General features: G+C 42.0%; 5 protein-coding genes and 2 long non-coding RNA genes across 30 annotated transcripts; 5 read left to right on the forward strand and 2 right to left on the reverse strand.

Annotated features, from left to right (window-relative positions):
* Positions 1-1,879: 1,879 nt before the first annotated feature.
* LOC145420929 (uncharacterized) lies at positions 1,880-10,679 on the forward strand. Its single transcript, XR_013902164.1, has 2 exons — positions 1,880-2,201; positions 8,392-10,679. It is a non-coding gene; the product is annotated as an uncharacterized LOC145420929 (long non-coding RNA).
* Positions 10,300-38,887, reverse strand: tbc1d4 (TBC1 domain family, member 4). 3 transcript variants are annotated; one of them, XM_026144337.2, is made up of 24 exons: positions 38,086-38,886; positions 37,490-37,931; positions 31,081-31,209; positions 30,759-30,990; positions 29,451-29,695; positions 28,301-28,390; positions 27,887-27,991; positions 27,652-27,784; positions 27,435-27,526; positions 27,233-27,343; positions 25,478-25,600; positions 24,899-24,958; positions 21,988-22,205; positions 21,359-21,520; positions 19,704-19,861; positions 18,796-19,002; positions 17,238-17,399; positions 16,930-17,088; positions 15,781-15,881; positions 15,521-15,664; positions 14,471-14,630; positions 14,146-14,315; positions 13,516-13,692; positions 10,300-12,884 (listed from the first exon to the last, which is right to left on the reverse strand). In XM_026144337.2, exons 2-24 carry the CDS (start codon positions 37,874-37,876, stop codon positions 12,654-12,656), a joined length of 3,756 nt encoding a protein of 1,251 aa, XP_026000122.1. In that variant the 5' UTR covers positions 37,877-37,931; positions 38,086-38,886; the 3' UTR covers positions 10,300-12,653. The 3 variants fall into 3 exon arrangements, with proteins under 3 accessions (XP_026000122.1, XP_026000123.1, XP_026000124.1); XM_026144338.2 differs by having other exon boundaries at positions 21,988-22,202; positions 37,490-38,887; XM_026144339.2 differs by lacking the exon at positions 21,359-21,520 and having other exon boundaries at positions 37,490-38,878.
* On the forward strand, positions 18,888-20,649 carry LOC145420928 (uncharacterized). The gene is made up of 2 exons (XR_013902163.1): positions 18,888-19,026; positions 19,688-20,649. It is a non-coding gene; the product is annotated as an uncharacterized LOC145420928 (long non-coding RNA).
* A 2,430-nt stretch (positions 38,888-41,317) lies between the features above and the next one.
* commd6 (COMM domain containing 6) lies at positions 41,318-44,072 on the reverse strand. The gene is made up of 7 exons (XM_080290387.1): positions 43,784-44,072; positions 43,091-43,149; positions 42,569-42,634; positions 42,381-42,457; positions 42,030-42,198; positions 41,765-41,917; positions 41,318-41,674 (listed from the first exon to the last, which is right to left on the reverse strand). Exons 1-7 carry the CDS (start codon positions 43,806-43,808, stop codon positions 41,624-41,626), a joined length of 600 nt encoding a protein of 199 aa, XP_080146513.1. The 5' UTR covers positions 43,809-44,072; the 3' UTR covers positions 41,318-41,623.
* Positions 44,073-46,683: 2,611 nt separating this feature from the next.
* On the forward strand, positions 46,684-53,027 carry uchl3 (ubiquitin carboxyl-terminal esterase L3 (ubiquitin thiolesterase)). The gene is made up of 9 exons (XM_026145762.2): positions 46,684-46,817; positions 46,997-47,008; positions 48,207-48,335; positions 48,440-48,593; positions 51,373-51,458; positions 51,740-51,787; positions 51,887-51,962; positions 52,122-52,180; positions 52,266-53,027. The coding sequence occupies exons 1-9, from the start codon at positions 46,776-46,778 to the stop codon at positions 52,353-52,355; spliced, it is 696 nt and encodes a 231-aa protein (XP_026001547.1). The 5' UTR covers positions 46,684-46,775; the 3' UTR covers positions 52,356-53,027.
* A 1,305-nt stretch (positions 53,028-54,332) lies between these two features.
* Positions 54,333-102,598, forward strand: lmo7a (LIM domain 7a). Of its 22 annotated transcripts, none has more exons than XM_080290577.1 (32): positions 54,333-54,558; positions 54,687-54,862; positions 62,365-62,435; positions 64,654-64,723; positions 70,545-70,651; positions 77,888-77,918; positions 78,827-78,940; positions 79,852-80,074; positions 80,647-80,896; positions 85,163-85,186; positions 85,846-85,960; positions 86,802-86,941; positions 87,407-88,088; positions 88,504-88,755; positions 89,115-89,229; positions 90,266-90,427; positions 91,221-91,405; positions 91,521-91,584; positions 92,849-92,905; positions 93,169-93,210; positions 93,982-94,010; positions 94,510-94,614; positions 96,353-96,439; positions 96,895-97,220; positions 97,438-97,494; positions 99,075-99,130; positions 99,239-99,430; positions 99,851-100,034; positions 100,202-100,537; positions 101,209-101,317; positions 101,725-101,827; positions 101,917-102,598. In XM_080290577.1, the coding sequence occupies exons 2-32, from the start codon at positions 54,791-54,793 to the stop codon at positions 101,937-101,939; spliced, it is 4,383 nt and encodes a 1,460-aa protein (XP_080146703.1). In that variant the 5' UTR covers positions 54,333-54,558; positions 54,687-54,790; the 3' UTR covers positions 101,940-102,598. The 22 variants fall into 22 exon arrangements, with proteins under 22 accessions (XP_080146703.1, XP_026001538.2, XP_080146709.1 ...); XM_026145753.2 differs by having other exon boundaries at positions 99,272-99,430; XM_080290583.1 differs by having other exon boundaries at positions 91,305-91,405.
* LOC113008387 (LIM domain only protein 7-like) lies at positions 82,701-84,281 on the forward strand. The gene has a single exon (XM_026145761.2). It carries the CDS (start codon positions 83,051-83,053, stop codon positions 83,894-83,896), a length of 846 nt encoding a protein of 281 aa, XP_026001546.2. The 5' UTR covers positions 82,701-83,050; the 3' UTR covers positions 83,897-84,281.
* Positions 102,599-112,239: the final 9,641 nt, after the last annotated feature.

Here is a 112,239-nt window from a genome sequence, read left to right on the forward strand (position 1 = left end):
ACGGTCCTCAACTGCACATACACAGCGCACGAGTGAAACATTAATTACACCTCACTCATGGTGATTAGACACACTGTTAGAGGAAGATGACAGACTTTATTGTATGCACAATGATGATCTTTCTCTACCCCGGAGGCTTAAAACATCTTATCAAGAACTGTACTAGGTTATATCATCTGAGTGCATCCGGCATGTGCGTTCCTGCCCCCACCCTCCTGCCCCATGCTGTTATGTCACACGGCAAAATACAAGGAGGTGAGAATGGTATCGTGTTGAGTAATTTTTGTTGACACCTCTCGGAAACACGTAAAATTAAAGTTATATGAGAGGGGAAAGTGTTATATGATAAGAGACAGAAGTGCTTTCAGTTTACAGGCTAATAAGGATGTAGCCTCCATTCCACTTGAATGAGAGCAGCATGCTCCCCAAGTCTTCTCAAACAGTGCTCCCTGGGTTTAACCCAGAGAAAAGAGAAAAGGTTAATGACACACACTGGGAAATCAACCTCTAAGCATCTCAGATAGCATGAGAGAAAGTGATAGTGAGGTATAGGTGGAAAAGAATTGGTAGAAATCGGCAGTGTGAGATGATAAGCTCCTGAGAGAGAGAGAAAATGAAGACATGAGAAGGCAGAAAGAGACAGTCACAGAAATATAAATGACTGACAAAACAGCTCCAAAACACAGGGTGTTGATTATCTCCTGTTCACATTAGAGCCCACACAGACCATTAGATGTGAGCCCAGCCTGAATCAATTTGAAAATTATCTATTCAAGAAAATCTTGAGTGGCAACCACACAGCACTCAGCCTTTAACCAACACAATGCAGGTTGTTTTCTGTCATCTTCGAGGGAGAAAGCGGGGAGGTGAGGATGTGTGAGAGGGCTGCAGCGTCTTGTTAGGATGGACGGACAGGTGGGAAGACTGGCAGAGATGGGGTCGGGAAATATTCCGAAAGGGTGTGGTGGTGGTGGTGGTGTTGTTTTAGAAACAACGTAGGAGAGAAGGAGAAAGGTCTGGAACAAGGGAGGGAGATGGAGGAAGAGTGAAGCAAGGCTGGCACTAATGACGGGTGCGCCCAGGGCCACACGAGTACAGCTGTCTCCCCTCCCAACTTCAGCGATGTCAGATCGGCATAATAAAAAACCCAGTGTGTGGGTCTGAGCTAGCAGCAACAGCTGGGTGGCTTAGTGTAAGAAAATAACAGCGAGCAAGGGAGAAAAGAACAGCGATAGCAAATCATCTATGTGTTGAACTTGTCGACTTTCTTGAACAATTCCCAGGCAAGCGTAGTTTAGAAAGGCGCTTCTTGTGAACACTTCATTGTTATTGGCAGCCTCTTCTTGGACAACCCTCTCTGCTTTGATTGGGCTTCCAAAGGATGATGTCAGAAAGTGTCCAGAGTGCTCTGAGTCACACATGCGAACACCCTACCCACCACCTCGTCTCTTTGTTTGTGCCCTTTGTGGCCTCGCGAAGAGGATGTTCTTATAAACACAACATGATGTCAGGCACGCTTCTCCATTCCTCGTGTCACACCCAGTCCCTTATCGCTGATGCCGTACGCCCAGGTCTTACAGGGCTTAACCCAGAACACAGGAAGCTCAAGGATCGCCTCTGCAGAACTTGATCCTCGCATATTATCTGCTCTTTTATTTGATGGACCAACATGTAGGAGGATATCTGCCTGTCTGACTCACTCCTTGTCTGTCTGACCACCCCCACCTTCTTGCCTGCCTGCAGTCTCATTGTGTCTCTCGCTGTCTATTTCTCCTCCTCTCTTGCTTGTGTTTGTCTTAATCATTGCTGGGGTGATGTGGGCCAGGCACAGCCACTGGATAATGTGATTAGAAGGGGCTCAGGCGCAAAGTCTCTCCTCTGATCATTTCAGTCACCTGGGACTTAAGTCCCATTTGTTGTGTGGAAAAGAGCCCTACTAAAATCTTCAGACGTGTTACTTATGGTACGTGAGCTTCACGTTGTTGTTAGCCTTGTTTTCTAAATGTTTGTGGGTTCAGAGCAACGGCCAAAAGGGAATAAGGGAGTGGGCATGGGCTAGGCCTGCATGTCTGTTGCAGTTTAAAGTGCTCGTATGTGTGTGTGTACATACATATAAATCTGTGATTGCCTTGCGTCCGAGGATGCTGCGTGTGTTTTTCAGGCCTCCAGAGGCTCCACAGATGAATGAACCATTGGATCAGGTAAGCCAGGCGTTATTCCCCCAGCATGTGCTGCAGTTGGCCGTAGGGATTTTTTGATAGTGTGTCTACCAGGCCGAGAGAAAGTAAGGAGAGGAAGAGTGGCTCTTGTCAGAAAAAAAGATGAAAAGGGTTTAGATATGACAAGCGTGTCATTAATCGCAAGATTCTCCAGGCAGTATTTGTGTATCTACCTGCACTCAGTGGAAGGAACCAAAGGAATGGAATGGACTAGCCAAGGGAATAAGAGCGTGTGCGTGTGTGTGTGTGTGTGTGTGTGTGTGTGTGTGTGTGTGTTTAGTTCTGTGTTTCTGCTGCAGCTTCATTATTGCCCTATTCACTATTCCGTCTGTCGTTCCTGGCCGGGTACCATCACCCCCCTCTGGCAGCTACATCCATGACAGGTACAGAGGGAGAGAAAGCACTCTGTATGAAGCAAATCTGTCACAGTGCTAACTAAAACATGTCATTGTGGTAGTGCTGTGTGTCTAGGTGCACTCATGTGCATGCCTGTACAATGTGGATAGCTGATTGGAATTCAGGTTGTTATATGGAAGGGTTTATTTCATAGCTTTAGAGAAGGAAGGAGCTTTCAAAGAGTCGGAACAGCCGGTGTGTCTGCAAAGTGGGGAAATCGGGGGAAAGATGGGGAGAGGAATCAAGGCACAGCTGAACTATGAAACACTGCGAAATGTGTTCACGTCTGTGAGTCTGTGTGTGTTCCTGTTCTCTAGGGAGCCAGCTCCTCTCTCTGGACTTGACTGAGCCCACCTGAGTCTCTCTCCCACCCCTCCAGCTGTTTCTCTCCATACCCCCAAAATCTTCCCCCGTCATTCCCAATCTCTATCCTCCAAATTTACTAGTTCCCAGTCTGTATCAACAATTCCTGTGCCACTCAAGCAAGCTTTTTAACAGCACTCCTGCAGTGTTGTAAAGTTTGTTTGTTTTGTATTTTTTTTTTTTTGCCTGACTGTGATTGGGGTCTTAGCAACAGGGGGAGCAGGCTTGGGGTATGTCCCAAAGGCCCAGGTCAGCAGGGCACAGGGAAAGGAGAGACGCCAGCTACTCCAGGAAGAGGTCCGAGCAGGTGTGGAGGAGGAGCGAGTAAGTAGAGCTGTAGGCCTTAAGCGGCAGGGAGCATGGACAAGGTGGGAGAGCACCTTGCAGCGCAAGGTCACCTGGGCAAACATCATGCAGGCAGACTTCCACCGGATCCGATTCCTAGTGCAGGCAGTATACGACACTCTGCCAAGCCCAGCAAACCTCCATCTGTGGGGAAAGAGCGAGACACCTGCCTGTCCCCTGTGCTCTGGAAGAGGGACCCTAGAACACCTCCTTAGCAGCTGCCCAAGGGCCCTGGCCGATGGTCGGTATCGTTGGCGGCACGACCAGGTGCTCAGAGTAGTTGCTGAAAAGATTGCCTCAGCAATCAGCACCAGCAAGCATCATCATGCTCCGAGGAAGGCAATCTCTTTTATTAAGGCTGGAGAGAAACCCCAGGTGCGCCCACATTTGACAACTGGCCTCCTCAACACAGCCTCTGATTGGCAGCTACAGGCTGACCTGGGTAAACAACTAAAGTTCCCTCAGAACATTGCAAAAACATCACTCCGGCCAGACATGATAATTATTTCTGAGGCCTCAAAACAGCTGATCATGCTGGAACTCACAGTGCCCTGGGAAGAGCGGATTGAGGAGGCCAATGAAAGGAAACGAGGAAAGTACCAGGAACTAGTGCAGGAGTGCAGGGGAAGGGGCTGGAAGACTTTCTATGAGCCCATAGAAGTGGGTTGTAGGGGCTTTGCAGGACGATCACTCTGCAAAGCCCTAGGGCGGCTGGGCGTGGCTGGGGCAGCCAAGAAGAGGGCCATCCAGGCTGTGAGTGAAGCGGCAGAGAAAGCCACAAGGTGGCTGTGGATCAAGAGGGCTGATCCGTGGGTAGCTACTGGTACGCAAGTCGGGGCTTGATCACCCCCGGCTGGGTCGCCTGGGCGAGGGTGTATGATGTTGTGAGACCCGAAACACCTGATGACCCTAGGATACATCACTGAAGATGCGTACCAGTGCATCCAGGAGATGTGTCTTTATAGTTAAACTCTGGCTGAGCCAGTGACGCCTAGGAAGAGTCTAGGTGACAACCAAGAAAGTTTGGTGACGACTGGAGAGACAGATGACAGCTCGGAAAGACGGCTCCAGGGGCAGGGTGGGCTAGCATCCCGGTCTGCAGTTTTCGTGAGAAAGCACCCCAAAAAGCTACGGAAAGCCCTAAAGAAAGATACCCCCAGGAGATCCCGAGAGGGGGGGAGGATGAGGTCTCCAATCGGACGGACTTAAGGTTAACGACCAACGCAATGGAAAGGACTACGAGTAAGACATGTATCTGCGGCAAGCTGTGTAAGAACCAGCGTGGCCTAAAGGTCCATCAGGCTAGAATGAAATGTTTGGAGCGGGAGAGTGAGGTGCAACGCACAGGTCCTGAACCTGGTGAGACGCAGGAGGAGCCCGGCCAGGAGGCACCCCACAGAGCCCAGTCCCTCCATGCACTGGACTCTTCCAATCCAAGCAGTGTAGTTCCACAACAGCGGATTAAGTGGCCCCCAGCCAGCAGCCGGAGCGAGTGGCAGAAGTTTGATGAGGATGTCTCCAACATCATACAAGCTGTGGCCAAAAGAGATGCCGACAGCAGGCTTAAAACAATGACCACCATCATAGTCAGCTACGCCTCAGAAAGGTTCGGCCTGATCGAGAAGTGTAACAACAAGACCCCTTACACCATGAACCGCAGGGCCATGAAGATTCATCAACTGCGCCAGGAGCTCAGGAGCCTTAAGAAGCAGTTCAAGAACGCTGATGCGGAGGAGAAGCAAGCTTTAGAGGAACTGCATAACATCTTGCGGAAGAAGTTGATTACCCTCCGTAGAGCAGAATGGCACAGAAGGCGAGGAAGAGAGAGAGCCAGGAAACGTGCAGCTTTTATTGCTGATCCCTTTCGCTTTTCCAAACAATTGCTTGGGGTTAAGCGAAGTGGGCAGTTGGAGTGCTCAGCAGAGGAGGTGAATAACTTCCTTCATGAGACAATGAGTGACCCATTGAGGGAACAAGACTTGGGACCAAACAAAGCTCTCATCAACCCTGCCCCACCATCAGCAGAGTTCAAGTTGACGGAGCCAAGTTTGAAGGAGGTGTGTGAGGTCATCAAAGCAGCCCGCTCAGCATCCTCCCCAGGTCCCAGTGGCGTACCCTACCTTGTCTATAAGCGCTGCCCAGAGCTGCTTCGCCACCTGTGGAAGATCTTAAAGGTGATATGGCGAAGAGGGAGAGTTGCTGATCAGTGGAGGTGCGCAGAGGGAGTCTGGATTCCCAAAGAGGAGGATTCGAAAAACATAAACCAGTTTCGGAGCATCTCGCTATTGAGCGTGGAGGGGAAGGTGTTTTTTAGCGTTGTCTCCCGGAGATTGACCGAGTTTCTCCTTAGAAACAATTACATTGATCCATCAGTTCAGAAGGGGGGGATCCCAGGAGTTCCTGGTTGCCTAGAGCACACTGGTGTAGTTACACACCTTATAAGAGAAGCCCATGAGAACAGAGGCGACCTAGCTGTATTGTGGCTGGACCTGACTAATGCGTATGGGTCGATCCCACACAAACTGGTTGAGCATGCTTTACACCTCCACCATGTTCCCAGCAAGATCAAGGACCTGATCCTGGACTATTACGCCAATTTCAGGCTTAGGGTCACTTCTAGGGCAGTTACTTCAGACTGGCACCGACTCGGGAAAGGTATAATAACAGGCTGTACCATCTCAGTTACGCTCTTTGCCCTGGCAATGAACATGGTGGTAAAGGCTGCGGAGGTGGAGTGCAGAGGGCCGTTAACAAGGTCAGGTGTTCGTCAGCCCCCTATCAGAGCCTATATGGATGACCTCACCATTACAACATCATCAGTTCCCGGGTGTAGGTGGATCTTGCAAGGTCTTGAGAGACTCATCTCATGGGCAAGGATGAGTTTTAAACCTTCCAAGTCAAGATCGATGGTGCTGAAGAAGGGCAAGGTGACGGACAAGTTCCGGTTCTCAATTTCAGGAACCATTATTCCATCCATAACGGAACAACCAGTTAAGAGCTTGGGGAAACTCTTTGACTCCAGCCTGAAAGACTCTACTGCTATTCAGAAGGCAAATGAGGAGCTGGGAGCGTGGCTTATTAAGGTGGATAAGTCCGGCCTGCCTGGAAGATTTAAAGCCTGGATCTACCAGCATTCAATCCTGCCCCGAATCCTGTGGCCCTTGCTTGTCTATACAGTTCCAATAACTACTGTGGAATCCCTTGAAAGAAAGATCAGTGGCTTTCTTCGTAAGTGGCTGGGACTTCCCCGCAGTCTCACCAGCGCTGCCTTGTATGGGACAAGCAACAGCGTGCAGTTACCCTTCAGTGGTCTCACAGAAGAGTTCAAGGTGGCTCGCACACGAGAAGCCCTACAGTACAGAGATTCTAAAGACTGCAAGGTGGCATTAGCAGGTATTGAGGTAAGGACAGGAAGAAAGTGGAAGGCTGAGAAGGCAGTTGAGGTGGCGGAGTCACGCCTAAGGCAGAAAACACTGATGGGGGTCTTAGCAACAGGGGGAGCAGGCTTGGGGTATGTCCCAAAGGCCCAGGTCAGCAGGGCACAGGGAAAGGAGAGACGCCAGCTACTCCAGGAAGAGGTCCGAGCAGGTGTGGAGGAGGAGCGAGTAAGTAGAGCTGTAGGCCTTAAGCGGCAGGGAGCATGGACAAGGTGGGAGAGCACCTTGCAGCGCAAGGTCACCTGGGCAAACATCATGCAGGCAGACTTCCACCGGATCCGATTCCTAGTGCAGGCAGTATACGACACTCTGCCAAGCCCAGCAAACCTCCATCTGTGGGGAAAGAGCGAGACACCTGCCTGTCCCCTGTGCTCTGGAAGAGGGACCCTAGAACACCTCCTTAGCAGCTGCCCAAGGGCCCTGGCCGATGGTCGGTATCGTTGGCGGCACGACCAGGTGCTCAGAGTAGTTGCTGAAAAGATTGCCTCAGCAATCAGCACCAGCAAGCATCATCATGCTCCGAGGAAGGCAATCTCTTTTATTAAGGCTGGAGAGAAACCCCAGGTGCGCCCACATTTGACAACTGGCCTCCTCAACACAGCCTCTGATTGGCAGCTACAGGCTGACCTGGGTAAACAACTAAAGTTCCCTCAGAACATTGCAAAAACATCACTCCGGCCAGACATGATAATTATTTCTGAGGCCTCAAAACAGCTGATCATGCTGGAACTCACAGTGCCCTGGGAAGAGCGGATTGAGGAGGCCAATGAAAGGAAACGAGGAAAGTACCAGGAACTAGTGCAGGAGTGCAGGGGAAGGGGCTGGAAGACTTTCTATGAGCCCATAGAAGTGGGTTGTAGGGGCTTTGCAGGACGATCACTCTGCAAAGCCCTAGGGCGGCTGGGCGTGGCTGGGGCAGCCAAGAAGAGGGCCATCCAGGCTGTGAGTGAAGCGGCAGAGAAAGCCACAAGGTGGCTGTGGATCAAGAGGGCTGATCCGTGGGTAGCTACTGGTACGCAAGTCGGGGCTTGATCACCCCCGGCTGGGTCGCCTGGGCGAGGGTGTATGATGTTGTGAGACCCGAAACACCTGATGACCCTAGGATACATCACTGAAGATGCGTACCAGTGCATCCAGGAGATGTGTCTTTATAGTGATTTGAATGGGATATTGATGTGATTTATGGATAACCATGCAGCAAAGTTAAAGTTGAGCTTCAGCATAGATATTTTATGACTGTTCTACTTTGCACCAATGACTCTTGCTCCATGTTTTCTACAGAAACAGCTCCAGCTTTTAGACTGCGCCACAAGCAGAGCAGTAAATTCCCATATAAGGCAGAAGGACCCTTTCTAACCTCCTTCCTCCACCTCCTCCACTCTCTTATACCCCTTCACTCCTTCAATGCATCTAGCTCATACTGTCTTTTCATTTTCACCCCCTTTTCCTGTGATCGTTTTCTACTGCTATTCGAACGCACACTCAAATGTCTTCTAGAGGGCTAGAACAATAGTTCTGTGTCGTATGGTTGTTTTGTTTCGAGTACCAACCACTTGTGATTTTTGCATCAGCCGTACATTGCAATAACTACCTGCCTGAGCATCTGCATTGCTGGATATTTTTTCCCATAGGCTCTACAGTACAGCAGAAATTACACCAAAGCTGCAGATCAAGCCTCACAAATCCAATGGGAGGGATGAGGAGAGTGGGAAGCAGAGTGGGAGGTAGAGATGGATTGAAGGATGAAGATAGTGAAGACAGAGAGAGAGAGAAAAAACACAAATAGAGCTGATAAGACCTTCAGCAGAGGAAGTGTCATTCTGGGCCAATCCCCTGTGGACTCCCAGTATCCCTCTCTTCGCCTGCTGCAGGATGCGTCCTCGTGTGGGAATACACAAGGAATGTGGCCCCTTTTGTTTAGTGTGTGATAGGCTCCTGGTTGGCGGTCATTTGTGTGTCTTATGTGTGACAAGCTCCAGGCTTGGCAGAGGCTGATCAGAGCAACACTCCACAGTCCTTTCTGGGTAAGACCCTCCTAGGAAAACAATGACTGGTCCTTGTGGCTGCTATCTTTCAAAGCCCCTCCTTGGCTCATAGAGCACTTGCTCCCTGTGGGTTTTATTCATAAACTACGCATTAGACAAAGAGCTAAGAAGGCGTCTATATCAGTGGTTACCAGCATTTTATCTGTTACATGAACTCCAGTGTCCCATCGCTCCAGTTCCAAACATGTTTATTGGAAGTGATTTGGAACTAGTCTTTCAGAAACATTTCGGCAACCATTTTTATGCTAGTTACGTAAAAATAAAGTCGGAAAACTTAGTACAGCCCATGATTCAGTAGCTTGGAAAATCACATTAAGCAGCAATAACTTGCAGTGTCTCACATCATCGCGGAGGAATTTTGGACGACTCTTCTTTACAACATTGCGTCAGTTCATTGAGGGTTGCTAGCATTTGTTTACGCCCAGCCCTCTTAGGATCACATCACAACATTGTCAAATCAGTGACTGCACGGTGCACTGGTGCTGTGGCTGCAAAACAAGCTCAAGTCATCGCGACTCCACCACCGTGCTTGAGGAGTTTGTGCTGACATGCTGTTTTGTTTTCACAAAACATGGTGCTGTACATCATGGAAAAACATCTCCACTTTGATCTCATCTGCCCGAACATCGTACCAGAAGCCTTGTGGTTTGTTCAGATGCAACTTTGTAAACCTAAGTTGTACTGCCATGTTCTTTATTTCTAAGAGTAGAAATGTTCAAAAGCATTCCAAACAATTGTAATTGTACCATCATGAACTTTAACATTCAACATCAACTGAGGTTTCGAGAATCTCTGATAAAGCTTTGAGCACTGCACAAGGAAAGCATTTATATTCAACTATATTTATAGACTTTCACATTGCTAATAATCGATAAGGGGTATTGATTATAAGCATCTGGCTATGTCTTTCCCTTTTACTTTGTTTTTCAGTTCCATAAAACTGTATTTCATAACACACAGAGGCTTCCCCGAGGCTAATTAGTACACAGACCCATTTCTCCAATTTAAGCCAACATGTTGTAGAGTTGCTAACCTGTACCTGGTTGGTACTCAGTAATTTAAAATAAATGGGTTTAATCAAACCAGCTTAGTATACAAAAGAGATATCTCCAATTCATTCAATGTTCGCCTGCATTAAAAATGTTTCTCATTTCATTCACTACACTATAGCTAATTCAGAAATGCACACTAGGTTGAACGTTTCTTTGCAGGACCACAATTTCAGTGTGGATTGTTCACCCCACTGCAGAACTGTAGTTCTCTTCGCCCAAGGCGTTAACAAAAGAACAACTCCTGAAAGGTCTTTAAATAGATTCTCTAAAACTGTCGAAGCTTACCTTGGCCTTTTACGCAATAATACGTCTACACACAAAGACATTTGGGCTCCAGGCTACATCCTACACTCGGATTGCTAAAGGAACATGATTTCTTTATGAGAGCTTACTGGGCAAGAAAGAGATTCGGACATGAGTAGACAGAAAAAAAGAAGGAAAAAAAAGGCAAGGTGAGGTTTATTGAAGAATTCATGACAGTTTCTTTGCCTCTCGGTAGCCCTCGTGTTGACAGTCTTTTGTTAAAACACAGTGATGCACACATTATTGTAGAAGTCAAGACTCAGCACCTGAACGTGCTTTACATTAGATATCAAAAAGAAGCTTTTATCATAACTCTGAATAAAAGAAACAAAGGCCATCTTTGGCACAAAAAATGAACATGATGGGGAAAAAATGCACCTTTTTTGTGTTTTTAAATTACCAATATTTGGTAACTGTTGGAGTTCTTGTCATAGTAAAAACCAAAAGATTGCAAACAGATGTCACTTCATTTTGATTGAATGAATTTGCTTTTGGAAAACAATCACATCTTTGGTTCGGTGACCTATTTCTAAGATTCACAAATTCTGTAGTTAAGCAAAACACAGGCAAAAAGAGGCAGGGGAGTGGTGAAGAATGGATGTTTAACAATTTGTTGTTTGATATGTTTTCCTTTCTTAACTATTTAGAAAATCCCTGCTGTAAAGATGTGGCCATTTCTCCATAAAGTATGAATCGTTTGGCCTGAATTTGAACAAAATCGCATCAATTACAAGACAAATTCCCACCCTGACCGAGACGATCGGGCTCGATTCGTCAGCCTTGCGTGGAACAGCTGCTGTGCTCTGGGTAAAGGATCCCTAACATCAACACACTGCATTGTCTGCCACAGAACATGCCCACATGTACTGACATTTAAAAATAAAAAGTGAAACAGACAAATGTGTCATCGCAACTTGTCACCAAGGACGGAAAGAGTGATAGACACTGTTAGTGGGTACTTTTTCCCCCTCCCTTTGATAGACATCACCTTGGTTTAAACGGAAGGGCGTTTTCTCAAAGTGAAGTCAAGCCCAAGACTGCTTTGCTTTCAATCAGAACCAGTGATGGTGAGTCAGACACAGGGGTGGGCTAAAACAAAACTGAAAAGGGAGCCAGGGACACTCGCTGAACTCATAAAACTGTCTGTCCTTACAGCCAGGCAGTTCACATCACAGTGTGTGTTTGTGTGTGCCTATATACTGTATATATTACCCTGTATTAGGAGAGACTCCCTACCAGTGAATAGAACACTCAAGTGTCTTCAAGTTTTCTCCTTTACTGCTGCTCTGCTCACCTAAACACTTGAGTTTTAACGCAAACATGCTGACGTGTGACAACCAGCAAAGCAACTGCCACTGTGTGTTAGATCTACAGGACTAGCTACCTGCATTCAACTGTTACACACAAAACAAAAGAGAAAAAAAAAATCGCATACAGACTTTTTTCTTCTCTGAGAGAACCATGTGATGTACATTCAGATCACTCCTCCACCTTGGTCTGTTGTTCGGCGCCCGGGGAGTGTGAACTCTGTCTCAGTGTCTGATCTTTGTGCTAAAAGAAGGCGACACCGCGGTCAGTCACACAGGAAACTGAAAAGGCAGACAACCACACATCCTGCCTGAGCTTTGGAAGAAACACTTCCTCCTTAAAAGTAGCAAGTGCAAGTACTAAAGCTCTCTCACGTGAAGGCAGTGAGGCGATGCCAAGAGATAAACATGATACTATATACGTATCCGCAGAAGTTTAAAGCCTAATATGGCAGATGTGTGCTCAGATGTCTCTGTAGGTGGGCGAGGTGGGGAACGACACATTTTCACCGTGATCTTTGGAGAGAAATTACATTCACAAAAATTTCAAGTGAATTAAACAGAAGTAACAAAGCAACATCAATAGCCTGAGGCTGCGCGTCCATCGCAGACACAAGTTTGAAGATATCAAAAACAACGCGATCTTCACTCCAAGATCAAAGACACTGGTAATGGCTATAAGTTGACCCTGAGGTCCAAAAGATTATTTGCCAATAGGCACCTTCTGTTCACTACTTTTGTAGTGTTGCTGAGAATGAAGGTAGTGCTCAAAGAACAAAAAAAACATTGCAGGAGCAGATCCGTTTCTCACTCTCACCAAAAAAATCTCAGAAGTGAAGGATGGTGTGCATCTTGATCTCACCTTCAAACTGGCAGTGAAATGGATGAGACGAACAGTGGCTCCAATGCACTATGGGAACGGTCTGTTTGCTAATACAGATGAAACTCTCCTCCCACTACGCTATTATCTTCTGACGAATGTCACATAGATATTTCCCTATACAGTCTGCGCGTCTCCACTTCAGACAAAACACATTTAGAAAGAAAAAAAAAATAGTGTACAGCTCTTGTACAGCATTACAACAATGCGGTGGAACTCAGCAGCTTTCCACAAAACACTCTTCATTTGTTCATTTTGGTATCTGCCTGTGCGTCTGGCCCACAGCAGCCGGCACCCTGGTTGCCATCAGGGCTTTTTGGCTGCTGTTTTGGCTTTCCCGTTGGGCCCTGTTTTGATCTGGGTCATCTCTACATCTGTCAAGGCATCAGGAGGAAGGCACGAGCGCATGCGTTCAATGGTTCTCTGGTAAGCTGCCCTCTCCTGCTCCAGAGAGCGAATCATGTGCTTCATTTTGCTCTCCCGAGAAAGGAAGTTCTCCATGCTCGTCTCCAGAGTCTGAATCTTTTGCCGCGCAGCCTGGAGGACACAAACATTGTATGTTAGAGCACACAGAGTACAATGTATAGACTAACATTTAAACAGGAGGTGAAACTAATACAGGTTACAAAATACAGTTACAAAATCTCAGAACTAAACTAAAAGTCTAAAAAGGAAGAATTTGTAACTTGTAGTCACACGATAGCACGTGACCTTTTTAAAAGTGCAAATCAAATATGATTTTATTTCTTACAGAATCACAAGCACTTGTTAAATGTTGTACGAGCAGATTTCCAACACCATAGGTGTGACTCAGACGAGACAGATGGGACAGTAAATAAATATTTCTTTAACGTGTATTTATATGAAGACCATCAGGTGTGACTTTACTGGTTCTACTTTAAACATTAGTGAAGCGATATCTGCAGAGCATGCAGCATTTAGTCCCTTTGTCTTACAAACACTGGTACTGTGTTTTTAACTTGTGTTTTAGTGCCATCTATAGGTAGTTTTAGGTACTACTACTGGCTTCAAAATTGTCTCCACACAGTGACACTGGGTTAAAATGTTTACCTCAATTATATCATAGTCACGTCAAAATTAAGTAACACCCGGCAGGGGAGTGGGTGGGGCTGGGGTCTCATAGAGGTTTGAACCTTCACTTCCTTACCTGAAGTTTTTCCAGCAGCTCCATATTTTGCTTCTTCAACTGCGCATTTGTCTTCTCCAGCTTGTCAAGCCGCTCAGAGTCATCAGGCAGTGGTCCAGATTCTAACATCTCATCTTGTAGAACGTGGTACTCCACTTCGTATGCTTGCAGCTGCTTTGAGATGTCCATCTCCATTACCTGGCCATAAACAGACAGATAGATGCCACTGAAAGACAGCTCGTTATCGTACAACACTCTGGTACCAAAACATTAAGGTCAATGGAAATGCACCTGCATGGAGTGTTCATCAACAAATAGCCACAAAAAGACCAAAGTGATCTTACAAACAGCTTCAAATCACGTGGGCACCTTTCTGAGGTAAAAGCATATTCTGAAGCTTTACTGACACAGGCCAAGAGACTGGTCATCGACCCCCTGGCAATCACAAGTCGCTAGGGAACAAAGTGCATTCTTCGACACCAACCATGAATTTCAGTTATTTAGTGGTTGATGGATGTTGTAAGGATTTGAGCTTTGAGCTTTCACTAGTATCAAATTTGGGCCAGGATGCACTTCCAAGTGTTACTGTTTGTTTAATAATCTGGCACTGTAAAAAAAAAAAAAAAAAAAAAAAAAGGGCAGTTTGTGTACCTTAGCAATGGTCTGCTCCATCTGTGTGTGGCTGAGGGCGGGGAGTGTCGTTTTCAGATAGTCCACAATGCTCTCAAAGCTGTCACACTCAACTATCTCCCCCTCATGGCTGCCCAGCAGACAGAGGGCCACTTTAAAAATCACCTCAGACCCCTCGACAAACACAAAATCTGAAAAACAGGCAATACATAAACCAGTAGTGATTTACGATGTTTTTCCTCGAGCTGTAGGGCTTAGCAGACAATTCAATTATCATATCCAATTTTGCATGTGAGCAAACAAACCATTAATCTAAAAAGAAAAAGTAAAAAAGATATGTATATACCAAAGATCCGGGACACAAAGCCGAGTGGGAATTGCGAGGCAAAGAGCGTGAGGAACCACGGCGCGGCGTAGAGGCTCGGGCAGATCTCGTGCTCCTCAAAGTGGTTGTACAGCTCACGGTGATAGTCGTGCAACAGCCTGGTGAGCTGGTACATCTGAATCTGCACACACACATAAACACAGAAGCAGGTCAAAACATGCTGCGTCAAACTGGTATGTCAGGACTTGTTAACAGAATGTCACAGAGCAATCCAGGAATCACAAGCTGGCAAGCCAACTTTTATCCAAACACAGAGCCCTTTAAGTATTATTATTTCATAGACTTGCTCAGACATGCGTCACGGCCAGACATTTGATGATCTGTGCTCTTTAACAGCACGTTAGTCAAAAGTACAACCAATAGAAAAAGGAAGCAGAAGTTAGCTCAGGCTAAAATTAGACAGTTATCAAGTTTTACAATTTCCTGACAGTTAAAAAGAAAGCAAGTAATACCTTTAGCTCCCTCAAACTGAGCCACTGTGCAGAGAAAACAGACGAAACTCCTCCTGACTTTAAAAACTTTGGATTAAAAGTGTAAACCCTGCAGGGAAGAGAGACCTGGCTCAGCAGTTACCTGAAGCGGATTAAATATTACCACGCCTGCTGATGCTGTAACTGCAGCGAGGTCAGATGATGTTTAACAGATACAGAGCAGGAGTGGTTTGACTAAGAGGTGGAGACACTTAACTGCTGTTTGCTCTTGGTAGCTAATAAAACCCACACAAGGGTTCATGCAGCAGTAAGTAACAGCTAAAAGTGAATGTTTACAGCATTATAGCAGTTATGCAGTAACAAGCATTTGTTACTGTATAACTGTTTCGAATAGATTGGAATTTGTTTAAACTGAACGCCACCTTTGGCAATGGACATTTGCATGTGTAATTGTGCACAGCATTGTCTTTAAGGTCAGCGGTGGCACTGGAGCTTAACATTTGCAAATATTCCTGCAATACATAATGAACACAAACACTGGACATTGTGACAGAATAAGTTGTTCATTCCACCCACTGACCTGCAGAGAGACCATGTCGGGTCTGTACTGCCGCCTTATGCCGAGGTCATACATGAGAAACTTCAGCATGTCAAAGGCCTGCTCTTCACCCATGTGGAGGAGCAGAACTCCAGCCACAAAGCTGATACCCTGGCAGTAGCCAACCTGTGCAGCACAAGAATTTTAAAAAAAATGTTTAAAAAGGGGGTTATTGCAAATTTCACAACAATCATTACAGTACAGGCCTTAAAGTGAGCCACTGTGGGGATTACAGTATGTACCTCTGTATCCAGCAGAGAGTAAGCTTTCAGGAGGTTGTAAAGGGAGAGCTGTCCAGCGCCAAGCTGGGCTGAGAAGTACTGGTGGGTGGGGAAGGTCCGGCCTAATCAGAGAGAGATAGTGAGAGTAAATGTGAGAAAAATAACCAGGAATTGTTGTTTTCTGGTTAACACATTAAACTACGAGCAACAATACTGAAGTGACAGCTCTGAAAACAGTCGCCTTTGCTGAAGGACCAGCTGAGGCCATCTTCAGATTTCCGGCCTTCCTCAACATATATAATCATAAACAGATACAGCGTGTGTCATGTGAAAAAGAAAGTTTCTCTGTGAATTCCTGTCGAAAACTAAGCATAACCTTACTGTTCCCATTGGAATTCAGAGGTTCTGTAGCAGCCAGAAGCTAATTAATATATATATCAGATGTTTATATCAGTTTGCTGGTCTGGAGCTTTCAGGTGTGTGTTAACACAATACCACAATCTTCCCAGGAGTGGACGTACCAGCAAATTCACCAAAAGGTCAGACTATATAATGTTCAAAGAAGCTGTAAAACACCTGAGAGCTTAATCTCAAATCTTACAGGCCTCAGTTAGCATGTTAAATGCTCGAGTTCATTACAATCAGAAAAAGAATGAAGTATTGCAGCTTGTTTTGAAAGGTTTCCCAGACTTCTGCAGTCCTTTGTCCTTTGGCCATAATGCACAGCACCACATTTGGCAAAAACCAAACACAGCATATCAGCACAATATGCTGTGAGGGGTGATGATTTGGGATCGTTTTTTAGCCACAGGACCTGGGCACCTTGCAGCCAAACAAAGTATTCTACAGTCAAATGTGAGGTCAAAACTGAGCCATGCAACAGGGCGATGATCACAAGCACACAGTCAAATCTAGATCTTACACCAGATTGTTCATAAACAAATGCCTGAAAACCCCAATGAAGTGAAGCAATGTTGCAAAGAAAAGTAGGCCAAAATACCTCCACCCTAATGTGAAAGACTGACAAACGCATACATGTTAAAGGAGAGTCTACAAACTGAATCATGGGGTGTACTTTCTTTTTCACATAGACACAGAAACCTTTCTACATGCATAGATTGTATCTGTATCTTCGATGAAATTCGTGGGTTTTTGTGGTCCTGTGCACACCTAAATCGACCAGAATGGCATGCTGCTGTGCAGTGAGCTGCTTGAGGAGGTCATGGTAGTGGGTATCCAGGGCTAGCTGACGTGGCGGGAGTCTGTGACGCAGCCGGTGCTGATGGGAAAGAAGCAACCAGACTTCCCCGCGTCTGCTCTTTGGAACTCCTGCACACAAAAACCACAACAGAAATAAAAGAAACAATGTTAACTTACAATGTTTTTTGTCCTGTGGGGAGTTTCAGATTTATTTATAGTGCTGTTTACATGCCACTGGTGATACGGTTTTCTTTTTTTCTTTTTTTAGTGCCTCTCACCTTGGCAGAGGGCACGATACATTTCTTCCTTGTCTTGTGGGACCGTTGTTCTGCCCGGGGCTGTCAGTTTTCTCTCCCACAAAGCCTGTGCATCTTTGGAGCACTCGCTCACTTCTTGGTAGTTAAGCTTCATCTTGCGGATGTGCAGCTCATCTCGGCTCGCTGTAACAGAATGTATATGAATATATATATAAATATCAGTATAAAAAGCGACCGACTCATATTTAATACATTAAAGTCCATTAAAGACTCTGTTTTCAGAAAGAAACAAAAAATGAGACTAAAGGCCAACAACTTCGAAATAAGCCCCTATAACTTTGGATTTGTAGCAAAGAATAATGACAATTAAAAGATTTCATGTTCCAGAGAAAGCGTGGATACAAAGCATCGCGGCTTCAACCTTTAATCACTGGATAACATGGAAACCCTTTTCACATAAACGCAAGCCACAATGGGCATGGAGAAACTTACAACAGCATAATGGGAGCACAAAAAATAACAGAAATCATAAAGTATGATCACCATGCACGCAAAAAAAAAAAAGCTGAATCGAATGGTACAATAACCAGCCACCAGACGCATGCAAAAACATCTGCTTTTATTTTTATCCCAAATTCTCCTTTTATGTTGCTTACCTTCTATTAAACAGTTATTCACAGTTAGGTCCTCAGACCAGCATTGATGTCATAGTAGCAAACAAAGGGAAAGAGATGTGTTGGTGTTCAGAATATAAAAGCGACACATAGTACTTCTCCTGTCTGTCACTGGAAGCAACATATTTATTAGGTCCATGGTTTGATCTGGGCATTTACAAAATATTATGATCTTAGGTCTTTTCTTTAGCATTTTAAAGGGTAACTTCATTAATCATTCATTTATAATAAGATAGCTGTTCCCAATCGCCAAAAATAAAGCCCCAAAAGCCCCCAAAATAACCCACTTGATGTCATTTTTTAGCCATTTGTTTCCTTGGGTTTGCAAAGCTGCATCTGGACAATCCACTGTAGCACTACTGGTGCTATTATTTCAGTCTTTTTATAAAGGAAAATTGCAAGACTTCATTGTAAGCTACACTACCGCTTCTACATAAGTTTGTCTATCTGAAAGTGCTGCAAAACCAAAACTAAATGTAGCTTTGCTCAAGTGTCCCAAAACCAGTATGGCGTTACCAGACTTCTGAAAATAAACAAAAAATGAAAGAGCTTAACGAGCTGCTAACCTCAGCTCCTTTATCTCTGTCCATGATCATAAAGCTTCAGTTGGGAATGACAAGACTTTAAAGATTGGAGTACGGGGTAAGGGTTGAGTGTAAAGTTTAGATGACAGGTGAAGTAAAGAGACAGGAGTTTAAATTATTACTGTAATAAATATCTTCCTAGCTTAATATAACTTAACAATGATATCCAAGCTTTCAAGTTATAGATACTAACAGTTACTGAGGGGAAAAAAATACTTATATACACTTTGAAGTCTTTTGCGGTAATATCAATATCAGTCATAGTACCAGGCTCCACTCAAGTTCACTATACTTTGTGTAGAATTAACTAGTTAGACTCACCTTCAAGTCTCTGATTCTCCTTCTCCATACGCAGCAGGAGGATCTGTTGGTGGATAGCTGTCCTCCAGAGAGCCCGGTAGTCAGCTGCCGTCCTCTTTGACTTCCTCTCTGACCCAGGGTCGCCTGCCTGGGGCAGCAGCTGACCCAAAGGGTCCAGAGATGAGGCACGAGGAGAGAGAGGCAACAGCTCCCTGTTTTCGGAGTCGTCTGAAACACAACATCCAACACATGGTAAATATAGAAAATATATTGTTAAGTCAAAACTTTTGGGACAATGAATGCTAGAAAATAAAGATGGGCTTTCTGCAGTGATAGTTCACAGATTGTTAGCACTCAGCTCTGCAGCTGCACACAGGCATTCAGACTGCTCTAGCTTCTGATCTGCTTTGGTTTTACAGTGTATTAACAGTCTCACTGCTCCCATCAATGCAGCAAAAAACACAGCAGGGAGCTCCAATAAACCCAGACCAATTTTAACTGAACAGAAGGACAAAAAAAACAGAATCACTTCTTAGAGACAGATGTTTGACTGTCAACATTGGAGACAAAACTCAAGAAAGCAGTCAAAAAATGAAACTGTTTTTTCTGGCTTCAGTCAGAAAATATTCTAACTATATATGACTAAATCAGTCGTAAATAAAAATCATGATACAATTTTGCAATGCTGCTTGGTCAAAAACCTTGTTAGAGACTTATTCATGGGGGAAAACAATGGTACAAAGCTACTTGTTCTCCCTTTGCTCTTTTTCAACCCTCAGTCTTTGCATATAAGCCTGGAATTTAAAAATCTGTTTGAGGTACTGTCATTTCTTAGAAGAAGATTCGATCTGCCTTCTAGTAGATCTGTGGATTATACAAAGCTTTTACATTGTGTTTCTTGAACTCTTACAAGGATCGAGTTGCCAGACCTGTGTGCGGCATGGATGCAGATGGCTTGTTCATTGGCGATGCGACTCTAAGAAAGATCTTCTGTCTCCAGGAGACCCTGCGTGGGCTCAGAGGGAGACCCCCGCTGAACGAGTCACTGCTACAGCCAGACAGAGTCCTCTTCCTGCCTTCGCCATTGCTACGAGAGAAAACAGCAGCGTCAGTGACACCTGATAAACGAGTCAGGTGTCAGCTTACACAGACTCTCTTTTCAGCACACTTTTACAAATGCAGACACACAAACATAAGCACACATACACACAATGGTGGTAAAATAATACAAGCTCTCTGGACTGATAAAAAAATAGCCAAGATGAAACTTCAACATACTGCTCCAGCCACTAACTCCTTCCCAGTGTAAATGTTAATAAAGTAGCAAAGTCAGCATGTAAAAGAGAAACATCGGCCACAGCTGAGGTGCATGCACGTGTGTTCATCTGCTGAAAAAGAAGTTGGTTTAGTAAGTGGAAATGAAAAATCAGAACTGAAAAACTTCCCCACCTCATAGCAACTCCTTCCAACTCAGGAAATAAATGCCAGTAAAAGCTGACCGTGATGAACATTGTTGTGCTGCTGAACTGAATACCGAACGTCCCATTTCTCATCCATGTCAACAGAGGTTTTCTACACAAGCGCACAATTACCAGCCTTGCAAGAGCAAAAGTGGGTTGTGAAAATTTAAGCAAATTTTAATTCAGTTCCTTTGAAAGTGCAGATTGCATTCTTTAGTCTGCACAAGAACAGAGCTTTTTCGCTTCTCGCTCAGTGTCGCTTAAACAGCTGGCGAGCTTGTTTAGCACACAAGAGCCCGTCGGATCACGTGGGCAGTGAAAAACAGGAAGTGACCTTGGATTGAAACAAATGGCACTGAGAAAACAATTGTTCTACACATATAACACTGTCTCTTTAACAGATTAAAACTCTTCCCCTGACCTACTACCTCTTGCTATGTTTTCATGCTCGCCAAGTCCCTAAGGGGCAAAGTTGTCATACAGTGCAATCAACAAAGCAAACTAGGCTGCGAGCACGTTGGAGTATTTAGATCAAGTGTCTCCAGTGCTGTGCCATTTAAACTTCTCATTCATCATCATTGTAAGCTGTGCTCAAAAACTTGCTCCTACTGCTGCACCATCAGGTATCAAACACACTATATTTGCTTATTTGTGAAGCTAACCATTAATAGCAACTGCTGAACATAAACGTATCAGGGAATCTTATTAGCATGACGAGTTAGAGTAGCAACTCTTGCACCAGTCAGGAAGGATGAAGGTTAAAGCTGTGAGACACAGTTATTAAAGCAAAAAGCTTGCAATGCACATGCAAATGCAACAAGGGAGGGATGCATCAGCATCCCCTGCTGAGAGAAACAGGAAGAGGATGGCTCCAGCTGCATACAGGGTGTGGAAAAAAATGAAAAAGAATTTTATCCTAAGACAAATTTGCTTTGGATATACAGAAAAAGAGATACAGGGCAATAAAGCTGGGTGTTAAAAAGGTGTTGACAGCCAATGGGAATACTGCTACTGCCAGCAAAGAACAGCCTGTCCCTCCCACCCATCTCATTCCTGATGAAGTCCCCGGTATGGGGTGCATTTCAGTCTAAGCAAGGGGGGTTGCCTGAGCACCCCCCTCTCACCTCTTGAGGCTCCCACTGTCTGGAAGGGAGTTCAGGGAACCCAGTGAGCCCTGGTAAAAGCTTTTCAGGAAAGTGGGAGCAGTGAAGGAGGAGGGGAGGCTGAAGGTGGAGGAGGAGGACTCGCTCTCTGAAACACTGCGTGTTCTTGAAACAGCCACGGGACTGGGCGGGCCAAACATGAAATGCCCACAAATAAAGAAAAACATTACACAAAACAAAGAGCTTTCGGTCCAAGCACAGAAATGAATAAGGGAAAAAAAAACAAGTGGGGAGCTTATGAGGGATCAAAACAGTGACAGGAAACTTGTGATGCTATTGTTCGAGGACAGCGGGGCAGAAGGTGAAGAGATTATAGACTGATCAAAGTGCTGCAAATAGATTACAATGTCTGTGCACACACACTGTTGACGCGATTAAAAGAAAAGCAACCAGTTCTAATGATTAAGTTAGCATTAGCCATATCTTCAAACAAAACACAAAAGCTCAATCCAGCAAAGGCGGAAAGGGAGGGGATCTGTATAACTGCAAAAAGGAACAAATTATTAACTCCTGCAAATATCACCAAACAGACGCAGAACCCTTCTTTAAAACTGCAGAGGGTGATTAACTGTAAACTAGCTTATATTTACCTGCTTTGCAGCAACTCTGGGTTAACGGATTGCTGCCTGCGAAGCGGAGTCTGTTTGTTCTGTATTGGCAATTGGCCGTCGAAGGAGATGCGTTTTTTCACAGGTGGATGGCTGAAGGTGTGAGCGCGCCGACGAAACTGAAAGCCAGCTTCCGGGTCTTCGTCCGGGAAGGCAGGAGGGGAACCTGGGGGGGAGTGACCAGGAGATTCCTCATCCTGCTGAAGAGGACAGAATGTGTAAGGCGGGAAGCAGTCAGTCATATTTATGACTTCACTGTTTTCCAGTGATGCATATTTAATGACATTTTATATATATATATGCATACACACACACATTTTTTTATGAATGGCTTAAATTTCTGTGGATCATACAATCAAACAAAAAGTCAGTGACAGAAGGCAAAAGTCAAAAAGTGAAAAATCAGTCCATGTTTCACTGGAAGTTAAACCACACGACACAGCTCACAGCCAAGTTAAACACTCAATCGCACACTCACCTATTCAACCCACAGCAAGCCTCAGTCCATGGTTCAACTTTATACTCCACGCTATCACTCCGTGCTGCCTCATGTCTGGTGGCACAACTCCCACATCTATTGTATTCTAATGGCCAGTGTCCTGTGACTCACAACATCACACACCATTGGAGGGGAGGACCTCGGTGACACGCAACTGTACACGAAAGCCCTCCTATCTCCTTCCATCATGCTTTTAGAGACCTCCCTATTTAAGATCAGGGTTAGGTCATGCTGCTGCTTTCAATGCGCTCTTTTTTTTTTTAATGTAGCTGATGACATTAAAAAATTGAGGGCTACAGCTGATGACATTATAGACTGGAAAGAGGTCTGTTTGCAAATCACGCTAGACGATGATGTCATCTAACAACCTGATGCTGTTGTTAATTTTAGGAAAAACTGATGATAGAATTTTACTCAAATCAGAGACTTTTGCAGTAATCTCTCTTACGTCAGGGTCGAGAAGACAAATCCAGGCCACACGTGGCTCAGCAGATGCGTAACTGGACATCCTGAGTGGGATTTCCTTTTCACCAGCTCATCACATCCTGACAGAATCCCCACGAGACTACTTACTCATTTAATCCCAATCAAAGCAACTTTTTCCGGACTTTTTAAAGACATCTCAATGACAGAAACCTTTACTTGAACCTCATAAATTAAAATGATATATGTCACTCCATGATAAATGATCGCTTACATTTGTTAAAACCTGCAATAGCCAGTGTGGCTAATCATAGATAAAAGAAAGAGAAATAATAGCTTAATAAATTCCCAGACACTTGGAGCTGCCATTTGAAGACTGGTATTAATAATCGTCCTTACTTGGCGGTTAGTATTCTCAATAAATCTGATATGACAGTATTAACACATCCGGTGAAAAAAGTCACACATCTGCTACAAGGAGAGAGTATTTCATACTTTTGCGGCCTCAGTAAAACAAGTAACACTTCTTTTCTGTAGTTTTAACCCTTTAAAGTCTGTTTGCAGGTCTCCAGCAGGTTTGTGACTGTAGAGGCCGTTGTAATAATACCAAATTAAAATCATGATACAACACCAAATATTGCCTTTCAAGCTTATTAGAATTGTACAGTCTCTGTTTTTGCCTTATATGCTGTACTTTCATTGTATGTTTCACTGAATCACTATGGTGATTTCCCATTTTCCTAAAAAAATATGAAAAATGAAGGACGGCTCGAGACATTTGCACAATATTCTACAGCATGTGCTTTATGATGTGTTATATAACAATACAGTGGTTCCTCGTTTATCACGGGAGTTGCGTTCTAAAAATAGCCCGTGATAAGTGAAATCCACAAAGTAGCCAACGTTATTTTTTTTTACAATTATTATAGATGTTTTAAGGCTGTAAAACCCCTCACTACACACTTTATACACTTTTCTCAGACAGGCATGAACATTTTCGAACTAATCTCTCTTGTTTAAACACTCTCCAAGTTCTAACCTTCGTAGAAAATTAAGTCCAGTATCATAGAATGAAACCAAAGTGCAAAATGTTTTGTCAACATATTTGTGTTTGTTGATCAGAAAACTTACAAACATACAGTGCAGCACTTCAGAGTCACACTGCTAGCGATTGAAGATTTATGTAAATTTGACAAGCTGGACGCATTCTGTACTGTACAGAAGACACGGCACGAGATTGATTGACAATGGTCTATAGCCAATCAGGATGCAGAACACAATGCACGGTAAAAAACAAAAAACAAACAAAACAAAAAAAACCATGCAAAAAATCCAGCATCCCTGTGCTGCATCGGCATTTTAGTTACAAATGCGTTTGCTGCATTTCAAAGAAACCTCTTTAATTAATTCTAAGTATAGAATTATAAAATAATTGCTACACCAGCCACAACTTTATGTTGGGTTTGGTTTAGCCTAACCTAGCCTTTAGATTGTAAATTGGGTGCCTGGCACTCAATTGGTTAATTTGCTTGTTTACTTGTTCATCGTAGCAGCGTACTGCTAAACCCATCATGACTGATGAGGAGTCAGAGGGACCATATCACGCTCTCACTCCACATTTTGCACAGCAGTAACCACAAGGGAGCCAACAACCTTAAACGGCTCACTAGCATCTCTGTACACACGTTCCCTCTTGTACTGTTCTGCCTTTTTGTCAGTGCAAGCTTGATCACAAAACTATGTGGGGAAAAACGCAGCACAAAATCGTTTCTCCTCATGCGAAGAGGACTGTTGGCAGATCCACCTACTGACACTGATGAAAGTGAAAGTATTCTTATCGACCTGCCCCTTTCCCGAGGACACAGTTGGAATATAGCATGCTTTTAGATGCCACGGGGTAAGAGTGAGAAGTCTCAGAGTCCCCCGACTGAAGCTCTGGGAATTCTCATGTTCATCCTCAAGGACACTTACTCTTTCAAAACTGCTCATGCTTCCCATGCTTCCCAAGCGGCCGCGCATTCGACTGGCGCCCTGGTGACAGAGATGATTGTACAAAAGTTATAAAAACACAAGTGGGTAAATTTAAAAAAATAAATAAATAAATTTAAAAAAAGTAAAAACACTCTTTTTTTTCTTTTACACAATTGTTTCTGACAAAAAGAAACAGCGATTAGATTAAGAGTGAAGCAGAAAGAAACAAAGGGAAAACGTTTCCTTGCTGCCTAACAGCATTATTGTTCAGCTAAGTCTCTAAGATAATAACAGATGGCAGCAGAGTTCTCCTGGACGCCTCTGCTAAGGAATTATTCTGCTGTCTCACTGGCAGATATGGGTCAATCCAAATCCCTGTGATGACAGTGACACAGAAACAGAAACCTAGAAGACTAGTAAGAGGTAAACATCATGGCGGCTCTACTTTCTGTCCGTTGCGGAGACATAAAAGACAGGGATAAACTGGGGGAAATAAGTAAATGGTTATAATAATATAACGGCAGGAAATGGGGAAGATAAGGCAGTGGCAGAAAAGGAAACATGTTTAAAAAGACCCACCCTTGCAAAGATATTCTCCAGAGAGCTAGTGAGGGATGAACGCGCTTTATTCTTAAAAATGTCGAGCTTGAAGCGACTGCCGGTGGCTGTGCCATCTCCTGCTGCTGAGCTGTTTGCTGCATTCTGTTAGACAGCAAAAGAAAAAGATTTAATTAACAAGACTTCAATGAATTTAATTATAAACCAAAACAGGTTCACTGTACGAATACAGTTGCAGATCCTGTGATAAAGCCTGCAAGAAACAGCCAATAGCTGCTAACTGCTTTAAAAGAAGTGGTGCTGCTGCTGGAGACTGCGCTATGATTGATAATATTTAGCATGCAGATCGCTCAGGGTATATCATTCCAAAGCAATTATCCACAATCCTCTCATACTTTAAATGTCGTGTTTCCCCTCTCAGCAACTCACAGAACGTAAACAGCGGTTCATTGTAGGTCTCAGGGAGAGGGACATCTACATCTATACAAAGCAACAAGCTTTACATTTAAGACAGCAGCTAAGGAGTTCTTTTACCATCAATATTTCTACACAATCCCTTTATCAACACAAAGTCCAAAACAAAACCTTAGGATACGGTCTGAGAAATTCAAATTTTATGCCATTTCATGCAAGCGATTTTCAGAACCATCAGGGGTCTGAATTGACGTTTCTCAGATTTCATGTTAAGATAAGATAAGATAAGATAGAACTTTATTAATCCCTCGGGTGGGTTCCTCTGGGAAATTCGATTTCCAAAAAAAGCACAGCAACGACCGAAGTTACAGTTACAGAACTGTTATATATATATATATATACACACACACACACACACACACACACACACATATATAAATACAGAGACAAATATAAATAAAATATACGAAGGGGATAAATAGAATAAATAGGAATAAAAAATAAAAATACAAGTGAATTGCACATTTCAAGTATTGAGTCTATTGCACTGTTGACTATTTACAAAAGTATTGCACAAAAGGTATTGCACAGTGAGGTGAAGAGGCACTACAGCTTAGTTGTTCCCCCCTCCTTTGTCCTCCTGTTTCCCCTCCCTCTCCCCTCCAGAGAGGAGTTAAACAGTTTGATGGCGTGTGGGACAAAGGAGTTTTTAAGTCTGTTAGTTCTTGTCTTGGGGAGAAGCAACCTGTCACTGAACAGACTCTTCTGATTGTTTATGGCCGTGTGCAGAGGATGCCTGGCATTGTCCATAATGTCCATCAGTTTCTTTAATGTCCTTTTCTCTGCCACTGTCACCAGAGTGTCCAGCTTCATGCCGACCACAGAGCTAGCCTTCCTGATCAGTTTCTCCAGCCTGGATGAGTCCTTCTTTGCTGTGCTGCTCCCCCAGCACACCACAGCATAGAAAAGTACTCCAGCAACCACTGACTGGTAAAACATCCTCAGGAGCTTCCTGCAGATGTTAAAAGACCTCAGCCTCCTGAGGAAGTACAGTCGGCTTTGGGCTTTTTTATACAGGTGCTCTGTGTTGCATGACCAGTCCAGTTTATTGTCCACCCACAGCCCGAGGTACTTGTACTTGTTGACCACCTCCACCTCCTCCCCCTCTATCTGAACTGGACCACTAGAAACATTTTAAGGATCCAGCCTGTCTGTTTGTTTTTGCTTTTCAAAGTGAAATTTAGAGTAAAACCAACAAATCGATCGACAACTGTGATGTCGCCAAGTGTCGATTCTCTATTCAACAGAAACACCACTTTGCTGGAAATTATTTCTGGACCGTAAGCTTTCTCGTGCCCTTACCTTAGGGGCCTCTCCAATGTGGAGGTGGGACTTTTGTTTGGTTTCACAGAGCTGTCTCAGATGAAGAATCACAAGCTCATTCTCCTCCTGGTCTGACGCAGGCTTCAGTCTCTGCAGAAATGAATGCACAAACACTCAAGTGTGAATCAACAGCTGTAAGAAATAATATGTTTGTATCAAAGTGTCACCTCCATTGCCAGACCTGAACTCGCTCAAAAATCTCAGCTTGCTCATTGTCGGTCAGCTGGGAGAGATATTTCTGGATGGATAACTTTGCTCTAGGTGGGTAGAGACCTGGAAACAGAGAAGATGAAATAAGCTGTACTCTTTAACTTGCTTTAACTCTGAGAAAATTCAATATATTCATGAGTCAAAGCCGAGAGAAGTGCCGGATGTCTGATGCAGGTGACATGACCTACCTTCAATCCTCTCGCAGAGCTTGTGCAGGTCATGCATGGGGCAGGCTTCGCATAGCTGGATCTGAGTCTTGTTGCTTTGTAAGGCGGCTGCTGTACTGAAGGCCTGCTTCAGCGTCAGCATCACCTCGTCCACCTGACACGCACAGGCGAATGAACACACACACGCACAAAGAAAGAGATGTTTGCCACATGCACTTAAGAATTTCATTTTATTTACATAATTCCTGTGACTCACCAGGGATTCACTGGCACACTGGAAAATGTAGCACACGTACTGACTGGGACCAGACTCTGAGTGGTGCCGACAGATGAATCCAAAATGGTCAGTATGTTTGATACCCTGGGGATGGGAGCAAAAGACAAACTAGCCTCAGAGGCCTGGGATAGCTGTGGAACTTTATAGCACATCACCATAATGATGATTTAATTATATCATATTTAATTACTAAACAACCAACAAAGGTGAAAAGAAGTGTATTCTTACATTACTGACAAAGATCTGCCACTAAATTAAGGAATAAACACTAAAGGTCTGCTCTTGTGTAAAGATGAGCAAAGGCTCTCTGTGATTAGATTCCAGTTGCTAGGGCTGCAGCAGAGACACAAGAGAGACCTTTTCAGTAAACATTACAAGTAAATATACACCAACCTGACAGCACGATGAGATATCCTTGAAGTTCTTCTCCAGGACCACAGTTTTACTGTCAGGACTTATAAGGTTTACTTCAAAACGTCCAACCTATGAAACACGAGAGACCACGGTCACACAGAGTGAAGTAAAAACATGTAATAGATGCATGAAAAGTTCTCACAAAACAACACGGATGGGAGAGCATGTGTGTAAACACACTGGGATCTCCTGTGATGTTAAGCATTTTATGACTAGGACTATAATTATTCCGGGACCCGATTGGCAATAGAGATAAAAGACGCTCACGTGCACTTTAAAATCAGGGTCAGCGAGTCTCCGCTAATGATTTTTCCTCATAATTGACTGCTACGTACAGTATCACATCGAGCGTTGTGCTCTAGTTTTTAAAATTAGCTTCATGACGAAACAGGCATGGTGCGTGAGGAATGGCAGCTGGCTCACAGTGCGGCGCACATGTTTCTCATGAAGCAGCGACCGTGTGTTATCACAGGAGCAGTGGTGAAGTCAGTTTTTATTATTTTTTTTAATACCACAGGAGTTACGGCCTTATTAACTGGAACAGTTACACCAGGCCAAGCTGGTCTACACATTATAGCTGCCAGCCACGTGCACATAAAAATGATTTGCGGTGGTGTGAACCTCAGCAGTGAGAGTCTATGCAAAGGAGGCCTCCGTGACAAACAGCGCTGAGGCCAGCGACCATTTGGTTTTCTGGTGTAACAGATGGAATCAAGTTTTACAACACAAATTATGGTTTGGCATGAGGAGCTTAAAAAAATCCATCCATATTATTGAAAAGGGTATGTTTAGAGTGGAGTAAATCCAAAACAATGCAAAATAAGACACCCGGCCAGCCCAACTGTACACTGCGTGCACATACACGTAAGGTGGACATCCCTTTAAGCTCACTGCAAATTATTTATTAAGATATAAATGATGCCTTCAGGGCCCAGGTCAGTCACTTCTCTCCATACTAGACAAAGATTTTCATGTGAGAACACTGTTATTTTGAGAAGTGTTCTGCATCGAACCGAAGGAAAGAACTTGAACAGTCATTTGGACAAAGAGAAGAGAAGCGCTCTCACTGTGACACCAACACATTAGCAGCAGTACAGCACAGCCCTTTACTCCGTTCAACTTCTCCTACCTGAAAGAGCATAGTGCGGTTTTTGTCTGCATCCGAAGGCTGAACGTGATTTGGTGCGCTAGCGTGACGACGGCGTGTGGAAACCATGACGATGCCTTCTCCCGGCTTCCTCTGCAGACTCCCCACCATGCTGCTGCAGCGTGTCCGAAACTCCTGGGGCTCCTCGAATCCCGAGTCCTCCTGGATGGACTCGGGGAACGCTCCTCGTAGGTTGCTCTGACTGCCGCTGCTGAGAATACCTTTACCTGGATCAGACACATCAAACATGAACTCACACCTAAGTTTAGAAAATTACATCACTAGAACCTTTAGTCGCTATTGATCTAATGGATATACTCCAGTGCTGTTCTACCAAGTACACAGGATTACCCAGTTTGACTGAATCATTAAATTAACCTAGATTTTTCTACTGACCTCTTGTTTTTAGTAAATGGTTTACTTGCCTCCTGATGAACATAAAGTGATAATAACAGAGTTATTATAATTGTGTATTTTTTACTTAGTTTTTATTTTAATTTCATTTTCATCTTGTTTGTAATTCAGTTTAATTTCACTTGATTTTCTTGGTTCAGCTTAGTTTTTGTTAGTTTCAGTTTTAGTTTTAGTCTTTTTAGGAAACTCAGCGACCGCATATATTACCATAAAAACACAGACATTTTTGAAAGCATACATTTAGAGTTCCAATAAACACATCCATCAATGTCTCGGTTATAATCATGTTTTTACCAAACTAACAGATACTAAACCCAAGGATATTTCCTATAAATATTTTATCTTTATTACAGTTTTTTTAAGTCTAGTTCCTATTTTTGCTTGTATAGCCAGCAACTTGATAATTACATAAATGTGGATGGCTGCCACATTTTGTGAAAAGTAAGCGTGCAACTTGCTGTTTTCCATTTGGAACACTAGCCTGTCAACATAACAGCGAACACAGTGTAATACAAGGAGGTGCACAAACAGAATAATCCACACTGAGTCAAAGTGAGCACTGTAAACCAACCAATAGAAGAAACATTATAATCATTATTTGGCTGAAGCTAAATTATGCAAGCAAATGTTGTCATTTTGGGTGCAGAACAGACACGTCTGTAAAGTCGCTCTTTGTCTCCTTGTGTTTAAACTTGATTTTGAGTTGCAAATCAGCTTTTGTGTCCTTGCAAAACTGACAGTAGCAGCATTTACTTACAACAATGTGGGACATGTGAACCTGACCAGCCTTCAAGTTACTTGTTGCTGTGCACACACACATATCATTTCAATAAAACTTTTCCTCATCATAAATTTGTTTGAAGCGTTCGTCCCCACCTGAGGTCACGTCCTCCCCTCCAGGACCTCTGGGGTCTTCCATAGTCTCATTCAGAGCAGAGGAGAGCGGGTCTCCTTCGCCTCCCATGAGAAACTCCACAGGGGGGCTCTCCGTGGATCCTCGTTGACCGTTGAGGAGTCGAACGCGTTTGCGCTCAATCTCGTGCTGGCGAAACTTGTCGATGCAATCATCGACGAGCGTGGATGGAGCCTTCTTGTATCCGACCGTCACCTGGGATTTTTGCAACACCAACAGCATTCATTGAAGCCCTTTTTTATCTTAAAAACACTCCATTCTAAAGCCATATGCACCGATTCCTACCTTGCCACAGTAAAGCACTTCAAACTTCTGGGAGTTGTAGAAGGCCTCGTCGGTTTCCTGTTTGGGTTTGGAATCTTCCTTAAGCGCTGTTTTGGACACTTGGCGAATGTTACTAATCACCTCAGGGACCTGTAAGCGAGGCAAGTGGAATGAAAGGATGTGATGAACAGGAAGACAGGAACAAAGAAAAACCATGACAAAAAGACTAAGGGAGGTCGAGGGGAACACCAGCTTCGCAGACATTGAAAGAGCACGAGTATAACATCACCCTAAAATCTAAGACAACGCAATTTCTAACTTTTCGTCAGGTTCTGTAAAGTATGAACATGAATAATGCTTCATGTCATTCTCAAAATGACAAATAAAAACTAAGAAGAAGTAAGAAATTAACAGTAAAAAAATTACGTGGAATCATATCAATACTGTTGTTTTGGTTATGCATGCTAAGACATAAATAAAATAAAACCATATTTAGACTTGAAATTTAAATAACTTGAAAAGAGCAAAAGATTTGAACAAAAACTATAACAATAGACGGACCAAAAGCTACAGTGGTGTCAGAGGTAGGCGTGCAGCCATGGGGAACACCCACTCTCTACAGCAATGAACAGAAAACAGAAGGCTGGGGGAAACTCGAGACTTGAAGGTCGATAAGCCTATTGCTGCTACACTGTGGCACTTAAACATTAGCAGGCAGCTAGTGTGTTAGTGTCATCAAAGCTTGATAACAGCTTGCTTTGATAACAAGTCAAAGATTTAAAAATTTTAAAAAAACAGGCAAAAGACAAGACAAAAAAAAAAACCCACCATAATTTAGGCTTTGAATACTTTTACAATGGGGACTGAACAATAGCAGTGGAGTCAGAGAGCAATGAATCACCGCTGCACTAAAATTTTGGCAGCAAACAACTGACTGAAAGCCTCGACGCTAAAGCTCCCTAAAAGAAGCAGAGTGCCTGGAACTAATGCTGCAGCCAAGGTCAGCCAAATACTGTGTTTAAGACAACAGTGAGGGCTAGAACAAACAGCAGCTCCACAGACTGCACACATCAGATCAGATAAGAGCTGGATACAGGCGGTTGAACAAATATATTTCTAATGTGGACTGGAGAGGGAAGTTGTATAGCAAAGTACATGGCGCTTACTTCAGAGGTGTGACCAGAACAACAGAGCGCAGAGAGGGGAGGGCAGGCAAACAGGAAAAGAAAAGCTGTGAATGAACTCAAACATCCTGACAAAGCCCGTGTCTGATTTTCATAAAAGGCAATGAGATCAAATGCACGTCTGCTACTGGGGCTATTTTAAAGTCCCACTTTCTAAGCGCCTGCTTTCCCACCTCCCCCCTCAAGGCCTTGCGCTTTTCCTGGCTGGTGACAGAGCGTTGCCTTGAGATGAGGAAAAGTGGAAGTGGCTGGGGTGGGGGTGATGCTCAGTCCTAATCCCACACTCCAGAAACTGTGAATGATTTTCAAACTGTTGGCTGACTTATTTCCAGGATAAAATAATATCGCGGTGATCATTTTAAGCTTCAGAAACAAATATCTGCGCTCTCTGTAAACGCGGGTTGCGAATAAATGAAAACGTGCTGTAATAACTTACAAGGGATGAAAAATAAACCACACATGGGATCTTGATGGCTACATTTTGTGTGAAAGTGCATTCTTCATTGGAAAAGACAGTGTTGACACTACGAGGTCGCGGTAAGCAAAAGGTCTTGTTGGCTGAGAACTACAGCTGGCCACCACAACACTTTGTCACAAAGGGAGGGGGAAAAAAGAGACAGATTTGTCTAAACATTAAAAGGAGCTGCTTTATTATACATGAGTAAGATGATGCCGAAGCGTGCGATCAATTATTCCTTATCTACCCAATACAGAGTCGGCAAAGGTGCTCGCCTCTTGAAGGGAGACATGCACAGACAGGCAGGCAGAAAAGCTGTTGAGGAACTAAAGGAAAGCCAGCGTCCTCTTCCCACTAAAGCGGTTCTTTAAACTAGCGTAACATTCAGTGATCATAGGCTGGCTTCATTAAACGATATAAGCGACGGCGGTTGTGAAGCAATGCTTCTCTATAAACACCAGTAGCAGAGCAGAGCTTTAGAGCTTAGGTGAAAACAAACACGGGAATAGTGCCCTCTGAGCTGCTAGAGTCCTGAGTACTCTCAGTGCATAGCTCCCATCATGTCCAAGCGCTCTTCAAAAGCCCCTAATAACATCAGATCTTACAGTAGATGGCACATTGCTCTGCTGCTATTATCGGCAGCAATAAGCCAGACCGCTGAGAAGTTGCGGAGTCTCACGTTCGGCCACAATATCTGTGATTAGGCCTAATTAGGCTCTTTTGGAGGTGCACAGGTTATCACTGTGTCAATAAAAAGATAAGAATGGAAACAGAAAGCAAGCGAGAGATGAAACGTAATACCCCACGTCAGACCAGAAGCAATCAAAGATCGCATGCTTTTAAGTTAAAAGCATGCGATGCAAGTTCTTAGAAAGTTGCCCAAATTGAATAGAAAGACGGAAAAAACAAACAAACTGTAGCTTATTAACGTCATAACCATAAACTTCGATTTATGGAGTTGCTTTAAGGCCAAATATCCGTCTTTGTGTGGCTCTGGCTCTGCAAGGATTTGTTCTGATGCCACTTGACATTTAAAGTTTGACCTCACTGTAGCCTGTGCTTTTCCATGTGGCTGAGGACAAATGTAAGTTGAACAAAATTCATATTTGACCACAACAACAAGCAAGCAAACAAACAAAAATTCCTTATGATATCTTTACTGCCACAGTGACAAGATGTCACAACTGGAAATTGTAATGCGTCAGTAAAACGTCTATTTTTTTTTTTTGCCAATACAAGTGTATATGTAAACATAGATCCTGGTAATTAAACAGCTATGGAGAGACTGTTTTTCACTTTGTTAGTGCTCTGATTTTACTGAAACTTAGGAGGGAACTCACAGCCATGTGCAAAAGAAACTTTTCATAGAGTTTTACGCAGCCCTGTGAAAAACTAAGTACACACGATCATTTTCGCAGCAACAACTTGAAGTAATAATTTTCTGTCTTGTATGACTTTATCAGTCTTTTGCATGACTGCAGAGGAATTTTGGCTTGCCATCTAAAACTTTGCTTCAGTTCAATGAGGTTTGCAGGCATTTATTTATGCACAGCTCTCTAAACGTCCATGCCACAGAATTTCAATCAACCTGAGGTCTGGACTTTGGGTCATTGCAACACCTTTATTCTTGCTTTTCAGCTATTCTGTTATAGATTCGCTGCTGTGGTTGGGATCATTGTCTTGTTGCATGACCCAATTTTCAGCCAAGCTTTAGCTGTCAGACAGATGGCCTCACATTTCACTCCATAATACTTTGGTATAGAGAGGAGTTCATTGTGACTGCAAGGCGCCCAGGGCCTTTAGCTGCAAAGCGAGCCCAGATCATCACCCCTCCACCACCATGCGTGACAGTTGGTAAGAGGTGTCCATATTCTTCCAAATCAGCCATACTTGTTCAGTATTTTCTCTAATTACAGTCTCATATGTAGATCTTGGGTTTTTCTGCATTCTCTCTGAGCGTTGCATGGGGTGACCTTGGGGTGAGTTTGGTGGGGTCCCCACTGTGCACCTGGCTGCCTGTCCTGTCAAAACTCACTTTTTCACATGACTGTATTTGATCCGGTGACTTATCTGTCACACCAAATTACCAGACAAGCAGCTTGCTAATAATATACATTTTTATAAAGTTAATCCAAGAACTCAAGTATTCAAAGCTGCTTGCTATGCTTATCTGACATGTAACAACATATCAGTGACTGCAGACAGTTTCCCTTTCATTGTGAACTGTGCACAGAATATCATGATAACCAGTTACAAATATGTGGCCTCAGAAATCTGGTCACATTAACAGACAGACACTGGGCCACTTTTCCTTCTCTGGGCAACAGGTGCACGTAATATAAGAAAAAAAGCTTTTCAATTCCTGTCTTTGGCACAAAAGGGAAAGGCACTTGATATAATAGATGAAAAAACAAGCTCTGCACGGTTTGTAAAGCTGAATGGTAGACAATGACTTTTCCTATTTTAGTTTAACAGTGTGTGCCACTGTGACTGAAAATGAACATCACCCACAGCAGAGACAACAGGTTACCCAGTGAGTGATTCCACAGTGGTACTGTTCCAAGTCAGAGCAGAGGTTAAAAAAAAATGATGCAGGGGTCTGTGGTTTATGCTGTGCAGGCCTTGAGTGTGTGTTGCTGGCTTGATAATAGCACAGTGGTGTTGACTGGAGACTGTGCTGAATGTGTGCCTATCAGTCTCACAGACAAGTCAAGTAAACATCTCCCACTTCAACTGAAAAAAAAAGTTTAACTTGTGTCCAAATCTTCCCTTTGATGCTTTAGCAAAATATTATCCATGGCATGTTAATGTTAGTCTTGTTAACCCTAACAGTGAACGCGTGAGGACCGAGGCTGCATTTCAAGTCCAGGAGGTCAAACCTGATTTTTAGCACGATGACATTTGAAACACATACATGAGAGATGTCACGTTTGTAGGCAAACTGCATATTCAGGGCTATTCCTTTACCGTTTTATTTCTTAAATCCAAAAGGATCTAATAAGTTGCAGTGCTCTTGAAGACATCAAGAGTGTCTTTTCATTATAACCTTTCTCATCATTTTGATAGATGCCAAATCTCCTTACACAAGGAAGGCCTGTCATTTCTACAACTAAAAATAGATGTGAAACCATTCCTGCCAACCAAAAATAAAGCAATATTTTTTGTGTCTTCAAAGTCAGTTTGGAAAAAAGAGAAAACGCACAACGTGGTAGTAAGAATGCTCGCAATAAATGCTGTTTATGTATGGAAAATGGGACAAACAGACTGCTAGCAGTTGCCGCAACAGGGTGTTGTACATGGCAACAGAGTACTGGTAGAATTAGCCATGCATTCCACATGGTCCACCTTGCACACGTTGCTTGGGCTTGCTGGTTGCCAAACCAGTTCTCGTTGCGTAATAGTGATGAATGAGGTACGTCCAAGATACTTTTCTCACTGCTGCACACACATTCGGGCATTAGCAGAGAGGCCAGAGACCTCGAAAGTGTGCACGCCTTAAGCTTGCTGGCGCTTCTGCTCCTCAGTTTTCACTAACACACAAACATTGTGCTCAGCCCCCTGCACAGGAAACACGATACGGCACGGGCACACTTGAGATCAATGCAAAATGTGAGTATAACTAGATATGTGTTTGTGAACATTACTGGTGCACATTTCCTGAGTCAGTGGGAAAACAGGATTAGCATGAGTAGGGATGTTAGACTTCAGAATGGGTTGCATGGAATTAGGAATTGAGGTGGCACCAAGATTAAACTGCGTTTGTTTAAGAATCTTGTATAAATAACATTCTCTACCACCAAATCAGAGAAAAGATAACTCAGATAAACACTAGGGTAGGCTACTGAGTGCAGCAACTTCCTAAAAAAATATGCTATGAACTGCTTTTCAGAAAAGAGCAGAAAGGATTACTACCAATATATATTTAATCACAGACTCCCACGTTCCTGATTTCTGGCTGTTTATTTCAGTTATTACTCAAGAGTGGCATGCTGATCGGCAAGTGAATGTGCTGACTCAATATTGTATTCAGTTGTTGTCACACCACAGACACCAGACACATGTCAGATCTACAGCAGCCCCAAGAGCGCCGAGCGCTGCAACTTCAGGAAACACAGTCCCATCTTCTCCAGTCTGACACATGACGCTGCAAAAGGGATAAACCGACACAAAGACAGAAAATGCCACTCTATAATGGGAGCTTTCAGCTATCATTTTCCCTTCGTGGTGCAAAATTGGTGAAACCATATGTCTTTTCTTAAGCTCTGGTGCACTGAGCTTCAGGGCCACTGTACTTAAGATCAGGGAAAGGCCAGGGATAGATTAACTTTGACCAAAAAAACAACAACAACAACACAGTACTGGGTTTGTCATGCCCACCATCTAGTGGCCTAAATACTTAATCCCAAAACAAACACATTTTGACCAACGACTGATCAAATATTGTGCGAGGTTGAGATTAAATTATACAGCTTTCACCTTGGAGACATTTCACTTCAGGCTTAGTTGGACATCTCATTGTTTTTCAGTTTACAGCTAATGACAGGATCAGTCCACCCTTAAAAAAATAGTTTGCCTCACCATGACATCATATTTAATTTAGTCACATATACTCAGGACGTTTGATTTGGATACTTGCTTCAGGTCTTCTTAGGTGTAAAAAAATATTATTTAAAGCTTTTTTATAAGTGTGTTCCTAATGGATCACCGCGTTACTTTTTTTGGCCTGAGTTTTGGTCCATTCATGCTCATGGTATTGAAAACTGTGCTGTGCAGAGAGGAGCAGGCCTACCTGGTTGGGGTCGCAGGCCTTAAAGACGTGACAGGACATCTCGGACTCGGGGTTGTCGGGCTGGCCCCGCAGGAGATAGGCAAAATAGGTGAGGTCATTGCTGTTGTGAATGAAGCGAGATATGAGCTGTGCTTTGTGCTCGAATATGAACACTGAGGAGTTGTTGCTGGTGGTGGGGACACATCGGATGAAGGGGGGGCAGAGGACCAGATGAACTTCCCTGGGCTGCATCACAGGGCCGCAGTCGCCTTTCTCGCACCGCCTGCGGATCTCGGCCACCAGCCACGGCAGCATGGGTAGGGTGGTCCGCCTGTCCAGCAGGGACCAGCCGATGTAAGTGAGGGCGAACCTGTTGTCCGACTTCTCCTTCTCGTCGTGACTCTCCATGTTGACCCAGCAGACTTTTCGCCCGAAACTCGATGACAACAACACAGAGCAAATCCTACTTCCAAAAAAACAACAACCCCAAAACAAAAATAAAACACTATCAATATATCTTTCCCTCTTGCCACCGAGGCTAGCTGTAGTTGTGTTTAGTTTGCAACACTTTCCATGTCCACATCCATACACAAAGTTTACGCAGCGCTCAAACAAACCTCCAACATGTGCTCGCCCTTTCGATCAGCTGCAACTCTCCATGATGTTCAGTTTTTCCCTCAAGGATTAAAAAAAAAGAACTTCGAGTGCTGTCTATTCGCTGTTTTACTCCCTGCTCCGCTCCACCGTTTGCTTAGGCGGAGAACCAAGCGCTAAACACCCCTGTACTATACTGTCCCAACCAAGATAGCTTGCCAAAAACGTGGCTTTGGTTGACTCCCGTGTAAACACAAGTCACCCAGAGAAATCTGATTTCTTTGACGCGTTGGACGTTGTCTCCGAATGCGCACGCAGGGCGGCGCATTTCCAACGTCCCGGTCCTGAAATCCTAGTGCACAAACGCTTCTTTGCCACCGTTGCGATTTCTCTCTGCAGATGAACAATAAAATACAGACACTGATGCTTGTTTATCGTCTTGCGGCGCAGTCTCCCGTCAGTGATCCTTCCTTCCACAACGCCTCGGAGGCGGAGCGGCTGCGCGCCTGTGACGAACCGCCCATCCATCCCATGTGCTGGAGGAGTGGGCAGCGCAGAGCCGCTGTGCGAAACGTGACAGGACGAGGCTCCGCCTTTCTCCACAGTACATTAAGTTTTACCTGGAAATGTTCTTTCTTCGTGGCACCGTGAGATGTGTTTTCAGCCCCCCGTGGCACAAGTGCCCTTGGTTCCAGCTCCCGTTGGTTGTAATTCTACCTGCCAACCGCCTCCATCAGGTTGAACCAGGTTTCGATAACATGTGCAATTTTTTTTCTTGCTAAGCAAAGTGAGTCCCGGCTGTTCACAAGTAGGTTAATCTCAGTCCCACCACTACTCGACATTCATAATCATATGTGGTGCTTTATGCACGGGAAGACTTCCCCTCAACTTAACGCTATAATATCCAAGCAGTCCGCCTATCCCCAAAATAGTACCTTAGCCATATATAAACTCACCAATGAAGCGGTAGCCAGGAGCTCTACAACCAAACAACCCCCGCGCTGATGGTGTGTACCTACTTTAAATGTAGATGCGTGCAGAATAGATACACAGCTGATCCCGGATCCTCACTGAATACCATTGTCAGTTGGTATAAAGTTAAAGTTGTACTTTAATTGGATTCGATTGCAAATAACATTCAGAATCCATAGACTGCAGTGCGTCACAGTTAAATTATCTTGAAATATCTTGAAATCTAAGGACTGCATAATCATTTTATAGTATCTTTGAAGGCCCAGGGATCAAACGTTACTTCTAAAACTACTACTTTACCATAAAAGCATACCAAAATGTAAGTTTTATTTCTTTTTTGTGAGTTCTTGAACCAGTTTGTAGGATTTCATTGTCTACTAATAAGAAGTGTGTAATGGCTCACTTGTAAAAGTTGAAATATTCATTCAAATAACAGTTAATTCTTAACTCCAATTATTACTTACTGCACCACTGCAATGGTGGGTGTTCATACTGACTGAAGCAGCAGTCTAAAATGCTTAATTATTCAAAATAGTTTTTTAAAAATGTAAAAGTTCTCACTCTCTACAAACGTTATCAGAAGCTGTTCGATTGTTTATGCCCACCCATCGGTCCACAAATAGCTGGTCCAGGCTTGGTAGTTGCTAGATATTTTAGTCTAGTGGTTCCCAAAGTAGGGGTCGAACTCCCTCCACAGGGTCACCTGAAGAATCTCATGGGTCATGAGATTATTAGGAGGGATGGAAGATGAAGCTGCTATGCACGTTCACAATTTTCAAGGTACACCTGTTCATCTGCTTGTTAATACAAATATCTAATCAAACAGACGGCAACAAAATAGGCACGTAGACATGGTCAAGATGGCCTGCTGAATTTCAAACTGAGCGTCGGAATGGAGGAAAACAGGGATTTAAGTGACTTTTACTGTGGCATGCTTGTTGGTGCCAGACAGGCTGGTCTGACTGGTCTTTCAGAAATTGCTGATATACAGGGATTTTCCAACACAACTGTTTCTAAGGTTTACAGAGAATGATCTGAAACAGAGAAAACATCTAATGAGCAGCTGTTGTATTTGGGGGGGGGGGGGGGGGACCAAGCTTGATAGGAAGGCAACAGTTACTTAAATAACAACTCATTACAACCCAGGTATGTAGAAGAAAAACTCTGAGCAGAAGACCACACCAGGTGCCACTCTTGTCAGCTAAGATCAGGAAACTGAGCCTACAATTCACATGGATTTCTACTTTTACATTGAGATGGTGGGGTCAGAATTTGGGATAAACAACATGAAGGTATGGATTCATCCTACTTTGTATCACGGATTCAAGTTGGTGTTGCAATGATGTGGGTAATATTTTTTTGTATACTTGAGGCCCTTTATTACCAACTGAATATCATTTAAGCACCTTAACCAACCCGAGTATTGTACTGTAACCATGTCCATCCCTTTATGACAACAGTGTATGCCTCTTCTGATGGCTGATTCCAGCAAGATAACGTGACATGTCATTAAGTTCAAACCATCTCAAACTGGTTTCTTGAACATGTCAGTGGGTTCACTGCACTCAAATGGCCTCCACAAGTCACCAGATCACAATCTAATAAAGCACCCTTGGAATGTGGTGGACAGGAAGTTGGCCTCATGGATACACAGCTGGCAAATCTGCAGCAACTGTGTGATGCTAACATGGACCGAAATCACTAGGGAATATTTCCAGCACCTTGTTGAATCCATGCCATGAGGAATGGATTCAACATTCCTAAGGGAAAAGGTGGTCTAACCAGTGGTCTAACCAGTACTAAAAAGGTGTAACTAATAACCAGTAATGATGTGTTCATTTTAAGAGCATCTATTTGATCTTGATTTGCTATGGTTTGCATAAATTTACTTTTGTAAAATGTATTAAATTGTTGTCTTTTGCAGGCTTCCAAAAACAGGTAAAATATTAGTGAGAAAATTAACCACTGAATCTATTTTTAAAAGCCTTGGTTAAAGACATTATTTCCCTTTGAGCTGTAGAGTCAAAGTAAAGTAGTGGCAAAAATGTGTTATGGACTTCTAAGACAACCGCAACAATTAAAAAGTTGGACCACTTTACATCACATGCTCTACAAAAAGACAAATCAATATTACATGTAATATTATTTGAATATATATTAGTATGTAATTTGCTGTATAGTGCGCTACTACAGTCTCCTACCCCTGACAAAAATATAACAGATTAGGTCACTGTATTGTTTTCATTTCTGGGGTGGGGGGTAGTTTAGTGTAAACATACACACTCACAGGCAAACTGAAATTTATTACAGACTGAATCACATCACACACATTTGGCAACACATATATTAGTCAGATTTTGCTGGCTTAGCATTTTAAATGTATAATGCATAACTCTAAGCTAACCCAAGGCTAGACATCCTAAAAGTATTATCAAGTGGGAGGTTGCGCAATCTGTGGAAAAATACAAGCACAAAACTGAGAGTTGGTGTTTTGAGACAACCAGCAAATAAACACTTATGTCAAAGTTTCTTCCGTTAGTTGCACATAAACCTGGTATAACTGTAACAAGCACTTAGGTGTGCTAACAATCATACAGTCTCCATAACAGCTGCCATCTCCTTGAACTGTTTGTAGAAGTTCTGCAGAAAGAAGAAGTAGGAGAGGGATAAAATATCATGAATAAATAACACCAACAACACTACATTCACATGAAAAAAAAAATACAAAACCTGGAACTGTGGGATGGTCATCTCAAAAGACCTCTGACAGATTTGTCCTGAAGGCTCAACAATCTTCAGCAGCAGACACACAAATGGGGAGTTGAGAGATCGACAGGTGTCTGAGCTCACTGCCATGCCAAGCTTCCACTGCATGTCCACCAACTAAGGCAAAACAAAGTTCCATCAGTTTTGAAAGAGAAGAGGAGAAAACGAGAAGTTATATGTTCAGGGGGGGCAGAATATATATACTTTATTTCATTAAACTTGGACAAACCTGACCGATGCTGAGCATGGCCTGGGCCTCTTGTTGAGTGTGGACTGACACACCATGTTCACTCCACAACTTATGCAAGACCTGAAGGGAAGCTTTGGTCCACTTGGTAGAGCCTTCTTCCAGCTTTGACACAAGTTCATCCCCAGAGATGTTGCTCTTTCCAGCTGACCTAGCAAAAAAAAAACACTACTATCACAGCCTATAGTAGGACAACATCCTACTTTATGTATAATTTGGCCTTTTTAAGTGTGCTATGTAAGAAACAAATGTATGGAACATGGAAGGCACAGTTATCAAATTCAGAAACTACATACTTTATAAAAAATTTAAAAGAAATGTGGGGGAAAATACCGGAATGTTAGCAAGAGAAATCTGATCATGTCCTGCAGAGCTTCATGATCAAGCCTCACTTCAGCTCTCTGAAATCTCTGCCCACAAAAAAAACAAACAAAAAAAAAACCCAGAAAAGGTCTCAAAAGAGGAATTTGGGAGGATAGGTTATTATAAGTCAAATGTATTCTAAAGAAAGGGTGACTCACATCAGAAATTTCAGCTGAATCTACTCCTCTCTTCTGCCCTTGAAGATAAGTCAGTACGTGCTGACACTGTGGAGATTATTGAAGATTAGCTATCAGAACTGCAGCATAGCCTCCACAGCTACACCACATCCTATGGTACTTGTGCACAGTGGTTGCTAATAGCCCTGAAATGAGCGCTATTTTGGTCAACAATAACATCCTCCAGTAGCGAGTTATAAAGGCAGTGTTTTGAAGTTGCACAACTGTTTAAGTTATCGGAGTTTCATAATACAGTCTGAGCCTGTGGCAGTGAAACTAATGAAACAGCCCCAAAACAATTTAAATAAAAGACTTATATTTACAAGTAGCTGTACGTGATGCTCAAGTAATGGGAAAGACCCAGAACGGAAATGGGGAGAGTTGCAGAAGGAGGGTTGTCTGCAGCTGTCACTGTAAATACTATTTAAGTCTACTCTGTTTTCCTAGCTGCCACTTTTTTCCACCCGTATAGTAACATACACAACCAAGGACAGATACACTCACCACATCTGCTAACAGATCTGGAGAAATCCTGCATATGTTGTCCACAACTTTGTTGACGCCTTGAATACAGAAGTGAAACAATTTATTTATCACAAGGTTTTCCATACTTCTTTTTAATGCAGTCACAGGCATCATGGGAGTCTGAGTACTTGTGTCTTCTTAATGCTTTTTGTGTTCTTTCTTTCCCAAGAGCAGGCAATCACAACTGCAATAGCATGATGATATAAATTATGTAACCCGGAAATAAATATAGTAAATAAGATAGTATATAGTATAGGCCTTACCTGAAGAACCTTGCATAGTGATTTGTCAAATAACAGTGGGTAAACAAGGATAAAAAAATAATAATAATACATGTAATAACTAATACAAGAGGGCAAGGTTCATTTAGCTTTTAAAACATCTTATTTTGGCTTTATTATTGAGCTGTAAACATTTGTGTATTTCTGCATGTATGTTAAAGTAGCATTCATTAAAAAGGGGTTAAGGGCTTTTAAGCATTAGGAGTCAGATGCTGGAGTCAAATATAAGTGGGGGAAAGGCAGCGACAGGAAGTCTCTGTGGTTACAACGGTGTTAAGTTAATGCTATGCAGTGGCTAAATTAGCACATATTTCCTGGGTGAAAGCCTAATCTATTCTTCTTAATTGCCATTTAAACAACATTCTACTGAAGTGGAGTAATGCGAACCCACCATATGACTCCTCTGCTGCTGGCATCCTCTCTGTCAGGCTCTGGGTTTGACCACGGTATTAGCGCAGCCAAATTAGCGACTTTCTCGCTAAATTTGACCACCGAACAGATTGCCTTGGAAATTTCAGAAAACGTTTAACGTAATTATTGTATTATTTACAAAAAATAGTAGTTATGAATAAATCGGCTTCTTAGATCAACTAACCATCTATTCTACGTCAATTCTGTTCATTAATGCTCCTTCCTTAAAAAAAAAAAAGTCTTCTTCTTTGGTTTTATTAGCTTATAGAAAATCACTGTAAACGGTGCATAGCGCCATCTGCTGTAGCAGATATTTATTGTTCTAGTCTTTTGCAGAGTCAGCCGGAGAGGTGGCTCATTGACTCTAAATGGTCAGGATTTTATTTGGGGAAATGACCAATCAATATTATTTCTAGTCCTCAATCACTGATTTCAAGAGAACTAGATAAGTGGTAAAAAAAAAAAAAATCTGTCAAAGTGGCTGGTCTAATTTAAAGCTCTGCTAGGTTAAATCTCTGATTTATCGTCAATATAGTTGTATATCTGTGACAGATTTCTGTCCTCCTCTCCCCCCCTGCACAATAGCCTATTAAAAACATGTTTGCTCATTTTTTTAACTGAACACCCTAATAAATATCCAGTTGTCTTCAGTACTATTCTACTGAAGTTTATCCATTAAGAATTCATTCATTCATTTGAGTACAAAAGTTAAAATGAACTTATTTCAATGAACTCATGAGAAAAGTCTTTGAAGTTTTGAACAGCTATGCACAATTCTACCACATCTGAAATTCAATATTTGGTATAATCACTTCTGTTACATGCATTTTCTTGTCATTTCTTAAAGTAGTCTGTAGGAATAGTTCTTTAGGCTTTGCATGTTGCCAAGGTGTACCTACACTGCTTCAATAATGTTGAGGTCTGGGCGCTACAGGGGCTAGTCTATGACTGATAGTGGTATTTGTATGTTTTTCTATCCAGGTACACTTTTACTGCAATGGCAGTGTATTCAGGATCATGGTCATGCAAAACAATTAAGCTGGTGGCAGTCAGATGCTTTCCAGAGTGTAATGTAAAATCTGATGGTACTTTTCTGTGTTCATAATTTCATCGATTTTGACAATATTCCCATCACCAGTTGATGAAAGGCAGGCCCAAACTATAATGTTTTAACCTCACAGTGTGGGTATTGATGCCTCTCTCTTGACCTCATCCATACATAACGACAAAGATTTGAACACAGCAGTTCAAATTTGGATTCATCACCTTATAAGACCTGTTGCCACTCTGTGCCGTTCTTGTGTAGTTTGGTATCCCTCTGTCTTTTCTCTCTGATTCTCTTTCTTATAAATTGTTTTTGACAGCCACTCTTTCTCTGAGATCATTTCTCATGAGGGATCTGCAAAGAGTAGATGGATCAACTGAAGGGCCAAATGCATCTCCCAGGTCCTATGTCAAGTCTTCTCTGGATTTTTTTCCTATTTATTAAGGACATGACTTTCAGATATTGTTCATCTGGTGGTGGATAGAATAGTGCTTTATTGTCATTGTGTATGTACAACAACAAAAAATGAATCTGTTTAAGTGGCTTAACAAACCATCACTCCTCTGAAAATGGTCAGTGTACAAGGACTGGACTGAAAATAATTCATAAAGCAGCCCATGTCCAAAAAAAGCCTGGAGAACTATGGCTCAAAAGCACTTAAAAATTACACCAAAGTCTGGCTCATTGGAAGCAAAATATGAAAAAGTAAGTGGTGGCTCAAGGCTTTTTTGCAGAGTATTGTATTTCTTAGTACAATATCAATAAATCAAACTAAAGGGTTGAAAGCTTCAACAAACCGAAGTCTTACACACTCACCAGTTTAATCATGATGTCTTGATGATTTGCTGCCTAGGTCTCTGATTTATTGATCCCCTTAAGTTCAATAAGCCTCTTCAGCACTCTCGAGGTTGATGAACAGCTGTTTTGAATCCCTGCCAAATAGTTCAGATGAGGGACTAGGAGAAAGTATAGGGTCAGAGAAAAACAAAAATACATCATCAGACCACTAAGCTTATAACACACAGTCATTACCATGTAATTACAGTCAGTTAAACACTTTAGCAAAAGATTACTGAATAAAATACTACTAATAAAAACAATAATACAACAATAATATACATTAATAAAAACTTACTACCTACTTAAAAAAAATCTAGAAATACATCCAACAAACAATTGTTTTCCTCACATGATGGTTTCAGTTTTGGCATAATTCACAAAAAATAAGACGATGAAGGTATACCACCAAAGTGTTATGAATCAATATTGAAAGGTATGTTATGAAACCTTGTTGACTAACTATAACCACATAAAGAAAAATATTTTTGTTCTTTCTGTTTTGTTGTCGTTTTCTTTAGCGATTGAATTTATGGCCAACAACGCCCCCTACTGGTAAAAATAACACTTAGATTAATAATTTAAAAATGAAATAATTTAATTGAGTGTGGTTCTTGTTGTTCATTATTTTTATTAATATTATTATGGTGGTTAGATCATTAAGAAAAACAATGACCAGTGTCATATTATGTCAGTTAGATGGTATATCGGGGAATATACTTAAACATCGTCCATCCCTGAGCGCAAAAATGCCTTTATCTAAGCTCCGCCCATAGCCCTGGAATAGTCCACCGAGGCTGAAGATGGTGGGATTACCATACTTTAATGTTCATTTTGTGTATACAGAATCATATTTAAACGATTTATAATAAACATGTTAATGCATCCATATATGTCGCATGCCTTATCGAGTCTTTTGGGCATTTTCTTTGGGTAGTTATGGTTTATTGATAAAGTCAAGTCACCCCCGCGGATCACACAACGTGCGCCCTCCAGACGCGGAAGCGAATCGCAGCTGTCAAACAGATTTGATTGTAAATCGGACTCAGCACTACTCTAACGGGAAAACATCACTTAGTTGTGCTTCACAATGGATTCCCCACGTTGGCTGCCTCTTGAGTCAAATCCAGAAGTATGTTTTCCTGGTTTCCTTCAGAACATGTTGTTTTATCGAAGTTATTCATTCTCAAACATGTGAAAGGCAGCTAACTTGAAGCTATCAGAGAGAACAAAAGCTAAAGCCGTTGTCGCCGCTTTGCTAACCCAACAACATTTTCATTAACGTTTTCCATTTGTGTCTTCTCATTTCAGGTCATGACTAAAGTAAGTGTTTTCTTTTTATATTTTCCGTAAAACACGATAGAGTAGTCAAAGCAAATAACCAAACCGGTTCGGAGAGATGCAAGGCCTACTCAGCAGCGGTGTTGCACCTAATGTTATTGTTAAAAGGTTCATATTACATAATATGATGTAATAATGTCATGTAAACAGACTGACAGGAAACAAGAGTGAAGAAATCTGATAAATTTAAAGTTTTGTCAACTTGCCCTGCTTCTAATTTTAAGACGTTCAGTCATTTTCCTCATACTTTTCATCCAACTTTCCAGCTGTTTCAGTCTGCAGATAGTGCGGTGTGTTTGATGTCATTCGCAGGACGCACACTAGATGATTACGTTACACTTTATTGCACAGGTTCCTACAGCTAAGAGTATTATGTAGCATAAATTAAATGGTGTTTTATTGATACAGATTAATTAATGTCGTTCAAGTGTGTAACTACTCAAAAGTGGGCGTGAATATGAAAATAAATCAAATTTTGGGCGCATAGACGCAGATGATATAGTAATGGATTACCGGTTTGTAGTCGAGATTTTGAGTGAACTCTGATATTGTAGGATACTGTAGTTTGTTTGTTTGTTTGTTTGTTTGGGGGGGGTAACCAAAAAACTATTTTTAAATTGTTCTTAACACTTGTTTAATACAAACATCAAACAGAATCGCAACTGCATCCTCCAAGCACGAATCATCATCCTTCTAAATAATTTTTCACCAAATATTAAACATTATACACTTCATGAAGGCAACTCTTTTTTTTATTTATCACTTTTTTAGTTTTTTGCTGATAGACTGATTGACTGTTTTAGCTGCAGAAGGTGTCATTTAGCAATTGAGTGTTTGGTTGAAATAAATAATGAAGGAAATTTGTATTTTCTCCACAAAGTGTCAAAAATACTTTCCTGAAAACGGTGTTACTGTAAAAAGTGCTTCTTATTATGTTGCTATTCTATTAACAGTTTTAGTTTTCAAGTTTAAATTCCTGACATACAATGGCATAATGTTTAATTCTATACCAGTTAAATTACATTGAATTGTCAAAAGTCGAATGTTACAGAAACATATCCTTTTAGGTAGAAATCTAATTTTCAGATGGTAATTAGGAGCCAGCTATTGTATTTATTTTAGATTTAAAATGTCTAAGTTTATTTTGATCTGCATGAATTTGCACTCCGCTTGTGTGTAGTTTGTTAGCTGTCTGGGTATGAAGCCAACCTGGCAGTTTGGGGATGTGTATGGATTGGATCCGGAGCTTCTCAGCATGGTACCAAGACCAGTGTGTGCGGTGCTACTCCTCTTTCCAGTGACAGAGAAGGTACCTGTTATAAGTCACGTATTTTCATTATCCATATGTCAACTTTACATCTGGTTAGGAAACACTGTTAAACTGATTTTCTCTCATCTGTCATGTCTGTCTAGTATGAGGCATTTAAACAAGAAGAGGAGGAGAAGCTCAAAGATCAGCCTCAGGTTTCTCCAGACATCTACTTCATTAAGCAAACTATTGGAAACGCTTGTGGAACAATAGGATTAATTCACGCTGTGGCAAACAACCAGGCACATCTGGAATTTGGTGAGTTTTCATTATATTTTTTATTGAGGTTACTTTAATGATCATTTAGCTTTATTTAGACAGTTTTTTTTTTTCTATAGCCATCTATCTTGTTTGGTTTTTGATGAACTAATGTGCAAGACCCTATGCGTGTATATCAGTGAAGTTGGTGTTGCTAGGTGCCTGTTACATGCATAAGAGCGGCAGAATATTAGAAACACCATCAACACTATCCAGCGTGCCCAAATAATAAACCAAATGACCTTGGTACAAAACCTATAACAACTTATACACCTGTATGTCAGTGTCAAAATCCATTCAGCAGCTACTTATTAGGTATCTTGCTAGTGCCAGATTGGATCCATTTTGCCTTTGGAAATGACTTAATTCTTTATAGCACAGATTCAAAAAGTTGCTGGAAACATTCCTCAGCTATTTTGATCCACGTTGATGTGATGGCATCAAACAGTTGCTGCACATTTGTCAATGGTATGTCCATTAAACCAGTCTCCTGTTCTAAATGTTCACTATCGGATTGAGACCTGGTGACTGTGATGTCACTGTCATTGATGTCATTTGAGTACAGTTAATTCATTGACATGTTTGATGATTTGAGCCTCGTGACACGGTCTGTTATCCTGCTGAAAGCAGCAATCAGAAGATGGGCACATTGTAGTCATTAAGGGATGGGCATGGTTAGCAACAATACTCAGGTAGCTGTGGTGTTTAAATGATACATAGTTGGTACAAAGGGGCCCAAAGAGTGCCAAGGTTATATCACCCACACCATTACATCACCAGCTTGGATGGATCCATTCTCTTATGTTGTTTACAACAAATTCTGACCTTACCATGTGATCTCTGTAAACCCTAGAGATGTTTTTCTTTGAAAATCCTAATAGATCAGCAGTCTGTGAAAACCTCAACAGCAGCCATGTCACATTTGTTCTGATGCGTTGTTTGAACTTCAGCAGGTTGTCCTGACCATGGCCCTGTGCTTCGTACGTCGCTTACTACATCCAAGATCAAATGAAACATCCAAGACCAAATCATCGCGCTAACTCTGAGCTCGCTATTCCGGTTCCCCGAACACACCTGTTGTTGACGATTAGTATAGCCGGATAAAGTAATGTGAGATCACTGGGTGGCCCAACAGGGGCTACGCATCGATAGTAGAAACATTGATCGGCAACCCTTTGATTGGTCGGCGAAAATGTCGAAGGAGCGCGCTCGGTATTTTTCGGCAGCAGAGCAAGAACTCTTGAGTGAGGGATTTCAGGAGTTTCAGAGTTTAATTAAAACGCAAGGGAACACTGCAAAGGCTGCAAAAGCAAGGAGAGAGGGCTGGCAGAAAGTTGCTGACAAATCAAACTCGTAAGTAATTCAATAATAACAATAATAATGGAGTGGATTTATATAGCGCTTTTCAAGGCACCCAAAGCGCTTTACAATGCCACTATTCATTCACTCTCACATTCACACACTGGTGGAGGCAGCTACAGTTGTAGCCACAGCTGCCCTGGGGCAGACTGACAGAAGCCAGGCTGCCATATCGCGCCATCGGCCCCTCTGGCCAACACCAGTAGGCGGTAGGGTAGATTTATCATATCACACCATATTATCCAATATTATATTACATTATATTATATTATAATATGTTATATTATATCCCCTTTCACATTAGAGCCACAACAGGACCCACTAGAACATGGGAACAGGTAAAAGTGAAATATAAGAATATTCTACAGAATGGTAATATTTATCACTTATATTGCTTGTCGTCTCTTGGAAAGAGACCCTGGAATACTCTGTTTGTTTGTTCATAACAGCAACCAAGAAAAGGGCAGAGCAAAAAAAAAGACAGGTGGTGGTCCTGCACCCCCTCGTCAACAAGTTGGTTAAGTAAATAATATCCTCACGGGAAAATCGATATCTCTCTATGAGCACACTGTCGCGCTGAGCTAAAGGATCCTGTCTGTCCCGCAATATACGCTGAATTCTGAGGACTCTCCTTATCAATCTTGCACCTTCCGCAATGGGTGGCTCGCGTAAACGGACAGGACATGGCTGCGACAGGCTTCCCAAATCCACCTTCGCTTTTATAGCCGTGGTCTCTCATCTTGATTACACGAAGTAATTTACAATTACTACTCTGAAATATGAATTACATCTGTAATAATCACATACATGTAATAGAATGTTAATAGTACATTTCCCTTTTTTAGGGAATGACCTGTATGTATCTGTGTGAAATCAATAAAAGGATCAAGTGCTGCATTATCTTTGGTTACAGTGATGTTATTTATTTATGGTGAAACAGTGGTGGAATATCGCTGTTGCTTTCGTATGAATGACGCGGGCATACCTGCGTGGCCGCGATCTAATCCTGTTTACATAAAGTAAACCTGCTCCCCAGCAGGTTTACGCTTACGGCTCTGTTGCTATGACAGCAAGTCCCGGATGGGCTTCGGGGAACCGAACGATCCAGGATCACGCGAAATCGTCAACAATCTAATCCAGCTAACTCACTTAGCGCGGTACGAAGCACAGGCCCCATGTCTGCATGGTTAAATGCACTGAGTTGCTGCTTAAATATTTGTGTTAATGAGCAATTGAACAGCCGTGCGTATCAGAGTGGTTGTTGAGTTTATGGGCATGTTGAAGTTGACTTCTCTCATTATCTCATTTCACTCCATTATACAGGTGTACCTAATAAAGACGTCACTGAGTATAAATCTAATTTTGTGTTTGCTTTAAGTCAGTTTTTTTAGGTTCTATTAAGTGTTTTTCTTTCTTTCAGAACCTGATTCTCCTCTTAAGAAATTTCTTGAACAAACATCTAAAATGACCCCGGAGGAAAGGGCAACCTTCCTGGAAAAAGACGAGGTTGGAAAAGTATCTTTATTAAGAACAGGGTGACAAAGTTTTCATCACGTGTGAAGGACAGTACTAAGAATTGTGTAACCAACTTGTCACAAGAGGGCATTGTCATACTTGTGCTTGCTACCGCTTTTGCAGTGTAATAGTACAAAGTCATAAAAAATTATTTCACAAACCAGGAAAAAGGAAACCATAACAAGATCAATGCAAAAATGCGCATCATTCAAATGACCCTGAAATATACAACAGAGGAAACATTCAGCCTGTTTTCCTGTTTTCTCTTCCAGAGTATACGTGTTACACATGAATCCAGTGCGCAGGAAGGACAGACTGAGGTGTCTTTTTGATTTTTAACTCTGTGTTATCTCAAGTTTTTTTTGCATGCTTTGTGTTGAACTTAATGCACTTTAACATTTGCTTCTTGTCTGTTGTAGGCCCCAAGTTTAGACGAGAAAGTGAATCTGCATTTTATAGCTTTTGTGAATGTTGGAGGGCACTTATATGAACTGGGTGAGTTAGCCGCAAAGCAAAAGTGCGCTTATAGAAAATATTTGGTAGAATTTGTCACATTGTTGATGGTCATTACAATCATTACAACATTTAGTACTAGAAGACTGGAAGCACATTTTTGTTAAACCTACATGATTAACTTTTTCTTCCAATACCTAGATGGCCGTAAGCCTTTCCCTATTGCCCATGGAAAAACCTCAGAGGATACTTTCCTTGAGGTGAGACAACCAAATAAAACTGAGATGGTCTTAATAATACTGCCATAAGCTTGCCTACATTCAATCATTGTCTTCCTTTTTCTAGGATGCTATAGAGGTTTGCAAAGTCTTTATGGCTCGCGACCCTCAGGAGGTTCGTTTCACCATCATTGCCCTCTCCAAAGATTCATACTGAGGAAACTACTCTGTTTTTCTCTGACCCTAGAAAACAAAGACAACATTACTGCCAAACATTCTGAAGTGCTGACTTTATTTAATTTTTCTTTCAAAATGCTATAGCAAGTCGATGTGTGAAGAAAATAAAATGTCAGGGATATCCTTGTAAAGTAATTTCCCCTTGTGTTCTACATAGTTGTTAAATTAATTCTAAAGCAAACAGAGTGCTGCTTGTCAATAAAGGTATTTCTCACTGAGATCTGAATTTTCCAGCTCGCCTCTGCTGACATCTCTAAATGTCATACAGGTATTAGCTGTATGGTCTCAACATTGCACTACGGTTTGTTTACTTAATTTTTGGCCTTTTAGTGAAGAAGGAAATGTTAAAAATTTCTACATCACTGAGGAAAGTTAACTTTTTTTACTCAGACTTCAATGACACATACTGTATGTAGTGATTTGTTTTAAATGAGATGTCTAATCACATGCTCAACACAAGCTGAAGAAACACATTTGCAAGCTATTTCATTCATAGCTTTGAGGGGGGAAAATAGGCCTAATGTTGTTGGATGCAGTAATGATGTTGAAGTGAGGCTCACTAAACACGCAGACTATACAGCTGGAAATCTGTGTGGAAGATGCCTAGATTTTTGTAATAAGAAATATGTCAAATAAATGAAAAATTTATTAAGCTCTTCTTTTGTGGATACTTTTTCCTGTTGCAAAACCATTAGCTTTTTACCTTCATCCTGAAAAAAGGAGTTTTTACAGGACTCCATAAAGTCCATTGAAAAGCAAAGTAACCACTTAAAACTTCCATAGGGGTCATAGCAGCCAGGTGCTGCTAATCAAATGCACTTATTCATTTATTATTAGAAAGAGTGAGTGTCTTTATAAATGCAGAAGTTTTGGCAGTTTGCTGGTCTGGAGAATTTAGGTATGTGTTAACACAATACCACAATCTTCCCAGAAGTGGACATCCCAGCAAATTCACCTCAAGGTTAGGCTGTGCAATGCTTAGAGAAAATGCAATAAACCCCCTATATGTTTAACTGTGACAGTATGATTAAAAAAAAGACTGAACAAATATTGGTTGCTTGAAAGGGTTTCCAGGAGATAAGGATGTCTCATATCTCTAAAATGAGCATGGCAGAATGATTTACACCTGAACAAAACACAAGACTTGGAACAGTGTTTTTTGGACATATGAGACCAAAATAACCCGATATTTCTTGAAAACCAAACAGCACATCAGCAGATGCCTCATACAAACTGTCAGCACGGTGATGGAGGACTTGTTTTGCTATAGGACCTGGTATTTTCCAAGTCATTGAATTGACCATGAAATTTCTTTTATACCAAATATTCTACATGGTTGTAAAGGAGAGTGGGGAAAACTCCAATGAATTATACAGAAACTGATCACATCAAATTATTGCTACTAAAGGTGGTTCTACAAGCTACTGACTCATGCTTCATTTTTCACAGAACTGCAGATAATGTTGTAGCACATAGCCTCTTCCCTACAAGTTCCAAAAACAAAAAAGCCCAGTTGATTGAAATGTAATCAGTAAGTTGTTCTAAAAGTTGCAAACCAAATCCCACTCATTTTAATGGATCGGCATGCTGTTGTTTCGCAATGAAGTTTGAAACCCTCGAGTAAAGCATGTGCTCAGGTCTTGGAATACCCCTTAATCACCGCTTGGCGGTGGTGCAGGAAAAGAACGTTATTTTAAAGGTAGCGCCGAACTCCTGCAATTACATAAGTTTTATCCATAGACTCAAAGTTTTTTTTTCCGCAACATTTTTGTGTTTGGAGACCAGACGTCAACCGACCTCACATTTTCTTTCAGGATATTTGTAGTCCGACAGAATTTAATGGCTTACCTCAGTATACACTTACACTAACGTGCATCTGGCCCAAACCAGGAGTCCAAATACCTTTCTTGGGGGGGCTAACAGCGAATTCAACCGTGTGTTTCAACTGGAATCCGCTCAAGGACCTGTGGGTGGTCCCCGGACCCGGGTTTGGAGACACTCCCGCTGCAGACTCTAACTCATGCAGCTCTAAAACTTGAGGTGAAAAACTGTCTTTCGTGTGAGTGCTGCAAGAGGTGAGCTCAGCGCGTCTTCAAACACTCAATCGCTGCGTAAAAAAGGTGGAGTGTGTAAACCCGCTGCCAAAAGGACACAAAGCACAGGTGTGTCGGATGAAAGAAAAGGTAAGCAGTCGCAAGATGATGCACACTGTTACACCTTGCATTCATTTACGAATGAGCAGGTGGGAAAGAACAATAGGAGGCATATTTGATGAATGACTGAGAGTTCACCTGTGTGCACTTTTATGTAGGTTGATCGAGTTTGCTTGCTTCAGCTGGCTCACATTTATGTGGACCTTTTATATGCGGGCTGCTAGGACTTTACCCGCCGGTGAAGCTCGGATAATAAGTTCTTATGATGGAGTGGCGTGAGCAGTCTTCAGTCAGCTGCGAGGAAGCCTACTCGGAGGCGCAGAGATGGATTGAGGTGAGTAAAAACACACATACATACATACATATACACACACACACACACACACACATATATATATATATATATATATATATATATATATATATATATTTTCAGAACTTTCTTTACTTCTTTTCTTTGCTGTCCTCAGTAGAATTAACAGGTAAGGCAGTCTATAAGTAAAAGTTAAGGACTGTCAGTTGCTAGTGAAAAAGATCTGTTATTTGTATATCTTTTTAATTTTATAGTTATGTTTTTGGCGGAGTTTGACCTTCCAATACATACATGCTTGAGAAATTCTTTATGACTGTGAACTGCTTTAACCGCCAGCACCCAAGTTCCAAATGATAATAGCCCTGACTCAAAGATCCATACAGGCATGTGTCACCTTTTGACCTCACGTCTCAAGTTACCCAGCCATCAATCTTCTCTTTTGAAAGATGAATCACACAATTCTTAGCACTTATCTCTTTTCTCTTCACAGAACAGGTAGGTGGGTCTGACCCCAGTCATCACTGTTGCTGGCTGATACTTCTGATGTCAGATCTTGCCTAGACCTGTTTTTTTTTTTTTTTTTCATTTACCTTTGCCTTCGAGGCTTCAGTTGCTGCAGGTAGAGAGGAAAACCCAAAAGAGCAATTAGGAAAATCTTCTATGACTGATCCAAGCTATTATGTAACTGTGGATTAACTCCGATTCATAACAAATGACTGAGATTTTGGGTTTATGGTGCTTATACAAAATTACATGTTAGCAATGAATCCAAGCATTCGTATTTTGTGCTGCATATTATGATTATGATCAATTCTGAAAGTGAGCAATATACAATAGAGGTTTTGACAAGAGGGTTCTTTTCTGAAGCTGAAAAAGTGTTTTACAGTAATTTCCCCCTCTCTTGTGGTAGCCTTCAAATTTTAAAATAGCTGCCAACAGAAAAAAAACTCCAGCTGTTCCATTTCATTCCTAAAATGTCATATTCTCTAAAGTTTCCACTCCAACTCGCGCCAGACTGGCGCTTTTTTTCCCTATTCTCATAACAAGCGGGTGAAATTATGTGTCCTCATCTTGCAAATTCTCTTCCCAGCAGGGCTGCATGAAACTGCTGCATGGCCCTAACTAAACAAATATTGTTCTTATTTCATGAGGGTGAATCTGAATGCTTTCAATGTGACATCAGTGTCTCTCACACTTGCACACTGGCCCATTGTAGTGGCTTTGCTCATGGAGTGAGGTGGGGGCATGATGGTCTGCAGGGAGGGACTTTAGGGAGGGTGAGCAGAAAGCTGAACAAATGGGTGAAGGCAATGGGGGTAATATTTTTGAAAGAATAAGACTAAGAACTATTCTGCAATACAAGAACAATCAGCTACTTAGTACCATCAGAGAGGAAAGGTTTCTCTTCAAAGAGATTCCCCCCTCACTTCTTGGATTCAGCCACTGAATGATTAACAAGCTGCTTGGCTTCACAGCACTTTAAACAGAGGCATGTGTGCGTGGCGAGGTTGGTGGTGTTGTTAAAAACTAGACTAAATGGTCTGGAGCCTGTCACATGGACACATTCCTGCATTAGCTTCCATGGCTGTGAACATAGCCCCCTCGAAGCTGGCAGGCTGTCAGCGCAGGGCGATGCGTCCTACAACCACAGGGCCCAGTGGAATAATGGAGGTCCTCTTTAATTAAATAGAAAGGCTTCAAGTGTGATTGGTGGGACAATTGAGAAGAAGTGGCTGTGTTTATATTTACAGGTCAGAAGATCATGTATATGGCTGGTCCGACAATAAACAATCCGCTATGAATAATAACTTGGCAATTAGTAATATAATAAAATCATTAAGTCTTAGATCTGTGTTTCACTAACGGTGCCGAAGCAAGCAAAGATGTCAGACACATGGCAGCATCTTTTCCGCCACCTCTTTTGTTTACGTTGTCATTAATAAGACTGAATTTTTCAAAGAGCCTGCTCTCAGAACAGTTCTAGGTGGGGTTTCCCAGTAGCTATTGGTCCATGTGAAGCTCATGTTAACATCGCACTCTTTATTCTGTATAACATTTCAACTCTCAATGCTGTGTGTTTGTGTGTGTGTGTGTGTGTGTGTGTGTGGTTAGTATAAAAAATGCTGCATTGTGTTTCTCAAAAAAACAAAGTGGAACAAAGCAAAAGGTCAAAGGTAACATAATACTGCAGATATTGTGAAGTTTTGTTACTTATCTGGTTACAGTTGTGTAATACTGAACCAAAACTAAGCCCTTTATAGTTTCTTGTCCCATCTACCATAGTAACATGTGTAAGCAATGTAACTTACTTCTACTTTTCTGGAGATTTTCCACATGCACTCACTGGCCACTTTGTTAGGTACACCTGTTCAACTGCTTGTTAGTTCAAACCTCTAATCAGCCACATGGCAGCAACTTAGTGCATTGTTTTTCTTGCAGATATGATAAGCATCAGAATGGGGGAGGAAGGTGATTTAAGTGACTTTGAGTGTGGCATGGTTGCTGGTGCCAGAAGGGCTGGAATATTTTAGAAAATGATAATAAACTGGGATCTTCCTGCACAACCATCTCTAGGGTTACAGAGAATGGTCCAAAAGAAAGAAAGGATCCAGGAAGAGGCAGGAGGATATGGCAAGACCGCTTCAAGCTGATAGGAAGCCAACAGGAACTCAAATAGCCAGTTGTTACAACCAGGCGACGCAGAAGTGCACGACACATAGAGCCTTTAAACACACGAGCTGCAACAGCAGCAGATCACACCAGGTGCCACTTCTCTCATTTAAGAACAGAAAGCTGAAGCTACAGTTTACACAGACTCACCAAAATTGGAAGACAAGTGAAGACTGGAAAACCGTTGCCTGGTCTGATGATTCTCAACTTCCTCAGCAACATTTAGTTTGGAGGATCAGAATTTGTTGTAAACAATATGAAAACATAACCCTGCCTCATATCAACAGTTCAAGCTGGTGATGGTGTTAGTATACTGGGAAGCTCATCTTGTAACTGGAAGGTTGCCGGTTCGATCCAAAGCTCTGTCTGTCTCAGTCATTGTGTCCTTGGGCAAGACACTTCACCTACCGCCTACTGGTGATGGCCAGAGGGGCCGATGGCGCAATATGGCAGCCTCGCTTCTGTCAGTCTGCCCCAGGGCAGCTGTGGCTACAACCGTAGCTTGCCTCCACCAGTGTGTGAATGCGAGAGTGAATGAATAGTGGAATTGTAAAGCGCATTGAGGGTCTCGAAAAGCGCTATATAAAAATGCAATCCATTATTATTTTCTTGTCACACCTTGGGCCTTTAGTACCAACTGTGGCCTGCAACCACATTGCAGCAGTTCTGAAGCCAAAGAGGTTCAACCAAGAATTAGCAAGGTGTACCTAGCAGCGTCTGGTGAGTGTAGGAGGGATTTGATTGTTATTTACCTTTTTAATCACCTGTTTATTTTCTGTAAATGTTTTTGTTAAGTGCAGCAAAAGTTTGAAAAATCTCTCTTATAGTAGAGCAAGTTGTCCAAGTTGAGGTCATTGGGGTGTGGGTTTTGTTAGCCAGCTAAATATAATATTGCAAAATGTTACAATTATAAATGCAATGGATAAAAAAGGACACATTTTTGGAAAAGAAGTATCTATTCAAATACTTTCCTCAATTATTTCATACAAAGACTGATTTGGAAAGAATTTCACAATTAACAAATCCAGAAAGGAATATTATTAGATATGCTTTTATTCCATGTGGGGTTTGAGACATTTTGCAGCCATCCACATAAAATAAGTAAAATAAGAAGGTTATGAAATGCTATCTGATACCAGCTAATCCACACAACATGCTACGACAGATTTTCCTTGACTTTTTGTGTGCAAACTTTTCTTTATATAAGTGTTATGTAGGGTCATTACCTTTTCTACAAATTTTTTTTTTTTCAATGTTGCCAAGTTTGAATGAATCCCCCCTCCCCGTGACCTATGCTGCTGTGTTGTTTTTCATACCAAAAGCTGTGTTGTGCAATTGATGATTAGTCACTTCGCTGTAGCCTCACTCGGGGTTTTGACTGTTTTGACAGAAACCAATTAGAAACGAGGCCGCATGCTTTCAGACGTACTCATGTGAGACCAGCCCTCAAACAAGACAACATTCCCTTGCAGTTACATGTTGATGTACTCCTATTATTCCAGGATGCTGATGGTGTTATTACTAAGTGCTTCCACAGTAGTGTCTTTCCCTTGAGTCCAAACCTTGAAATATTTGGATATGGTCCCAGTTTCCCTCTGATGACCCATACCTCAATGTGCTGCAGAAGAAACAAAGAATTTCAGGAACAATTAGTGGCCAGAGGGGCTGCATCCGCACAAACCTTGAATACAGAGTTGCCTCAGTGCCCTGCATGAATAAACAATAACTGCGGTCATGGATGCAGAGTCTCTGAATATTTGGCCTCTACCACAGATAATGGTTCACTCCAATAATAATAATGAATTTCACAGGACCCTTCCACAGCCCAGAGTAAACTTTGGTCACATTTTGGTGGAAGCTGGAAGGTGAAGGTGGGTGCGCATGAAGGCAAGCTGTTTTTGAAATGCCTGCTCCGGCTTAAACCTCCCTGTTAAATCAGAGCGGCAGTATGTTGGTGCAGATTAGAGTTTTTTATCCCACATGGCAGGTTGGACAGGAGAGGGAGGGCACAGCAGGACTGGATCTAAGTGCAGTTAATACCTCTAATGATGACTGTAGAGGATAGAATTATGCCAATGCTTCCAGCTTTGTGTTAATTCCAGGTCGGCTCCCATTTTTAGCCTTGAAGTTATTATTGGAATCATTTTGTTGGTTGATTAGCCGATAGAACTCTGAAAAGAACGTTTAATGAAAAATAAATAAAGGGACACTTTTAGGAAAGACCCAAATTAGATGGAATCATACTTCCGATAATGTTCCCACATGTAGTGTTTGTTTGCATGCATGCAAATCCCAGCTGTGTGTATAGAACAGTAGGGGTCAGGATTTCATATGCCAACTGCAGCAGCTGGCTGACTGCTCTCTGTCTGCTGCAGGGGTTGTTTGCTCTCCGTGTGATTTTGTGTTTGTGTCTACATGTCTGTAGCTTTGCATATCTGCGTGCTGGTTTCGTGTTCTCAGTGTCTGGTTCTGATTGTATTTTGGTCAATGAAAGAGGAGCAGGCCAAGATCTCAGTGTATTATGTAAACAAAACATGTATTTCCCAAACAGCAGCACAATCACATATGCAGAATGGCTTCCTCCTACTAGTGTGAGAACCTTAATCTTTATTCATCTATTACACCATGGTCTAATACTTTTGGAATGATGGGTATTTGAGGCTTTGGGCATCTCAGCTTACCTAGGGTGTGTTTTGGGGTGTAGCACAATCTGTTGGCAAGGAATAATAGTGGCATCCAGCCAGTCTCTATAATTGTTTCTGTTTCTCCTGTCATCCTAAAAATGTTTGCCTGTACTTAACTATAGTAGTAATTGTCCCAGCTTTTGTTCCTTTCTGTGGGACAAAGGAAGTCAGACAAAAGGCTTGGAACAAGGAACATCTGATCAATCAGTCAGCGAGACTCGTCCAACGTGTTTTTGCTTTCTGTGAGAGTGCGTGCATTTATGTTTTGGCTCATGCCAGCTGCACCCACCAGTATTATTCTTGTAGTTCAATGTGTCAGCTCACCCTCCCTCTTGGTGATTTAAGTTACAGTAATGTGCAAAGGTCTTGAATCAGCCTCCGTTTCTTTATATTTTGCTGGAAAAATGTAAATAGCTGTAGCAATTTATCAAAGCACGTCCAAACATACATGGAAATACCGTATATAAGGCAAAAACAGACTTGGTTTAATTCTATTTTACAATTTGGCTTCTTGAACTTTGGCCTTCCATTGAAACCAGTTCTGATGAGGATTCAGTGAAAAGTAGATGGATCATCTGAAGGGTCAGATGTGTTTCTCAGGTTATTTTAGAAAGCCTGGAAACTATTGCTCAAGACCTCTTAAAAAAAGTGTTTTACAGTGTGCATGCTCCCACAGTAAAAAAAAAAAAATACTATGAGGTTGCCATTGTAGTCATAACCTCTGCCAGAGAGGATAGCACTGCTTTTTGTTTCAACTCTTCAGGGATTGCTTAAAAACTGAGCACAATGTGTGGGAACGTTAGGCCACTGGCAAAGAAACACTTAATTTAAAAAGTCCTTTCTGCTTTGGAAAATAGAGGAGGATATTTTTGTCCAGTTGTTTTTACTTGTCCTGCAGTGCACTTACCACATTGCAAAAGTTCTATGAATACATGTATAATTGTCTAATGTGTTTTGATGTACATGCAAATTAAAAAAAAAAAAATTCCACAATCCTGATACCAGAAAGGTTGGGATGCTGTGCAAAAAGTAAATAGAAACAGAAACCTTACAATGGTAAACTGCATACTACATCTATTACAGCAGTATGGCTTCATAGTAGAAGAGTCCAGGTGCTGCACTGGCCTGCCTACAGTGCAGACGTTTCACCAACTGAAAACATTTAGAGCACCAGATCCAGGAAGATCCAGGGCTCTTGAACGGCTAGAATCCTGTGTCAGACAATAATGGGACAACATTCCTCTCCCAAAAGTTCAGCATCTGGTTTCCTCGGTTCCCAGATGTTTACAGACTGTTGATAAAAGAAAAGCGGATGCTACATAGTGGTAAACGTGGCCCTGTCCTAACTTTTTTTTTTAAGACATGTTGCTGCCATTCAATTTAAAATGAGTTAGTATTTCTCTTAAAATGGTACATCTCCGTTAAAAATATTTGACATGTTGTTGTGAATAAAATGTGATTTTATTAAAATGGCATTCATTGCATTCTGTTTTTATTTACATTTTACACAGCAAATAAACCATGTGGAATTGGGGTTATAACACATAAAAAAGCTATTATTGGAAGTTCAGAATGCATTAATGAAAAGCTACAACAAGCAGATACAAAATATAATTAGTGTTATGTTTAAAATCAAGGATGCAAATGTGCATGAGTTTAAATGCATAAGGCTGCACGACATGCGTGCGGTGTGTTTGTCTGCGTAATGGCTCTTGGTGTTCCTGCAGCGGTGGTTTTAGATCATGGGAAAGGCATGAGGCTATAACAAAGTGCTGTGTTCCTCCCGTACTCCAGATGCTGCCATAGCTTTGTGGTTCAGGCAGTCTGACTCCAGCACAGTTTTAGCACAGCTCTCCGGTTTACCAGCAGCTTTTGGCATTAAAGTGAGAAGACATGAGGTACTTGTGAGCTCCTGAGGAATACCTGAAGAACTGTGCACGGCTCTCTCCCCGCAGAGACAGCGTAGGAACTCGAGAGGAAATACCTCTGACTTCCTCTGCTACTGTTCTCAACATCCTACCTTTCTTCTCCAGGCTCTCCACCCTATTTCACACATATAACACCCCACCCCCCCTCACCTCCCGCCTCCTCTCCTCATCCAACCCTGATTGCTCTGTTATGTTTTGTTTTTTTTGTATCACTTTTTTTCCTCTTTTTTTTTTCCCCCAGGCAGTAACGAAGAAAAAATTTGGGAGCAAGGACTTCCGATCTGCGCTGGAGAATGGCGTTCTTCTGTGTGAGTAAGTACTCTGCTTTTCCCAGGCACCTCTCGTAAGCCACTCATTCATAAGGAATCCCTCCGCTCTCCTTCAGGTCTGCGCACCGACGTAAGTGTTACTGATGTTTCCCAGGCAGACCCCCTGCTGGGTCACTGTTTGTTTGTTAGTCACATGAAGTGAGCCTGTGTTTTGAGACAGCACAATAGTGACTCTATTATGTAGTTATTTGATGTTTTCTTTGTCAGCTCTTTCCCCTGTGGTCTTGTTTGAGAATATGAAATGTGATCTATTTCAATAGGAGCTGTGTTGTGTGTTTGACAGATGTTACAGATCTGTGGATCGGGCAGAGCGCCATCGTTACTTTAATGAGAGCTGTGTGAGAAGCTGTGTAGTGAATGGAAAGAGCTCCAGCTGAAACCGCACTGGAGAATCAGGGCACCCCGCTTTCTCATTAGCATGGGTACATCGACGGGTACATACATTTTTGATGAGTTGGAGGAACAAATTTATCTGTCCGGGACTGGCTTGTGTGTTCATTCACTAACTGCTCTTCTTAGAGTTGTGGGTTTGTGGCTTTTTCTCAGATTAGGGCTCTGTGTGTGAGGGCTAGCCTCATGTCCCTTCATGTGTCTGCTTGTGGGCAGCACTGCTAAATGGGCACATCACTGATGTGATTTGCTCGGATCAGCAGGAAGCCGTAATTACCAGCAGGCCATGCAGAATCTTCCACACTCTATTGGCATTGGTTCAGAGAAGAAGCCGTTCATTCTGCTGATTTGATCCTGACTCGTCTGTTTGCCTGATGTCAGAGAACTACACGGACACTCTCACTCACGGGCTGTCTGTTTTCTCAACACAAGGAAGAGGAAGACAGATTAAAATCGCTTTCACCTAGCAACGCTGCCTCCCTTCCCATTGTGTTTTGGTTATCGGAGTTTCTCGCTTGGAAAAGAATGTTTTGCGTGGATCGCAGACATGTTTATATCCTACTTCACTTAAAGTGTGTGTTATCTCGTAACGTTCCATTGTTTCATGCTAAATGAGTAATGTGAACCCAAATGGCCCTTTGCATTCTTTCTTTACATCTATTGTGAGCCCATGCTAAGCCTTATACCAGTCCATCCGCTCCCAGCCCGCAGAGTAAACAAATTATTTTGCCTCATGTTGAGCTTTTAATGTGTTATTTTTCTTTAATCAAGCAGTGGGGGTTGTAGTCACACCTTTTTATTGCTTTGGATTACATTTTATAGGGATTTTTATTAATCAGTCATGCAGAATAATAAAACCAACTGCACAGTATTGCATAGTTTCATGCTTACCCCCACATGGATCATCTGTGGGTGTCTCTTACTCTCTGGCACTGGGATGTTTGCTAATAATTCGAATGAACAGTCAGCTTGGAAGTTTGGAGATCTGGTAAACACCCTTTGCTCTTGGTAGAGGTTCTCAGCAGTTTGTGCAGCATGGTTATAACAAAGCTGGGGGAGACCACTTCCTTTGAGGAGTGCACCTGTCAAAGTAACATCCATATAAATTGCAAGGTTTTCTAGCTGAAAACTGAATTTAAGCTAGATGCTCAGTATTCCTCAGTTGACCTGTCAGTCATGTTAATGTAGCTCCCTGGTATATAAAGCATATGATCTTTATATTAAGTAGTAATGAATATAGGATTTAGTAGCAGTCTGCAGTCCTTGTACTTTGAGTATATTTGATTGCAAAATATTCTATAATTTAAACCGTGAAAGGAAGACTTTTTAAACGGGAAGCATGACTTGTAAATACCTCTAACAGAATAATTTTACTGTGTGGTAGTTCTTTTTTTTCCGACCAGATCTCTGAGGCACAATAAACTATGGTCATCTTATGAAGCCTTTAGTCCAGTTGGTCAAGCTGTTTGTTTTTTTTCTGCCTTGGGTGTTTGGTTAACACCAGAAATCCACCATCTATCTTACTTACTGTTTTCTGAGGCTGATTCAAGGTTTGTTTGGGGTTGTTTCAGTGTTGGAGGGTATATTTTAGGAGCAGTGTGCCTGGTGTGTTTACATCACGGTTGCAGCAGTGGCGATTTGCTAAACTGAAGCCAGGTGGCTACCATTAAACAAAGTCGTAAACACACAACACTAAGACTTTGCAACACATTTTATTCGTTCCCTCGCACTTAAAGCAGGCTAGCCAATAACCAACTCCTTTCACTCACCGTCTCCCTTCCCCTCGTCCTCTCCCTCTCTTTTGCTCACAGACTGATTAACAAGATCAAGCCTGGTGTTGTCAAGAGGGTTAACAGACTGCCTACTCCTATTGCTGGACTGGTAAGTTTTTCCCCCTTATTGTTTAGTCTCAATCTTATTGTATTTAAAAGCTGTACTCAGACATATCCTTTAAATACAATAAGAGCTCATCTTTATTTTGATCATAGTTTTGTCTCTCGTTATTGCATTTTTTGGGGGGGATAATTTCTATTGTAGAAATAGTAGTGGGTGTCTTAGATTGGGTGGAGCAGTGTGAGGTGTAGCAGGCAGCAGCAGAGTTTTTGCTCAGTGACTTGTCGCTCCACGTATCCTTCCACGCTATTAAGTTCAATGAACGTGAAGCTGGTTGAAATGCCGCCGGTTCATTTGGTTGCATCATAAATACGGGGACGGCCGTGCTGAAGGCTGTGTTCAATCAAAACCATTACAGACAAAAGGTCTTTGTGTTGACATGATGATTACAGTTTTGATTGAGTGATAGAATGTTAGACGGGGCCAGATTTGGGGTTTAAAACCAAGCGGCAACCTGCAGAGCAGAAAAACTGAACGCTGAAGTTCAAGAAGCTCCTTTAACGGCCATGTGACGCTGGCTCCAAGAGTCAGTCAATCCCCACAAACCCTCAAGTTTAAAGTTGCAACAGAAATAAACATGTCTTTAGAGTGGTGCAAAAACATCTGTTGTCTCTATGGCTAATTTCGTCCCTCGTGACGACACGACAGAGGATACATTTTTAGAAAACTCATCTGTTTCAGTTGCATTAAGATGTAAATTCAATCTTTGCATCAAATTTAGTATTAAGGAGAAATATGGACGTCCCTTAAAAACCAAATTGACATTAGCATTAAGTATTGGCGTTTTGTCCAGATATACCTGCACTATAAAGTAGGATTTGGGCTTATCCAGGTGATTTCAAGGTTCAAAATAGATCATAGGTGTCAAACTCTGGCCCGCGGGCCAGATTTGGCCCGCAGCCTAATTACATTTGGCCCGCGAATTACTATTACTATTAGAGCGGGCCTACTGGTATTATACAGCTAATATATATATTATTTAGTATTAAGCTTTGCTTGTTCCATATTCAGTTTTTCAGCAAAATGTGTTTTAGTCCATAAGAAAAGATTCATTCTTATATCTGGAGGAATAAATATATTTCAATAAATATTAATGTTAGCCCGCGACTTTGTTCCAGTTTTGAATTTTGGCCCACTGTGTATTTGAGTTTGACACCCCTGAAATAGATTGTTAGTAGAATGAAGATGACTGACCTCTTACCGGGGTGCACCAACATCGCAAGTTATCCTTCGGGCCTTACCTGCTCTGCAGCAGGTTATGTTCGAGATCAGAGATCAGCAGGTATAAAATCTCCACCTACTGACCAAAATGACATCACCATTCCTGGAAGAAAGCTCGGAAAGAAGTGTGATCACTTAGCTTCATTGCTGATCTTACGGTAAGTGAGGCCAGATCATGGAAAGATATCCTGGGTTTGTTTAACTTGCTTTGTAGTACAGGGCCCAGGTCCATTTTCAAAGACAAAAACAGTAAGCCAGTGGCTTGTGTCTTTGGTTATACCAATCTTTGGTACAGTCTATGCTAAATACCTGTTTTTGAATCAGTCGGCCTGGTACTGTTGTCACATTTCAGCTGAGATCTTTTGGGCCTGGCTGGTTTAGCTAACATGGATGTTTTGGGAGCGTCTGCAAACAACTTCTAGGGTAGGTTTAAAAACCTACCTTAAACCCATCCCTCAGCATCTCTCTGTTGTGGGAGTAATTGGGACCAGCTGTCTAGTGGAATTATAGAGAATCCCAACCCTAGCTGAAGCAGAGGGAGTTCATGTGTGTCTATGGGCTCTGCTGACAAGACAGTGACAAGTTAGCAGTGAAATAAGCAGTCTGTAAACAACAAACATGCGCCATCATATAGGCATTTTGACGTAAATCAAATTTCCTGCCAGTTTGTTTTGGACTACTACTGACAGAGCTGGCCGGGCACCTGCTGAGGTAATAAGTTTCTCCTCCATCTGAAGCATTTGTGTGGTATTTCCGAGACCTGGACATAAACCTGAAACCACCTGATCATAAATTCTCTCGCAAATGTGAAGGCTTCTGGTTGGCTCGAGGCTATCAGTGACTGCCAACCACATGGAGAAAAGTGGAAAGTTCTCCAGACGAACATTACTCAGTCTCACTGATGCGAGAATATATTTCCTCTCCAAGTACTCTCACTTTTTCCCCCTATCTCGCGTCTCTTTTAATAGCAATAAGTGTGGTCTTTGGTGGTGTTGTTGTTGTTGGTGGTGGTGGAGGGAGGTGGTTTTTTAGTTGGAAGTTTGCTATTTTCTGAACATTTCTGTGTTTGCCCATTCATCTTCTGTTACACAACTTAGAAATATAGATCTGGAAGAAAAGCCAGAAGCAGTGGACAAAGAGCAAGAGTAACACTATTTTTCTTTTGTTTCTTTTTTCATTTTGCAGAGTAGATACAGCATGATTTGAATCATTTTGTTCCTTGCAAACGTGCCTCATTACCACTCAAATATGAGTATTTTCAACTTTTAGACTTATAAGTGGGGTTTGAGATTTGCTATCTGTGGGATTGTCAGTACTCTAAATCAATACCAGCCTCAAGTTTGGGCAGAGCAAAAAAGACCAAAGAAGGAACGAAGGAGAGAGAGAAAAACAGTAAATCTCCAGTTTTGCAGAATATTTAGCAACATTGGCTCCAGTCTCTGGCCTATTCTTTGCTTTCACTTGTGTCCAGGGGAATGTTTCTCATGTCAGCAAACTCCTCTGACTGTTGCTGAGTGAGATGTGGGTTTGGGCCATGGAAGCCCGGTTCAAGCCTGGTTCTGCTTTTACCAGTGCTTAGCAGGAAGGCGGCAGTTGTGTGGTTGGGCAGCGAACTGCACGAATGTGGGCCTGGATCTGAGGCCCACTGGGGCAAAGCCAGAGGGAGGGAGTTAAGGATGACTCCATCTGCCCACTAAAGTGCAGACCATAAATACACCGTAATTGGCATGTCAGTGGCTGCTCCAGCACACACCAACTCCTTGGTGAGTTGAGGTAGTTGGGAGAGGATGGAGAGGATAAACAGTTTCAGTGGCCTTTAGGGTGTCTTTACTCATCTAAATGTGTAATTGTCTGTGCAATGAACGGTATTTGACCATGTTTTGTTACTGTGTTTGCGTTGTATGCGTGCATGTTATGACTGGATCCGACTTTTGAGACGTGTGGGCCCTTTATTGAGCCCGTTTGAGGAGAGACGGTATTTCAAGTATTCAATCTCCTCTTGGTTTATTGTCACAGGTTTTGAAACTGTGTAGCCTGATATTTTAATCATAACTTTCCTTGTTCTTTAAAGCACTGGAAGGGGTCAGTTGAGGGGAATTATTGTAGACAAAGAGAGCAGTGAAAGAAATGGCGTGGCCATAATGCGACCAGAAGGGATGAAGAAGCTTTCCGTTTCTTGGAGCGAAGTGCTTAAATCAGGATCCTCGAGTTTGCATGAGAGGATTAGAGGCTGCTGGATGGGTACAGCATATTTAGCAGGATTATATGCAGGCACAAGTCAGCATAAAATTCCTTCAACATCATTATCTCTGCATGTTCTGGGACTGATCTATTGGGGGGGGGCGGGGGCTTTTAGTTTGTTCATAATGCTCTTTGTAGTTAATTAACATACCAAAAGATATAGAACTAGAATTTTATTTGCCTTAATCCCATTTTCTGGGATTGAGTGGGATATATGTTATGAGATCTGCACGTTAACAGTTTAGCATATAAAGTACTGAATAACATTACCAGTTAACTTATTATAACAAATATAGTCACTATTTAGATAATGGACACAGATTACAAACTCAGTTCCTTCTATAGTTAGTTTTGGATGCCACTTTAGTTAATTAAGGCTAAGTAAAGGGATCATGCTAACAGACTCAGTTATCGCTGAATAATTTCTCTAAAGAGATTTTACATATGAATATGTTCATATATGCAACAAAATTGTTGTTTGCACAAATATTCTGGTTTCCATCTGTAGTCTGTTCGTAGGCTTAGTTTTATTGTCCAGTCACTTTTTAGGAGGCTTTGGATGGGCTGATGGGTTACCAGGTTGTATGATGAATAAAGCTGTGTTTCATAATTCATGCCACTGCAGATATTTGCTGCATTTGAAAAAACACCATGATACTTCTCAAACTTTAACCGAATTAGACATTTTCCTGGGAAACAAATAAAATATTAACAATTCCTCACTTCACTGTTGAAAACATGATCTGGGCTGTGTTACACTTCCTTTAAACCATATTTATTGTCTCGTCTTTAAACATAATTTGTAATGCAAGTTTTTAAAATTCCAATCTAACATTCAGAGTGTCTGTACTTGAAAGCTGTCTTGTTGTTTGCCTCACCCTAGTGAGGCAAATTAAAGCAGCTAAAAGTATGCTTTGTTTTTTCTGAAAGGTACATGTTGTACCAATCAGTAACACAAAATGACATGACATTCAACAAGGCCTGTGCATTTTTTTTCTTCTTGAAAACAGACATTGCTGCAGAGTTTTCAAAAAATAGTTTTTGGCCCTATGAGTGGTCCAAGGCAAGCGCCATCTGATTGCATTATATTCAACAGAAAGACGACATCACAATAGCTTAAATCTCAAGTAGTGATCAACTCACACTTAATCAATGTAGATGGAAGATAAAAAGCACCAAAGGCCCTATCTGTCCCTTTAAGCAGCCAGAATCAGTGTTATCTCCTGAGTTACTCAGTCGTATTCGTCACGATATCTCAGTCTGGGAGATTGTGCTATTCTGTACCTCTTGCATACAGTAGGTGAAGTGCTGATGTATGACTTGTAATGGTTGTAGCCTATAAAGCCCATCAAAGTACTGCAGAGGGACAGGCAAAACTGTTAGCTCACATCCACTGGGAGGCGAACTCTCTTCCTCCATTTGCTAATAAGCATGTTTGCCATTTAAATATAGAACTAGCTACCCCTTAATTATTTCAGCCCATGTTGAAACCATGTATGATTACATGAAAGCCCTCATAAGCAGTGCTGTCCCAATGGGAAGTGCAGCCTTACAAACAGGACAGTTGGGATTACAACTGGAAAAGTCACGAGACCGGAAAAGAATGGTGCTTGTGTGGTTGATTTGCTTGAAATGTCTGAGTTGTGTGTATATGTTTGGAGCAAAATGTATTTTTGCTTTCCTGCATCATGCCCACACACCTGTCCAAATCGTGTACGTACACGCAAACCGTAAAGTGATTGACACAATGTACGGGGGAAACAAAAAAAAAAAGCAGTCCTTCCACTCCCATGTCCTCTGAAGAATCGCTTCAGGGAAATATTTATCCGTTTCTGTCACCCGACTTAAGGTTTCATAGCAACCTAATGTCTCAAAAATACACCACCACCCCACAGATTCCACAGGTATTCTCGAATAAAGGGCTTGGCACAGAGGGGAGGGGACAGTTTCAGGGTGTGAGAAAAGAGTGCAACAGGCAGCGTGCTGCCGCGTGCGTCACTTTTGCTCTCCAGCTCCTGGCTGGGTGGGACTTGTGCAAACCTCTGATGTCATTCTTCCTGGTTTGGCTGTTTTCCCTACCCTAACGCAACCCACAGGTGGCTCTGCTGCTGTCACTCAGCTCTTGTCAGGCTGCCTCCTCCCCCCACCCACTGCATGTGTGTTTGTGTCCTGCCATGGGTCACTTCTTATTTGCTACGCACATGCTCCTCCCAATCCACTTCTGCTCTGTGACATGAACTTTGGAAGCAATCACTTGTAGGTTGTGTCCCTGCCACTGAATTCCTGAGTGATTATTCTTTGCCTCTAAAGGTGGACAGACCTCATCCCTGCTTTGTTCTTTACCCAGGACAACCTTAACGTCTTCCTCAAGGCCTGCGGGAAGCTTGGACTAAAGGAAGCGCAGCTCTTTCACCCCGGAGATCTTCAAGACTTGTCCTCAAGAGTCACAGTCAAGTAAGTTTTAAGCTTTCAGAGCATTGGCACAAACACTTTGATGCCTGTACTCATCATTCACAGACCTGTGATGCAATCATGCAAGAGACAAAAGCCGAGACCCACTCGTGTTTTTGCTTCTTCCTTGATTGAATCAACTTAATCTCCCACAGAGAGGCTGAATGATTCATTGTAGCTTTCACAGATACTGTAAGGGACATGGGTTCTCATGTGAGCCACGATTCAAGCTGCTGTTAAAAAAAGGTCAACTCTATTTTCAGTACATATTTTCTCCTGCTGTTATACACCTGCCGAGGTACATGAGTTTCTTTAAAGTGTGGGAGATCCAACTGTTGATTTAAAAAAAAAAAACACAGTAGTAAGAATGTGTAATCTGATTGTAAAGTATCAGGTCAAATTAATTTCCATTCAATACAAATGTCATGATTCCGGTTGCAAAATCCTAGTCGTGACAGTAACTGAGCACTTACTGGTGCAGGGTATAGATTTTAAAGACTCGTCGTTGCGATTGTTAATTAAAGAGAAGCCTCGCGCATTATCAGTACCCTGCTGCTGTGTTTATTAGTTTTTTCACACAGTTGCTTTTGTGTCAGTTGAATGCCCCGCCAGAGAAGCGCGCGGTATGTTGAACAACCTGTTCATCTTTCGCACAGGTGTGCCTTCAGGGGGAAGCGAAGCAGGGCTCGGCGTACTGTCCATCCTCTGTGGCACCCTCTCTGTGCTGCGCAAGCATTTAAAAAAAGTGCTTTAACAGCAATACCTGCAGGTCGTTAAGCTTGACGCAGATAAGCCCTTATTAGCAAATACATCACTTTGGGTGACAAAATAATCCATGGTGAAGGTGTAAAAATGCAGCATGTATATTCAGAGGGGCTTCACCTCTTTGTGTTTCACTTAATGTAAACACAAAGTAGCCCTTAATTTGGGGTGTTCCTTCGAGATGTTGCATTTTTCCCATAATTCACCTAAGCGGTTTTTCGCCACCGCTGACAGCTATTGTCGAAACCACGTAAATCAAAAAGGCATACATGCAGACAGGTGTACTGTAAAGTGGTATATGGGCTTTAAACAAACAAATCTGCCTACCTTTTATGAAGACACACCCTCACCTCTACACCAGAGAACAAGCTGCCTTAAGATATCTTTGCCTGTCACTCTCATAAAGATAATTCTGTGATACGTCTTACACCATGCTCTCAGTCACTTCCTTCATTACATAACTTTTCCCATGATGCTAGTGGTAAATTTCGTGCGACAGTAACAAGCTGGAGAAACGATACTCATGCAGTGATAGCTGACTAAAAGTCACTCTAGCATATTAGCAGCTGACTCTGTCACGCAGACATATAATAAAAAGTATACTTCTTAGAGTATACTTGAGCTCAGCTCTTTGCCGCCTTGTCCATCTGCGTGCTGGGGTTTTGTAAGACTGTTCTCGCTATCCTATTTTTAGCATCTGGGGTCACTTTGAGAAGCAGGACTGATTGGAATGGTATCAGGACACCAGTAAAGGAGCTTTTTATAGTTTGCAGCCTCCCCTTGCTTGTGGTCTTCATAGTACACCTGCGTGTGTTTGTGTTTGTATATATTCAGTTACACATTCTTGAGTGCACGAGTCATTCCTGCTCTTAAATTCAGCAGGTTTTAATTATGCCCAGAATTCTTTTTATGCAAGAAGGAATAAAATTTGGCCTGCTGGGTAAAAATTTCGCTTGCAGCATTTCTGACTTACAAAGAGAGAGAGCGCGCACCAGGAGTAACATGAGGATATCTTCCCAAACAAGGCTGCATACAAGCAGCCAATGGTTTTATGGTGCTGGTGCTTATCAGAGGCTAAGCAAATGAGGCACTGAGAGCTCACACACACACACAGAGCGAGGGAGAGAAAGTTGTCTCTATCAGCTGTCTTTACCCCTGGTGTTTGTCCAACCTCCACTCCCTTAAACCCAGTCTGACAGGTGCTTCGCTCAGCTTCACTGTTTTTTGCTGTTCAGCAGCAATTAGGTTGTTATTCTGTCTCTTGGTTGCTCTGTGTTGCTTTCACTTGCAGATAAACCAGACGTTTATTTTTAAATTTTTTTGCCATTTAGATTTAAACTTTCCCATTTTGCATTAGTTACCTGAAATGTTTTGCAGCAGAAAGATGAAGCAGAATGAACTGACTGATATATAAAACGAAACTGAAATGACAAATCGAGTTTTCTATTTGTTAGCAGACCAAGAAATTCTCTGCAACGTGTTTTTGCTGATCAGTCGTCTAGGCTGAAATGTCCTCGGCATCCAGTTTGACAAATAGATGTAAGGTGCTTAAAATACAGTTATTAACAAGGCACAGTGACAGTTTGCATGACGCCGCACACAAGGAAGGCTTTATTTAATTCGTGCCCGCCCGCATTACGATCACCATAAAAGCGTATTGGATGTTTGGCCTGACCTTTGAGCTTTGCAATTGTAGTACTGGTTCTAGCACGTTCAGTGCTGTATTGCATTGTGTTATGAAACCTTTTTTATGATAATGACTTTTATCAGTCACAAACACAATGTCAAAAAGTGTTAATAGGCATCACAAACTGTTGTGATACAGATACTGAAAGATAAGAGGGGACAGTGTCCTGCCTCGTATCGTCCACGTGTTAAACCGAAGCCAAGTTACTGTTTCTTAAGCACGTAGTACCAGACTGAATCTGATTCATGATCGCAAACTGTGATTCACATCTATTTATGACCAGCTATCAACTGTCCACAGGATGAGGCTGAGGATTAATCATTCCCTCCAAAAGCGCACTATTCAAAATTAGCTACATCCTGTGGACTATTAGATCCGATATAGAAATTCAGCAGCATTGCTACGACGCGGTTGTGTACATGTCCCAAACATAACCAGCAGAAAATAACTTGCTTCAAATATATAAGCTTGGCTTAGAGGGGGTTTTTTTCACTCAAAAGTTAGGATTTTTTAAAATAAGAAAAAAGTTGTTTGTTGATTTTTGTTTAAATTGAACTTAAAATGAAAATTTATTTAAATCCGTTTTATAAGGCCCTAAGGATTTAGAGATTGTTCAATGAGTTTCAGCCCGTCCATAAACCATAGTTTTATGATGATGCCTTTGCTAGCCTACATGTATTTAAGTGCTTTCTGAATGCACAACGTTTATAGTGGAATTTGCAAATTGCTCTCGCTGTTGTGATCGCTTTGCTCTGTGACTTCCAGTAACTGACAGAATAAGTCCCCCACAGAGAGGGGTCCAAAGTCTCATTTGTTTTCCACTGTTTGATTAAGCAAATTATTGACTGCTCTGCAACCCAAAAAAAGAGAGAAAACAACTGCACAAGATTGACAGGTGCATTGTCCTCTGAGGAATGTTAATAGCTTCTTCTAAATAATCAATAAGCATTGTGACCTCTGTGTGTATTTTCTTATGCAATGGCATAAGAAACCACATATTTGAAGGAAAGTGTTGTTTCCCAGAGAAATGTGTACAGATTACATAGCTTGTTATCAGAATTTCTTCACCACCAGTGTGTATTGTACCCCATTCTGTGTGTACTGTGGTAGTACTTTGAAGCTCACTGTGAAAATCTGAATGTTTGGAACTCGGGGCAAAGGAGTCAGACGCAGTGCCCGGTGTGTTGTTGTTTCGGGTGTGGTTCAGCGAGCTGGAACTGCACCTTCTGGTTCCATAGTATAATATATGGCAATGCCATCACTGTTTGTCACAGCGTTGCGTGAACCGTGGGCAGATTGGGAAACCAAACGAGCGATGATGCTGAGAGGCCAATAAAGTTTCTACACCACTGACACAGCCCTGGCTGTAAAAGGGCAACACAAGGGTTATATTTGTGCCCTGTAGTTAACTTGGAGAGAGAAATACCAGCCTCACCCTGTTTCCTCGCTCACAAAGGCTGCAGTGTGCCTGATAAGTACGACACAATGATGTCTGACACTGTTTCACCCACAGCTGATTCCTCTATTTTAACTCTCCTTGTGTCTGTCTTTTTTTCTTTTTTGGGGGGGGTACTGCTGGGGATTGTCTGGGTCTGTATTTAAATCTCAAAGAACATAGATGAATGCTGTTACATGTGGATTTATGGATTGCGGCTGAGCAAGTAATCTTCATTGCAGAGGTATGCTCTCTGATTGCGCTTTCACACCCACTAATTTAGCTTTGGTGTTTGGTTTGAGAGGTCGAGCTGGTTTGATGTCGTTATTGGCTGTAAACAGACTGATACTAGAGACAGATACAGGTTGGAATACATTTATCTGTAGATTTTATTATTATCTACTTAGTCTATCGTTCTGCCTCTGTTACAACACAGGGAAGTGATTGAATTAGATAATTTCCTTTGCTCTCTCTTAGAAAGTTATTTGTGTAACATTTGAATATTTGTGTTTCTTCAGTTTATCTGACTTCTTTCTGCCCTTTTGTCTCCTTTTTCTCAATTTTGGCAGCATTTACTATTCGACTCCTTTAGGTCAAATTAAAGTAGCTGATAGTAATAGCTGAAACTGTGCCATGTAAATAAAAACATCTTGTTGGGGAAAAACTAATTTTGATTTGGTTGTAGAGGTAGAGGCTTGTGTTTATCTTTCCAATGGCTGTGTAGTAGACGTTGCTGACTTGCCTACGTGTTGTCTTGGGTACTTGTGTGCGGCGCAAGTTTAAAGAACGCCGTCTGAAGTGATGAGGGATTGGTCGTTACGTGTTCTTTGCCTTGGCCAAAAGTGTGGTGGTGCAAAAGTCTGTGTAAACATGTAGCAAATAACACTTGTGAATGATAAGACTGTCTTATAATTTTGTCAAGCTTGATGGTTTCCTGTCAGAGCTTTGTTTGCTCACTGTATAGCATGTATAGTTTTTCATAGGACCATAAACCAATCCTATATGACTTCCTGAATAACCTCTTTTTACCTCTTTTGACACACAAGAAGACACTTGCATATATTTTAGCAGCCACGATACATATAAAAAAAGAAGCATAAAACACAAATGTTTGTTTTTTTTCCCCCCTTGAAACCTAATAAATCACAATAAACTGATTATACTACTTTAGAGTATCTTTTTCCTAGCTTGTACTTTCTGTTTAGAACTGGTGTGCATCAGACTCCAGCAGTGTCCGTGCTCAATCATATGAGTACTCAGCTGATTCTAACAAGCTACAGCAAAATCCCGAGGTTCCAGAGAACTAGAAATAGCCCCATTTTATCTTCTCTGCTCGTGTATAAATGGGCATTACGAGAAATGCTGGTAGTTTTGGTATACAACGCCCACTTTTTTGGACCTGGCTGCCGCTGCTATAATCTTAGACTTTGTGCCCATGTTCCAAGCCACACAAGGGCATTTTTTTTTATCCATCTCTTTTACTGGGGCCATAAATATTTCTCAGTGTTCCAAACTGGTAAATGTCCATTTCAGTTTGCAGTGTTGGCAAATCAGCATTTTGGAAACCCCTGGTGTGAGATGACGCTTGCTAGTGGGAAAGTTGATCAGCTTCCCATCCAGCTGTTTGTGGTGAAAGAAGTGTTAGAACCTTTAGATAGGTAAAAGTACCGGCGGCAGTGGAAAAATACTCGAGCAGAAGTACAGAAGCATTGTCAGCAACATACTGTTTATCATAATAAATACAGAGTTTTACACCATATGCCATTCCTGACATAAACTAGGGAGTGTGAGGAGTATACCAGCTTGTGACTTCAGGAAGCTTTCTCCTCCTAGTCTTGCTCATATGCATGTAAGGCATATGAGTCTTTACCTTACAATATAAAGGCGACTATTGATGAGAATTGGTGCTATATAAGTAAAACTGAATTGAATGGAATTAAATAGCCGTTAAATAAAAAGGTGTTTGTAGAGCACAAGCGGAGCTACTTCTTCCACATGCAGTGTGGTACTATAGTTCATGGGTCTCTTTCAGAGGAAGAAATTGAAAGTTTATGATGATGAACTTGACAGAAAGTGGGTTTTTTTTTTTTTTTTAGTAATTTCATAAGTTACTGGGTATGTACTCTTGAACAGTTCATTCAATATATCTGATTCCATGAAAAGGGGAGGTCACTCAGATGAATATGCAACATCTGACATTGGCTTGTTTGGAAACTACCTGTTTAAGTCCTACATGGTGCTTTTGTTGTAAAAAAAAAATGTTTTCAATGTAAAATCTTAAGAATAACCAAATATATTAAATACATTCAGAGTACAATAATAAAAAGTACAGTATTTTCTCTCAGTATCTCTGTACTCTGCAGTGTACTTCAGAACAGCATTTACATGTTTATTTTTAGCTCTTATTTCTCTACTGAGCAATTCAGTTGTTCCTTTCTGTCCTTTGGCCTGAAAAATATGGATTCAAATATCCGTCCTTGCTTTGTTTCCTTTATCTGAACCCAGCAAACCCATAGAAGCCTAAACATTTCTGGTTTTAGGTACTGATGTACAGCATCATCATTGTCTTGGCAGGTTTATTGGTTACATTGCATGCATGGCATGCATGGAAAAAGTCTCGCTGTAACCCAAGTTCTCATTGTTAGACAGAGGTGTGTTTGCCTGTGGTATTACAAAGATGCAGAAATGTGCAACGTGAACAGGAGATGTAAAGCAGACTGTAAATCTTCTCGTGAAATCATTATGGTTACTGTTTATGATGCATTTCTGTTTGCCAACATCTCTAGACAGACATTAAGGTCATGATAGGTGACAAGTACACAGACTACCAAGGGTAATAGGCTGCAGCTTGAGACTGTGAGTTTTGTTTGGTTTCACAGGAGCTTCCAGTTTCCTGGGAAAGTTGGCTTACTGACACAGTTTGACTCTGAATCCCCAGAAATATGAGTGAAATATTAAACAGAGCCTTGTTTGGTGATAAATTAGCAGCTGCTGGGCTTATCTTTATTCCACATCGTGACCAAGAACCCATTTATGTCCCTAAAGTTTAACTAAATGATAGCGCAATTGCTCAGATGTTGCGATTAGCTTGAAATTAGGTGCTCAGATGTGACACGGATTGTTAAGCCTCAACATTTTACTTCATGGCTTTTCCCCCCACAAATATGTGTTTGTTTTTCTCACCGCCTTTTGTGTGAGAGCGAGGCTGGCAATAGTCTGGATTGTGCTCTCAGTTTCCAGCTCTTTCACTACCCGACACATAAACTCAACAACGATGCTCTGTGTTTTTTTTGTTTTGTTTTGTTTTTTACTTTCATCTTCTCTCATACACATGAACCTTCTGTTTTTCTCCCAGGGATCAAGAGACCAGCAGGAGGCTGAAAAATGTGAGTGTTTTTTTTTATTTATTTTTTATTTTATTTTATATATTTTATTCATTTTCAGATATTTTACAACTGGCTTATAGAATCCCATAATAGTTTGTCATTATAAATATTTATTCCAATGCAAAGATAATGCCACATAGAGCTTTATTGCTCATATTTTTGGAAGGTTAGACAAAGGAGGAAGAAACTGAGAGACTCGCGTGATAATGCTTCACAGATTCACAATTTGAATGTATTGATTAGACATTTAAAGTCTTAACTCCACAGGTCACAAGAATGCCATAACCTCCTACACTTAACCTCCTTTAATGAGGGTCATGCAAGGAGATAGGTAAACCTCTCCTCCTTATTTTATTTAGGTGCAATGCCGAAAAACAGCTACTGCAATTTATTTGCATCTACAGAATAAATTGAGGAAAAAAATGACAAATGATCACCTCATAACTTTAAAATTTTAAATTCATTAAGAATGTATACATGTTCACTAGAGGATGTTTGCCCCTTTTTATGTAAAAAAAAAAAAAGTCAACACCAACCGTGATAACTTTCTGACATAAAAAACCAAAGCGCTGACACGCCACTTTAAACGGTATCATGTGTAATGGGGTTATAGCTTTGTTGGTTTACTGTTTGCCTTAGTGCACCAGTCTCCTGTCCAGCATATAAATGCACAGACAAACAACAACAGAGTATTCTGGATGAGCCTGGAAATTAGAGCATGGCTCTAGGTGATCTGACCCTCATCAAAGCAGGGCTGCAACTATCATAACAATCGACTGCTTTAGCACTGCACAGCACATTGATCCCTGACATTTGTACAGGTAAAGCTGTAGTGATAACCTGATGTATAGATATAGGTTTCTCATAAAAATAATGAAGGTATAATCTCTTTTGTTTTCTCTTTCCAGGTATTGATCACCATTTACTGGTTAGGTAGAAGAGCTCAGTGTGACTGCTTCTATGATGGACCTTACTTGAACTTCAAGGCATTTGAGGGTTTATTGGGCACAGCACTATACAAGGTAAATTCCCAGAAGTGTGTTCTCTCTATCTCATTCATGAAACACGAGCTGAATTTCCTTGTGGACAGCAGAAATGGCAGGACTAGAAATCCTCTTCTATAGCCGCTGTCTTGTTACTGTATCCTCCCTGGTATGAAGACTATGAGGCAGAAGAATGACAGCAATAGGCCGAGGGGGACGCAGTGTGCTAGCCACGAAAACCAAAGCTACGTAGAGTCATAAAAGACCCGATCCCTTGACTCAACTATTTTAATGTTGTTTACAACATGCTGTTCGCATAGTTTTGCAAGTGAAAATAGCCACGTCTTTTCTTGAAGAAGCCTCGTTTCCGCCCGTGCCTGTGCCAGTGTTGAATTTGGCGCTTTGCTTTCACATAGATTTATAGGTTGGTGTGCAAGACCTCTCCACCGATTTTCAGTAATAGCAGTGGGATGCAGCGTATTTTGTACGTTTAGCCACGATAATCCAAGTTCAGTGGCGCAGGGTTAGGCTGAGTTTGCTTTGCGGACTCGCATTGTCTGGTAGGATTTGGCAGATTACAGATGTGAAAATCATTTTCTCTTTAAAGTGGTTGACAAGTTTTTGCTCGTCTGGGGCTTGCTTATGCGTTTATGTGCGATGACATTCTTTTCACGCAGTAAACACAGCCGTCGAGGGCGTGCGAATCGTGACACTGTTTATTTTGACAAAGATGGGAGAGAAGAGAAAACAGTGAAGTTATCCCATTTAAATGGCACTCCTTTATATATGGTATGGAAGCGTATGCTTATAGTAACTTTGTCTGCGAGAATGAGAGGCCAGACAAAACAGACCACTCACTCTCTACCTGGGAGATCTCACCACACACACAGTGGAGATAAATATTGTAATTGGCACCCTATTATCTGAATGTTTTTGTGTGTGTGTGAAAGGCTCTGCAGGATTCTTCCAGTCAGAAAAGCAGCAACGTCCGAGACAGCGGTTTTGGAGACAATTGGTACTCTGAGCGAGAGGAGCTCTCCCATCTGAGAGGAGGAGGAGGAGGAGGTGGTGGTGGTAGACACAGGAGGGACGACTCCCTGGACAGCTTGGATTCGTTGGGTTCCCGACCCCACAGCATCTCATCTGACACCACTCTTAAAGGCAGCAGCGAGGGTAGGAGACATCATTTCATTTCCATCCACATCTTGGTGACAAATTTCGTCTTTCTTTTTATCTTCCTAAAGCTAATTATTTGTCAGGACACAGCGTGACATTAGAGAGTGGTTCTCACGCTTTTCGCTTGTTTGTTCTCAAATTGTCTCTCTGCTTGAATATTTATAATCCAGCTCATCTGTGTAGAAACTCAAATATTTGTGAACAGGGAAGACACACTGCCTCAGAACCACAGAGTTGACACCCATTTGTGAAAACAAATGCCTATTGCCACCTAGTGGTATGCTTTTGAAAGTGAATACCAACATGTGATGATATTGACTTAAAGAAGGGGAAACTGCTGGCAGATGATCTCAGAGCAGTTCCTCCATGCACAGTGGAGGTCAGTGAGACATTCCACAGCCGTCCACACCGGCCTGTAAATGAGGAGGCCTCTGTCCCCACACCCTGCACCCCTCTGTTACTCATCCAAAGTCACGCCAAAACACACAATATACTCCTCTCGCTCTTTTCTCTGTTCTCCCACTTTCTTCCCTAATCCTTACACCTGTTTTTCCTCTTTCATGGTCCAGGTTGTTGTAGCGATACCGAGGCAGACTCTGTCTTCAAGATGACCGAGAACAAGGACAATCTCAGCTACCGCCGGTCGGCAGTCGTCGCACCGAAAACCACCACGCAGTTTAACCAGTTCCTGCCCACTAAAGACAAAGCTTCTGGCTACGTGCCTGCTCCACTAAGGAAGAAACGGGCCGAACGTAATGAGGACAACCGGCGCAGCTGGGCCAGCAGCAGTTTCGCAGAGGATGAAAGCTCTCTCACCAGGTAGCACAACAATCCATGCACATTGTTCTGTTTGAAGGTGCTCTTTCTCATCTGAGCTGTTTTTTATTCCTCTTACCTTTTGGTTATTATAACAAAAGATATCTTGACTCCATGTTCGTGCTTCAAAGGCTTGAAGTTTACTCGGTAGCTCTTTGTTTCTCCTTTCTCATCGCTGTGTTGTCTATGAATGGCCGATGGTGTTGTCTCTCATTTTTGTTGTGGAATGACTGCCTTGGTGAAATAAGGGTGTCCCCTGGCTGCTACGGAGACAGTCAAGTATCCCAGAGTGCCTTCTCTGACGCGCATCTCCAGTGGGCCCGCGAGTATGAAAGTGGCAGTGACTCGGACACAGACCGACCGGACCCCGATCTCGTTCTGGATGACCTGGCCAGTAGGCGCTTCCACAGCCCCTCCCCTGCTCCTCCCACCAACTTCGCCTTACCCATCAGTCCTCAGGTTGGGGGACGGGTGGCTGGAGGCAGGGGGGACACCTTGCCCAAGGTCACTATAACTCCCACTGTTGTCCCTCAACAAAACGTGGCCTGCCTCAGGTCAGAGAACATGAAGCAACGGCGTGACTTTGATGTGCCTGCTTGATAAAAGCAAACAAGAATGCTTTTCTTACCCTCAGTTTGCATGGTTAGTTGTAACCATGAGCAGTGGCTTTTTGTCATAGTGTGCTGCCTCTAACAATTTTGCAGTCTTCAGTTTGGTGCTTTTGTTCAAAGAGCTTTGCGTTTTTAAAGATATAGCATGCCCTCATTTGCTTCTTTTCAGCTTGGAGGAGTGATTTGAGTTGGCAGGACAAGTCCACAAATCAATTTTTGCCTCCCAGCTTGACGTTGAGCTTGCATTGGTTTGATATTCCTTGCGTCATTTCATTTGCGGTTGTTGTGATGGACAAATATATATATATCCTTTTTTTTTTTTGGTGTGACCTGTGTGCCAAAAAATAAGGTTTTGACACTTGTGGTTGGCTGTCTCTCTTGAGCAGCAGCAGCAGCATCAGCAGAGGGGAAATGCAACCCCCCCGGCACGGTTCAGTGAGGGTGGACCACCGCCGAGGCGTGTCCACTGACAGCTTGTTCAGGGAGGTATATGACGACTCTGAGGATGAGGATGATGAGGTGGGCTATGCTGACCCTGTCCAAGATGATCTCTATGCCCGTAAGATGGGTATCAAACCTCTGCCTACAAGTAGTGTATCTTATGACAAGTTCTTACCCAAATTCTGGACACCAGAAGAAGACATTCACATTCAGAAGATCAAACTGGGCTCTCAGAGGAGACCCTGGTACAAGAAGATACAAGGCTTCAGGTGTGTGAGGGCATACATTTATACTCATATATACACAATCCTTTCTTTCTTCCTATCTATAGCTTGATTTTGCTGACCTTAAATAACTGCATGGCAATCTAACCTTTCAGATTAGAAATCTGTGATTCTGTGGTTCACTGTTTTCCAGATTCCAGCCTATATTTCCTTTAACTTTTCCTACCGTTGTTTCTTCTCTAATTTCATCCACCTTTTGTCTTCCTCTGTCCTTTCTTCTTTCGTCGGCTGTAGCCATAAGAAGTCAGGCTCTTCGTCAGATGACTCAGACTGTGACATCAGCCCCTGGCTCTCCTCCGCCCCCTCTCCCTCTGGCCCATCTCCCTCTCATACCCGCACACACGAGGCTTCAGCTCACACCACCCTTGTTGTGGGGAAAAGGTCGATACAGCTGCATGATTGTGATGATGCTGGAATATTTTAAAGCATCCAGATTTTTATAAGAAAATATAACTGACTCCTGTTGGGGCTCTGTTTCTGACGAGCTCCTGGAAAATAATACTAATGATAAAATGTATCCTCAGGCGACGGGAGCAGCCCTAACATGCTTTATAATGTAGTTTGCTTCCTTTGACCTTAGTGGAAATAGGCTGTGTCAATATTAATCTATTTATATTACAGCCTATTCAAGCCTAGACTTTTTCCTTTTTCTTTTTTCCTTTTTTTTTTTTTTTGTAGAAAGCAGCATTGCAGTTTGATTTCCTAACAGTGTGACTGTAAAATCCACATTTGATCAACTTCTGTTTGAATCAAATGTCACCACTGTGGCTGCTTGTTGTATCTTTTCCTCCTTTTTTTGCTCTTTGATCCGATTCACACGCATGCACTCACCACCTCTCTGTCCTTTTCTCTCCTTCTGCCTACTCTGCAGTCCTCATGTTCAACCACACACTCCTCCACAGCATCCCAAGTCCCCTCTCTTAGAGACCCCCCCACTGGTGTTTGCCCCTGTGGACCCCACCTCAGGTCCCAGACTGGTGAAAGGGGAGAAGTGGATGCTCCTGGGGCGCCAAGACCCCCGGGAGCCCCCGGACCCCATTGATTATGAAAGTATTTGCCCGGACTTGGAGAATGATGACATGTTTGCCAGGCGAACCCTTGCCTTCCAGTCCAACACAAACTTGGCTAAACTGAAGACTCTGCTGACTTGCAGACATCGCCGCTGCACCTCTGAGCCGCAGCTCAACATTGTCACCCAGAAACCCGTTTGTGGAGGCGCCGAGGAAACTGAGTTCCCAGACATTGAGCAGGACGATGTGGTGTTTCGTAGGGAGAAAACCCAGCAGGCACAGCAACAGCGACCACTCTCAGGAGCACCTGACAACTATGCCCCGATGCCCATCCCAGAGCCTTGGGCACTGCCTCCTGACCTCAAGTCCAGACTCCTCTGCCCCCCATGTCCCCTGACTCATAAAGCAGCAATACCGAACCTGAATGAAGTTGATAAGGAGACCCGTCCTGAAACGGATGACATGCTAATTCGAAAGTTCAGAATCTGTTCTGATCAGAGCCAGAGCTCCGCTTCATCAGCCAGTCAGAAAACCCCTTCAGTGCCTTCTTCCTGTAGCAAAGAGGACCTGCAGAAGTGGCAGGCAATCAGGGAAGCTAGTCAGTTAAGACATAAGAAAAGGCTTTTGGTGGAAAGGCTAGCTGCTCTGAAGCTGTAAAGGAAAAAAAAGATTGACGTAAGAGTGGCTGTAGACTTTTTTCCTGCATGTTTGTCTTGTTGTTTCTGTGCCATTTCAGACTTTCAGTAATTTTTGTTTGATACTGAATTGTTCTGTTCTGGCTGAGATTTGATTTAAAGTCCTTCACAGTCAGCGAGGCGAGTTTTACACAGTTAAATGCTTGTTTCTTGATCAGACATGGGTATTTCAAAGTAAGAGTGAAGAAAATGTGGTGAAATTAACCACAACAGCAGCTTAGAACTTGTTCTAAATGTTTGTTGTTCCCTCAGAGTTGAGTGCTTGATGTGGTCAATTTTACTTCTCAAACTCATGGCGTGTAAAGACTGAGACATTACCTGCACAATAAACCAACCAAGATTGTGTATTTTGAGTTGTGATGCATTGATTTTTTTAAAAACCATAATGATTTGGTGTATCATTTGCGAAACAGCCCTGAAAAGAAATCTGCCTTTCATCTTTTCTTATCTGACAGTTTACCTACATATGGGAATTAAAACATTCATGCTTAATAAAAGGAAAAAGCAACTTGTGAGTAACTGCGCTGATTCTTTTTTTAAACCCGCGAGTGCTCAAGCAGAGTAGAAAAGTGCAATATGGGAATTTAAAGTCCAACCTGACCTGAGCATAGTGTTGCTTTTACTCAGCACAAGGAACTTTATACAGGTCCGTGAAACTCAGAGAGCAGCAGAAAGGGTGGAAAGGTTGAATGCTGAGAAGTATCCAAACATAACATCCCCAACACTCTAACTGCACCAGTCCAACAAATTAAATATAGTCGTGTCTGTTGCGCCAACAAGAAGCACTATAGAAATTCCTCACAGCTCTGAAAGACGATGTGACTCATGCCCATAGTAACTTGAACACAAATCTTCACTGTACTGTTTGCACATGAGCGGACACACAAAAGCACACACACAGCAACCGTTTAACCTGAATTAAGCCCATTTGGATGGATGGATTTGGGGTCTGCAGAAAGCAGCCTTGTTTAGGGAAAGGTACACGTCTACACGCTTCCTCAGCCTAGTGTAACTTTAATCCTCTTGATATTAACAACAAAAACAAGCAGAGTCATGTCCTAGCTGGCCCTCTATACATTTGAAGCCCTCTTAGCTGTGAACGAGCTGGTGTGTAATAGCTTCTAATTGGTCTCAAGCTCTTGACCAAAGCTCTCACTGACTCACTGTCAAACTGCAGTCGGTATAAATGTGACTTTGTTGTCTGTGGCTTTTTTTTCTGGTTTCCTAGAGAGCGCCAAGAGGGTACAGACGGGTGAGTTTCTAAAAACAAAACAAAAAAAGTGGCACGTTTGCATTTGCTCTGCCCTCTTATGGTCGCACGCTGCTGCCTCCTGCTTTTTGTGCTGCTGTTCTCACTCTCTAGCTGCTAAACGCTGACACACAACATTGACTGTTTCACGGCTCAGAGCCAAGTTCAGGGTGAGGTGAGGGGAGGTGGGCTTTGCTCCACAAAGCTCTTTTGACACAGCTTACATATAATAGTAGTGGGTCCATGCCTAAACTGCAGTGTGTCCCAGTGAGAGTTATGACACACTGTATGTAAAACTTTACAGGTAGGTGAAGTTATTTAAGTTATTTCTCCATAAGGTGGGGCTTTAAAGACTTTTGCATGATGGGAAAGACTGTTACTAACCTGAGCTTATATCACCCTCAAGGTTTGGTGGTCAGCTGGTGTGCTGGGTTTGAATACTAACAAGTTACTGCAGATACCAAAAATATTAATGGCAGGTACCCAGTGGAACTGCAGTGTCTTCGTTATGTGTTTGTATTTACAGCTTATTTAACAGGATGGAAATACACAGGACTGTGCATGCATATCTGGAGTGGATTTCCACCTGTCAGCTAAACTTCTGATGCCTTTTGATCTTTGAAAAAAAAAAGTCTGCTTGATCTGCTTTTTTCCCCCCGCAGGAGTAAATCAACAAGTGATGTGCACGTCGACCCCGCGGTCATCCGGCAGGTTCGCTACGAAGAGCTGCAGAAGTATCGTGAGAAGGTTAAACAGAGCGAGGATAAGTGGCAGGATGTGAGTACAATGTGCACTGATATTTGAGGATATCTGTCAGCTGCCCACTCTTCTTGCTATATGATTCAAGACATGCCTGCTTGGGCAGAAAGAAGTTTGGTTGCAGTGCAGATGAGGCGAAAGATGAGTCACACAGATCTGTGAGATCCATATGTGCTACTAGGCGAACAGGGGAGCAGGTGCTTTGGTGTGTTGGATAGCTGCAGGGTGGAAAAAAGAACAGTTTGGATTGAAATTGTAGGTGTTCAGATGTTAACTAGAGCAGCACTGCCCTCTGGCTATGGACCTGCATCATTAAAAATTGTCGCAAGAATCACTACATGCACGAAAAAAGTAGAAATAATGTGAAATGAAGGAATGATGTAAGGAAGACTTAGTCGATTAACTCTGAAATTAACTCTCAAGTTACAGTGAAAATGGAAAGTAAGCTCCAAATGGCAGTGCTGCAGTAAATTTAAACACTGCTGATCCATTGTGCATGTTCATTCTTAGCAATAAAAAGTTAATAGTAATAAAAAGTTATACACATATACACTACAGGACTGGGCTAGTGTGGTGTCATAGCAAAATAATGGAGTCTTAAAGCAGCATTTGGGTCACACAGCCCCCAACACACAGGGGAAGTGAGCCGGGAGGAGCCTAAAGCACACAAATAGAACACCTTCAAATGGAGCCCTTTCTCTTTTTTCACATCTTTTTCTCCCTCCTTCTCAACTTCACTGTCCTCAGTTGTACACTTAGCTCTGCGCACACAATCAGTCTGCTTTATCTGCAGTACTTATAAATTGACTTTTTGAGATATGTTGCATGAGGTGATGAGGGCTTCTTCTTTGCACTGCAGGCCCTGAGCGACTGGAAGAGCCGACGTCGCAGTGTCAACTCTGATATAGTAAAGAAGAAGGAGGAAAGGGAGAAGATAGAGCAGATTACTTACGGCGGTGAGAAAAGGTCTAAGACCTTCAAGGAGATGCAAGAGGAGAGGTGAGGAAAAACACACAGGTCCAACAGACTTACTGCTGTAGTTGTTTTTCTGCTTTTAATTTCTGGTGATTCTGGTTTTCCTCAAAAAGGAACACTCACTACATTTATTCCTCTTTTAAACCCTTTCACCATCAGAGGGGAACCATTTGCTAAGGTAACCACATGAAAAAGTGTCTGTAATTAAGAGAGACTATGTGATTATTTGGGCAAGAGTGAATGAGGAGACCGTAATTGTGCACTGATTCACTGTGAAAGTGTTATTCAATCATGGCTTAGAACGTGCCGGTCATTTTATTTAAGTGCACATCGTTCTTGCCCTCTTATTTCTGCCCGTGCTCCGCTTTCTGCTGTCCTCGTTAACACTCCATGCCCCCACATTCATCGTTAACTTTATTCATCTAGTCCAATTTGTACCTATTTGCCTCTCATGTCCTCCCACCTTCTCTTCGTCTGTTCGCTCCACAGAGAAGGTAAAAGAAAGAGCAGCGTTGGCAGCCGTCTTGGATCTCTCTCTTTTTTAGACGACGACGACGACAACGTATTTGAAAAACCCGTCATTGCCCCACGTACCCGAGCTCTTCCTAGCCGAAGCTACACAATTGACACTTCCCAATTTTCCTATGAACCCCCCAAGCCCTCTGTGAATGACAAAGAACCTCCCATCGCTTCCCCAGCTACCGGCAGGGCTGCTTCCCCTCCCACTTCACTTGAAGTCGTGGACAGTCCCGCACTAAGCAGCTCCATCACGAACACCATCACTCCAAACAACTACAGCTCATTCAACCGCTTCCCGTCTCCAGAAGCTGTACCTTTGCAGAGGAGTACAGACTCAGAGCGCGCCAGCACAGCCAAGAAGCAGGAGGCCCCAACTGTTGTCTCCTCTTCTAGCTCCCTACCAAAGGTGCCTGAGCCAAGCCCTGCATTGTCTGGCACACAGACTGAGGTGAAGCCCCTCTCTTCTGGTCCTTTGCACACACAAGCACAGCCCAGCTCAATGGAACCCAAGCCTCCCGCGGTGTCTCGGGTTTCTTCCTCCCTGCCCAAGACCTACCAGAGATCGGATAGCGCACGTCTAACTTCAGTTGTCACACCAAGGCCCTTTGGGAGCCAGCCCTCACGCATCACATCTCTTCCCCGAGGCTTTACCGTGAGTACTAGATAGTTTTACAAGTAAACTACCAGCACAGCACAAGAACATCAAGAGGGAAGGATGTGTTTGTTTGGAAGTAAGAAATGTTTGGCAGGTAATTTGTTTTCACTACATCAGTATTGCCCAGGAGTCATATCTGATTACAGTGTGAATAATGGATGAAGCTGGTGGTTTTATTATGCTAACTCCACTACCAGAGCTGCTATTTTCAGACTATTCCACATTCATTACTAGTTACTCGTCAGGAAACTGTTTAACACATGTTTTAAAAAATAGCTGGTAACATAATTACCAGCTTTTTTAGAGTAAATTCTATCATTTTCTAATCAGCAGCCCTTTGCTGTTAAAGTTCATTTTACACTTTGTTGTAATTGAGCCTTAACGGCTGTGTTCTTTGCCACTCTACATGCAGCCCGCACAGACAGACGACTCACACAAGCGCGTCAATGGCAACGTCGATGTTTCTAAGAAGTCATCAGTGCCGAGTCGGTACCATCAGTTCATGACCTCTGAGGACGAAGCTCAGTCTAGCTCAGCACACAGCAGTGAAGAGGAGGAGGAAGAGGCGACTACGGGGAATAGCGTCAACTCTGCTCAGAGCGTCACACCTGTACCTCCACAGGTCAAGAGTGAACCTCCTGCTCCAGCCAAAGAAACCAGCCAGGTACTCGAATCTCCTCCTGCTGACAAAGCAGTAAAGCTTTTTTTGTTTTCTGTTGGTTACAATGAAAAAAACTGAACACGTTTCTTTTAGTGAATTTTTTAAATTTTCAGCATTATTAGTGTATCTTTAGCTTTGTGGTAAGTAGTCAGTAAAACTTAATGCATGAGCTCATTAGGAGTAGTGTAGTAGCTAAAGTATAGTAACAGGTTGGCATTTATTCAACAGCCATAAATGACTAATGGAAGGCTTCCCTGCCAAAGCAGGCCAACCCTGACAAGCATCTCCAGAGCAAATGGAAGTCAGCCCACATTTGTACTCTTAAAGTTCACCTCTACTCACCTATGTCGTCTGGTTTCTAGGAGAACTACTGTGAGATGCGGATCAGCCTGAACCAGAAGCCCAACAGCAGCAGAGATTTCGGTTTCCAGGCAGCCTGGGACTCAACAGGAGCTTGTGTCACATCTATCCAGCCAGGTAGCACTTCACAGGAATACTTTTTTTAAGGATTTGTATTACATAAGTAATATGTTTTTTTTTCCACCATCCAACATAATGTGTGAAAGTCAGCCAAACTGACAGCATTCGCAGTAAATAGGCCCCGAAGAAAATAGATCAGACACACAATGCAAGTTTTTCACTCTCACTAGAACTGACTGATCTGTTCACAGATACAGTACAGTGGTAATATTGACAACCAGCGCTCCGCTCTGTTACAGTTATCTGTCAGCCTCGGTCGGTTAGTTGTCAGCAGGTTTTTGAGTCCATTGCAGTGGCGATGCCTGACTCACTGTATGTAGGGCAGCTTCTATCTGGGTCAGATCTGCTGGGTCTGAGCCTCTCCTTCTACTGAGATTCCCCACCTGCACATCACAGCATGCCAAATAAATTAGTAAAGTAATACAAACAGCCCAAAGCAATACACGAATATAGCCTTGTCATACCTGCTTACAGCTTATTTCACTGTATCTGCAGACTCTGTATGGCGTAGCGCTTGATCTTTCATTTTATTCTTATTACCGCTTACACTTGTAAATGTGCCAGTGTTAGCATGCTGACACTGGCATGCTGATAAAGACGTTTATTAAAAAAATGCAGTTCAAACACTCCATAAAACACTTTTAACTAAAATTTGACATTATGATCTTCATGAAGCTGGAATGTGTCTCCAGGACTTCTACTGAAAATACAGGCATGTTTTATATGGCGTGAAGAGTAAGTATGACTCTGTAGCTTTTATCTGTTAGACAAAATAGATAGTGTGTACCTACATTTACATGTTACATGTTAACTGGGAAGAATAATGCTCATATAACATTGAATTGTTTAACTGTGAGCTTTTTTTGTAGGGGGATAAAACAGGTGGGATGAAATCTTGTCTTCCAAAAGTCAGTTTTAGTGACATTACATTCCCAGTTTTATATAAGAAACACAAGTGGGAATTATGATGGTCAAAACAAGTGTGGAATCAAGTAAAATTTCAGCTTATGACTCTGACCTGTGCCCACTGTAGGCAGCCCGGCTGAGATGTGCCAGCTTCAGACTGGAGACAAGGTGCTGACGGTGAACGGGCACAAGGTGGCAGACATGAGCTACACCGAGTGGAAGTCCCACATGGATGAGGCTCTGCAGGAGGGCAGTCTGGTCATGGATATAAGGCGTCATGGGCAGAACAGTGAGTAGTCTGAACCCTGCCTGTTTTTGCTTGCGTGACAGCCAGAGAAGGAAAGTGAAAAGTTTTTGAGGGCTGCATTCCCGGACTGGGAGCACTGCTTATGCTGCTTGGGTTGCTAAACAGTTTTGACACTCTAAATTGGTCTGTAGCCTGTTGTGAATTCATCCATAAATGAGCTCATGACAGGCTAAATGATGAAGGACTTGTGAGTTATCTTTGCTCATCTGGTGAAGAAAGACTGTTATTGTTTTGATTTCTGTGGGATTTTTTTTGTTTAATTGCTTCCCTCTTCCCCCTTATGTAGTTATTTCTTCTTTCTGCTCGCTATTCCACCCCAGTGTTTTTCCTTCTAGAGAACTAACCCAGCTCAGATCTACAGGCCTATAAGTGTGTGGTGTTTTCAGTGTTACTGTTACAGGTTTACTTTATTTTGGACTATCAGTGTCACATTAGTTCACACAGTATTGCTAACTTTAACTAACTCACAATATTAGTTAATTACAGGTGTCCAGTGGTTGTGAGCCTATTAGAAACGGTGTTTGGGTTAATGGGGGCTTTAATGGGCTGCATGGCTGGGGAAGGGGGTTACTCTGTCTCCCCCTGCTGCACTCTATAATAACAACATAACAGCGCGCTTATCCCCTTGCTTTATAGCTTTCTTTATGCAGACGTTGTATATGTTCACATATATAGAAGCCTGGCAACAAGAAAAAAACCAAAAAAACCCGCACAAAACACATGGTTTATGTGCAAACACATCATATTTTTATGCTGTTACATTGTCTGCGCGCAGACTGGGACAGAGTTCAACCTTCCCTGCCATTTAAAAGCCATAAGACCATCAATCTGACCAGTACGGATCATCCAATGCTTGTAGGTTCCCAAGAAAAAAGCACAATCAGCTCCAGCCTGGATTTTACTTCAAACACTCCAGCAGAAACGCTGACGTTCAAAGAGACCCCGGCTCATCCCGTTAGCGTAAGTGACTCAGAATCACCTTGACTGACTCAGACTTGATTAGCCTTTATTTCTGTATTGTTCCCCAGCCTGGTGGCTTTTTAATGAGTGTGCACCCCACGATGTCTCCCTGCAGGAAGTGGCTTCAAACGGAGTTAATGGAGGTTTCCGAGAGGAGCCGGTGACCATGAGGAAAAAAGGTAAAGAGCAGAGCGCACAGTCAGAAAGGTTATGAAATTGATCTTGATTATTTCTGGACTGAATACAAAAATACATCAGTAGGAGTTGCTGGTTTGACTTTGTCTTGTTTTTCACGTTACTTTGTACAGCTCCAAAAGAGTTGACATGCTGTGTAAAATGTGAAAAAACACACTGGAATGAGTTGCTAGTCTCATAAAACCGTATTTTATTCACAGTACAACACAGGAAGTATATCAAATGTTTTAACTGAGAAAATATCCCATTTTAAGAAAAAAGATAGTAGATCTTAAATTTGATGATAACAACACATCTCAGAAGTTTGGAGGGGGAAATGTAAGTGGTACAAAAGAAACAACTTGAGGAAAATTTTTAAGCTAACCCGATTTTACAGCAACAGATTAGTGACCTGACAGGGTATGGAAAGAGGATCTTAGAGAGGCAGAGCTTCTCGGCAGTAAAGATGAAAAACTGTCTACAAATTGTGGAACGATTTCATGTAAGTTTGTTTAAAATGGACTGATGCAAAGTGGAAAACTTTCCCCTGGTCAGGCAAATCGAACTTTGAAATTCCTGTTGGAAAACATGGATGCTGTGTCGTTGAGTTTAAAGAGAAGAAGGACCACGTGGCTTGGTATCAGCGCTCAGTTCTGATGGTGTGGGAGTGGATTATTGCTTATGGAACTGGTAGCTTGTACATCTGCCAAAAAGTATATCCAGGTTTTAGAGCAACAGCTTAAGAGTCAGACAATGGATTTTTCAGGGAAAGCCTTGCATAATTCTACAAAAAAGATGCTAACCCACATATTTGCAGCTAGTACAACAGTGTGGTTTTATAGTAGAAGAGTCCGGCCCTCAGCTGGCCTGCAGTTCAGACCTTTCACCACTGAAGACATTTGGAGCATCATGAAAATGAAAAACACAACAACAAAAAGACCCAGGACTGTTGAGCAGCTAGAGAAGTCCAACAACCTGTCTCCTCAGTTCCCAAATATTTATATGGCCGTGTCCTGACTTTTTAAGATGTGTTGCTTCCATCATACTCAAAATGAGCCTTTTTTAAAAGTGTCAATTTTCTTAGTTTAAACATTTTGATATGTTTTCCATTATGAATGCATTCTGTCTTTATTTACATTTTACATAGTGTCCCAACTTTTTTGGTTGTAATAGACTTTATCAGAATGACATGATCAGTATGTGCTGTTAGGTCAGGTTTAACTTATTTCTAATGTTTTTGTTGCATTCTGTTTTCCATCTCTCATGTAGAGTCAGAACCCATATCTTTGAAAAACTTAAAGCGGAGGTCAGAGTTCTTTGAACAAGGTAAAAAAACCAAAAAAACAAGGAAGGTTGAGCGAAGAGATGTAGGACAGTTCTTCGTATTTATTATGCTTTCTGTGTAACCTGGTGGCTGGATTCTCTATGCTTTTGTCTCTCTGAATTCCTCAGATTATTCGAGGACTTTTTGCATGTTTTCGTATCAATGGCAGCCTCGTGACTTTGATTTTTCGATGGCTCTGTTGTCTCATGTTCTCTCGTCTGGTGCCAGAGCTTAACCTTTATGCTGTGCCCCCTCCCTCCTTCAGGTGGCTCAGGGTCCAGTGTCAGTGCGCTGGTCTACCTCTGTGGTAAACAGGGCTGTGTGTGCATTGACCTCCTCACATTCACTTGGTACAGCCCGGGACCCTGACATGCTGCTCAAACCCAGAAAGATTGATGTTATTTTTAAGGAGGTTCTACTCAAAGACCTCCTGCAGATGAAATAAAAATAATCTGTGACATGACGCATTTCCCCTTAAGTTTGACAGCATTTCAGACACGGTTCCAGCACACCAACCACAAACACAAACCTTTGAATCCTGCTGTGCTTTGTGGTATTTTGGGATGGTGTCCAGGCTTAACACATGGTTACACTTTTCACTTTGCTGCAAGTTAAAAGCACTCTTGGCATGCATATTTCGAAGCATCTGTTGGCCTTTGAGACAGACCCCTCTCTGCTTGTGTGCATGCTGCTGGTTTCTTTGTGTTTCTTTTTTCTGGTTTGATCTTTTTTGTCATCACAATCAGTTTATTGGTTTTCCCATTCAGAACTATTGGGCCTGCATCCAATCCAAATGTTAACAAGTGGGTGAGCTTGAATTGAGAGAATCAATAAGCCTTAGTGGGTGAATGTTGACCGTTGCTGCTGGGGGGCTTTTTCTGAAAACATCAATTGTCATTTGCTTTGATTGACTGCTACCTGACTAAAAGATCAAGTTGAAACTTAAATAAGCCCGTCAACTTGGCGCTGTTGTGTTACATGTCTTGAGGGCTCGCTTGTGTATTTTTACATTATGTTTCACTGCTCTGCCTGTGCCTGCCTGGAGATATCGACTGAATGATTGTCTTTCTTGTTCTAGGAGGAGGATCAGAGCCTGCAGTGCCAGATGTGAGTAGTGTCAGTGCATAAAGGCCGGTTTTTGTCTCTTATGTTTGCTCTTCTAGTATGACAACATCTTTGAAAGCAGATACTGCAGTAATTACAAAGCCCAGAGCCGCTGTTAAGCCTCTCACATTGACTGCATTTGTAGTTCACTTTAGAGCCAGGTTCACACATCTTTTTCAGTCTTTTAGCATTTTAGTGACTCAACAGTGATTATAGGGAACCTTTTTTAGTGTAGCTTTGAAACCAGATAAGAAAATACAATAAATAAAGTACAGACGGTGCAGTGCAAGTGCATATTTGCAGTTTCATCTCACCTTCAGGAGCATGTAGAAATGTTGTGAAACAAGAGCAGATAAGTACTGGGTGTTTAAGAGATTATTATTTAAGTATCATCACATCTATATGGCACAAGCAGGCGGACTTCAAAGCAACAAAGTTCAGCGATAGTTTTGTACAACTGCGAGGTAAATTTGCTATGTGTGGTTTCCTTTTTTGCCTTCAGATACCGGTTCCCGTAATCACTCCCTCCAGTCGCTGGTCTTTTGACCCAGAAGAGGAGCGGAAAAGACAAGAGAAGTGGCAGAAGGAACAAGAGCGCCTCCTACAGGTATGTGAAGGTGTACTCTTGTATATTTAGTAATGTTGAGTTCAAGCACACAACACTGTCAGTTTATTTCTTCAGACTACAACAGCCTAGATCCCCCATAAAGATGACATTTGAAAACCTCCCCTTTACCCTTATTGATGAGTTTTTGCACCTCAGTATGTATCAAAAAAGACTAGTATGTACAGGCAGAAATCACTGTCATTAACTTCTGATTCACAGCCAGTCATTTTGGTCTGGAAGCCAGCCTGACATATCAAAGAAATCACTAATTTCGTAAAAGAGAAAGCAGGGTTACTCCTAGTAGGCGTCCAAAGGTGTAAAAGAGAAACGAATAAGAAAATTTCCCTCACACAGAGCAGTAAAGCATGGGTTACTGCATGAGGTGCAGCAGGAGGTGGAGGAGGAGTTGATGATAAGATTCTCATTGAGAGTGACCAGGAGGGACAGGATTAGAAGTGAGAGGGACAGCTGAGGCTGAGCGGTTTGGTGACAAAATTAGAGCGGCAAGGCTGAGATGATTTGGACATGTGCAGAGGAGGGATAGTGGATATATTGGGCAAAAGATGTTGAATATAGAGCTGCTAGGCAGGAAAGGAAAAAAAGAAGAGGAAGGACACAGAAGTTTTATGGATGCAATGAAGGAGGACATGCAGGTTGGTGTGACAGAGGAGGATGGAGGAGCATGAGCTGCTGTAGCAAACTCTAAAGGGAGCAACTGAAAGAAGATTTCATATCTTTCTTATCTTGCACTGTGAGAAACAGCACTGCAGTGAAAGTGTTTTTTTTCTTACAGTCTACTCAAATGCACCCCCTAATGGCTAAGGGCTAATTTCAGGACCTCACAGGCACTGATATGTACCTTTTTGATGCCACTCCATTTCTTAATCTGAATAAATAATATTAAAAACATATAAAGTAAGCCAATAAACACCTGCATCATTACATGAAGGTACAAAACTGTCCCCAGATGTTTAAAACTGGCTTCCATAAGGTAAAACCCCCCGTCAGAGGTTACAACCCAAGTGACAAACTATCATGTGTCCACAACACATTACGAGTTGAACTACACTCACTGTAATTACAGATGGGGTGGGGATATCCACTTATCCAGTTGAGGGTTAGTGGGGGGGGGGAAGAAACCTTAATTTAAAAAGACAAACCAGAATGAAGCCAAATCTTGACCCATTTAATGTGAACTGACTGTCTTTAAACGCCCCATCTGACAATTAGAAGTTACTGACATGCTAGGAAATCCTCAATTACGTCTGCTCTTAACAGGCTCAGAACAGAAGGAGACAGCACTCGAGCTTCTAAGTGTGCGCCGAGTATCCAACTTTAGTGTAGGAGAATCATGTCAAAACATTTTTCTGGGGGCCTATTTCTGGATGGAGATCAAAGGTGGTTATGCAGAGTGCCGTTGCAGCCGGGAAGGATTTTTAATGCTGGCAGGCTTGTTCCCTGTTGGTTAAGCAGCCTGATTTCATGATCTTCCAGCAGGACTTCCTGCTCTGGGCAGGTTTCCCTAGAATGTGTAGAATAGTTAGATAACACGTAAGTGAGCTGAGAAATCATCTGAACAATATAACAGCCACAATACCTAATTATTCTGTTTTAAAATTACATATGGAATCTATAATGAATAGAAGTTTCATGTGTTGTTTTAGAAAGAGCTTTGTATGTCTGACTGGATTAAATGAGATGACCTTTGACCTCACCTTCATTTTTTTTTTTTTTTTAGGAGAAATATAAGCGTGATCAGGAAAAGCTGCAGGAAGAGTGGCTCAAGGCTCAGCAGGCAATTTCTACAAGCACGGTCCCCAAACAGGTAACAAAAGTGTTTTGTTTTGTATTAATTATGAGCTGATAAATCAGCTGGAGAGTATTTAATGGTGGCAGTAAGTTGTGACTCATGGCACTAATTTATCTAAATGTATCCAAAGAGCTTTGATCTAAAATTGCTATAATTATGCATGGAGTATGTGGGCACGCTCTCTTGTATGTGACCCTTTAGAAATGGAAAGGGAGAGCAGAGCAGTGTCTAGTCATGTGAATGCTCACATAGTACATATATTTACTGCAGTGGCTGAAATCTTTCCAACTAATAGGTTTGCAACAAAAACTCCCCTCTACAATATAATTTCTAAAACCTCGCCACCTCGGGGGATGTGAGGAGTTTCTCCATCGTTGTCGCAGTTCCTCCTGGATGCTAATTAAGATTAAATTACTTGGTGCTCAAAAAGCTTCCTCTTCTCGTCCCTTTTCGTCTCTTGTCTCTGGTAGCTTGGGAGCCTGGAGGTGAACAACCACAGCAACAGCAGCACCGGCCCACACTCACCACTATCTCCCGTCAACCAGCCCACATCTCTACTGTGGGAAGAAGAAGAGCGAAAGAGGAAGGAGGAGCAGGAGCGCCAAAGGCAGGCAGAGGAGAAGAGGAAGAGGGAAGAGGAGGAGCGAGAACTGCTGCGTCTCCAGGAGCAGAGGATGAGGAAGGAAAGGCAGGAGCAGGAGGAAAGGAAGAGAAGGGAGGACGAGAGGAGGTTGCTGGAGGCAGAAGAGCTGCAGCGCAGAGAGAAGGAGAGAGCCTTTGAGCAGCAGCAGCAGTGGTCAGTAGAGCCACTCCTAATCCTGTGCTGCCCTGAATACTCAAACTCACATGTCTTTTGTATTCCTTGACTCACCATCATGCTGATAATAACACATTTAACCAGCTTTACTGTCTGTGCATTAACATGTGCAACTAATGTGTTTGCATGTGCTTTATCCCTCCTTTGTGTGGTACTCATCATCCCACCTCTCTGCACACAATGCCTTTCACCAAAGGGCCACTAGCTCCCACGGCTTTCCTTATGCCCAGCCTTCACTCACCTATGCAGACAGGTTAGTACGAGAGAGCGAGAGCAGCTGGACCTCTTCCTGTTTATAACCTGTTAACCATGCTTTCTCTGCAACATGCTTTTGATATCATTGCTCTACAATAACTGCAGTTTGATGTGTTGAATACTTAGTTGACTATCCTTATTTAGCATGCATGAGATGCATACACACATAATTAATTAAGACAGATTATATTGGATTGGATTTAACAACAGTCTGTGGAACTCATGAGCGTAACCCCCCATTATAATTTGGTATAAGCTATACCAAATTATAATGAAACATGCCTATAAATATACAAATAGAATAAACATACAATAAAGTATGTACATATTTATGCAGTTTTATATGCACAAAACAAATGCTTCTTCTTACAACAACAATATAGTTTGATTAGAAACCTTTACAAAGTAGATTATTTACAGTTGTCATTATTGGGTAATTAGCCCCAAATCATTTTCAGCTCTAGATTTTTACATTGTTAGACCAGCAAACATGTTGTCCTTTCCGAAACAGTACGGAAAGATGATATGGAGAAAGTAATCAAACCGCTACATTTATAACAAAATTAAATCCATAAAATTAGAAGAGGTTCAGTCCTTTTAAATGATTGACAGACTTTTAGTGGCTAGTGTTGTGTGATCCTTCTGAGGCCTTTATTTAAAAAAAGAAAATGGGTGCCTTTGAGAGTTTATCTTCAAATTAACCAAACAGTTAAAATATTTTAAAGAAAATATTTACAACTGGTGCTCGTATTAAACTTGTATCAGAGATATGAGAGGAAAAAAACTTTGCTGTGCAGAAAGGAAATTGGTACAAAATTCACAGTTTCCCAGTGAACAGCTAAATGTTGCACTGCAGAGACAAATCAAAGGCAGAGTTGTGTAGCCACAGTCATATTAGAGTGGTTGAAGATAATGTGAGGGCATATGTCCCTAAAACTGAAGCTGAACCTGAGTGGGGACATTCAAACAGGATAGTGATCCTAAGAACAAATGTAAATCCACCAGGATTCTTACCAAGGATGGAATAAACTAGGCATTAAGGACCAGGAATAAAAACAAGCACAGATTTGACCTCGTGGGGGATTTGAAGTCAAGCAGTGCATGCAACAAAATCAAACATCTAGCAACTAAAGAAAGAATCTATATAATCTGTAATCTGTGAACTCATTTGTTAAATCATTTGCAATGTGTCTGTTCTGCTTCTCATAAAGCGAGAACTGTAATCCTGCATTCCTGAACGCCCACACAAATGGAACCATTTAATTATTTATACTGTATTTATTATTATAGGATTTGTGGGAAGCGGGAAAGAAGGTCAAAGGGGATACAAGGTAGAGGGGAGGCAGAGAGTGCAGGAGTCGGAGGGAAAAAGGAAAAATACACAAAGTTTTAAGATGAATGCTACATTACCAGCTGACATGCTGTGACACTTATCGCCTTCTATATTATACCATCTGACATATAACTATGATCCATACAAAAAGACATGAATTCCCTCACACTTGTACACAAAAGTGAAACATCTGCTAGAACTGAAAAGTAGTGTTGTTCATGTATGTTTTGAATTTTGTTCGACAGGACAAAATCCAAATCATCCCCTCAGCTCGACGAAGAGGACAGACCTCAGAGAAAAGGTCAGCCTTCTTAATTCATTAGGGGCTTTGTGTGTGTGTGTGTTGTGGTGGTTGTGGAGGTGGGAGAGGGTGTTTTAAATGACTCCACGTACACATTTTGTTGCACAGATGTATACCTGTGTGGGTTGTACCCTGCTGTAGGTGTGCATGTACCCCCGGGGGGCATGGCTCAGCGGCTGCTGGAAGAACAGCTGAAGAAGGCACATGACAGAGTTTACCAAAGTCAGAAGGCTGCATCTGAGCTGGAGCTGGAGCGCAGGAACATCCTCCATGCCATGAGATACAGAGAGCCGGAGAGAGGTGGATTTTAGCCCCCTAAAGCGCCGTTTCTCGTCGTTTTAATGTGAAACTCCCGTTACGATCAGCCGATCAGTCAATCGAGACATTTCGTTAACTCTAACTCTAAACCTACAGATGTTTGATTTGCAGCTGACCAGACAAATGACGAACCAATCAGCCATGTGGCCAGAAAATGACATGCAGCAAAAGCAATTTAACTTATTGATTACAGCATGTTTTCTTTCAGATCAATGACTTTTTCATCCATAATTTAGTCATATCTTGTCTCATCAAGCCAGACTGTGGAAAACAGATACTTATATCATCCTCATCTAATTCTGTCTGCCCCACGACTATTCATTTTGTTCCTCCGCCGATCACCAGTCATGATTTTTTTTTTCCATCGATAATGTTTCCTCTGTCTGTCCTCCCACCTGGCAGTGACCTCAAGCGGAGCCGCTGAGAAGAAGGACCAGCAGCCTGCATCTCAGGCTGAGCTGGAGCGGCAGCAGATCCTCAATGAGATGAAAAAGAAGACGTCATTGCTGACGGACAACAGCTGGATCCGCCAGCGTTCTCCCGACACTTCCACCAACAAGGAGAGGGACCTGCCACCTATGCGCAGGTACAGTAATACCTCATTAACTTTGGTGCGATGGTGGCGGTTGGCTCTTTTCTGTTACTACTGTCCTGTTTTTTTGAGTTGGGTGTAAAAGTTAAGTTGTCAGTCAGAAGGTTCGACTGCTTTTTCTAACTGGCTAACATGGGGTGTGGCTTGGGTTGGCTTTGCAGAGGCGATTCTCTTGACAACTTGGACACCTCATACAACTCCTGGCGTTCGTCATCGAAACCCCGAAGCGGTTCTTTTGCCCAAAACTACTTTCGGCCTCACTCTGCCCTTTCTGGCAGCACATCCTTTTATGGTGGGGGGCCGCGGGCTCAGCGGTATGGTTCCACTTCCACTCTGCCTTCTTCCTATTCCATGGGCTCACTCCGAAGTGGGGCAGGATCCCATTTGGTCCCTTGGTCCAGGCAGTCGCCTTCCCCTTCACCTTCACCCTCTTCTCCTTCACCCATCAACTCTCCAGAACCCACGGCTGAGGCAGACGCTCCTCAGCAGCACAGCAGGTAAAACCAGAAATGAAGCTTTGCTTAATGCTGCCTCTAACAACTCACTGGTACATCTGGGTTGCGGTATTTAAGGCGTTGCTACTCAGCCGTGCAAAAGTGGTGGCAAAGGGTATTTCTCTTTTTCCTTTATGTCACTCCTTTTATGATGTAATGTTTCTTTTGATGTGCTTTTTTATAGATCACACAGTAGCATAATTCACTTTAACTTATGTGTGGAATACAGCAGATGCTAGTTTAAGTTTAGCCATGTTTTTGTGGATTACACGAAAGTTTGTCAGTGATCATGTCCAAACACCTGAGAGACAAAGAAAGTCCAAAGGTTGCCTGAAGGTTATCTTAAAGAAGCTTGTTCACTTCCTAACACCCGAGTTTCCCAACCTTTATGAAAATTCACAAGTGTTTCCCTCGTGTCATTTTTGTTGCCATAAACAGTATTTTGCGTGTGACACTAAATGACACTGTTTTAATGAGCCTTTGTCATTTCAGCAGTGCTGTTTCAACAGGTTAACATTTGCCAGCTTGCCAAAGTGTCCGTCTGTCTAACCCTGGTTTGAACCAGTGTTGGCGTGTGTTTTGTATGTGTGTATGTGCATATATGTGTGCATTCATACATGTGTCATGTATGTGTGCTTGGCTCTGAAATGACAGCTGTGCGTTCTGTAATTCAGGTCAGTGAGTGGAAAGAAAATCTGTACGTTCTGTGAAACCCCGCTGGGAAAGGGAGCAGCCATGATCATCGAGTCCCTTGGGCTCTGTTATCATTTGGGTTGCTTTAAGGTGAGAGCTGGACTCCGGTCAGCCGCGGAGCACATCGGCCGCCGATCCTCAAAAACTAACTTGATCGCCTCAGGCTCTTTAGTTTGTTTTACTAACCTGGTGAATCCTGGTGAATGTCAATCCCCTGATCCCTTTATTGAGAAAAAGAAACTAAATCCTGCAAGATCAACTATTCCCTTTGCTTTTTTTTTTATCAGCAGTCTAATCTAGTTGTTGTTGTTTCTTCTGGGAGCTGCGGTGACCTTTATCTGAAAGTTAATCCACTGTGTCAGCCTTCATCTCTTGATTCTCATCCTTCTCCTTTAATACACAGAATCACGGTCTAGATTTGTCTGTCCTCATCACTCCTCCTTTGGTCACGTTTACTGATTCATTCCTCAATTCTTCTCCTTCCCAAACTTCCTCAGTGCATCGACTGTAAGTCTGACCTTGGAGGATCAGAAGCCGGGGCTGAAGTCAGAATACGAAACAAGCAGCTCTACTGTAACTCCTGCTACATGCGAGTCAAAAGTGAGTACTTTCTCGAGCTGATCATCAGTGGGTGGTGTTGTTCTCGCCTTCCTCCCATAATCGGTCGCTTTTTTCCCCTCTTCTTTTAGCTGGTCAACCAACATCTATGTGACGTGACTGTACTCCAGCAGATTGATGAAGAGACTACTTCCGACAACAACCCTTGAATTTTAAAGTGAACATTGAAGCCATTGCAATTAACCGGGACACTTGGTTGGGACGTATCGCTGTTTATGATTCTGTTAAAACCCCAGGCGATGCCTTGATGAGAATCATATTTGTTTTTACAGTGTGTGATTAAGGGAGGGACGCTTGCAAAGTAGTTATCAGCTTTTGTGTTTATATCCTATTAAGCAGCACAATTGTACAGAGTGTAAGGGTTCTGCATGCGCCGGAGTTTTTAAACGTTTTAGCCACAAAACTAGTCGAGCTATTAACTGTCTACCAGATTCCAGATGAAAGTCCTTTTTGTTTCTAAACTTTGCTTAGATACTGAGAGAAAATCCTGCAGGATCATCCTCCTCATTTTCACGCTTCTTTTCCCACCAACTATTGTGTTATAAAAATCTGTGTCAGCCAAGGTATTGGTATCATGTCTATGTGCCTTTTTATTTGTAATTAAGATTACTAAAATACTGCAAAATGTCATTTGCATTTGTCTCAAGTTTTCAGTGATGGAGTATTGCACACATAAGCAGGTTTCTATGTAAAGAATATACGTCACACTGATTAGGCAAACATAACAATGTAAATAAAAATAACTAAATGCTCCCCACGTGTTACGTCGTTCTTTTTTTTTTTTTTTTGTTCTCCATCTGTTAAATTGCATAATACTGTGTAATGATATTCCTGGGTACAGTGGGATGCAAGGACTCTTCTGCCTCTATAATCAGAAATCATTATACTCATCTTTCTCTGTCTGTCCCTCTCATTTTCTGTTTCGCTGTAGCTCCACGGTCATAATGAAAGGAATTTCAATGAGCTTTTGTGCTAAGGTTCAGAGGACCTGCCTGCTCTGTGTTCTCCAAAGCCAATTTGTCATGCATATTTTATTCAGTGCATGCATTACATTTGATTATACTTTGATTGTCTATTTTCTCAATGTATTCTGTCATTTTATCTCTACTGCATAAATATACAAGGAATATTCATACAAGAAGGAGCTTCCAAATGTATTTAATCTGCAGGGGAAGAAATTGTCCTCACCCACCCTACACCCCGCCCGCGACCAAATGGAAATAAGCCCAATTCAAGCAATATACTGTATGGAAATAAGCTGGACTGAGCATAAATTGGCTCTGTCTTCTTGAGGTGAAGCACAAACAGCCCCCGGAGGTGCACATCTCAAATTCTTAGATTCCCTTTTTAGATTTTTCTTGGCGCTCTTCTGGGAGAGAGATTTTAATCCTAATGCTTAGAAAACAAACACAGCCTGAATGGCGCCGAGTGCCTGAGAAATCTGAAACCCTGAATAATATGTATCCCCGTCTTTTTCCTCTAAAGCAACAGCCACAACCTGTGGTTTGGGAAGGTTTTGACATGGAGAATCATATAACTGTGTGTGTGCGTGTGTTTGTGTGCACGCACTGAGGCTCACAAATAAAAGGAACGCTTGACTGCTCAGAAAAAATGAAGTCTGTAAAGAGACGGAAAGGCCTCTTCTACCTTCCTTTAAAAAGCTATTCCTAACTACAGGAATGGCTTTTTTCAGGATTTTTCAGGATTTCTAGGGAAGAACATGTGATGAATTTTTTTTTTCTCTCTCTCTTTTGTTTTCTTTTCCAGCCTTGGTGTCACAACGGGAGAGATTTAGTCATTCTTTCTGATTGGGTGCAATTTGCCCCCTTCAGTACCTGAAGGGGGCACTGTGCTATAAGAGTTTTCACCAAGAAGGACTAAATTCTCTTTCATCTGCAGCTGCTGTTGCTTGCACTGCTGAGTATGATATCCAGAATCAGAGAGGAAGTGATGCTGCCACAATCATTTAAAAGCAGAACTCTATTTGCAATGTGCTTTAAATTTTGGAGCTTCATTTCTAAATAAATGACCCTCAATGTTTTGGTTGACGCTGTGCAAAGACAGCTTTGGCGAGCAGCACCTGTTGCAATTTGCCATTTTAAAGCAAAATGCTTTTCGCACATTTTAGAGAAGCCATCAAGCACTAATTCACCTGCAGCTTGAACTGATGCTATAATTAGTCACGTAATTGCAGACACTGTCTCACCAGACCATGGCTTGCAGGCACCATGTGTAAAGAGCAAAGTGCTGTCACGCTTTCAATTAACCACAGGGATTAAAGAAAATGCACTTCAGGTAAATCTATAAGTTCCCAGCACATCAGTATGGACCCGTGAGGCTGCTCCTCATTCATAATAGCACGGCTTTTTAAGAAGCAGTGGAGAATCTTTAAGCAGAAAAGGTGTAGCAATTTAGTAAATCAGTAAAAAGTCAACAGCGTTTATGCAGGCTGTGATTACGTTATGATTACAGCTCTGCGGGCTACATAAATGATGACTGTGCTGGATTGGTTTAATTGCAGCACATGTCTGTGGTGGTGGAAATGATTAGAAAATGTTACTAGATTAAACTGAATGTGGTGCATGTAACTCTCATTCATAGTAAGTATCTGTAAAGGCCACAGCAGCCGTTGAGACGTGTATAGGTTTCATCCATATACAGTCATCCAAAAAAAGAAATGCATTCTTTTTTCAGTCCTGAGGTTTTATAAATCATCTGGTTTTTATCATGGCCTAACATCACTTAACTACAACGTCAGATGAACAATTACACATACATGATGAAATTATTTATTTAACACAAATGAAACCTAACTGCAGAAGCAGCGTGTGGAAATACTAAGTGCACCCTGTGATTCAGTAGCTTGCCTTTAGCAGCAATAATTTGATTGTTTACTGTATGACTCCGTCTCTCACATGTTGTGGAGGAATTTTGTCCCAGTCTTCTTTAAAACATTGCATCAGTTCATGGAGGTTCAGGAGCAGTTGTTCATTGAGCATTGGCAGTGACCCATTGAAACATCTGGATTCTTATCTTTTTCAGACATTCAGCTGTAGATTTGCTGCTGCGCTGGAGATCACTGTCCTGAAGTAGCTCTGCACATTATGATCAAACATCTTCACTTCTTGTCTGTCATACATCCAAAGACAGAAGTCTGGTTGTTTTGTTCAGACACAATTTTACCAGGCCTAACCCGTGTTGCCATGTTCTTTTTGGAAAGAAGAAGCTTTCTCCTGGTAGTCCTTCCAAACCAGCCATATTTGTTCAGCTTTAATCTAATTGCACTATCATGAATTGTAACAGTCTGAAATGCATCTCTTGGGTTTTTTGCAGTTTCTTTGAGCATTGCATGGTCTCACCATGGGGTGAATTTGCTGGGACCTCCACTCCTGGGAAGATTGGCAGCTATTTTAAATATTTTCCAATTGTAAAAAGTCTTCCACACTGCAGAAAGATGAACATCATATTTGTTTAGAAATGGCCTTTTAAACCTTCCCATATTGATGCACACAACAGTTTCTTCTGTAAGATCAATGCTGATGCACACCTGAATGCTTCAGACCAGCAAACTATCAAAACTCCTACTATAATAGAGACACTCACACTCGCTGCTGATCAGTTAATCAACGTACCCTCTTAAACCAGGTGGAGGCAGTAAGGATCTACTTAGTTTTTCACATTGATTCTGCAATTTGGTGTAATTTTGCTAATTTTTTATGCCCTGATTTGTAGAAGCTTAGAATTTAAAATGGGTGTACTTTCTTTTCCCCAAGTGTACAGTACATGTACACATTATATTCACACATGGCGTTTCCCATTTTTTAATGGGTTTCCAATTACCTTATCTTTCAGTCATTGGACTATTACGAGTGTGTAAAATTGGTACTTTAGCATACACAGTCTGGGAAAGCATGACCAGGTTCAGTAGTTGCAGCCTTGTTAATGTCACCTGCAGTAACTGTGTTAAATAAAAATCTATTGAAGGAGTAACAAACCATACCAGCACTTCCTCTGTTCATTATGCAAAGCACAGCTGGCTGTTTTGTTGACTGACAACAGCTTATCACCTCGCTTCTGCAGACATGAAGTCATTTTTTCAACTAGATCCCTACTCGTCTTCATTGCTCTAATCCCTGACTCACAAAGGGCAATGTTGATTCAAAAGCGACTCAGCTTTATAGGCAAAGGTCTTTTTTCCCTCTCCCCCACCTTTTTATTCAATAAGACAAGATTCCCATGGATGTCTAAAGTAGTGTGAGGTAAATATGACACATTGACCAGAGCAGGTTAGTTTTCTTTATATGATGAACATGACTCACTGTGAGCAGTGCTCTCCCACTCGTATTTAAGGTTTCTTCTTTTATTAAAGAGCAGTATCTTTGCTAGGAAAAAGACTACCGACTGAAAAACGTAATTATCCAAGACATGAAAACAATAAAAAGCAAAGTATTTCTTCTCATCTTCCAATCAGGACCACGAACATCCGTGATTTCGCTCGATGTCCTTAAAGAACACTGATTGATTTTTGTTTCCTCTGGATAGTGGATGAGAAAGGAAAGCTACCACTGGTGACAAGATGCATTTGAATTGCTTTTCCAGTTGGCAGGGAAAAGAAAAGGAGTGCAGAAAGTGTTACACGTCTCTAAAATGATAAGACTACATGGTCACAGCTGGGGCACCCTGATATGCTTGAGACCGCAATATGCCGGAGGTGACAAGGGACCAAGTTTTCTGTCCTCATATTAATTCATCGTGCCTCTGCCTTAAATCTGAGCGTGAGTTAGAATACAGATTTTCAGTTAAGCATTTTCTACTCTTTATGTGGTGTTTTTGTGTGTATGTTTTGAGCAGCAGAAGAAGAACGGAGGAGCACAGTCATTTGCCAAGACTGAATTTGATCAAATCCACATGCGAGGGGTTATGCTCTACTCACATTTTCTATTTGGAGTCTGCCGGATGCTGCTGCACTATTCATCAAAGTAGCACTACCTCTCGGTCTGCTGTATATGCTCAAGAATTGTCCTGACAGGAGGACAGATGTGTGCAGCAGTACATGTGAGTGCATGTCACCTTTCCATAAATTGCCAAGTCTCTGTTCCCTTCGCTTTGTGCTTACTTGTCGCCCAGGATTGAAGTTAATTAGGATTTTATCAGAAGAAAACTTAAAAGAAAGGATAGCACTCTCTCAGAGCTGCCCTTTTATTTGATGTCAGGAGATTCATTTTCACGTTTGGACTGCACACACTGCTACAGAGGCAGACAGTGTTGCACAGAGATTGTGTTTGCACTGTCCACCCACAGCATCCAGCCCACTGCTACTCTAGCTGAGGCAAAAATGTCTTTTACCACCTAAAGGTCATTACCATTTTGCCTGTTTACACCAGGTACATTTGAAATATCATAAGCGACACAACCTGTAAACATCACCCCTTTTCACCTTCACACCACTTCTATTCTCCATACCTACAGATACAAAATACTTTTTTTTTTACAGTTCTGAAAAGACCTGCTGATAAAATAGATGGATAAATGGATGGATAGAGAAAGTGTCAGTTCCTCAAGTGGCAAGTTGAGGGTGGATCTCAAAAGGGACAGAATCCTTATTGAGGTTTAGCAGTCATGTGACTACTACCATATTGGCTCAAAATGTTACAAGGGAAAAATGTGTATTCTCCAACCAAATGGTGAGCGATTGGCAAAGGCTGATGGCAGAAATCAATTTGCGAATGCCCCAATCAAACAGGCCTAGAGACAGTCAGCAAGCGTCATCCCTCACTAGGAAAAGATGTGCATTCCCTGATTGGTGGGCAATAACCTCTATGTGATTGCTTCGGTTGCTAGCAGATTGCCATGGTTTGCATGGAACATGCTGACTTGTCTGTTGGCCTTCAAAGCAAAAGCTATGTTTTCAATAAATTGTCGGTTACAGCGCTGAGGCAGAGCTTTTACTTTGAAGGTGAATGTTTTCAGTTTTCAGCCTGCATCTGACTTTTTCAACTTTTACTACCGTTGACATTATCCTGCAGCTTTTAGCAAGCTTAGTTTAGAAGCTGCGTTCAGCCTATAATTTTGTTGGCCCAAGCAAGTCTACAATGAAATAACATAATCTAATCTAGAGTTGATAAAAGCATGCATGACTGTGTCTGGATTTCTTCTGAATAAGCTTGAACTAATTAGATTTTATGGGATGACTTATATTTTTTTTAAAAAAATGCTCTTGATTTATCATGTAAAGAGAGTTTGCTGCTGGATAACTCTGTAGCTCTACCCTTTTCTCCAAATGTGTTCATGCTCTCATTCAAAAACCAGGATCACATACTGAAGGCTTCAGAACAAGTTCGCAAATAATCTTTTTGTGTCTTTGTTTTATACACAAAAGTTCTTCTGACTTTTTATGTTTAATTGTATTAATAGAGCAAAAGAAAAACACAAAACATTTTTGGCTCTAAACCTTTACTCAAGCTTGAAAGGAAATTTGGTTTCTTAATAAACAAACAGACCTTGAGTGAGACCTTGAACTGTGAAAGAAATTACTCAAGAATAACAACAACAACGCTTCATCCGGAAGAAGAGAGAGCATAATTTATGAACACAGACAAGAGGATGTACAAATCAAATTTTAGAAAAACTGTAGGCAGACGCTGTTTGAGTTCTTCAGTTGTTGCACAAACTATCAGAGTGGAAAGTTACACTTAATGACTTTGTTTAGGTCCAAATTAAGTCATACTACAGATGTAAGTCAAACGTATAGTATTCTTATTAAGATGTGGTTAAAGTGATAGTGAGGCAATATATACTTATATTGGGCAAAGGTTGAAATTTCATATTAGGTCGAAATGAGAGTAGTTTTTATTATATTATATTATATTATATTATATTATATTATATTATATTATATTATATTATATTATATTATATTATATTATATCAAACAGTTATGGCAGTGTGATTCTGCACAGGCCGGAGGGAGTTGAGTAGAGAGTGTTAGTGGATGTGCATGGTTTCTGCTCATTCACAGCTGGCAACGCCAGCATCCACTTTTGTTCCTCTCTCTCTTTCTCTGAATAGCCATATGGGCAACTCAATAATCCTCTGGATAACCCGAAGCCAACCTTAGGCTGAAACAGCCTGATTAAAGCCACACTGACAAGAAAACATTTGCAGTCTTTGCTTTAAACGATCGTGTAACACACACGAGTGAATCATGACTGTATATGTAATATTTTGCTGTTGTAGACTGCAGTTTCAGTGATTTTAAAAACACAAAAGAAAAGCAGGTGAATGTCTGAATTGGTTTGAACAGCCTCACTCTAATCCTTGCTTTTATTTGGCTTTAAATAGGATCCTTTTGTGGAACTCCAACTACTCTAGACAGATCAGTCTGTGTAGATTATGCAACTCTATGTTGAGCTTGGTATAACAGACAATTTGGCTCCATGGTTTTAACCACCCAGATGCAGGAGGTCATGTTACAGAGGACTGATTACCAAAACCTCCTTATGTAAAATAAAAAGCTGAATAAAGATGCATAGACAGGATTTGGATTATTTCTTTAAGTCACAATATTTCAAATGTCACTATAAAAATTATGTAAAATGAATTATTAACATATATTTGTTTGTTTATTCATTTGCTGTCATAGCACCATCCTGTGCTGTAGAGGCAGCTGTTTACAGTGAAAAGTACCAACAACCCCCCCCTGCACACTACCTTCTTATCACCAAACAACTGACAGGCGCTGTTGGGTGACACAGTGGAGCATTTAGCATCTAAACAGTCAGATGTTTCCTGACCAAGAATGGAGCTAGAGGAGCAGAACTGCTTTACATTCATCACTCTCCGGGAACAAGACTCCAGAAAAGATGCTAATTATGCTCTGCAGCTGTGCCATGGATAAATAAACAATTGTTTGCAAACTAAATTTAAAGCACAGTAATTTCCATCTTGTGCACACAGTTATTTTCAGCTCTCCCAAAGGCGCCATTCTCTCATAGTAGAAAGTAGAAAGAACAGTCACCTTGAATCTGACAATGTGATTTTGCGCTATATAAATTGAATTGAACTGAAAATTATTTGTTTAGTACCAAAGCACAACAACAGTTGCCTCTAGGCACTTTATATTATATTTATATATATATAGCCTATTTAGACCCGCTTGTGAACCCATGCCTGCAGCTGTGCTCGATGAAAGGTAATCCAGCAGGATGTGTAACTTTGGTTTGCTTTTAAAGCAGGTCAGTCCACATTTCTCCCTTCTTCCGCTCTATAAAGCTCTCCAACAGGAAGAATATAGTTTGGTCAAGTAGCTCCATGTCAGAATCTAAATGCAGCAGGGGGGTTTCAGGTTTCGAGTTAGTGCGGAACATTTCTTTGAATGTGTGCAAAGACCAGACTGGTGACACACCAGTTTGAAGCATATTTTTAACAGCACATCTTTTCAGAGCTGCACACTTCCACAAAACAACACTTTCAGTGCCTGACTGTGACTCTGCTGCCTGACGTGGATGAGCTGTCTGTGTACGCTTTTAGACACCAATATAAATTTGGCTTCTCTACGCTACACTAGGATGCAGCACGCTGTGTCCTGTTCTGCCTTTGGTTGATGTCAGCCTCGTGTTCTCTCCTCTCAGACATTAGTAGCACTTATAGATGTTCTCAGAGTGTATATTATGTCTAAAGATGTGTCATCTTTCTGTTTTCTTGCCCTGTCAAAACAGTTTTTTCTCGCGGTTGTGCTGCGTGTCCTGTAAAAGAATCTAACTTTATCTTTACTGCGTGTTTAGTCATAAAGACCCACTGAGACAGGCTTATGTGCCATGGAGCCACAGTTGTTGAATTTAGGAAAGCTATCACTGTCTGTGTAGATAAAAGCAAAGGTTCTTTCTCATCCATGGTTTAATTCTCCACTAGAAGTTTAGTCTCTTGACTTGACTGAATATACCTGTTGTTGCTCTGACTTTGAAGAAACGCAGGACTGTTGGGTGAATAGATTCCTGAAAAAGAAGCAGGCTAATCGAAACGGGACTTTATTGTTACCGCTGCAGCAAGCGGGCAATATTTCATCTGAAAAGCACCACTAGAACGTGAAGCTGTCAGTCCTGTCTTTTGTTTGTGGCCCATTCAGCATCATTATCTCCCTTGCACTGCTGTAATTACTGTATGGTGAATAGCTTTCCAGAACTCATCATTTCCTGCACTGTAAGCTTCTTGTTTTGTTCAGGCTACAGCAGAAGAGCAGAGCTATTGTCAGTATATTGATATTAACAATTTTCATGATGGCAACACAGGAGGAGGGTTTGCGCATATGCTCTGTGTACACAAAGAAAGAAAATGGACATCGAGGAGAAATTGGAGGATGAAATAGCGCCGAGAGTCTCTGAAACATCAAAGAATTGACCTCAGCTGTGCTCTTTGTGAAGAAGAAACCACAGAGGAGCACGATAGCGTGGGGCCTGATGCAGGCATTAACGCTTGATTTGTATGAAAGAACTCCTCTAATTTCTTTACAATCAGACTTTCAGTAATTTAATTTAGACTTAAAGGTTGCAAATGGGTTAGTTCAACTTTCTAGGCCTTATGTCCCGAAGTCCCAAGCGTACGGGTCGTTGATACGCCAGCTGCTATCTTCTTCATACTTGACTGCAGACCCGCGGGGAATGAGGCTGAAGCTGCGGCGGGAACAGGACGCCCTTTAGGGATTCCTCCAGAGCCGTGGCTCCTAAATCACTGTTTGACAATTTGTTTGTGTTGGATGAACGCTCATCATTCATATTCACATTCTGAAGGCTGTCTGTAGAGATAGGAAATTAAATTCCAATAACGTTCTTTCTCATATCCTTAGATGTTCAGCATAACTACAAAACCTGTGTCATTGCTCCAGTGCACACAAGGCTAAATGAAAGACTTTCCACCTTGGGGGGCAAAGGTAAATCCTGTGCTGTCTTGTGTATTTTATTAGCCGCTCTCACAATTATCTCAATTAAATTCTGACTTTGCATATGAAAACTATACTCCCTGAAGATCATGCTGACATGATTAAATACTGGCGCAGACTTTAATTAATGTAAATATCCCTCTGCTAGGCTCCCTCGGTATGCCTTTTTCTCTGATTGACTACACCACAAATTCCACAGTTGGAAAACAAAGTTTGTGTACTCAGGAAGAGGAGGTTGTATCCTCCTCTTCCTTTATTGTCTGTTTGCAGTTTAGCCATTACCTCTGTTCATCATTAAACCCTGTGAGTGCTCCGGAGTCATACACAAAGCAAAGAGAAAAGCTGAGCTTATTAGAGTGTTTGGCTTGTTAACTTGCTAATGGCCTGGGTGTTTGCTCTAGGTTATCATGAAAACTTCACTTATGTCCATTTATCTCTAAACTCAATTTCATGCTCTCCT

This window comes from Astatotilapia calliptera, chromosome 16 (genome assembly GCF_964374335.1).
Source record: "Astatotilapia calliptera chromosome 16, fAstCal68.1, whole genome shotgun sequence".
Classification (NCBI taxonomy): Eukaryota; Metazoa; Chordata; class Actinopteri; order Cichliformes; family Cichlidae; genus Astatotilapia; species Astatotilapia calliptera.

Coding starts and splice junctions, on each gene's coding strand:
- lmo7a (XM_080290577.1), top strand. CDS start 54,791: ATGATGGAGTGGCGTGAGCAGTCTTCAGTCAGCTGCGAGGAAGCCTAC. Junction 62,436..64,653: donor AATGGCGTTCTTCTGTGTGA/GTAAGTACTCTG, acceptor TTTTGCTCACAG/ACTGATTAACAAGATCAAGC. Junction 64,724..70,544: donor CTACTCCTATTGCTGGACTG/GTAAGTTTTTCC, acceptor TTCTTTACCCAG/GACAACCTTAACGTCTTCCT.
- tbc1d4 (XM_026144337.2), bottom strand. CDS start 37,876: ATGGAGAGTCACGACGAGAAGGAGAAGTCGGACAACAGGTTCGCCCTC. Junction 27,785..27,886: donor AGTGTGCCAGTGAATCCCTG/GTGAGTCACAGG, acceptor TGTGCGTGTCAG/GTGGACGAGGTGATGCTGAC. Junction 25,601..27,232: donor ACATTGGAGAGGCCCCTAAG/GTAAGGGCACGA, acceptor GCTGTCTAACAG/AATGCAGCAAACAGCTCAGC.
- commd6 (XM_080290387.1), bottom strand. CDS start 43,808: ATGCCAGCAGCAGAGGAGTCATATG. Junction 43,150..43,783: donor AGCAGCAGAGGAGTCATATG/GTGGGTTCGCAT, acceptor TCTGTATTCAAG/GCGTCAACAAAGTTGTGGAC. Junction 41,675..41,764: donor TGACCATCCCACAGTTCCAG/GTTTTGTATTTT, acceptor TTCTTTCTGCAG/AACTTCTACAAACAGTTCAA.
- LOC113008387 (XM_026145761.2), top strand. CDS start 83,051: ATGCACTCACCACCTCTCTGTCCTTTTCTCTCCTTCTGCCTACTCTGC.
- uchl3 (XM_026145762.2), top strand. CDS start 46,776: ATGGATTCCCCACGTTGGCTGCCTCTTGAGTCAAATCCAGAA. Junction 48,594..51,372: donor CCAGGCACATCTGGAATTTG/GTGAGTTTTCAT, acceptor TCTTTCTTTCAG/AACCTGATTCTCCTCTTAAG. Junction 52,181..52,265: donor CAGAGGATACTTTCCTTGAG/GTGAGACAACCA, acceptor TCCTTTTTCTAG/GATGCTATAGAGGTTTGCAA.